The 144,179-nt window shown below is 46.8% G+C and overlaps 1 protein-coding gene across 1 annotated transcript; it reads right to left on the bottom strand.

The window, feature by feature from the left end:
- Positions 1-40,152: 40,152 nt before the first annotated feature.
- On the bottom strand, positions 40,153-136,557 carry NCAPD2 (non-SMC condensin I complex subunit D2). Its single transcript, XM_082267370.1, has 32 exons — positions 136,533-136,557; positions 127,466-127,592; positions 125,957-126,032; positions 120,227-120,285; positions 118,858-119,039; positions 118,438-118,577; positions 115,406-115,533; positions 106,330-106,453; positions 103,562-103,709; positions 103,106-103,303; positions 102,878-103,012; positions 102,376-102,463; positions 95,818-95,992; positions 95,614-95,732; positions 92,562-92,783; positions 87,170-87,347; positions 84,981-85,065; positions 84,766-84,899; positions 84,549-84,681; positions 84,100-84,184; positions 82,136-82,285; positions 78,552-78,727; positions 75,013-75,118; positions 74,790-74,913; positions 73,606-73,761; positions 71,732-71,909; positions 71,548-71,642; positions 65,870-65,950; positions 49,461-49,644; positions 41,726-41,858; positions 40,487-40,624; positions 40,153-40,253 (listed from the first exon to the last, which is right to left on the bottom strand). The coding sequence occupies exons 2-32, from the start codon at positions 127,581-127,583 to the stop codon at positions 40,168-40,170; spliced, it is 4,134 nt and encodes a 1,377-aa protein (XP_082123496.1). The 5' UTR covers positions 127,584-127,592; positions 136,533-136,557; the 3' UTR covers positions 40,153-40,167.
- Between the last annotated feature and the right edge of the window lie 7,622 nt (positions 136,558-144,179).

Here is a 144,179-nt window from a genome sequence, read left to right as displayed (position 1 = left end):
GTACCGGTATCTTAGTTAATTAGTATATCTTAGATAACTTTGTTAAAAAGGTATAGCTTTATTAAATATAAAAGACAATAGACAAATAATTTACAGAAAAATGACATACATCACATATAACTGAGACAATTAGTATCTGCTAAAAAATGACTTGAAATGTGAAGAATAGTCGGAGTATCTCCACAGTGTTCTCTACATGTTTCACGGATTACGCCGCTTCTTCAGGAGAATATAACAATACATTTCTATCACAGTCTGAAGAATAAGACAAAAATAAATCAGCATCAAAAAATATATGACCAAAAGATGAAAGATCTTTGTAATGTGTATAGGGGGAGAATCAACCTTACCTATGGTCACTGGGATAGAAATGTATTGTTATATTCTCCTGAAGAAGCGGCGTAGTCTGATGAGAAAGTCTGGGCATGCTCAGTGAAGAAAGAACACAAAGAAAGCAAACCAACACATGACATCACTTCTGAAGTAGAATTTTGTTGGGCGAGAAAATTCGTGTGCAGTCTAGGCACATTCCAACCAACAAAACACCACTCTGGACAAAAGACGGACGATCGGTCGGCCGATAATCGTTGCGCGTGTACGAGGCATTGGGGAGGTTCTGATATTTCCATCTCCTTAGTGCCATTTTACCATTTATATACTTTCTGGTTCTTGTGGTCGGCCGCGTCTCTACTGAATTTCTTTTGTTTCTTTAGCTGAATGTCTAGATCGTATTTTGCTGTAGAAATCTGTAATTCTTTCTCTTGATTGTGAGAAAGGTGCCAACTAATTTTTTTAATTAACAATATGCATTTCAATACTTTTTAGTTTGTACCTCCACCTATTAATGATCGGTTGTAACAGTTCTATGTCACACCTGTTAAAGAAGGAATACCGTTCCTCCAACCCATCATTAGGGATGACATCTCATCTAAGTCTCCTAGGTGTGATCTTTTCTTTAACGTACATTTCTAAAGTTGATATCCCACCGCGCCCTGACTTCTTCCTCCAGGGTGACTTTCAATTGCTTAAATAAGCTGTCCATGTCTTGTTTATTGTTAACCCTTTCTTGGTTAAACACCTCTTCCACATTTATCTTCCTACTACCTACATATCCAAATATATATATATACTATACACTATATATATAGTTACATAGTTACATAGTAGGTGAGGTTGAATAAAGACAATAGTCCATCCAGTTCAACCTGTGTAGGTGTGTGTGGGCGGAGTTCCCCCTGTGTAGGTGTGTGTGGGCGGAGTTCCCCCTGTGTAGGTGTGTGTGACTGTAATCATCTCTCTTACCCCTGAATGTTCTGATCCTTGAGATGTAAGTCTAAGAGTCTTTTGAAAGCCACCATACTTCCCGCAGAAACCACCTCTTGTGGTAGAGAATTCCACAGTCTTGTAGCCCTAACAGTAATGAACCCCCCACGTTGCCTGAGGTTAAAACGCTTCTCATCTAATCGCATTGTATGTCCTCGAGTCCTCATGCAATCCCTTCGACATAACAGCTTTTTTTCTAAGCTGAGATCCCCATTGAGATATTTAAACATTGCTATCATGTCCCCCCTCAGACGTCTCTTCTCCAGGGAGAATAAATCAAGCGATTGTAGACGCTCTTCATAATCAAGGTCCTCCAATCCCCTAATTAGTTTAGTTGCCCTTCTCCAGCTCCAACACATCCCTCCTGAGGACTGGTGACCAGAACTGGACAGAATACTCCAGATGCGGTCGGACCAGAGTTTTATGGTCCCTTCCTGTTTGTCTCCACCTCATGAGCCCACCACGGTCTGAGGACCCCAAACGTGTGTCACCTGTCCCGCTTATGGAACACCCTGGTATAGATCTCAGGTGCCCCATACCTGGAAGGATCCTAAAAGGATTGTTACTAAGGTGAGATACCCCGGTAGGGGTGACCAGGGTCACTGATAGGGGGGGACCACCAGCCCTCTTGTAGGGGGCCCAAGCTCACAGGGGGGGCCCACACAGAGAGAGGGATTAGTGATGGACAATAAATACAGAAATCTTCCTCCAGCACCTGAATCTGATCTGTCCCTCTCCCTGCTATCAGCTTTTATCTGTTGAGAAAGAGACAGTCGTCCCTCACTAATCCCCTCCCTGTGTGCCCCTCCCCCCCTCCCAGCACTTATCTCTGCTCAGGAGTTTATTTGTAACTTTGTTTCTCTCTCTCTGTCTCTCTGATCTCTGAGCTCCAACTGCCCAGCCTGTATATTTTTCTCATCTCATCTTCTTTTTTATTTAACAGTTTTTTTTTTTAGATTTAGCAGGAATTATGGGAGTTATGTTATATTTGTGTCTGATAATAGTGATTTTGTTGTCATTTTAGCTAAATATATCTTTAATATTTTCTTGGGGGGGGCCCTGCCAGGTAGTCTGTATGGGGCCCCGCGATTTCTAGCAGCAGCCCTGGGGGTGACTCCTTCTGGTGAGTGCATAGCAGAGCAGCGAGGAGCACCGGCACTTTTTCAACTTATCGCCCCACCAAATATAGTTTGGGACCATTACCTGGGGAGGACTCTTCACCTGATTGCACGGCCATTTTTATACAGGGACTGTTTTTGCATTGGACTTTTTTTACTTGATTATTTGCATATTGATTTTTTTCAATTTATCCATTGTCACCATTTATATATTTATTTATATATATATACCACTGATTATTATTTATTTAATTTATCCACCTCTGATCATTCTACTACCTCAGTGCACATTTATTATTTAACACTTGTCACTTTATTAAGCTTTTTATTTTTCCTGATCATACTTCCAGATGTGGTACCGGTTTACCTACTTTCTACACATATTTTTTGGCACCTTATCTGGCACAGAGTCACTTTACTGGTGTTTTTTGTGCATGTTATGATACGTATTTATATATTTAGGTGCTATTTATTCATCTGTTTATTTATTGGCCTTCCTTATGCTTAGTCACAGTCACTCATTTACCCCTTCGAGGTACAATTACCATTTTCCATCAATTGATCTATTTTTTTTCTGACTTTCTGTGTATCTGATTGGAGATTACATCTCCTCTCCTAGGCAGCGCCATATCCCTCTCCTCTCTTTTTCTATAGTCATATAACTCTTGGGTTATATTGGAGGGAGGCTGCAGCCTTTATTATTATTTTTCCTTAGTGCGGAATTTCTCCTTTTCATTATACATTTTTCAGAGAATATGAATGATAACGGAAACTTTTCTGTCACTCGTGGTTAGTGATTGACTGAAGCCATTTATTATCAATCAGCTGAGTTTACTCTTTTTATATCATAATGACAACAGAAACTCCCCAAATGGCCCTGATCAAAAGTTTACACACCCCGGTGATTTTGGCCTGATAACATGCACACAAGTTGACACAAAGGGGTTTGAATGTCTTTTAAAGGTCCCCATCCTCACCTGTGATCGGTTTGCTTGTAATTAATGTGTGTGTATAAAACAGCCTTTTTCAACCAGGGTGCCAAAGTCACAAGAATTGGATCACCCATTTGTTTGGTACATCACTGTGTCATTGGGATCATCCATCTGCCAAGTCGTCATCTTTATGAGTACCGGAGGGTGCAGACCAAGAACATTACTACCCATAGTCACATTGGTTGGATCGCCCATAGGGTATGTATTTTACAGCACAATGTCATTGGGGCCACCCAACTGCTAGGTACTCTTCATCTTGATGAGTACCAAAGGGTACAGACCAGGAACATTACTACCCAAAATCACATTGGTACAGTATGTATGATATATTACCGTGTCATAATTTGGGGCCACCCAACTGCCAAGTCATCGTCATCTTTAAGAGTACCAGAGGATACAGAGCAGGAACATTACTACCCAAAATCACATTGGTACAGTATATGCTGAGCCATACAACGCTGGTGCTGAGTACCACAGGAGGTCGGCCATTTTCCTGGTTGGAAACAAATTCACACCACATTCCCATCATGTTTTTTATGCTCTGTCTATTCTGAGAAAATGTGAGTATCTTGTGTGCAGCTTCTTTTGCGTTTTAATAAACACTTTATAAGGATGTCTGCGCAATGATAGCTTTTATTTTATCTTGGAGTATACCTGAGGTTTTGGGCCAATGTGATTACTATCAATAAGATCCACCGATCAAACATCTCTGAAGGCTCTGTTACCCATGTTATCTGGTTTGGGCCGACATGATTATTACCAGTGAGATTCCCCAATTGGATGCCTTTGAAGGCTTTGTTACCTACTAAATCTGGTAAGAGGCTGTCCATGTGATTTCTCCTTGGTGGTGGACCTATTGGACTTTTCACAGTGTCTAATCATATCACGGGAGGAATACTTCTGGAGCACTGTTTCTTTGAGCGCTGCTTTCCATATGTACATGTATGATATATTACCATGTCATTGGGGCCACCAACTGCCAAGTCATCGTCATCTTTAAGAGTACCAGAGGGTACAGACCAGGAACATTACTACCCAAAGTCCCGTCAGTCAGATCCCCAATAATATATACTGTATGGTACGTCACCATGTTATTGGGGCCACCCAACTGCCAAGTCATTGTCATCTTAATGAGTACCAAAGGGTACAGGCCAGAAACCTTACTACCAAAAGTCATATTATGGCCACATAGGTCAGATCACCCAAATGTACGATACATTACCATGGTATTGGGGTTATCCAACTACCAAGTCATCTTCATCTTCATGAGTAGCAAATGGTACATAAGTGTATGATTTAAAGGACAGGAAAGGGAGTAAAGGGAGAAAAGAAAAGATCAGAGTAAGAAGGAATAAAAGAGTGAAGGGGGGAGGGAGGGAACCTCAGTGAAGGGGAACCCCCAAATCTCTGGTACATCCAGGAAATATTTTAGTAAGTGGGTACATAAGTCATACGTCTCCCATGTGTATGATACATTGTCGTGTTATTGGGGCCACCCAACTGCCAGGTCATCGTCATCTTTAAGAGTACCAGAGGGTACAGACCAGGAACATTACTACCCAAAGTCACTTCGGTCAGATCCCCAATAATATATACTGTATGGTACGTCACCATGTTATTGGGGCCACCCAACTGCCAAGTCATTGTCATTTTAATGATTACCAAAGGGTACAGACCAGAAACCTTACTACCAAAAGTCATATTATGACCACATAGGTCAGATCACCCAAATGTATGATACATTACCATGGTATTGGGGTTATCCAACTACCAAGTCATCTTCATCTTCATGAGTAGCAAATGGTACAGAAGAATATGATTTAAAGGACAGGAAAGGGAGTAAAGGGAGAAAAGAAAAGGTCAGAGTAAGAAGGAATAAAAGAGTAATGGGGGAGGGAACCACGGTGATGGGGAACCCCCAAATCCCTGGTACATCCAGGAAATATTTTAGTAAGTGGGTACATAAGTCATACGTCTCCCATATGTATGATACATTGTTGTGTTATTGGGGCCACCCAACTGCCAAGTCATTGTCACCAAAGAGTACAGAAAAGTATGAATTTTAGGGAAAGAAAGGGAGTAAAGATATAGAGGATGTAAAGAAAATTAAAGGTTGGGGGAAGGTAAGGATACAAGGGGTAAGGGGGTACTACCTCGGGAATGAGAAACCCCCCTATCCCTGGAACATCCAGGAAATATTTTATCATGTGGGTACAGTCATGAACCAGGAATATATACCCAAAGTCACAGTATGGTCACATTAGTTGGGTCAATCCATATTATACGATACATTAACATGTCATTGGTTCTGTTTGCTTGTAATTAGTGTGTGTGTATAAAACAGCCTTTTTCAACTGGGGTGCCCAGACACATTGGGGTGCCTTGAGGTTTCTTCAGGGGTGCATTGGCAAAATACCTAAAAATTGCCTAATATTGTATAAGGTGGATCAAGCCTGCCTTCTAGTTACAGAAAGCCTCAGTTTTTATTGTGCACCATTATATCCTTTTAGCTAGCAGTATCCTAACAACCAGTGATGTCATCGGTATTGATAAGAAGAGTGTTGATCACCTGCACAGCTTCCTTGTTTCCCCACCCCTCCCAGTCAACACTGGGGGTCACATTAGCTGAGTGAGGGAGAGGATAAACATTGGGATACTAGTCAGTACCAGTGTGGAAAAGTGTATTTGCTTTGAAAGAATAAATCACCTCTAACAATGGCTGTCCTACATGCCGGGTTGATGCTGTCCCATTATGTAAAACTATTAGAATAGTTTTTTACATTTTAAAATGGGGTGCCCTGAGAGGGTCAGTAATTTTAAAGGATGCCTTGACTGTAAAAAGGTTGAGAAACCCTGGTATAAAAAGTCAATGAGTTTCTGGACTCCTCACAGACCCTTGCATCTTCCATCCAGTGCTGCACTGACGTTTCTGGATTCTGAGTCATGGGGAAAGCAAAAGAATTGTGGGAGGTGCGGGAAAAGGTAGTTGAGCTGTATATAAAACAGGAAAGGGATATAAAAAGATATCCAAGGAATGGAGAATGCCAATCAGCAGAGTTCAAACTCGAACCAAGAAGTGGGAAATGAGGGGTTCTGGTGAAACCAAACCACGGTCAGGAAGACCAACTAAAATTTCAGCCACAACTGCCAGGGAAATTGTCCGGGATGCAAAGAAAAAGCCACAAATGAGTTCAGGTGAGATCCAGGACTCTGAAAACATGGGGTGTGGCTGTTTCAAGATGCACCTTCAACCACAAAGTATCCCGCTAACAATACACCAAACAGCACAGAGACAGGCCTCACACCTTCTACCACAAAGTATCCCCCTTACACTACACCAAACAGCACAGAGACAGGCCTCAAACCTTCTGCCACAAAGTATCCCGCTTACACTACACCAAACAGCACAGAGACAGGCCTCAAACCTTCTACCACAAAGTATCCCGCTTACACTACACCAAACAGCACAGAGACAGGCCTCAAACCTTCTACCACAAAGTATCCCGCTAACACTACACCAAACAGCACAGAGACAGGCCTCAAACCTTCTACCACAAAGTATCCCGCTAACACTACACCAAACAGCACAGAGACAGGCCTCAAACCTTCTGCCACAAAGTATCCCGCTTACACTACACCAAACAGCACAGAGACAGGCCTCAAACCTTCTACCACAAAGTATCCCACTTACACTACACCAAACAGCACAGAGACAGGCCTCAAACCTTCTGCCACAAAGTATCCCGCTTACACTACACCAAACAGCACAGAGACAGGCCTCACACCTTCTACCGCAAAGTATCCTGCTTACACTACACCAAACAGCACAGAGACAGGCCTCACACCTTCTGCCACAAAGTATCCCGCTTACACTACACCAAACAGCCCAGAGACAGGCCTCAAACCTTCTACCACAAAGTATCCAGCTTACACTACACCAAACAGCACAGAGACAGGCCTCAAACCTTCTGCCACAAAGTATCCAGCTTACGATACACTGAACAGCACAGAGACAGGCCTCAAACCTTCTACCACAAAGTATCCCCCTTACACTACACCAAACAGCACAGAGACAGGCCTCAAACCTTCTACCACAAAGTATCCCGCTTACACTACACCAAACAGCACAGAGACAGGCCTCAAACCTTCTACCACAAAGTATCCCGCTTACACTACACCAAACAGCACAGAGACAGGCCTCAAACCTTCTACCACAAAGTATCCTGCTTACACTACACCAAACAGCCCAGAGACAGGCCTCAAACCTTCTACCACAAAGTATCCCACTTATACTACACCAAACAGCACAGAGACAGGCCTCAAACCTCCCACCACAAAGTATCCCGCTTACACTACACCAAACAGCACAGAGACAGGCCTCATACCTTCTACCACAAAGCCACAAAGTATCCCACTTACACTACACCAAACAGCACAGAGACAGGCCTCAAACCTCCTACCACAAAGTTACCCGCTTACACTACGCCAAACAGCACAGAGACAGGCCTCAAACCTTCTACCACAAATTATCCCACTTACACTACACCAAACAGCACAGATACAGGCCTCAAACCTTCTACCACAAAGTATACCGCTTACGATACACCAAACAGCACAGAGACAGGCCACAAACCTTCTGCCACAAAGTATCCCACTTACGATACACCAAACAGCACAGAGACAGGCCTCAAACCTTCTACCACAAAGTATCCCACTTATACTACACCAAACAGCACAGAGACAGGCCTCAAACCTCCCACCACAAAGTATCCCGCTTACACTACACCAAACAGCACAGAGACAGGCCTCATACCTTCTACCACAAAGCCACAAAGTATCCCACTTACACTACACCAAACAGCACAGAGACAGGCCTCAAACCTTCTACCACAAAGTATCCCGCTTACACTACACCAAACAGCACAGAGACAGGCCTCAAACCTTCTACCACAAAGTATCCCGCTTACAATACGCCAAACAGCACAGAGACAGGCCTCAAACCTTCTGCCACAAAGTATCCCGCTTACACTACACCAAACAGCACAGAGACAGGCCTCAAACCTTCTGCCACAAAGTCATTTGGAGTGATGAGACCAAAATTGAGCTTTTTGGCCACAACCATAAATGCTACATTTGGAGAGGAGTCAAACTGCAACAAGTGGTTGAGGAGCCAACCCGGAGGGAGGCCATTTTGGATTTGGTATTCACAAATGGGGATTCGGTATATGATGTCATTGTAGGCGAAACCTTGGGATCTAGTGATCACCAGTCAGTGTGGTTTAATATAAGAACTGTGAAAGAGTCACACCACACAAAAACAAAAGTTTTAGATTTTAGAAAAACAGACTTTTCAAAAATGAAATTAGTCATAAATGAGTCCTTATCAGACTGGAACGGATTACATGGAGTCCAGGAGAAATGGGACTACTTAAAAGGTGCATTATTGAAGGCAACAGAAAATTGCATTAGACTTGTCAGTAAAAGCAAAAAAATGAAGAGACCACTGTGGTACTCAGCAGAAGTGGCCCAAATCATTAAAAATAAAAAGCTAGCATTTTGTAATTATAAAAAAACCCAGAGCAATGAAGATAAGGAAATCTACAAGATTAGGCAGAAAGAGGCCAAGCAAGTTATAAGAACTTCTAAAGCGCAGGCAGAAGAAAAACTAGCTCAGTCTATGAAAAAGGGGGATAAGACATTCTTCAGATATATAAATGAAAAAAGGAAATTAAAACAAGGAATAACTAAATTAAAAACAAAGGACGGAAGGTATGTAGAAGAGAATAAAAGGCTAGCCGACTGCCTTAATGAATACTTCTGTTCAGTTTTTACAGAAGAAAAAGAAGGAGAAGGACCTCCACTCGAAAGGATGACTAATGAATCATTTGATGCATGTGTCTTTACAGAGGAAGACGTTCTAAGATTGCTGTCTAAAGTGAAGACAAATAAGTCACAGGGTCCTGATGAGATACACCCAAAATTATTAAAAGAGCTTAGTGGTGAGCTGGAAAAACCATTAACAGATTTATTTAACCAATCATTAGTAACAGGAGTCGTCCCGGAAGATTGGAAATTGGCAAATGTCGTGCCCATTCACAAGAAAGGTAGTAGGAATCGAGCAACTATAGACCAGTGAGTCTGACATCAATAGTAGGCAAATTAATGGAAACCCTATTAAAGGATAGGATTGTGGAACATCTTAAATCCCATGGATTGCAAGATGAAAAACAACATGGGTTTACTTCAGGGAGATCATGTCAAACAAATCTTATAGACTTTTTTGACTGGGTGACTAAAATAATAGACGGTGGAGGTGCAGTAGACATTGCATATCTAGATTTTAGTAAGGTTTTTGACACTGTCCCACATAGAAGACTTATCAATAAACTGCAGTCATTGAGCATGGACTCCCATATTGTGGAGTGGATTAGGCAGTGGCTGAGTGACAGACAACAAAGGGTTGTAGTCAATGGAGAACATTCAGAACAAGGTCATGTTACCAGTGGGGTACCTCAGGGATCTGTACTGGGACCAATTTTGTTTAATATCTTCATAAGTGATATTGCAAAAGGCCTCGATGGTAAGGTTTGTCTTTTTGCTGATGACACAAAGATATGTAACAGGGTTGATGTTCCTGGAGGGAAACGCCAAATGGAAAAGGATTTCGGAAAACTAGAAGAATGGTCAGAACTCTGGCAACTGAAATTTAATGTGGATAAGTGCAAGATAATGCACCTGGGGCGTAAAAACCCAAGGGCAGAATATAGAATATTTGACACAGTCCTGACCTCAGTATCTGAGGAAAGGGATTTAGGAATAATTATTTCAGAAGACTTAAAGGTGGGAGGACAATGTAATAGAGCAGCACGAAATGCCAGCAGAATGCTTGGATGTATAGGGAGAGGTATAAGCAGTAGAAAGAGAGAAGTGCTTATGCCGCTGTACAGAACACTGGTGAGACCTCACTTGGAGTATTGTGCGCAGTACTGGAGGCCATATCTCCAGAAGGATATAGATACTCTAGAGAGAGTTCAGAGAAGAGCTACTAAACTAGTACATGGATTGCAGGAAAAAACTTACCAGGAAAGGTTAAAGGACCTTAACATGTATAGCTTGGAAGAAAGAAGAGACAGAGGGGATATGATAGAAACTTTTAAATACATAAAGGGAATCAACTCGGTAAAGGAGGAGAGCATATTTAAGAGAAGAAAAACTACCACAAGAGGACACAGTTTTAAATTAGAGGGGCAAAGGTTTAAAAGTAATATGAGGAAGTATTACTTTACTGAGAGAGTAGTGGATGCATGGAATAACCTTCCTGCAGAAGTGGTAGCTGCAAATACAGTGAAGGAGTTTAAGCATGCATGGGATAGGCATAAGGCTATCCTTCATATAAGATAGGGCCAGGGACTATTCATAGGATTCAGATATATTGGGCAGACTAGATGGGCCAAATGGTTCTTATCTGCCGACACATTCTATGTTTCTATGTTTCAACAAGGCCTATGATAAACGGTCCACCATTCCTACTGTGAAACATGGAGGTGGATCGCTAATGTTTTGGGGATGTGTGAGCTACAAATGCACAGGAAATTTGGTCAGAATTGATGGTAAGATGAATGCAGGATGTTTTCCAAAAATACTGGAGGAAAATTTGCATTCATCAGCCCGGAAGCTGCGCATGGGACGTACTTGGACATTCCAACATGACAATGATCCTGAACACGAGGCCAGGTCTACCTGCCATTGGCTACAGCAGAATAAAGTGAAGGTTCTGGAGTGGCCATCTCAGTCTCCTGACCTCAATATCATTGAGCCACTCTGGGGAGATCTCAGACGTGCCGTTCATGCAAGACAGCCTAAGAATTTACAGGAACTGGAGGCTTCTGCCAGGAAGAATGGGCAGCTTTACCATCTGAGAAGATAAAGAGCCTCATCCACAAATACCACAAAACACTTCAAGCTGTCATGGATGGTAAAGGGGGCAATACACAGTATTAAGTACTGGGGTGTGTAAACTTTTGATCAGGGTCATTTGGGGAGTTTCTGTTGTCATTGTGATATAAAAAGAGTAAACTCAGCTGATTGATAATAAATGGCTTCAGCCAAACACTGACCATGAGGGAAAGAAAAGTTTTTGTGTTATCATTCATATTCTCTGACAAATGGCCAAGAAATCATAAATTCTGCCAGGGTGTGTAAACTTATGACCACAACTGTATCTGTGCTGCATATTAGTGCCTCCTCATCAGTGCCACCTACAGTATCAGTGTTGCATATACGTGCCACCCCATCAGTGCCTCCTCATCAGTGCCACCTACAGTATCAGTGCTGCATATTAGCGCCACCCCATCAATGCCTCCTCTTCAGTGCCACCTACAGTATCAGTCTGCATATCAGTGCCACCCCATCAGCGCCCTTCAGTGCCACCTCATTAGTGCCAATCAGTGAAGGATAAAAATTACTTATTTATAGAATTTTCTGACAGAAACTAAGAAAAACCTTTTTTCTTTTTTAACATTTTTGGCCTTATTTCATTATTTTAGGAAATAATAAAAAAAAAACCCAGTGGTAATTAAATACCACCAAAGGAAAGCTCTATTTTTGTGAAAAAAAAAAATATATAAAAATGTCATATGGGTACAGTGTTGCATGACCGCGCAATTGTCATATAAAGTGTGACAGTGCTGAAAGATGAAAATTGGCCTGGGCAGGAAGGGGGGGGGGTGATATTGCAGGGGATAACATCACTTTATATGATATAATGTAGCAAATCTTCACTTTTTGGGTTTTTGGTTCACTTTCATGTGCATTGCATTTAACAGTCAATGCGTTTCCAATGGGCGCCCAATGCAGCGTAACGTATATTTTTACCAGTCTGGCTCCATTTTTTCTGTTATTGTGGAATATCGCAGTGACAGATGCATGAATGGCAGCGCAATATACTACATGCAGGAAATGCGTTACTGAGTGCTGTGATAACGCGCAGTGCAGCAAATCAATAGCATGAATGGGTCTTAAAATTGATTATTTTTTAGCACATACAATGTCACAATTATTGATAAAATAATGTTAATAGACAGTAATCGTAGATTCAGAAGAATAGCGTTGTCAGCACCCATCCGAAATCGGCGTTCCTGCGCTGCAGAGCAGATCCACATTCACTCGTTATTTCACCGGGACTCCCTCGGAAGAACATTCTGCTGCCTGACTTGTGTCTTTAGCTCCCTTATGTTCCAATGTGACCTCTCCGAAGGAGCCTGTCACTATTCTTGGCGTCTCAAAGGAACGCGGGTGTTTGAAGGGCAGCGTCCTAAAATAGCGCCAGCCGTGGGTTCGACCTTTACATAAAGGTCAGACAAGTTGGAGGAGTTGGAGTGCCAGCGGTCTCAGAGTGGGACACGGAGCTTTGCTGGGTCAGGGAGTTGACACTGCGGCTAGGTGGTGAGACAGGTGCAGAGGTCACTTGTGGAAGGACAGGGACACATGGTCCAGGTTCTCCGGTTCACGTGTTGCTGCTACAGGAACCCTCAGCTTGTGTATATATTTTGTTTCCTGCGATCTGCGGGTCTTCACACTGTGGGGCTGCGATGAGGGAAGATTCATATAGAGATCAAGCCAAAAATAGGACAGCAGGCACTTCAACATCCTACTTGGCCTTTCTATTAATCCCCACTGAAAATGTCAAGTTTTTCATATTCATAAAGTTTTATTAAAGTTTTACAAGTTAGAAAAATAATAGCTGAATACAAAGACAGCAACATTTCTACCCAAAGTCACATGGGGTAAGATCACCCATTTGTATGGTACATCACCATGCCATTGGAGCCACCCAACTCCCAAGTCATCGTAATCTTGATGAGTACCAGATGGTACAGACCAAGAACATTACTACCCAAAGTCACATTGGTATTGGTTGGATCACCCATTTGTGTGGTACATCACCATGTCATCAGGACCACCTAACAGCAAAGTCATTGTCACCTTAACGAGTACTAGGGGTACAGACCAGGAACCTTACTACCTAAAGTCACATTGGTAAGATCGCCCATTTGTATGGTACATCACCATGTCATTGGGTCCACCTAACAGCCAAGTCATCGTCATCTTAACGAGTACTAAGGGGTACAGACCAGGAACCTTTTGATCCAAAGCATGTCAACGGGGCAACCCAACTGCCAAGCTATCGTCATCTTAATGAGTACTAATAGGGGAAAGACCAGGCACCTTACTATCCAAAGTCACATTGGTTGGATCATCCATCCTGTATGTATGGTACATCACCATGTCATTGGGGCCACCCAACTTTCAAGTCATAGTCATCTTGAGTGGTGGTGGTTGGGGGTTCCCCAGAACCTCCACTTTCCAGCTTTCAGTTTACTTTAAATAGTTTGTTTTTGTCCAAGCCAATGTTTAGGGGTTTTCACTAATCTTCAGGCCTAAAATGATTTTTTAAAGATGGCCAACGGGAGGTCCAGTGTCTCTGGAAAGGGAATATCTTGGTGGCGGTTGATCCTTTTTGGTGGAGGAATTCCGTTCTCCTCCGGGTCGCCCCAAAGAAGCTCCGGACCCTTTTTCTAAGTCGGAGCGACTTGTGTCGCTCCTATTAGAATGGGTCCACAGCTTCTCTATGGCAGGCGACCTACGGCAACCTGTCAGGCGACCAGGTCGCCTGACAGGTCGCCCCAGTGTGAACGGGGACTTATTATTTCTATTTTGTTTTTGTGTTAAATATCGCACAATAGTGTTGCAGCTGTAGTGTGTTTAGAATTTCACAAGCGCAATATTATTTTGAAAATCAGCTGGTTGTGAAAGGGTTCGGTAGGGTGATCGGATGTCCCCGGATTGAGGACAATGTCCCCGCAGCCACCCTGTCCCCGGATTTGTCCCCAGGTTGCAGGGGCGGTGCTAGGTGCAGGGCCAATCCTGGGTTGGTGCTAAATCAGTGGGGGGTGCTGAAGCCAATGGCATACCAACGGGGTTGGTCCGTCCTGGGGGGCCACACACTAGGGGGTGTCAGGCCGGCGTCGCCCGCTGTGTCAGCTTTAATTTGAATTTCTGGCACCCGCCGTCACACAAAGTCCCGCCTCCTGGTTTGGTTGCTTTGATAGACTGCTGGGACATGTGCTGTCTATCATAGGTAGAAGCCGATAAAGGAGGCGGTGAGATGGCGGGCACCAAGCGATTCGAATTAAAGCTGACAGAGTGGGTGATGCCGACCTGTGTGATGATCCAGCCGGCTCTCTTCCTCTCTTCTCTCTGATCCCTTGCACTGGTGAGGCTGCATTGATGGGCACAGTTAAGCCCCGCATTCTTTATGTAGCGCACAGCAGAGCCCTGCATTCTTTATGTAGTGCACACCTGAGCCCTGAATTCTTTATGTAGCGCACTGCTGAGCCCTGCATTCTTTATGTAGCACACTCCTAAGCCCTGCACCCTTTATGAACCACACTCCTGAGCCCTGCATTCTTTATGTAGCGCACTCCTGAGCCCTGCATTCTTTATGTAGCGCACTCCTGAGCCCTGCATTCTTTATGTAGCGCACTCCTGAGTCCTGCATTCTTTATGTAGCGCACTCCTGAGCCCTGCATTCTTGATTTAGCGCACTCCTGAGCCCTGCATTCTTTATGTAACGCAGTCCTGAGCCCTGCATTCTTTATGTAGGGTGCTCCTGTGCCCTGCATTCTTTACGTAGCATACTCCAGAGCACTGCTTTCTTTATGTAGCGCACAGCTGATCCCTGCATTCTTTATGTAGCACACTCCTGCTCCCTGCATTCTTTATTTAACACACTCCTAAATCCTGCATTCTTTATGTAGCACACCCCTGAACCCTGCGTTCTTTATGTAGCGCACTCCTGAGTCCTGCATTCTTTATGTAACGCACTCCTAAATCCTGCATTCTTTATGTAGCACACTCTTGAGCCCTGCATTCTTTATGTAACGTATTCCTAAATTCTGCATTCTTTATGTAGCGCACTCCTGAACCCTGCATTCTTTATGTAGCCCACTCCTGAGCCCTGCTTTCTTTATATAACGCACTCCGAAATCCTGCATTCTTTAAGTAGCATGCTCCTGAGCCCTGCATTCTTTATGTAGCGCACTGCTGAGCCCTGCATTCTTTATGTAGCGCACTGCTGAGCCCTGCATTCTTTATGTAGCACGCTCCTGAGCCCTGCATTCCGTATGTAGCGCACTGCTGAGCCCTGCATTCCGTATGTAGCGCACTGCTGAGCCCTGCATTCCGTATGTAGCGCACTGCTGAGCCCTGCATTCCGTATGTAGCGCACTGCTGAGCCCTGTATTCTTTATGTAATGCACTCCTGAGCCCTGCATTCTTTATGTAGCGTGCTGCTGAGCCCTGCATTCTTTATGTAGCGCGCTGGTGAGCCCTGCATTCTTTATGTAGCGTGCTGGTGAGCCCTGCATTCTTTATGTAGTGCGCTGGTGAGCCCTGCATTCTTTATGTAGCGCACTCCTGAGCTCTGCATTCTTTATTTAATGCACTCCTGAGCCCTGAATTCTTTATGTAACGCACTGCTGAGCCCTGCATTCTTTATGTAGCACGCTCCTGAGCCCTGCATTCCGTATGTAGTGAACTGCTGAGCCCTGAATTCCGTATGTAGCGCACTGCTGAGCCCTGTATTCTTTATGTAATGCACTCCTGAGCCCTGCATTCTTTATTTAGCGTGCTGCTGAGCCCTGCATTCTTTATGTAGCGCGCTGGTGAGCCCTGCATTCTTTATGTAGTGCGCTGGTGAGCCCTGCATTCTTTATGTAGCGCACTCCTGAGCTCTGTATTCTTTATTTAATGCACTCCTGAGCCCTGAATTCTTTATGTAACACACTCCTGAGCCCTTCCATTATTTATGTAGCGCACTGCTGAGCCCTGCATTATTTATGTAGCGCACTGCTGAGCCCTGCATTGTTTATGTAGTGCACTGCTGAACCCTGCATTCTTTATGTAGCGCACTCCTGAGCCCTGCATTCTTTATGTAGCGCACTGCTGAGCCCTGCATTCTTTATGTAGTGCACTCCTGAGCTCTGCATTTTTTATGTAATACACTCCTGAACCCTGCATTCTTTATGTAGCGCACTGCTGAGCCCTGCATTCTTTATGTAGCACACTCCTGAGCTCTACATTCTTTATGTAGCGCACTCCTGAGCTCTGCATTTTTTATGTAATACACTCCTGAGCCCTGCATTCTTTATGTAGCGCACTGCAGAGCCCTGCATTCTTTATGAAGCGCAATCCTGAGCCTGGCATTCTGTATGTAGCTCGCTAATGAGCCCTGCATTCTTTATGAAGCGCAATCCTGAGCCCTGCATTCTGTATGTAGCACACTCCTGAGCCCTGCATTCTGTATGTAGCACACTCCTGAGCCCTGCATTCTTTATGAAGCGCAATCCTGAGCCCTGCATTCTTTATGTAGCTCGCTCCTCAGCCCTGCATTTTTTATGTAGCACACTCCTGAGCCCTGCATTCTTTATGTAGCGCACTCCTGAGCCCCGCATTCTTTATGAAGCGCAAACCTGACCCCTGCATTCTGTATGTAGCACACTCCTGAGCCCTGCATTCTTTATGTAGCTCGCTCCTGAGCCCTGCATTCTTTATGAAGCGCACTCCTGAGCCCTGCATTCTTTATGAAGCGCAATCCTGAGCCCTGCATTCTGTATGTAGCTCGCTCCTCAGCCCTGCATTTTTTATGTAGCACACTCCTGAGCCCTGCATTCTTTATGTAGCGCACTCCTGAGCCCTGCATTTTTTATGTAGCGCACTGCTGAGCCCTGCATTCTTTATGTAGCGCACTCCTGAGCCCTGCATTCTTTATGGAGCGCACTCCTGAGCCCTGCATTCTTTATGGAGCGCACTCCTGAGCCCTGCATTCTTTATGGAGCGCACTCCTGAGCCCTGCATTCTTTATGTAGCGCACTCCTAAGCCCTGCATTCTTTACGTAGTGCACTCCTGAGCCCTGCATTCTTTATGTAGTGCACTCCTGAGCCCTGCATTCTTTATGTAGTGCACTCCTGAGCCCTGTATTCTGTTCTTTTTTTCTATCTTATCTTCATAAAATTTGGTAGTCATATCTCAAAAAATTGTAAGCAGTATCTTTTTTTTTTTTATCTGATGGAGGAAATGTGAGAAATAATGCATATATCATCCAATCCTTCCATACATCCCCCATACACTGAATATATCATTGGAGGAAAATATTCTGATAAAATAGTTATTTTCCAATAAAAAAAAAAAAAAAGTATGTCTCCAGATTTCATTTTAAAATCTGGTCACCTTAGGTTAAGGCGGAGTTTTGACTTCATTGGCTGCAGGTATGTTCCAGGCCAATGGCTTTAGGAAGGGAAGCCAGAAGACGAAAAGTCGGGGGGTAAAAGTGCCGTCAGTTTTTCATGGTTGGTGAAGAGTGCACACGTTACACATCATCACCAGTAAGATCCCGCCTTTCATTTCATCAGAACAGCTTTATAAATGAGAGCTGGGATTTGATTGGTCGCTGCACACTGCCCCTCCATATTTCATATCTCACTTCAGAGCAGGCAGGAGAAGGTTAATGAGGCCGGACACGCTTAGTATTCAGACAGTGCTGAATATTTCATGCGGATCCGACTCCATTCCACAAACTTCCTTTTAAGGCTCCTTTGTTTCTGTGTTTTGTTACACTGTAGCGATGACATCCAACCACAATTCAGTATCAGCGTCTCCCAGCTGGGATGGTTTCCACGGCAGCGCAGCGAGCTGAGGGCGGGGCCGGGAAGGAGCCATGCATGCTGCATGGGAGCGCCTGTGGAGGTGTGCTGTTAAAGGGGACCTGTCCTGCCCTGGAAGCCGCCATTACTTAACCTCTTCAGCCCTGGAAGATTTAACCCCCCAACCCCCCCCCCCCCCCCCCCATGACCAGGACATTTTTTGTGATCCGGCACTGTGCTACTTTAACTGACAATTGCACGGACACACGACGCTGTACCCAAATAAAATCAACGTCCTTTTATTCCCACGATGTACTTTTATTATTTTTGTGGTATTTAACCAGTTCTGGACTGGAAGATTTTCCCTCTTAATGACCCGGCCATTTTTTGTGATTTGGCACTGCGTTATTTTAACTGACAATTACGCGGTCGTGCGACGCTGTACCCAAATAAAATCAATGTCCTTTTTTTCCCACAAATAAAGTTTTCTTTTGGTGGTATTTGATCTCCTTTTCGATTTTTATTTTTTGCGCTATAAACAAAAAAATGTGACAATTTTGAAAAAAAAAAAAATAACATTAACAATATTACTTTCTGCTATAAAACATCCAATAAAAAAATTATTTTTTCTTCATCAATTTATTCCAATTTGTATTCTGCTACATATTATTGATAAACCCCCCCCCCCCCCAATAATTGTATATTGATTGGTTTGCACTTTGCACACAATTTATCGCATCTACAAACCAGGGGATATATTAAAGGACTTTTTATTTCTTTTACTAGAAATGGCGGCGATCTGCGATTTTTAGCGGGACCGCGACATTGCAGCGGACAGATCGGACACTGACAGTTCGCACGGCGATATGCAAACTGATCAGGGGGTGTCGTTAATTTTATATTGACACCCCCAGCGATTGGCATATGGCAGTCTGAACTGCCTGCGAGTCGAGCGCGATGCGGGAACCCGCAGTGGATTCGCAGGGTTCCCGCATCGCATATGTGTGAACCGGCACTTTTTTGGGGACCGGTGACACCAATACAGTGATCAGTGATAAAGAAATGCACTGTCACTGTACTAATGCACTGGCAGGGAAGGGGTTAACATCAGGGGGGGGGGGGGGTTAAATGTGTTCCTAGGGAGTGCTTGCTAACTGTGTGGGGGAGGGGCTTTAACTGTGGGAAGGCAGAGATCCGTGTTCCTGCTTAGCAGATACACAAGAGCTCCACCTTCCCCCCCCCCCCCTCTAACAGACAGCCGTTCTGCCTCCCTCGGGAACGATCGCAGGGTCCGTCGAGCCCGCTGATTGGCTCCCGCTGAGTCCAATCACAGCGGGAGCGGGTCGCTGGTAGCACGCATGCGGAACACAGACCCAGCACAAAGAATGAAGTACAGTTACGTGATTTCGCACTGAAGGACCGCCCTGCCGCAGTATTTGTATGCTGGGCGATCCGGAAGCGGATGTAAAGGCAAAAGATGCATTAAGAAAAAAAAAAAAAAGCCCCCTCTCTATACAGCGCTATTACACCAGTGCCTCGGCCATCCAGGATTGGTTGAGACACAGCAGTGGCACCATTGGCTCCCGCTGCTGTCAATGAAAGTCAGTTAGCCAATCAGGATAGAGGGGGCCGGGCTCAGCTGGGGCACTAAGTGACACTTTTTTCGGGGACCAGTGACACCAATGCAGTGATCAGTGCTAAAGAAATGCACTGTCACTGTACTAATGACACTGGCAGGGAAGGGGTTAACATCAGGGGGGTTAAATGTGTTCCTAGGGAGTGCTTGCTAACTGTGCGGGAGATGCTTTGACTTGGGGAAGACAGAGATCCGTGTTCCTGCTTACCAGAAACACAAGATCTCCATCTTCCCCCCTCGCGGATCGCCGTTCTGCTTCTCCTGAGAACGATGGTGGGGGTGCCAGCAAACATTGGGTCCACTGGACCCACTGATTGGCTCCCGCTGTGTCCAATCACAGCAGGGGAGGGTCGCTGGCAGTATGCATGCGCTCCCCCAACCCAGTGCACCAAATCTCATACAGATACGTGATTTTGTGTAGGAGGGCTGCCCTGCTGCAGTATATCTGGGGCGGTCCAGAAGGGGTTAAAGCAGAACTCGACAATAATAAGAAGATAAAAATAAAAAGTCGTTATAAGATTCATAATAAAAACAGTTTTTGGTGCAATATTCACCTTCAATCCAGAGATTTCCCCCGCAGTTAATCTTTCCACCCTCTTCTTCTGAGCCCAGGTTGTCCTGGCTCCGCCCCCAGCCGGGACAGTGAAAGAAGAAGCAGCACATTTCTCTGTCACTCTACTTTCTCCTCCAATCAGCATGCAGGAACACCTGCGATTCCCCGCACAGTGTGAGCCTAGCCTTGGGGCTCGTTCACACCTCCTTAGTGACTAATTGAACCCCCCAAATGCTGCACCACCTTGCCGCAGCTGCGTGCACTGAAAGCGGTTGCAGCACAGCCCTATTCACTTGAATAATTTGCAGCAATGCCTCCCGAAAAACAACTAGTGTCCACAAAGCAAGGCATTGCAGAGACGGCGTGTGTACACACCAGGCTGATGCCTTTGTAGTTCACGGGGAAGCATTTTGGGGTGGTAAAAACGCAGCTCAACCATGTGATTTTTACCGCACACTGACCACCCATGTAAACAAGCTCTTAAGCTCCTCCAGGTTCCTTTTAAGCTCCTCGGCCATTTTGCTGTAGAAGGATGAGAGCAGCATGAATATTTTATTTTCTTACATTAACCGCCAACCTCAAAGGTCACTCCTGTGTGTGGAGGAGAAAGAGGCGGCCCAGACAGGAGATCAATGGTGTGCATAGGATGCCCCAGTCCAAGGTCACCTTACCTCCCGCCAGGGTCATCGCCTTACCTCCCGCCAGGATGTAATGTTCTGGTACCTCTGGTACCCTTATTTCCACATTTCTCTCTTAATATTGCGTCCCATCTTGCTATCCAAATGGGACGCATACACCTTTAAAGGGAAATGACATCATCGCCGAGCGCCGCTATAAGCGGCTATTTCAATCGCCGGCTTTCTCTCACTCATTGCTCGTTCAAACCGCATGTTCACCGCACCTTCTCTTGCGAAGCTGGAGCTGCTGGCATTTCCCTTTGCTGAACTGAACCGGAACCTCGCTGCCGATCCGTATCTCGCTACTGGATCACCTCTCACTACTGAACTTTGTTACTACTACCTCTAGTGATAAGTACCCCACAGGGGATTCCTTACTAACCTACACTTCTACTGTCATCTACTGCATATACCAGGACTATCTCTATCTAAGCTATTTCCTATCATCTGCATAGACTGTTAGCTCTTGGGACTACCATCAACTATCCTTGCACTAGGTTACTCTGTCTTGTATACTCCATCTGCTGTCCCCTACCATCTGCACTATACTTGACATTAGAACCTATCTGCTTACTACCATCACCTAAACACTCTCCTAATACTACTCCTAGGTGCTCACCATACTATAGCCTGTCTCTCACCTATATACTCTCACATATTCTATCCCTCCATTAACATCAGATTGAGTGTATGTATATTGCATAAACAGGCTGTGCACAGTGATGAAGTCCTGAGAGTTGGATATGTTTGTTCAACAGAATCTCTACACGACTACTGAGTGTGACAATTCTGCAGCTGCAAATCCATCCACTAACAAAAACGCATGAGCGTTACACAGGGTCACCACCATACCTCCCGCCAGGGTCACCGCCTTACCTCCTGCCAGGGTCACCGCCATACCTCCCGCCAGGGTCATCGCCTTACCTCCCACCAGGGTCACCACCATACCTCCCGCCAGGGTCATCGCCTTACCTCCCGCCAGGGTCACCACTGCTGTACTGGTATTGGAAAATAGACATCCATCTGTCACTGTACAGTAAGTTATAGAACGATCGCTCTCACCCACCAGACAGCTGTATACCCTCCATAGAAGGAATCCACTCCTCACTGCTTGTATGAGGAGAGACGTCTGAGCTGGAATTCTCTGTCTTCAATTCCACATATACAGTATCTGACAAAAGTAAGTACACCCCTCCCATTCTATCTTTCAATGTGACAACACTGAAGAAATGAGACTTTGCTACAATGTAAAGTAGTGAGTGTACAGCTTGTATAACAGTGTAAATTTACTGTCCCCTCAAAATAACTCAACACACAGCCATTAATGTCTAAACCGCTGGCAACAAAAGTCAGTACACCCCTAAGTGACAATCTCCAAATTGGGCCCAAAGTGTCAATATTTTGTGTGGCCACCATTATTTTCCAGCACTGCCTTAACCCTCTTGGGCATGGAGTTCACCAGAGCTTCACAGGTTGTCACTGGAGTCCTCTTCCCCTCCTCCATGATGACATCACAGAGCTGGTGGATGTTAGAGACCTTGCGCTCCTCCACCTTCTGTTTGAGGATGTCCCACAGATGCTCAATAGGGTTTAGGTCTGGAGACATGCTTGGCCAGTCCATCACCTTTACCCTCAGCTTCTTTAGCAAGGCAGTGGTCATCTTGGAGGTGTTTGGGGTCGTTATGTTGGAATATTGCCCTGCGGCCCAGTCTCTGAAGGGAGGGGATCATGCTCTGCTTCAGTATGTCACAGTACATGTTGGTATTCATGGTTCCCTCAATGATCTGTAGCTCCCCAGTGCCGGTGTTGTAAAATTTTGTCGGACCCGTGAAAAAATCGGACCTCGTCACTTCCGGCTGGTGCGAGCCCTGGTGCGCATGCGCACAAGGTCCGAGGAAATTCTAAGACTTGGCGAACAGCTGATTGAGAGGAGGAGGGGCTGAGGAGGGACGCACACACCGCCGCGGGAATATTGCTGTCACGGGCGAACCAAAGCTGCTAGAGAACCCAAAATTATATTGCAGGTAGCCAAAACGCTCCCCTATAGCTGATAGAAATTTGGGGTCCCGGGGATGAAAGGGTGCGGAGTAGTGACCCCGTGGGTCTCGGGGATGAAAGGGCACTGAGCAGTGACCCCGAGAACCGGGGACCACTGCTCCGCACCCTTTCATCCCCGAGACCCCAAAATTTTAACAGCTGTAGGGGAGGGTCTTGGCTACCTGCGATACAATTTTGGGGTCTCTAGCACATATGGTTCGCCCGTGACAGCAATTTTCCCGCGGCGGTGTGTGCGTCCCACCTCAGCCCCTCCTCCTCTCAATCAGCTGTTCTCTAAGTCTTAGAATTTCCTCGGACCTTGTGCGCATGCGCACCGGGGCTCGCACCAGCCGGAAGTGACGAGGTCCGGAATTTTCATGGGTCCGATAAAATTTTAGAACACCGGCAGCACTCATGCAGCCCCAGACCATGACACTCCCAACACCATGCTTGACTGTAGGAAGACACACTTGTCTTTGTACTTCTCACCTGGTTGCCCCCACACACGCCTGACACCATCTGACACCAAATAAGTTTATCATCAGAGCACAGGAGACGGTTCCAGTAATCCATGTCCTTAGTCTGCTTGTCTTCAGCAAACTGTTTGCGGGCTTTCTTGTCCATCATCTTTAGAAGAGGCTTCCTTCTGGGATGACAGCCATGCAGACCAATTTGATGCAGTGTGCGGCGTATGGTCTGAGCACTGACAGACTGACCCCTCCCCCACCCCTTCAACCTCTGCAGCAATGCTGGCAGCACTCATACGTCTATTTCCCAAAGACAACCTCTGGATGTGACGCTGATCACGGCACTCAACTTCTTTGGTCCACCATGGCGAGGCCTGTTCTGAGTGGACCCTGTCCTGGTAAACCGCTGTATGGTCCTGGCCACTGTGCTGCAGCTCAGTTTCAGGGTCTTGGCAATCTTCTTATAGCCTAGGCCAGTGATGGCGAACCTTGGCACCCTAGATGTTTTGGAACTACATTTCTCATGATGCTCATGCACTTTGTAGGGTAGTTGAGCGTCATGTAAAATGTAGTTCTAAAACATCTGGGGTGCCAAGGTTCGCTATCACTGGCCTAGGCCATCTTTATGTAGAGCAACAATTCTTTTTTTAAGATCCTCAGAGAGTTCTTTGCCATGAGGTGCCATGTTGAACTTCCAGTGACCAGTATGAGAGAGTGAGAGCGATAACACCAAATTTAACACACCTGCTCCCCATTCACACCTGAGACCTTGTAACACTAACGAGTCACATGACACCGGGGAGGGAAAATGGCTAATTGGGCCCAATTTGGAGATTGTCACTTAGGGGTGTACTGACTTTTGTTGCCAGCAGTTTAGACATTAATGGCTGTGTGTTGAGTTATTTTGAGGGGACAGTAAATTTACACTGTTATACAAGCTGTACACTCACTACTTTACATTGTAGCAAAGTCTCATTTCTTCAGTGTTGTCACATGAAAAGATAGAATAAAATATTTACAGAAATGTGAAGGGTGTACTTACTTTTGTGAGATACTGTATGTATATATAAATATTTATATATAATTTTTTTTTTTTTAATCTATATCCAGAGTAAATGGCTGCATTTAATTACCAGGCCCAGGAGCGATGGCTCTACCTGTAGCAGATATAAGAATAGGAATAGATGGAACGTCCGGCCTTCTTGAGCCATCAATTATTTTATTCCCCGCCGTTGGGTTTCCTCTCTCGCTTTCTGTATTCTGAAAGTTGCTAAATCATCTCAGCAGCAATGGAGAGGAATTATTGAAGTCGCTCAGTGAGTAGCACAGACTCCGCCCCCCCCAGGCAATACATGGGGGTCAGACAGAGAGCCTTCCTACCACCCCCGCTGCTCTATGGCCAAGGTGACATTGCCACAGGGTGCCGCATCACTGCATGGATCAGTATGGAGGATGGGAGGGAGAGGCAGGCAGACAACACCGAACCATGAGATAGAAATGAGCGTCCCCCACCCCCGCTCATCTCTATAATCTCTGCTATATAGAAGGGAAATGGAGATACACGATTAATAAATAGGTGACATTTTTTTTTTGCATTTCTACATTGAACAAATAATAATTTGCATCATTTATGGCGGCCTCCATGTTCCTCATAGGAAAGGTTTCCTTTAATTGTGGAGGACAAACCTTACTATCTACATAAAATATAGAAATATACTTCCCTTACAATAACGATAAAAGTGATATAGATATATACACTGTATACTATATATATATATATAGGGTCTCCAAACTACGGCCAATGGGCCTATTTCGGTCTGCTGAGAGATTCCGATGTAAGGGGGTCTCCAATGTAGGGAGGGGGGGATTTGATAGGGACTCAGATGTAAGTGGGGACACTGATATAAGGAGGCTCTAATAGGGACTCAGATGTAAGTGGGGACACTGATATAAGGAGGCTCTAATAGGGACTCAGATGTAAGTGGGGGTCCTGATAGGAGACTCCGATGGGGACTCAGATGTAAGTGGGGGCCCTAATTTAAAGAGGCTCAGATGTAAGTAAGGACACTGATAGAAGCAGGCACCGATAGGGACTCAGTTGTAAGTGGGGGTCCTAATATAAGGAGGCTCCGATAGGGACTCAGATGTGAGTGGAGACACTGATAGAAGGAGGCTCCGATGGAGACTCAGATTTGAGTGGAGGTCCTGATATTAGAAGGCTCAGATGGGGAATCAGATGTAAGTGGGGGCCCTGATAGAAGGAGGTCCGATGTGGAAGTAGATGTAAATGGGGGTCCTGATATAAGAAGCCTCCGATGGGGACTCAGATGTAAGTGGGGTTCCTGATAGGAGGCTGTGATGGAGACTCTGATGGTCTTAAGTTAATTTGAAATTTTCCTGCATAGTTTAGTAAAGTTTTTTTCTCTGGTGTTCTAAGTCCAGGGGCTCCAAATTTTGTGAGCAAAGGGTCAGTTTACTGTCCTTCAGTCTTTAAGGGGGCCAGACTAACCAGTGGGAGCGCAAAATGCCCCGCCTTCATAGGAGGCAGGACAATACCCCACCATTATTATCAGCAGGAGGAATAATGTCCCATCATTGCTGTCAGTGGGAGGAATAGTGTCTCATCATTGGTGTCAGTGGGAGGAATAGTGTCCCATCATTGCTGTCAGCGGGAGGAATAGTGTTCCATCATTGGTGTCAGCGGGAGGAATAGTGTCCCATCATTGCTGTCAGCGGGAGGAATAGTGTTCCATCATTGGTGTCAGCGGGAGGAATAGTGCCCCATCATTGATGTCAGCGGGAGGAATAGTGTCCCATCATTGGTGTCAGTGGGAGGAATAGTGCCCCATCATTGGTATCAGTGGGAGGAATAGTGCCCCATCATTGGTGTCAGTGGGAGGAATAGTGCCCCATCATTGGTGTCAGTGGAGGAATAGTGCCCCATCATTGGTGTCAGTGGGAGGAATAGTGTCCCATCATTGATGTCAGCGGGAGGAATAGTGCCCCATCATTGGTGTCAGTGGGAGGAATAGTGCCCCATCATTGGTGTCAGTGGGGGGAATAGTACCCTATCATTGGTATCAGTGGGAGGAATAGTGCCCCATCATTGGAGTCAGTGGGGGGAATAGTGCCCCATCATTGGTGTCAGTGGGAGGAATAGTGCCCCATCGTTGGTGTCCAGTAATCCATGTCCTTAGTCTGCTTGTCTTCAGCAAACTGTTTGTGGGCTTCCTTGTGCATCATCTTTAGAAGAGGCTTCCTTCTGGGATGACAGCCATGCAGACCAATTTGATGCAGTGTGCGGCGTATGGTCTGAGCACTGACAGGCTGACCCCTCCCCCACCCCTTCAACCTCTGCAGCAATGCTGGCAGCACTCATACGTCTATTTCCCAAAGACAACCTCTGGATATAATGCTGAGCATGTGCACTCAACTTCTTTGGTCCACCATGGTGAGGCCTGTTCTGAGTGGAACCTGTCCTGCTACACCACTGTATGGTCCTGGCCACCGTGCTGCAGCTCAGTTTCAGGGTCTTGGCAATCTCCTTATAGTCTAGGCCATCTTTATGTAGAGCAACAATTCTTTTTTCAGATCCTCAGAGAGTTCTTTGCCATGAGGTGCCATGTTGGATTTCCAAACTCGACGATAAACTTTCCTGGAAGTCGACTTCCTAGCCTTCAACAGCGTAGGAATCACCAACTACAACAGCCCTCTGTTTTTAAAGCACCCAGCTTTCAATACCCATGCCGTTAAAACCAGTGACTGTAAAGCAGAGTGGAAAATTGGTCCCTGAGTAAGGGCCCTTTAACACAGGCTTTCCACCTGGCGGACTCTGTTTTGCTCAGTGAGGATCGATCCGCTGATCCCCGCTGAGCAGGCAGATGACAGGTCCATCTGTGCTCACTGTGCAGAGACAGACCTGTGAGATCCCCGATCTCTTCTATGGGAGATCGGATGAGAATGGACCACCTGGCTGTTTGCATCCGATCCTCCAGACTGAGGGATAATAGGGTTTCCACCCATCTGGATTTCACAGACAGGATCAGATCGGATAGCAGCGGACATGCTCCATAGGGCTGAATGGAGCATCCAATCAGATATGCCTGATAAACTGACAGGGACCGGATTGGAAAGCCCGTGTGAAAGGGGCCTAAGTAAAAGATTCCATTTAAATAGGAAAAAATTCCAGGACTGCAGATCTCAGCAGAGCCAGGTCCTAACTACTGTAGGCAGAAAAAAAAGGTTTCCGCCCAGTCCTACTCCTAGAGAGAGCAGAATAAAGCCCAATGGTCTGAAGACTTGAAGCTATGTCCATCACTGAAGGAAAGAGAAATATTGTCTTTTTTGTTCAGAATTGTCGCTCTTTTTTTGCTTATAGCGCAAAAAATAAAAATCTCAGAGGTGATCAAATACCACCAAAAAGCTCTATTTTTTCTGTGGGGGGGGGGGGGGGGGATATTTTATTTGGGTACAGCGTTGCACTGTGCAATTGTCTGTTAAAGTAACGCAGTGCCGAATTGCAAAAAATGGCCTGGTCATTAAGGGGGCAAATCCTTCCGGTCCAGAAGTGGTTAATACACGGCGAAGCACCCAATGCGGTGAGAGAACCAATAACCGGACATTGCCCGGGGGGGGGGGGGAGGGGGTTGGACATAAAGACCAGCTAATCCAATATAGAAGAGAAGATCAGATACAACACTTGGGGACGTTTCCTTCAGCTGTTCATAAAAACCATTTAGAGATTTTTCTGCTTTTGAAGCCATTTTTCCATTCACACACAGAGGATCCGCTAACAGGCGCAGGGGGAGGGGAATAAGAAAACAAACAGTCTTGTGTTATCCGTGTCACCAGGACAGCTGAGACCACAATGCCCACCCCGGGGTGGCGGCTCAGAGCAGCCTGGAGGAGCACCTGTTCATCGGAGGAGGAAACCGGTTCTCCGGCTTTGCATTGTTTGTGTAAATGGTGAAAGCGTCACCTCTGACCTAACATTTGTCCTGGAAGCCCCCCGGGGCTGTAAGTCTAAAGATCTCCATATAGAGAAGAGGTGAAATTTATCAGTGAGATCCCTTGCAGAGGACGGTCAAATCTTTACCAGGATTTGCAGTAGAACTGAACATTCACCTTACAGCATTACCAACAAGGTATACATGGACTTAACCCCTTTAATACCACCCCCCCCCCCTTCCTGCCCAGGCCAAATTTCAGCTTTCAGCGCTGTCACACTTTGAATGACAATTGCGTGGTCATGCAGCACTGTACCCACGACATTTTTATCATTGTGTTCAATAGAGCTTTCTTTTGGTGGTATTTAAGCACCACTGGGGGGGGGGGGGGGGTATTTTTTTGCTAAAAGAATAAAAAAAAATACCAAAAATGCTGAAAATGAAAACAAGTTTTTCATTTTTCCTTCACTGAAGGGCACTGATGAAGAGGCACTAATATGCAGGACTAAAAGGTAGCACTGATGGGCGGCACTACTAGGTAGCACTGATATGTGACACCAATAGGCGGGCAGATAGGTGGCACTTATAGGTAGCACAGATAGCCACTGATATGTGGCACTGATAGGTGGTACTGATATAACAATGAACAACAACTGCAAATCATGCAACACTATACGCATGACATTTTTATATTTTTGCTATAAAACATCCATTAAATAAAAAAAAGTCAAAAAAAAAAATCAAAAAATTCCATCAATTTAGGCCAATATTTTGGTAAAAAAAAAAAAAAAAGAAAATCCTAATAAGCGTATATTGATTGGTTTGCGCAAGTTATAATGTCTACAAATTATGTGATAGATTTACGGAATTTTATTTTTTACTACTAATGGTGGCGATCAGCAATTGTTAGCGGGACTGCGACATAGTTTCAGATTTGTCCACCACAAAGTGACACCAATACAGTAAACCGTGCTAAAAATATGCACTGTTACTGTACTGACACTGGCAGGGAAGGAGTTACCATCAGGGGTGATCAAAGGGTTAAATGTGTTCCCTGGGAGTGCTTTCTAACTGTGTGCGTGTGGGGGGGGGAGGGGGGGCCTTTAACTGTGAGAAGGCAGAGATTTGTGTTCCTGCTTAGCAGATCTCCATCTTCCTCCTCTGACAGACCGCCGTTCTGCCTCTCTCGGGAACGATTGCAGGGTGCCGGCGAACCCGCTGATTGGCTCCCGTTGTGTCCAATCACAGCAGGAGTGGGTTGCTGGCAGCACGCATGCGCGCCACAGACCCTGAACAAAGAATTAAGTACAAGTAGATGACTTCATGCTGAAGGGCCGCCCTGCCTCAGTATTTGTATGTGGGGCGATCAGGAAGTGGATGTAAAGGCAGAAGGTGCATTAAGATAAAAAAAAAAAAATCCTTTGGTGTGCCCCCCCAATACCTACCTGAGCCCCCTTCTCTATACAGCATTATTGCACGAGTGCCTCGGCCATCCAGGACTCCCTCCTGATTGGTTGAGACACAGCAGTGGCACCATTGGCTCCCACTGCTGTCAAAGTCAGTTAGCCAATGAAGATAAGAGGGGGTATGGCTGAACCTCAGCTCGGGTGCCCCTGTTCTGTTGAATAGTACCTCAATCTGCACAGGATTATCTATTGATCAGCTAGCGTGACGTCAATACTGCGCATGTGCAGATCGTCAGAGGCATTATCCGGTGATTGGCAAAGCAGAAGGATAATCTAAATGTCAGATTCTGCCTCGCTCTCCATGCATGCGCGAGTCACAGAGCATGATCCCCTCCCTTCAGAGACTGGGGGGCAGGGCAGTATTCCAACATAACGACCCCAAACACCTCCAAGATGACCACTGCCTTGCTAAAGAAGCTGAGGGTAAAGGTGATGGACTGGCCAAGCATGTCTCCAGACCTAAACCCTATTCAGCATCTGTGGGGATCCTCAAACAGAAGGTGGAGGAGCGCAAGGTCTCTAACATCCACCAGCTCTGTGATGTCATCATGGAGGAGGGGAAGAGGACTCCAGTGACAACCTGTGAAGCTCTGGTGAACTCCATGCCCAAGAGGGTTAAGGCAGTGCTGGAAAATAATGGTGGCCACACAAAATATTGACACTTTGGGCCCAATTTGGAGATTGTCACTTAGGGGTGTACTGACTTTTGTTGCCAGCGGTTTAGACATTAACCACTTTACCTCCGCTTACATGGAGGCTACTGCGGCAAAGTGCCGCGATCCCGTCCAGCGACGTAGACCTACGTCGCTGGACTCCGCCCCTTGTGGGCGGCGCTCGCGCGCCGCCGGAGGCTCGCTCCCGCTGTGTTCATTCACAGCGGGAGTCGGGCCAGCGGAGGAGCAGCGGCGATTGCCGCTGCTCTGCCCCGATCATCGGGGATCGAGTCTGGAGATCCGCCCGCTGTATGTAAACACAGTGGGCGGATCTCCATAGTGACAGGGACTAACAGATCGGAGTGTTCAGCATAGCTGGACATCCGATCTGTCCTTCTGTCACTCAGTCACCTCCCCCCCCACACGTCAGTAAGCACCAGGCATACATTAACCCCTCCCTCTCCAATAAAATTAACCCCTTCCCTGCCAGTGTCATTTTTACAGTAACAGTGCATATATATAGCACTGATTACTGTAGAAATGTCACTGGTACCCCCAAAAGTGTCAAAAATGTCAGTCAAGGGTCCGATCTGTCCGCCGCAATGTCGCAGTCCCGCAAAAAAAAAAAAATCGCAGATCACCGCCATTACGCGTTAAAAAAAAACACCAAAAATGACAGAAATCTTTCCCTTAGTTAGTAAACGCAATAACTTTTGCGCAAACCAATCAAAATACGCTTATTGCGATTTTTTTTACTAAACATAGGTAGCAGAAAACAAATTGGGCAAAAATTTAAAAAAAATTAGATTTTTACATTTTTTGGGGGGGAATTTCATATAAAAAAATGTGAAAAATATTGTTATTTTTTCAAAATAAACGCTCTTTTTTTGTTTATAGCGCAAAAAGTAAAAATCGCACAGGTGATCAAATACCACCAAAAGAAAGCTCTGTTTGTGGGAAAAAAAAGGACATAAATTTCGTTTGGGTACGGCGTCGCACGACCGCGCAATTGTCAGTTAAAGTCGCACAGTGCCGAATCGCAAAAAGTGGCCTGGACGGAAGACAGCAAAATCCTCCGGTGGTAAAGTGGTTAATGGCTGTGTGTTGTCACTTAGGGGTGTACTGACTTTTGTTGCCAGCGGTTTAGACATTAATGGCTGTGTGTTGAGTTATTTTGAGGGGACAGTAAATTTACACTGTTATACAAGCTGTACACTCACTACTTTACATTGTAGCAAAGTCTCATTTCTTCAGTGTTGTCACATGAAAAGATAGAATAAAATATTTACAGAAACGTCATGGGTGTACTTACTTTTGTGAGATACTGTACATCTGAATATCGTTCAATCCTGATGTACTGACGGCCCATTTCATTTCTGAAACTACCAGGACAGCACAAGCACCCCCGAAATGACCCCTTTTTGGAAAGCAGACAGTGAGGTGTTAAACTAATAAGAAAATGCACTGCGCTATGGATAAAATAAAATGGTGTGCTACAAACCAAAATGCCGCTGTTCAAAAAATTATAAAAATTCTTAAATATGAAATTACTAATACACAGCGCAAAAAGGTCATAATAATAAATTAGCATCAATAGTAAGCATATATTATGTGAAACACGAGTGAAAGTGCAACATGCAAGAAAATTACAAAGAAATAGTGTTGTGAAAAATACAATCATATAAAATAAAGCACTGAATCATAAATAATTCCACGTGAGATGTTTAACCGCTTGCCGACCGCCGCAAGTAGATTTACTGCGGCGGTCAGCCCCTGCCATGCAGAGTGACGTTAATTAACGTCACTAGCCTGGGAGGGTCTGGGGAGCGAGCGCGCGCCCCCTCCCGCGCGGTCACGGACCCCCCCGCGCGTGTGACCAGCGGACCCGATGTCCGCCGGCCACTCGGCGATCAGCGGGGGAGAGGGAGAATGTCAGGCAGCTTGTGTAAACAAGCCACCTGTCATTCTCCTCGCTGTAAAGACACTGATCACACGGATCTACTATGTAGATCCGTTGATCAGTGTCCTTACAGCTAGAGCCACAGCCAATCACAGTAGAAACCACGCCCCTAGGGACACACACAGCCCCTCCCTCCCAAATAAAGTTAACCCCTTCCCTGCCAGTGTCATTTTTACAGTAACAGTGCATATGTATAGCACTGATTACTGTAGAAATGTCACTGGTAACCCCAAAAATGTCAGTCAAGGGTCCGATCTGTCCGCCGCAATGTCGCAGTACCGCAAAAAAAAAAAAAAAAAAAAAAAAATCGCAGATCACCGCCATTACGCGTTAAAAAAAAAAAAACAACAAAAATGACAAAAATCTTTCCCTTTGTTAGTAAACGCGATAACTTTTGCGCAAACCAATCAAAATATGCTTTTTGCGATTTTTTTTACCAAACATAGGTAGGATAAAACAAATTGGCCAAAAATTTTAAAAAAATTTTGATTTTTACATTTTTTTTGGGGAATTTCATATAAAAAAATGTGAAAAATATTGTTATTTTTGCAAAATTGTCGCTCTTTTTTTGTTTATAGCACGTGATCAAAAAAAATCGCACAGGTGATCAAATACCACCAAAAGAAAGCTCCGTTTGTGGGAAAAAAAAAGGACGTCAAATTCGTTTAGGTACAGCGTCGCACGACCGCGCAATTGTCCGTTAAAGTCACGCAGTGCCGAATCGCAAAATACCCCCTGGTCTTTTAGCAGGAAAATCCTCCGGGGCTTAAGTGGTTAAGAGGCATGGCGAGTTTTGTTTAAGCTGGAATTGTTTTGTCAAACTTTTGGAAAAATGAATATAAAAAAAAATATCTTTGAAAAGAAAAGCAATTCTGTCACCCTATAACTGGTGTGACGGTGATCAGACAATGACTAGTAACAGCAAGTATTAAAAAATATTTAATTTTTTTCAATTTAATTGCTTTTTGCTCTGATTTTTTTTGTAAACACCCTGTGGCCAGAGCAAAGCGTTACCATAGCAGCATTTTCCTACTCCGGGGAAGTGATCTTTCCCCCACATTACGATTGTTTATAGCAGTGACTTTCATAGCAGTGACTTTCATTGGTATAAGCAACCATTTTTAATAAATGAAATAGATTCATTCAGTGTGTATGGTTTCAATTAGCCACAGCTAATCATATGGTACAGATAGGCTGTGATTGGCCAATCACAGATAGCAACACAATTGTACGCAACAACTGGCACGAAAGGAAGCCATCCATTGTTTATGACACTCATGTGATCTGCTGTGATTGGTCACAGTGATCACACGGTACTGGCAGCAGGCCGGTACAGTGATTGGTCATTGGCTGTGTCCAGTGGTGACAGATTGCGCCGCAGCTTTGCCCATGGAGCCTGGGACGAATGTTCCACGCAGCCGTCAACCAAAAACAGGCTGGGCAGGGAGTGGTGAAAGGTAAAGTTCACCCTTTAGAATAATAATGAATGCACGCTTGTTTCTACATGAAATAAAAAAAAGTGCATTTATTTATTGTTACAGGAGCCTGCAAAGCATTGCGCACTTCTGATCGATGGATCACAGCTGCAATATCCTGCAGATACAGGCCACAGATTTCTGGAGAGCCGGAGGAAGAGTCAATGGACTACAAGGAGTACCAATTACTGCGGCTGCAGCCCATTGAGAACTACAAGACCATCTACATGGTGGTACTCAGGACTTGTAATTCACACATCTGCATCATTGATATCTGAATGATCAGAGCCCCACACGGCGGAGCCAGCTTTTAATTGACAGAGTGTAGGAACCCCCCACACACACCGTCAATGAAGGGGGGGGGGTGCCTAGGAACATAATGCACATTACTAAGGGTAAACTTATCCTTTAACCACTTGTGGGCCCCCACCTGCAATGTACTGTGGGCAAAGCATTGTACCTGTATGTTGCTGTCTGCTTTTGGGTTTAGGGTGTGCTGACACCCCCCCCCCCCCCATGATTGTACACAGGGGGAGTCTGTCAGCAAGTCCCAGCCAGTGATTCACAGCTGGGCCCTGCTGTTCAGCTGTGTCCAATCACAGGCCAGAGCTCGTTGTTGACAATCAACCCAGGGACTGATCAGAGGAATAAAGAAAAAAAAAACAAAAGACAAACTTGATTTCTGACTTACCGTAAAATCCATTTCTCTGAGTTAATCGACAGACACAGCGCTCCATAAATCATAACTATTGGGTTATATTGCCTTCTCCAGGAGTAGGACAAGGCAGAACCTGGCCACACCCATGGGTCATCCTCAGCTGGTATATAACCCCCCCCTCTCTAGGTAATCAGTTTAGTAGCAAGCAATATTAGACATATCAGAACTCCATAGAATGGGGCGGGGGGGGGGGGTGTGTGCTGTGTCCATCGATGAACTCCGAGAAATGGATTTTACAGTAAGTACAAAAATCCCATCTTCTTTCATTCATCGACAGACACAGCGCTCCATAAATCTATGACTACTGGGGCGTCCCAAAAAGAAAAATGAGGGGGTGGGGAAAATAACCCATGGAACATAAGAGCCCTTACCAGGACACACAAGCCTTAACCGGGTCACAGGAGCCCCGTCTAAGAAAGGTTTAAAGAAAAACACCCCTCAAGAGGGAACAGCCATTCTTAAAACAGCAGCCTGCAAAACTTTGTGGCCAAATAAAGCATCTGCAGATGCCAAAGTATCTACCTTATAGAATTTTGTGAAGGTTTGCACCGACGACCAAGTGGCCACCTTGCAAACTTGAGATATTGATGCCTGATGACGGAAGGCCCAAGAAGCACTCAGCGCCCGAGTAGAATGCAGGAAAAAGGTGGAACCTGACCTTTAATGGAATAGGCCTGAGTCACCGTCTGACTGATCCATCTGGAGATGGTAGCTGAAGAAGCAGCCAGCCCTTTTCTTGGTCCATCCGTAACCACAAAAAGCGAGTCTGACCTCAGAAAGGACTCTGTAGCTGCCAGATACACCCGAATCATACAAATCACATCCAAGGCATGCAAGGAAAATTCCTTGGGATGAGGCGGCTTGGGACACAAGAAAGGCAACACAAGGTCCTCATTCAAATGAAGGTCAGAGACAACTTTGGGCAGGAATGATGGCCAGGGACAAAGAACCACTTTATCGCTATGGACCACTAAATAGGGACTACAACAAGATAATGCCACCAATTCTGATACCCTGCGAGCCGAGGTAATCACCACCAAGAATGTCACCTTCTGGGAAAACGTAGGCAAGGGAATCTCCCGAATATTCTCAAATGGAGGTTTCTGGAGAACCGAAAGTACTAAATTTAAATCCCATGGCGGTAAGAGACCGTACAGGTGGAGCCAAATGCTTAACCCCCTGAATGAAGTTACAAACTAAAGAGTGTGTGGCTAGGGGGGTTGTTTAAAGAAGATTGTCAGGGTAGAAACCTGGCCTTTGATGGTACTCAAGACCAACTTCTAATCCTCTTCTGTGGCTCAGATCTTAACCTTTCTTGGAGGATGAGCGCCAATCGACTCACACCAAGAAATGTACGTTTTCCCAGTACGATGGTATATCTTGCTGGAAGACTACTTCCTTGCCTTTACCATAGTAGGGATCACTGATCCAGACAGACCTCCATCCCTCAGTACCTGGCCTGCAATAGCCAAGCCATTAAAACCAGCGACTGTAAAGCAGGATTGTATATCAGCCCTTAGGACAACTGGTCTTCTCTGAGAGGAAGCCCCCAAGGGACGTTTATGGCCACCAGACTGATTGGAGGATCCTCGCAGGAATTGCGGAAGAAGCCTGAGCCCAGGATGATACTGGCCTTACTATGGCCCTCTGCCAGAGGAACATGTGATCTCACCACGAACCTTGGTAGCCTCTTGTTGAGCCAACCTTGCTAAAGGAGCTGAATGTAGGATTGTGCAAACAGAACTGTCTTGAAGGTGGATACCACCAGACTCAGAAAATGTATGCAAAATGGGAGAGAGAACAATCTGTGTGACAGCAGATGGTAAAACAGCCTGTGGTTCCTGAAGTTTGTCCAGAGGAAGGACCACCTGGTCAGAATTAGAATCAGACCTAGGTAAATCAATTCCCTGGACAGGCATAGGGGGGGTCGGACCTTAGGTAGTTCAGATATCCCCTGAACCTTTGAAGGAATTAAATCCGCATAAGGAGACTCAGGACCTGAAAAACCTGAAAAGTACTATTGACCTGCAGCAATGGCCGGACCCGATCCACTGGAATGGAATGTCTCCTTAACATGATGTCAGTCATCTAGGAGGGGGATCATGTTAAGGAGACATTCCAGTAGATCGGGACCGTCCATTGCTACAGATCAATAATTGAATATAACAAACACAAGAGGTTACCTGCAGCTTGCACCTTTTATGGTCTGCGGGTGTTGGATAAGTTCCTTTTCAAAGAGGATTTAAAGCTGGATCTTGGTTGTCCCTTACAGCAGTGGTCCCCAACCCTGGCCTACAGGGCCCACTAACAGGCCAGATTTTAGGTATTACCTTGGGAAGATGCAGACTAGAATACTGCAATCACTGAGCAGCAAATTATATCACCTGGGATGTATTTCAGTTATCTTGAAAATCTGGCCTGTTAGTGGGCCCTGTAGGCCAGGGTTGAGGACCACTGCCTTACAGTACACTACAACAACTGAATGGAATGTCTCCAATGCGATTTGTGGGTCTCAATTCTGCGATTCCACATTTATAGACTTTTTACAAAAGGGTCTGCAGGCTCTTCTTATCAAGATGAGACACCTCTACCTATAACCCAATACATCACAGGGAAGCAATATCCATAAGAATGGATGCATGAATAAGAAGCAATATCCAATACCCTGAAGAAGCTGCATTTTACAGTGAAACATGTTGCGAAAGATCGAGATTGATCTGGATTAATTTGTTTGATGTACATGCAGAGATCAAATGTTCATGGTTCTGTATGGATTTTTAATATGTCCTAAAAAATTTGAAAATTGTAAACAAAATTGTTTGTGTTATTTGCACCTTTAAAGCCCTATAATATACTCCCTTCCCTCTATTCCTTTTCAATTAACTAATTCAGGGTGTGGTGCATTATTCTGCAGTATTGGCACATCCATTCACAGCTACTTTTCTAATAAATAGACTCGGTTGTTGTTATCGTCCTCCCTGACCTTGGCAGGTTTTCACCTCTAAAGGCAATAATTATCCGTCAGTAATTAATATTCTCCTCAAGTTTATTTAGGCCAGTCAGTGGCAGAGCTTAGAATGTGAGAAAGTGTCAGTTCCTCCCTTGCTAGGTCAGTCAATTATCGGTTTATTTTCACCTTCAGCACATTTGGTGACTTTACACCGGGTTTATGTCTGTTGTACCCGTCACCTAACCTACATTCCTGGTTCTGCAGGCTGCTCTGCAGCGCCCCCTTGTATTTTTCCCCCATTCACATTACATGTTCACCATGCTCCCCCAGTCCAGCTCTGCCTTAAAGAGGTTGTAAACCTCAGAATTTAAAAAAAAAACAAAAAAAACAAACACCTGAAAGACAAAACACATGAGCTAGTATGCATCGCATACTAGCTCATTATGAAATACTTACCTTAGAACGAAGCTCCACAGTGCAGCTCGCTCACCTCCCTCACAGGGCAACATGTTCGGTCGCTCTTTTTCCTGCTTTGCGGCATCTGATTGGCTGGAGCCGCGGTGACGTCACTCCCGCGGGAGCCGACTTTCACGGCACTTGGCTCTGAAGGAATGGCACGAGCGACCGACCGTTCCTTCAGAGCGCATGCACCAGTGATGTCACTGGCTGCATGCAAGCTAAATATCTCCTAGGCTGCATGTAAGGTAAATATCTCCTAGACGGTGCAGGTTTAGGAGATATTTACAGTACCTATAGGTAAGCCTTATCATAGGATCCTCTATAGGTAAGCCTTATCATAGGATCCTCTATAGGTAAGCCTTATCATAGGATCCTCTATAGGTAAGCCTTATCATAGGATCCTCTATAGGTAAAAGTTGCAGAGGAGGGTTTTTCTATCATATGTCATGCAGTTCTGTCATTGATGCTGGATTGAATGTTTTGCAGGGACGTTTGTTTTTTGTTCTTCCAAATCTTGGCACACTTTGGGCCCCTTGATACCAATTTTAAACGCCACGGCCTACCTGAGTATTGTTGCTGGCCATGTCCATCCCTTTATGACTACAGTGTCCCCCTCTTCTGATGGCTCCTCCCACCATGTCACAAAGCTCCAATCATCTCACCACTGGCTTCCTCACCATGACAATGAGGTCACTGTCCTCCAATGGCCTCCACACTCACCACATCTCATCCAATAGAGTAAGTTTGGGATGGAATGGAAATGGTCATCATGGATGAGCAGCCGACAAATCTGCAGCGACTGCGGGATGCTATCATGTCACTATGGAGCAAAATCTGAGGAAAGTTTCCCGCACCTTGTTGTATCTATGCCATCAAGAATGAAGGCAAAAGGGGGTGCAACCCGCTACTAGCAAGGTCTACCTAATAAAGGGGGTCCAACCCGCTACTAGCAAGGTCTACCTAATAAAGGGGGTCCAACCCGCTACTAGCAAGGTCTACCTAATAAAGGGGGTCCAACCCGATACTAGAAAGGTCTACCTAATAATGGGGGTCCAACCTGCTACTAGCAAGGTGTACCTAATAAAGGGGGTCCAACCCGCTACTAGCAAGGTCTACCTAATAAAGGGGGTCCAACCCGCTACTAGCAAGGTCTACCTAATAAAGGGGGTCCAACCCGATACTAGCAAGGTCTACCTAATAAAGGGGGTCCAACCCGCTACTAGCAAGGTGTACCTAATAAAGGGGGTCCAACCCGCTACTAGCAAGGTCTACCTAATAAAGGGGGTCCAACCCGCTACTAGCAAGGTCTACCTAATAAAGGGGGTCCAACCCGATACTAGAAAGGTCTACCTAATAATGGGGGTCCAACCTGCTACTAGCAAGGTGTACCTAATAAAGGGGGTCCAACCCGCTACTAGCAAGGTCTACCTAATAAAGGGGGTCCAACCCGCTACTAGCAAGGTCTACCTAATAAAGGGGGTCCAATCTGCTACTAGCAAGTTATACCTAATAAAGGGGGTCCAACCCACTACTAGCAAGGTGTACCTAATATAGGGGGTCCAACCTGCTACTAGCTAGGTGTACATAATAAAGGGGGTCCAACCCACTACTAGCAAGGTGTACCTAATATAGGGGGTCCAACCTGCTACTAGCTAGGTGTACATAATAAAGTGGCCAGTCTGTGTGTGCACATGTGCACAGACACACCAATTAAACGTTTTTTAGTTTTGTTGGATTGAGTAAACTCACACAGAATACAGGGAAAATAAAGTAATGTTACTGTAAACAAGTGAGCCAAGTACACAGTGCAGCGAGGTCAGCGTCATACGGAGGCATCAATGAGGCATGAAACTGCTGGTATGTAAAACATGTAGAACTTTATTGAGGAGTGATGGACAGTTTGGACCCAGCACATATGTACCAGCAACAGGCAAATCCAACTCCGATCTGGAAATATGAGGATCATACAAATATATAAGGAAGGAGAAAGGGAAGTCAGGAGAGAAGACAGACACTGGAGATAGGAGTTTAAGGTCACCGAGCCCGGGAGCGTGTCGATGTGCGTCTGATGGGGGTGGGGTTTTTGGGTGTGTCAGCTTCACTCAGTTCTGCCTCCAGGTCTGATAAAAAAAAAAAAGTAATGATTGGTAATGTGGCTTTATTAAAGATACAAGACTCAATGAGGGAGGAGAGTGCAAACTCCGGTGCCACTGTGCATGGGAGCCAATCAGCTTTTGTTGAAGCTTAATCGAAGAATCAGAAGCAGATTGGCTCCCATGCACAGCTGCACCAGATTCAGAGTCCTCCAGTATTAGTAAATCTCCCCCCAATGTTTCCTTATAGTGACACTCACCAGACTCCTCATCACTAGAGAATGTAACGGTCACTTTCCTCTGCGGTCTCTTCGGGGGGCGAGATTTTGGTGTCTGGAACTCACTCTCTTCATTTACCTTCTGCGATCTATTCACAGACTTAAGAGGGCGCCGCTTGGCTGAGGGGAAAAAAAATAACGCTGTCAAAATGTCAACAAGGGTTGAAAGCAGTGGTCTCCAAGCTGCGGCCCTTTGCATGCCTTAATCTGGCCCTTGGGGCACCATCTCCCCCCCCCCCCATGATGGGGCACCACTCCTATCCCCCCCCCCCCGAACACCAATGATAGGGCACCACTCCTCTCTCTCTCACCCCCCCCCCCCCCCCCAACGATGGGGCACCATTGGGAGGAGTGACCGGCTGACTTTTCCGTGTTTGTCAGACATCGTGTCCCAGAAGATCAGGCTGATGTGCAGAGCCAGATGGATTTTATTTTAATGTGTTATCTATTTTCTTATGGAAGTGCAACCTTTGTTTGGTTAATGTTATGCTATGGAGGTCTTTATACTTCTGGGGTTCTCTTTGACTGAGTGTCCTCAAGAGTGACCGGCATCGGTTCCCTCATTAAGTCCCATTGTTTGAACAGAGGCCTAGGCTGGGCTATAGCTGCAGGCAAGGGAGACCTTTGTGACAGGCGGTCATTATATTGTGGTAAGCAGCCAGGTGGTCATTATATTGTGGTAAGCAGCCAATGTGATGGAGGCTTCTCTTTTCACGTGGGATCACAATCAATTGGGTGACAAAGAGTTCACTTTGTGATTTTATGGAATTGTGACATCACTTCTTGGACTATTTACGATACAAGCGCATCTTTAGTCTTAGATTGTAGCTGCAAGTAGATTTAGAGATTTTAGTTTTAGGCTGAACTTCCACTTTAAGGCCTATGTGATATCGCCAATTCGGTCAATGGTGGAAAAATCACCAAAATGTGTCCTTCCATTATAACAGGTGAAGTTTCTGCTTAAACCCGGTCACAGCTACCAGGAAAAAACCTGAGAGAACTCTGCAGGGTCAGGCAGTGATGGAGCGACTGCACAGGATAATCCACATTGAAGATTAATGATCCTTTCCTCGTTGACCTGTCACCCATTTCATACGGCCTACAATGCACACTTGTGGAAGTGAAACTGGTGTTGTGGTTGAATATGACGACGGGACACATGCAATACATTTCCAGGACTGTTCACAAGATCTACATCATATTGCTCATTCCTGGACTCACCCGGAACATTCTTCTTCACAGCGGAAGGCGGAGGGTTTTCACCATCTGGGATCGCCTCCTCTGGAACATCCATGTTCTCCAGACCTTTGTTATGGCACACAGTCAGCTTCTTCTCAAACTCATCAATCATAGTCTGTAATGAGAGGTCCATCAAGGAGGTCAGCATATCATTTGGGGTGCAGAGAGAACACAAAATAGAATGGCAATAGTGAGCAGATCTGATATCTAGGTCAGACCTCTGTATAATCAAATCTGCATGTAAACCGCACCCCCCAGGTCCAGGCAACTGTTAAAGCGATTGTTACCCCAACACTTGATATTCCTGATGTGTCTGCTGTACCATGTACTGGTATAAAGAAGTCTCCTGTTCTCCCATCTCCTCCCCCCCCTTCCCCTCTACGACCAGGTGGCCAGCTTGCAAACCTGTGTCACCGACACCTGACAGAAGGCCCAAAAGGCACTGAGCGCCCGAGTAGAGCACCTTGCCCGGGAAAGGAGGAACCTGACCCTTGATGGAATTGGCCTGAATCCCCATCTGTCTGATCCATCAAGAAATGGGTCGCAGAGGAAGCAGACAACCCTTTTTCTGAGGCCCATCCGTGAGCACAAATAGCGAGCGACAATACAAAAGAACAGCGCAAAATGGTTGTGATTGGTATAGAATATGGTGAATCACCAAAAAAAAACAAATGGACAAATATAAATATAAATGCGCAAGACAGATATCCTAAACCTTGTGCAATAAATATCAATAAAAAACAATATCATACACCCTGTGCGGTGAATATAAAAGTCCATAAAAATAATAATAAAAGATTGCATAAAAATCCAAAAAGGAGGGGGTATTTAAACCCTTCCTAGTTGAGGCCGGAAATACGTCTGATAACGCCTTGGAGGGTGAAACGCGTCGACGCAATTTCCGGTCCTACACTTGCTGTGACGTCATTTCCGGTAGCGGTGGAACGCACGCCGGGACCAGGGGAGCCCGCAGCACACCGCGATCTGCACGATCTCTTATACCAACTTAATGACTACACCAGCCTGCTTTTTATCATGCGAAATGTGAGTGATACTATTTTAGGTTCTGAATAAACGTTTTCATTAGCAATATTACACTATTGTGAGCCTTTCCTTCCGCATATGGTCCCTATCCTGCTGAGTCTATTGAAGGTCCCTAGAGGGTTCTAACCAGCCCAAAGGATAACTGCCTGGATTCCTTACTGGACTAAGCCTGTGTGACCCTTACACAATACTGTCTAGGGGTCCAATTTGTCCGGTAAGTGTAACATCCTGGGGGAGAGGAAAGTCACCAGTTGTCACCACACCTTGGTAGCATGATTTTGCACAGAATTTCCAGCACTTGAGCACTTTTTTGTGGACTATCTTTCACTGGCTACATGCTGAAGCACTTTTGGATTTTTATGCAATCTTTTGATTATTATTTTATTTGGACTTTTATATTCACCGCACAGGGTGTATGATGTTTTTTATTGATATTTATTGCACAAGGTTTAGGATATCTGTCTTACGCATTTATAATTTGTCCATTTATGGTTTATTTGGTGATTCACCATATTTTATACCAAATCACAACCATTTTGCGCTGTTCTTTTGTATGGTCACATTTTAGAATCTTTTTGATTTTTGCACAGCAGCACTTTGGGTTGCACGTTAGCACCTACCATAGCGCAGCAATAATTTTCTATTCACAAATAGCGAGTGACTTCCTAAAACACTCCATACCAGCCAGGTACACATCCAAGGCATGCCATGTAATTCCTTTCGGATGCTTTGGCCTAAGACACAGATAAGGTCTTCATTCAAAATAAAATCAGAGACAACCTTTGGGAGGAACGACTGACAGGGGTGAAGAATCCCCTCATCTCTGTGAATCACCAAGTAAGATGGACAGGATAACGCCACAAATTCCGACAGCCTGCACGAAGAGGTGATAGCCACCAAAAATGCCATGTTTCGAGACACCGTAAGCAAGGGAATCACCCGAAGAGTCTCAAAACTGGAGGCTTCTGGAGGTCCCAAGGTGGCAACGGAGACCACACTGGAGGAACCAAATGTCGGACACCCTGAAGAAAGGTACGCACCAGGGAGTGTGTAGCCAGAGGTTATTGGAAAGAAGCTCGCCAAGGCCGACACCTTGATGTACACAAGGCCAATTTCTGTTTAACCCCATGTTGAAGGATGGTCAAGATCCAAAACACCGAGAAGGAGCAAGGATGAACCCGAAGAGACTCGACGCAATGTACGTCTTCCACGTACGCTGGTAGATCTTTCTGGAAGTAAATTTCCTAGCTTTTTAACAGTTGGAATCACTGACTCGGATCAACCTCTATCCATCACCACCTGGCGTTCAACAGCCAAGCCGTCAAAGCCAGCAACTGTAAAGCAGGATGGAAAATTGGTCCTTGGAACAGCAGATGCTCCCTGAGAGGAAGCTTCCAAGAACGTCCACAACCAGATCAGCATACCAAGCCCTGGCAAAGCCAGTCAGGAGCCATGAAGATGACCCCTTCTGCCTCGATCCTGAGTAGAAGTCTTGACAAAAGCTTGAGAGGGAAGACGTAAATCAGACGATACTGACCCCCACAGGGCCACTAGTGTGTCTGTGACCTCTGCCAGAGGGTCCTGTGACCAAGCCACAAGCCTCTGCAACTCTGTTGAGCCAAGACACCAACAGATACAATTCAATGATGCCCCACCGGAGACACAACTGATGAAACAACTCCGGATAAAGGGACCATTCTCCTTGGTCCAACGCCTGCCAACGACTGAGGTAATCCACCTGCCAGTTTTCCACCCCGGGAATGTATACGGCAGAGTGGGCTGGAACAAACCATTCTGCCCACCTTAGAATGCCAGCTACCTCCCGAGTCGCCAGGACACTTTGTGCCTCCTTGGTGATTGACATAAGCCACAGCCGTGGCATAGCCAGATTGAATGTGCACTGGACATCCCTGAAGACGCTCCGTCCAATGGTCCAAGCACAGTCTGCTTGCTCAGGGTTTCAAGACATTGATCGGTAGTCTGGAATCTTCCAGTGTCCAGATCCCTGAGCAGGAACTTTGCTGAGGATGCCTCCTCAGCCAGACATGCTGGCATCCGTGGTGACCACTGTCCAATACAAGGGGAGGAAGGATTTGCCCAACCGAAGCGCCAGAGAACGAAGCCACCAAATCAGGGACTCCATTCCCTGGCTCAGCCAGATCGGATTGTCCAGAGACTGGAGTCTTGTCCCATTTGGCCAGAATCTCCCTTTGCAGGGACCTCGTGTCCAAACGGAACCACATGCAAGTCCGGAAGGATGACCATCTGCTGGACAGCAGGAGACCAAATGCAGCCTGCAATTTCTGGAGTTTGTCTAAAAGGAAGAAGCACTCTGGGCTAAGGCAGAGTCCAGAGTCCGACCCAGATAGTCCAGCTTTGTAGACGGAACCAGAGCAGACTTCTAAAAATCCAGCATCCAGCCAAACTCCCTCAGAGTTCGTATGGAGATTTCCAGGTTTTTCCACCAAAGCAGGAGGAGACACCACTCGCAGAAGGTCGTCTAAATCGTCCAGTACCGCAATCCCCAGTTGGCGTGCTAGAACCGGGGCTAACACTTTTGTGAAGACCCAAGGAGCAGATGCGAGACCAAACGCCAAATTGATAATGCTTCTCTCCCATGGCAAAGCAGAGTAAGCGCTGGTGACGGCACATAGGAATGTGAAGGTAAGAGTCATTGATGTGGATCGAGACGAGGAAACCCCCGTGATAGGGAGAAAATAACAGTGCCTATAGCAGAGAGAGAGGGAGTATACCCATGGGCGTAGCCAGACTTTTTCTGCCTAGTGTCCTACTCCTATAGGGGGCTGTATAATTCAATGGTTGAGGATCTGAAGCCGTGTCCATCAATGAATGAAAGAGTGTATTTTGTCCCAAAAATTGTGTTTGAAAAACCGCTGCGCAAGTACCGTGTGATAAATTGCAAAACCCACCAATTTATTCTCTAGGGCCTCTGCAGGAAAAAAAAAAAAAATTATATTATATTATAATATGGGAAGCCAGGAGGAAAGCCTGATTTGGTCATCTGCCAACGTCACATGACCAGCTCACCTCCAATCACAGAGCTTTCAGTGCTCCAATAACCAAAGAGGGGCTCCGCCAACAACACGCTGCGGCCTGAATTTTATGAATGAGATGGACTGCGGTGTTCACAGCAAAGCCAACACAAAAGTAAGGAGGACTTTTTAGTAGGGGGAACCGCTTCCATTTATTTCTAAACCTTGAGAAGTTTTCACATCTAGATTTTGGGTTCTTTAATCAGAAGACCTTTATTTCATTCTAAGCCAGGCTTACCCTTCACTATAGGGGACAGTAAAGGAGAGCGTTGGTTCAGAACAACGCTGTATTGTAAGGACTGCCAGCCTTGGCAGACTGAACTGGAGCCGATTCTTCACCCTCCCATCTCTGGCACAGAATTTTAGTTTTTTTTACACGGTGTGCCATTCCCTGATGGGTGAAGAACGCCACACTGGAGAGACTCAGGAATGCAGAGCGCTCCATTATTGTGAGCGAGAACATCCACACAGGGTGGGGGAAGGGGAGGAAATTACACGACAATTCAACAAATTATTCCTGTTGTTGAATTGGGCAAATAATTAACAAGTCGATGGCCGGCCTGACTCCAGGTCTTAGACGTCGTTAGCACAGAGTAATACAGCGTACAGCCGTGTTTACTGAAACCGGTCTGTGCAGGAAGTCCCATTCCTACCAGCTGGGCCGCTGCATGGACACAGACGCTGCTCCTAAATGGACATCCATGCCGGTGTACGGCCACATAGGCAGAGTGTGGGGTTTATTTACTAAAGCTGGGGGTGTGCAAAATCAGGCTGACTTCTGCATAGAAACCAATCAGCTTCCAGCTTTTATTGCCAAAGCTTAAAGCGGAGTTCCACCCAAAAGTGGAACTTCCGCTTTAGGGAGTCCTGACCCCCCGACATGCCACATTTGGCATGTCATTTTTTTGGGGGGGGGGGGAGGGTACCTAGTTTTGACATGTACCTGCTCCCACTTCCGCTCGGAGCGCCCTGAGCGGAAGTTCTCCTCTCCCCCTCCCTCCCTGCAATCTTCTGGGACACGTCAGAGGTCCCAGAAGATTGCCGGCCAATCACGGCGCGCAGCGCGACTCGCGCATGCGCAGTGGGTACCCGGCTGTGAAGCCGCAAACTGTAACAGCCGGGTGCCCACAGCAGTGATGCCGGCGCCGAGGGAGAGGATCGAGGCTTCGGACGGCCGCATCGCTGGACCGTTGGACAGGTGAGTAAAATGGCTGGAACTCCGCTTTAATTGAAGCAGGTAGAGGACGTGCGGTTATGGCGCTGGGGGGGCGTTTGGGATGAATTTTGTGTTCATAAAAAAATAAAATCCATCTCTTCCCCTAGTGAAAGCAGCACATACATGTCACAAAAACACTGGCAAGGCACATAGTTAACCCTTTGATCACCCCAGATGTTTAACTCTTTCCCAGCCAGTGTCATTTGTGCAAGCCAATCAACATACGCTTACAGCCCATTCAGACTGGCGCGATCTGACTTCCAGGGGCGACCTGTGAAGTCGCGGTGCGACTTGCACGGACTTCATATAATTGAAGTCAATGCAGGTCGCCCCAAAGTAGTACAGGACCCTTTTTCTAAGTCGGAGCGACTTGTGTCGCTCCTATTAAAACGGGTCCTGTGTTAATCAATGGCAAGCGACCAAGCGCGACTGTCAGGCAACTTGGTCGCCTGACAAGTCGCGCTAGTTTGAATGGACCCTTAGACCCGTTCTAATAGGAGCGACACAAGTCGCTCCGACTTAGAAAAAGGGTCCGGAGCTTCTTTGGGGCGACCCGGAGCGACCTGCATAGACTTCAATGTTATGAAGTCCGTGCCGGCCGCTCCGAGGTCGCGGTGCGAGCAGCACGCCGCGACCTATGAGGTCGCCCGGCAAAGTAGCGTCACCCCAGTGTGAACGGGTCTTACTGGGATTTTGTTAACTAAAAACATGTAGCAGAATTCATGTTGGCCCAAATTGGAGAAATTTGATTTTTTTCCTGTTTTTTTTTTTATTGGATACGTTTTAGAGCAGAAAGTAAAGGTTTTTTTTTCCCCCACAATGGTCGGTCTTTTGTTTAGATCACAAAAAAAAAAAAAGGCAGTGGTCATCAAATCTCACCAAAAGGAAGCTCTATTTGTGGAGAAAAAAAGACAAATTGTATTTGGGTACAGCATACAGCTAAAGTAACGCAGTGCTGTATCACAAAAAAATGGCCTGGTCATAAGGGGGGTAAATCTATTGGAGTTCAAGTGAATAAAAAAATAAATAAAAAGCACTTTTTCCTGCAAAAGTGCATTCATTTTTTTATCTTGGAGCCTGTAAAACATTGTACCCACGATCAACAGATCCCGCCCAGGTGTAATCTCAGGCTCCTGCAGACGGTCAGTGTAGTAGTTTGCCCCGTACCTTGGGCGGGCAGTTACTGAATGACCCAAAGATCAATTAACCACTTCTGGACCGGAAGGATTTGCCTCCTTATGACCAGGCCATATTTTGCGATTCAACACTGCGTTTCTTTAACTGACAATTGCGTGGTCGTGCGACGCTGTACTCAAATTAAATTTATGTCCTTTTCCCACAAATAGAGATTTCTTTTGGTGGTATTTTTTTCAGCTGTGTGATTTTTATTTTTTGCACTATACACAAAACAAAGAGCGACAATTCTGAAGGGAAAAAAAAAAAAAAAAAAAAAAAAAACAATATTTTTCACATTCTGCTATACAACATTCCCAAAAAAATAAAGATTTTAAATCAAAATGTAACATTTTAGGCCAATTTTATTTTCTGCTATATATTTTTGGTAGGAAAATAAATAAAAATCGCAATAAGCGTATTTTGATTGGTTTGCGCAAAAGTTATCGCGTCTACAAACTAGGGGAAAGATTTGTCATTTTCATTGTTTTTTTTTTTTACTAGTAATGGCGGCGATCTGCGATTTTTAGCGGGACTGCGACATTGCGGCGGACAGATCGGACCCCTAACTGACATGTTTGACACTTTTGGGGGGACCAGTGACATTACTACAGTAATCAGTGCTAAATAATATACACTGTCACTGTACTGACACTGGCAGGGAAGGGGTTAACATTGTGGATGATCCAAGGGGTTAAATGTGAGCCTAGGGGAGTGATTCTAACTGTGGGGGGGGGGGGGGGGGGTGTGGCTTGTGAAATGACCATAGAGACCTGTGTTCCTATATAGAAGGAGCTCTGTGATCATTCCAGGGAGAAGAACGGTCAGCTGTGATTACAACATCCGACCGTCCTCTCTCAGCAGGGAGCGATTGCGGGTGTCAGGCGGCAATCGGAGCCACCAGCCCCGTGCATTGGCTTCACTGCTGACACGGACGGACGTATAGCTACGTCGGTTCGAGCAGGAACGGCTGCCTGTCGCAAAGCGGTTAACTACCTAAACCTCTCATCAGCATCCTAGTAGTTCATTGAGAACTGCAAGCTGTCAGCAGCAAAGGCTGACAGTATTTGTAGTTCTTCTATTCACAGACCTCTGAAGAATGACCTGGCTGGATGGGCGGAGCTGGCATGGACACTTGTTTTTTTTTCTGTTTATTTGTGACAGCGAGGAGAAGAATCCCCGTCCAGCTGTCACAATGAGGATTTATGCACCCCTCTGTTCATCCTCTCACCTTCAGTTCAGGTTTGGCTCCTTTGCGTATCTTCCCTATGACGCTCATGAAGGAATTGTAGACGGCGTCATCGCTCAGCTTGTCCCCGTAGCAGTCAAAGCAGTCCTGCATTTTCACCAGTCCTTTCTCCGAGAACGGCAGGAGGGAGAGGCAGTGAGCGAGGTCCCGCCATTGGCGCTCCGTTCTGTGAAGGAAAAATATTACGACAGGAAATTACTACAGAAGGTTCTAGAGTGAACACGGCGCAATTCTGTTCAAAACGCACCAAAGTGATCGGCTACCGGAGCAGCCACCACACACGAGAACTAGACCTGGATTGTTACAGTGGAACCTCACTGATTTAACTGTCTCTTCAAAGAAATCTTTGGATTAGTTCCATGTTCTTGACATTTTATGGAACGTTTAACCTATCAATACAAGTTTCCAAAGCCAAGAACATGGAACTAAACCCATCAATACAAGTTTCCCAAAGCCAAGAACATGGAACCCAACCCATCAATACAAGTTTCCCAAAGCCAAGAACATGGAACCCAACCCATCAATACAAGTTTCCCAAAGCTAAGAACATGGAACCCAACCCATCAATACAAGTTTCCCAAAGCCAAGAACATGGAACTAAACCCCCATCAATACAAGTTTCCCAAAGCCAATAACATGGAACTAAACCCCATCAATACAAGTTCCCAAAGCCAAGATCATGGAACTAAACCCCCATCAATACAAGTTTGCCAGAGCCAAGAACATGGACCTAAACCCATCAATACAAGTTTCCCACAGCCAAGAACATGGACCTAAACCCATCAATACAAGTTTCCCACAGCCAAGAACATGGACCTAAACCCATCAATACAAGTTTCCCACAGCCAAGAACATGGACCTAAACCCCATCAATACAAGTTTCCAAAGCCAAGATCATGGAACTAAACCCATCATCAATACAAGTTTCCCAAAGCCAAGAACATGGACCTAAACCCATCATCAATACAAGTTTCCCAAAGCCAAGAACATGGACCTAAACCCATCAATACAAGTTACCCAAAGCCAAGATCATGGAACTAAACCCCCTTCAATACAAGTTTCCCAAAGCCAAGAACATGGAACTAAACCCCCATCAATACAAGTTTCCCAAAGCCAAGATCATGGAACTAAACCCCCTTCAATACAAGTTTCCCAAAGCCAAGAACATGGAACTAAACCCCCATCAATACAAGTTTCCCAAAGCCAAGAACATGGAACTAAACCCCATCAATACAAGTTTGTCAAAGCCAAGAACATGGAACTAAACCCTATCAATACAAGTTTGCCAAAGCATGCCATGAATAACTCGCATTTGTTTTTGCTCTCAACCAAACTATGAAGAAATCAAAGAAATAACTGATCACATGTGCAGCGCCATGGCAACTACAGATCAAACAGAGACCAAGTTGGCAGCTTGCTTGGCTGTAAAAGAGGAGGGATTAGTTCAGCTTCAGAATGTGGCATTGGATCTGAATGGCAATCAAAGCTCCTCCCACTAAATAAAAATGGTGACCTTACAGTCCCTGGCCACACGTTGGGTTTGCTTTACTTCAAAAATTGACCCCCATGTCACTTTTTTTTTTTTTTAGGAGTTTTAAAGCATCTCCAAAGCCTCTGTAGAAGTCAGACAACACTTTGTAACAGCACCTGCAGCTTCTGAGAGGCCTTTATTCAGCTTTAGCTTCGCTTTGTTTTGGAGGTATTGCAGGTATGAGATCCCAGGATGCACTGGGAAAAAACACAAATGAACTGGAAAGAAGCCAGTCAGTTCCGGTTCATGTGTATATATTCTGGGAGTGTCTGGTGCAGATGTCGCACCCAGTGAGCAGCAGGAAGGTGAGTGGGGAGAAACTGGCAGACGGCATACATGGTGTGCAACATGGGAATACTATAGTAGAAGGCAAATGGGGACCGGATAGAGAGGACTGAGAGGCAGAGGATCAGCAGAGTCGGGGGATCAGAGCAGGAGAAACTAGCAGATATCACAAGTGGTGAGCAGTGTGGGAGCAATATAAGGGGGGAGGAGGAACAGGGACCTGAGTAGAAGAGGATGAGAAAACCAAAGGATCAGCAGATCTGGCGGTTACTATTGAGTGGGGGGGAATCGGCAAAGCTGGGGGTTCCTACTGAGCTGGGGATCTGCCGAACAAGGGTACTAATGAGCTGGGGTACTACAGAGACAGTGTTGTAAAATGATCTCTTTAACACAAATAGAAAATTAGCACACGGGGCATTTGCCAAGCTTCATTACCAGTTCTGGACTGGAAGGATTTACCCCCTTTAAGACACTGCCATTTTTTGCAATTCAGCACTGCGTTACTTACTGACAATTGCGCGGCCTGTGCGACGCTGTACCCAAATTGATGTCCTTTTTTCAACACAGAGCTTTCTTTTGGTGGTATTTGATCACCTGTGCGTTTTTTTTTATATAATATAATTAATATACAATATAATATATAATATATTATAATATAATTAATATATTATAATATAATATATTATAATATAATTAATATATTATAATTAATAATTATTTTATAATATTATAAAATATATATGTTTATTTAATTTATATATTTTTTTTCTCCCCACATTCTTTTATAGAACATTCCCAAAAAAAAATCAACATTTTTACATCTTTTTAAGCCAATTTGTATTCTGCTAAATATTTTTGGTTCAATAAAAAAAAAAAAAAAAAAATCCCAATAAGTGTATTTTGATTGGCTTGCGCAAAAGTTATCGCGTCTGCAAACCAGGGGAAAGATTAGTCATTTTTATTTTCCTAGTAATGGCGGCGATGGGAGACTGCCGTTCTGTCTCCACGGGAGCGATCGCAGGTGCCTGCGGCAATCGTGGCTGCCGGACCCACAGATCAGCTTCCCCTATGGCGAATGGGCGCGCGTGCCCCCACTCATGGTCCTGCGAAGCAATGTATAGTTAACTTTGTTCTGCGGGACAGAGGCGACCTGCCGCAGTATGTGTACTGCTGATGGGTCGGTAAATGGTTAAGCGGCATTGTAGGAGGGGGAAAAATATTACTGCAAGTGAAAGGCTTCTTTCACGCGGTCCGCCTCCGCAGGCGGATCAGAGTTGCTCAGCGGGGATCGATCCGTGATCCCCGCTGAGCCGGGCGGATGACAGCTCCGCCTCCGCTTGCAGGAGCGGAGAGGGAGGTGTCTCAGCACCCGCTGCCCTCTATGGGGGATCGGAGGAGAGCGGACCGCTTGTCCGCTCTCATCAGATCCGCTCCGCTCCGATTACTGAACGGATGGAAAAATAGGGTTTCCATCCGTCCAGATTTCAGCACAGGATCGGATGCGGAGGGCAGCGGGTGTCAGCGGAGGTGACCTCCGCTGACACCCGCTGCCCCATACAGCTGCATGGAGGACCGATCAGATCCGCCTAAAAAACTGACAGGCGGATCTGATCGGACCGCCCGTGTGAAAGAGGAAAAGAAAACTGTCATACTTACCGGTTATGTGCAGTGGTAATAGTATAATTGTAGCTGTGTACATTCCTCCACAGCCCAATACTAAGCTGGCTCTGGAGGAATTATAGAACGCTATAAACACTCTGCTGAATGTGCATCCAGATGGAGATGTGATTGTGGGCGGTGAGTTGCGCTAGAAACCGTTATTCCTGAATTTTTTAAGAATGTATATACACAAAAAACGTGTCCGGTGTATATAATACACAACAACGTGTCCGGTGTATATAATACACAACAACGTGTCCGGTGTATATAATACACAACAACGTGTCCGGTGTATATAATACACAACAACGTGTCCGGTGTATATAATACACAACAACGTGTCCGGCGTATATAATACACAACAACGTGTCCGGTGTATATAATACACAACAACGTGTCCGGTGTATATAATACACAACAACGTGTCCGGTGTATATAATACACAACAACGTGTCCGGTGTATATAATACACAACAACGTGTCCGGCGTATATAATACACAACAACGTGTCCGGTGTATATAATACACAACAACGTGTCCGGCGTATATAATACACAACAACGTGTCCGGCGTATATAATACACAACAACGTGTCCGGCGTATATAATACACAACAACGTGTCCGGTGTATATAATACACAACAACGTGTCCGGTGTATATAATACACAACAACGTGTCCGGCGTATATAATACACAACAACGTGTCCGGCGTATATAATACACAACAACGTGTCCGGTGTATATAATACACAACAACGTGTCCGGTGTATATAATACACAACAACGTGTCCGGCGTATATAATACACAACAACGTGTCCGGTGTATATAATACACAACAACGTGTCCGGCGTATATAATACACAACAACGTGTCCGGCGTATATAATACACAACAACGTGTCCGGCGTATATAATACACAACAACGTGTCCGGCGTATATAATACACAACAACGTGTCCGGCGTATATAATACACAACAACGTGTCCGGCGTATATAATACACAACAACGTGTCCGGTGTATATAATACACAACAACGTGTCCGGCGTATATAATACACAACAACGTGTCCGGCGTATATAATACACAACAACGTGTCCGGTGTATATAATACACAACAACGTGTCCGGCGTATATAATACACAACAACGTGTCCGGTGTATAGACACAAAAATGTGTCCCCTCCAGGGTATATACAGCTACTTTGTTGCCACATCTTGGTCTATCAGATCCTCTTTTTAGGACGATTCCATGTTATAAGCCTGGTTTGCAGAATAAAGAAAGGATCCAGGTTTGGAGTGTGGAGGAAGAGATTGGAATGTATTTGCACAGGATGCAGAGGAATACGCTTCATCTGTTCCAGCTTATATTCCCTTTTATATAAGAGGAGATGCTCCTGGTTATATTAACCACTTGCCTACCAGGCACTAGTTTTCTGCTACATTTTTTTACTAAAAATACTACAATATTTTGATTGGTTTGCGCAAAACTTATTGCGTTTACGAACTACAGGAAAGATTTGTCATTTTTATTGTTTTTTTTTTTTTACTAGTAATGGAAGCAATCTGCAATTTTTTTTGCGGGACTGCGACATTGCGGCGGACAGATCGGACCCCTGACTGACATTTTTGACACTTTTGGGGGTACCAGTGACATTACTACAGTAATCAGTGCTATACATATGCACTGTCACTGTAATAATGGCACTGGCAGGGAAGGGGTTAACATTACTGGTGATCAGAGGGTTAAAAGTGTCTCTAGGGGCGTGATTCTAAATGTCAGAGGGCGTGGCTTGTGAAGTAACAACACAGAAATCCTATATAGCAGGATCACATAGCCTCTGTGATCACTTCAGGGAGAATGACAGGAGGTTGTGTTTGCATCAGCCATCCGTCCTCCTCTCTCAGCTGCGGGAGATCGCGAGTGGCCGGCGGACATCGGAGCCACCGGTCACACGTGCTGGCTCCCCAGCTAACGAGCGTTGCCCCCTAGTCTCCTGAGCGAGCGAGGTAGTATAACGACGCTTTGTCCACAGCCGTGTAGAATAGAACTGTTGCTCTTAGATAAACCAACCGATGGACAGGGATGACAGGAATGACAAAAAAGTTTATTGGTAATTATTGATAAAACCACCAACCAGTTGTGGAGTCTTCGGCATCGCATACGGTACTGGGGGGGGGGGGGTCCCGCTCAGTATGGTCAAAAGAGTATTATTCCAGATCCAAAGGAAGGAAGAGGAAGGGGATCCGGAGGATCTCGGGGACGGATGGGTGAAACCGCACAGCGCGCGTGTCGGCCTTAACACAAGCAAGGCGCCGGACCTCTTGTCACTTCCGGGAACCTCCTACCGCACAGCGTCACAGAAGGCGGAAGCCGAGACAAAGATGGAGAGCGGACCAGCGTGTCTACTAGCGTTCTACGCTGGTCAGCTCTCCATCTTTGTCTCGGCTGCCGCTTCCTGTGACGCTGTGCGGTAGGAGGTTCCCGGAAGTGACAAGAGGTCCGGCGCCTTGCTTGTGGGGGGGGGGGGGCAACGATTTATTGGTATTAGAAACACCTGAGGTGAGATCAAATTTGAGGAAGACTGACATCAGAAAGGCAGTAGGACCGGTCGGGGTGTCGGGCTGCATACGGAGAGGTGGTGCAGACCAGTTAGCGGGGTTTTTACTGATAACTGGTCACTGATGCAGGCTGCAGTACCTTCTTGTTTTAAAGCTACAACTATTATTGTCCCAATATCTAAAAATCAGCAGTAACACTTCAATGATAACCGTTCAGCTGCACTAAACTCACTATAGTAAAATCAGTATGTATATGCAGTAAAGCATGCTGGTTATACTCACTGTGGAACCTAAGGGGTTAATACTCTGCATTGTGTAAAAAGGCTGTTTGATCCTGTCTTCTTTGATCCTCCCCTTCTTCCACTGACTCCAGAACAAGTTCGGATAAGAGTCGTGGTGGCACTCTAATACACAGCAAAATGAGCATGTGCAGTGTTTTTATTTTCTTAGGAGGGTGCATGTGATCAGAAAAGGGCCAATCAGCACTGTCCAGACAGAGGGTCAGGAGTCCTGCATTCGGATAGGACAGCCAGTGCAGTGTGAAAACTCCTACAAGCTTTACCGGACACTGATAGAAGTCACAAGACTTATATACTGCTGATGTGAAAAGGTCTTTGTTTACTAAAATAATTGCATTTCCATGTTCTAGGGAGATCAGATATAGTGAATGCAGAGTCCTGGGTAGATCAGATATACTGAATGCAGAGTCCTGGGGGGATCAGATATAGTGAATGCAGAGTCCTGGGGAGATCGGATATAGTGAATGCAGAGTCCTGGGGAGATCGGATATAGTGAATGCAGAGTCCTGGGGAGATCGGATATAGTGAATGCAGAGTCCTGGGGAGATCGGATATAGTGAATGCAGAGTCCTGGGGGGATCGGATATAGTGAATGCAGAGTCCTGGGGAGATCAGATATAGTGAATGCAGAGTCCTGGGGAGATCAGATATAGTGAATGCAGAGTCCTGGGGAGATCAGATATAGTGAATGCAGAGTCCTGGGGAGATCAGATATAGTGAATGCAGAGTCCTGGGGGGATCAGATATAGTGACTGCAGAGTCCTGGGGGGATCAGATATAGTGAATGCAGAGTCCTGGGGAGATCAGATATAGTAAATGCAGAGTCCTGGGGAGATCAGATATAGTAAATGCAGAGTCCTGGGGAGATCAGATATAGTGACTGCAGAGTCCTGGGGAGATCAGATATAGTGACTGCAGAGTCCTGGGGAGATCAGATATAGTGACTGCAGAGTCCTGGGGAGATCAGATATAGTGACTGCAGAGTCCTGGGGGGATCAGATATAGTGAATGCAGAGTCCTGGGGAGATCAGATATAGTGAATGCAGAGTCCTGGGGAGATCAGATATAGTGAATGCAGAGTCCTGGGGAGATCAGATATAGTGAATGCAGAGTCCTGGGGGGATCAGATATAGTGAATGCAGAGTCCTGGGGAGATCAGATATAGTGAATTCAGAGTCCTGGGGAGATCAGATATAGTGAATGCAGAGTCCTGGGGAGATCGGATATAGTGAATGCAGAGTCCTGGGGGGGATCAGATATAGTGAATGTAGAGTCCTGGGGGGGGGGGGATCAGATATAGGGAATGCCGAGTCCTGGGAGGGGGGGAGAATCAGATATAGGGAATGCAGATTCCTGGGAGGGGGGGGATCAGATATAGGGAATGCAGATTCCTGGGAGGGGGGGGGGGATCAGATATAGGGAATGCCGAGTCCTGGGAGGGGGGGGGGATCAGATATAGGGAATGCCGAGTCCTGGGAGGGGGGGGGAATCAGATATAGGGAATGCCGAGTCCTGGGAGGGGGGGGGGGAATCAGATATAGGGAATGCAGAGTCCTGGGACTGGGGGGAATCAGATATAGGGAATGCCGAGTCCTGGGAGGGGGGGGGGGGAATCAGATATAGGGAATGCCGAGTCCTGGGAGGGGGAGATCACATATAGTGACTGCAGAGTCCTGGGGAGATCAGATATAGTGAATGCAGAGTCCTGGGGAGATCAGATATAGTGAATGCAGAGTCCTGGGGAGATCAGATATAGTGAATGTAGAGTCCTGGGGGGGGGGGGGGGGATCAGATATAGGGAATGCCGAGTCCTGGGAGGGGGGGAGAATCAGATATAGGGAATGCAGATTCCTGGGAGGGGGGGGGATCAGATATAGGGAATGCCGAGTCCTGGGAGGGGGGGGGGGGATCAGATATAGGGAATGCCGAGTCCTGGGAGGGGGGGGGGAATCAGATATAGGGAATGCAGAGTCCTGGGAGGGGGGGGGGGGGGAGATCAGATATAGGGAATGCAGAGTCCTGGGGGGATCAGATATAGTGAATGCAGAGTCCTGGGGAGATCAGATATAGTGAATGCAGAGTCCTGGGGGGATCAGATATAGTGAATGCAGAGTCCTGGGGGGATCAGATATAGTGAATGCAGAGTCCTGGGGGGATCAGATATAGTGAATGCAGAGTCCTGGGGGGATCAGATATAGTGAATGCAGAGTCCTGGGGGGATCAGATATAGTGAATGCAGAGTCCTGGGGGGATCAGATATAGTGAATGCAGAGTCCTGGGGGGATCAGATATAGTGAATGCAGAGTCCTGGGAAGATCAGATATAGTGAATGCAGAGTCCTGGGAGGGGGGGGGGGGGGAGATCAGATATAGGGAATGCAGAGTCCTGGGGGGATCAGATATAGTGAATGCAGAGTCCTGGGGAGATCGGATATAGTGAATGCAGAGTCCTGGGGGGATCAGATATAGTGACTGCAGAGTCCTGGGGGGATCAGATATAGTGACTGCAGAGTCCTGGGGGGATCAGATATAGTGACTGCAAAGTCCTGGGGAGATCAGATATAGTAAATGCAGAGTCCTGGGGAGATCAGATATAGTGAATGCAGAGTCCTGGGAGGGGGGGGGGGGAGATCAGATATAGGGAATGCAGAGTCCTGGGGAGATCAGATATAGTGACTGCAGAGTCCTGGGGGGATCAGATATAGTGAATGCAGAGTCCTGGGGAGATCAGATATAGTGAATGCAGAGTCCTGGGGAGATCAGATATAGTGAATGCAGAGTCCTGGGGAGATCAGATATAGTGAATGCAGAGTCCTGGGGGGATCAGATATAGTGAATGCAGAGTCCTGGGGAGATCAGATATAGTGAATTCAGAGTCCTGGGGAGATCAGATATAGTGACTGCAGAGTCCTGGGGAGATCAGATATAGTGAATGCAGAGTCCTGGGGAGATCAGATATAGTGAATGTAGAGTCCTGGGGGGGGGGGGGGATCAGATATAGGGAATGCCGAGTCCTGGGAGGGGGGGAGAATCAGATATAGGGAATGCAGATTCCTGGGAGGGGGGGGGATCAGATATAGGGAATGCCGAGTCCTGGGAGGGGGGGGGGGATCAGATATAGGGAATGCCGAGTCCTGGGAGGGGGGGGGGGAATCAGATATAGGGAATGCAGAGTCCTGGGAGGGGGGGGGGGGGGAGATCAGATATAGGGAATGCAGAGTCCTGGGGGGATCAGATATAATGAATGCAGAGTCCTTGGGAGATCAGATATAGTGAATGCAGAGTCCTGGGGAGATCAGATATAGTGAATGCAGAGTCCTGGGGGGATCAGATATAGTGAATGCAGAGTCCTGGGGGGATCAGATATAGTGAATGCAGAGTCCTGGGGGGATCAGATATAGTGAATGCAGAGTCCTGGGGGGATCAGATATAGTGAATGCAGAGTCCTGGGGAGATCAGATATAGGGAATGCAGAGTCCTGGGGGGATCAGATATAGGGAATGCAGAGTCCTGGGGGGATCAGATATAGTGAATGCAGAGTCCTGGGAAGATCAGATATAGGGAATGCAGAGTCCTGGGAAGATCAAATATAGTGAATGCAGAGTCCTGGGAGGGGGGGGGGGGGAGATCAGATATAGGGAATGCAGAGTCCTGGGGGGATCAGATATAGTGAATGCAGAGTCCTTGGGAGTTCAGATATAGTGAATGCAGAGTCCTGGGGGGATCAGATATAGTGAATGCAGAGTCCTGGGGAGATCAGATATAGTGAATGCAGAGTCCTGGGGGGATCAGATATAGTGAATGCAGAGTCCTGGGGGGATCAGATATAGTGAATGCAGAGTCCTGGGGAGATCAGATATTGTGAATGCAGAGTCCTGGGGGGATCAGATATAGTGAATGCAGAGTCCTGGGGGGATCAGATATAGTGAATGCAGAGTCCTGGGGGGATCAGATATAGTGAATGCAGAGTCCTGGGGGGATCAGATATAGTGAATGCAGAGTCCTGGGGAGATCAGATATAGGGAATGCAGAGTCCTGGGGGGATCAGATATAGGGAATGCAGAGTCCTGGGGGGATCAGATATAGTGAATGCAGAGTCCTGGGAAGATCAGATATAGGGAATGCAGAGTCCTGGGAAGATCAGATATAGGGAATGCAGAGTCCTGGTGGGATCAGATACAGTGAATGCAGAGTCCTAGGGGGATCAGATATAGTGAATGCAGAGTCCTGGGGAGATCAGATATAGTGAATGCAGAGTCCTGGGGAGATCAGATATAGTGAATACAGAGTCCTGGGGGGGATCAGATATAGTGAATGCAGAGTCCTGGGGGGGATCAGATATAGTGAATGCAGAGTCCTGGGGGGGATCAGATATAGTGAATGCAGAGTCCTGGGGGGGGGGGGGATCAGATATAGGGAATGCAGAGTCCTGGGAGGGGGGGGGAATCAGATATAGGGAATGCCGAGTCCTGGGAGGGGGGGGGGAGAATCAGATATAGGGAATGCCGAGTCCTGGGAGGGGGGGGGGGGAATCAGATATAGGGAATGCCGAGTCCTGGGAGGGGGGGGGGGAATCAGATATAGGGAATGCCGAGTCCTGGGAGGGGGGGGGGGGAATCAGATATAGGGAATGCCGAGTCCAGGGGGGGGGGGGGGGGAATCAGATATAGGGAATGCAGAGTCCTGGGAGGGGGGGGGGGGGAATCAGATATAGGGAATGCCGAGTCCTGGGAGGGGGGGGGGGGGGGAATCAGATATAGGGAATGCAGAGTCCTGGGAGGGGGAGATCAGATATAGGGAATGCAGAGTCCTGGGAGGGGGGGGGGGGGAAGATCAGATATAGGGAATGCAGAGTCCTGAGTTTAGAACCACTTTAACCCTTTAACTGCCAGGAACGTCATATGAACCTGAAAGCGGGGGGGGGGGGGAAGAGAAAAACAACGATTTGGTAGCTGCAGCTTCTCCGGCACCCAATTGCTTACCACCCTCCCCCCCGTACATTCAGGTTTTCTAGGCTCCGCCTGCCAGTCTGCAGGCCTGGGACCGACAGCGGGTGGAGGGGGGGGGGGGGGGAGAGGGAGAGAAGAGAGGACGGACACACATTCTCTCCTCCCCTTCTTGCTGTGACCCGGAAAGCAACGTGTGTGACATCACTGGTGTCCTGTGAGAGTCATCCCTGTTAGTCCTGCATCGGCAGGCACTGTCAGGAGGGGTCCGTGCAACGTGGTGGATAACGCCAGCTGATCAGTGCACCAGGAACCCGACCAATGCCGACTGGTGGAGAAGCCAAAAGAGAGGCTTGAGGCACAGAGAGCCATGCTAGCATCCAGCTCCAGTTTGGTTCCTAGGTGTTGTCACCGTCCTGGCCCCTCTCCTACGTGCATCGACACAGGGTCACATGTCTTCAAGGGGAATTTTAATTGTCAAAGACAGCTAGCAAATCAGGAGAAAGGGGGCGGGGCCGAAGCAGGGCTCCAGCTGTGTCTGAATAGAAACCGGGACCTGCAGCTCAGGTGCCCCCATAGCAGATGCCCTTCCCCACTTCTGGGAACCGCGCCGTCCCACGGAAGTTCCGTCGTCCTTCCCCCCACCACCGAGCCATTTAGGATGCGCAATGCACTTCGCGCATGCGCAGAAGGGAACTGGCTGTAAAGCTTAAAGGCTTCATTGCCGGTTACCCATAGAATGAATGGCGGCGGCAGGCAGATCCAGAAAACAGGTCAACCATGTTCTTCTGAGGTGTCATGAAGTCTCAGATTTTCGTTGTTGGATGTTTTTACAATAAAAAGTCAAAGAAAAATCAGACTTCATGACACCTCAGAGTGTGGTTGACCCGTTTCACGAAATTGCTTAAATCGAGAGAATAATTTAGTGAAACACGTTAACCTCGCTCTTCAGATGTGTCATAAAGTCTTTGATTATCTTTGTTGGATGTTTTTCAATAAAGCAGTGCGGTCACTGGTTTGTCATTGGATACAAAGCCTCATGTACTGGGGATAAAGAAGTGCGGTCCCTCGTTTGTCATTGGATACAAAGCCTCATGTACTGGGGATAAAGAAGTGCGGTCCCTCGTTTGTCATTGGATACAAAGCCTCAAGTACTGGGGATAAAGAAGTGCGGTCACTGGTTTGTCATTGGATACAAAGCCTCAAGTACTGGGAATAAAGAAGTGCGGTCACTGGTTTGTCATTGGATACAAAGCCTCAAGTACTGGGGATAAAGAAGTGCGGTCACTGGTTTGTCATTGGATACAAAGCCTCACGTACTGGGGATAAAGAAGTGCGGTCACTGGTTTGTCATTGGATACAAAGCCTCAAGTACTGGGGATAAAGAAGTGCTGTCACTGGTTTGTCATTGGATACAAAGCCTCAAGTACTGGGGATAAAGAAGTGCGGTCACTGGTTTGTCATTGGATACAAAGCCTCAAGTACTGGGGATAAAGAAGTGCGGTCCCTCGTTTGTCATTGGATACAAAGCCTCATGTACTGGGGATAAAGAAGTGCGGTCACTGGTTTGTCATTGGATACAAAGCCTCAAGTACTGGGGATAAAGAAGTGCTGTCACTGGTTTGTCATTGGATACAAAGCCTCAAGTACTGGGGATAAAGAAGTGCGGTCACTGGTTTGTCATTGGATACAAAGCCTCACGTACTGGGGATAAAGAAGTGCGGTCACTGGTTTGTCATTGGATACAAAGCCTCAAGTACTGGGGATAAAGAAGTGCGGTCACTGGTTTGTCATTGGATACAAAGCCTCATGTACTGGGGATAAAGAAGTGCGGTCCCTCGTTTGTCATTGGATACAAAGCCTCATGTACTGGGGATAAAGAAGTGCGGTCACTGGTTTGTCATTGGATACAAAGCCTCATGTACTGGGGATAAAGAAGTGCGGTCACTGGTTTGTCATTGGATACAAAGCCTCATGTACTGGGGATAAAGAAGTGCGGTCACTGGTTTGTCATTGGATACAAAGCCTCAAGTACTGGGATTAAAGAAGTGCGGTCACTGGTTTGTCATTGGATACAAAGCCTCAAGTACTGGGGATAAAGAAGTGCGGTCACTGGTTTGTCATTGGATACAAAGCCTCAAGTACTGGGGATAAAGAAGTGCGGTCCCTCGTTTGTCATTGGATACAAAGCCTCATGTACTGGGGATAAAGAAGTGCGGTCCCTCGTTTGTCATTGGATACAAAGCCTCATGTACTGGGGATAAAGAAGTGCGGTCACTGGTTTGTCATTGGATACAAAGCCTCAAGTACTGGGATTAAAGAAGTGCGGTCCCTCGTTTGTCATTGGATACAAAGCCTCATGTACTGGGGATAAAGAAGTGCGGTCACTGGTTTGTCATTGGATACAAAGCCTCAAGTACTGGGATTAAAGAAGTGCGGTCACTGGTTTGTCATTGGATACAAAGCCTCAAGTACTGGGGATAAAGAAGTGCGGTCACTGGTTTGTCATTGGATACAAAGCCTCAAGTACTGGGGATAAAGAAGTGCGGTCCCTCGTTTGTCATTGGATACAAAGCCTCATGTACTGGGGATAAAGAAGTGCGGTCCCTCGTTTGTCATTGGATACAAAGCCTCATGTACTGGGGATAAAGAAGTGCGGTCACTGGTTTGTCATTGGATACAAAGCCTCATGTACTGGGGATAAAGAAGTGCGGTCACTGGTTTGTCATTGGATACAAAGCCTCATGTACTGGGGATAAAGAAGTGCGGTCACTGGTTTGTCATTGGATACAAAGCCTCACGTACTGGGGATAAAGAAGTGCGGTCACTGGTTTGTCATTGGATACAAAGCCTCAAGTACTGGGGATAAAGAAGTGCGGTCACTGGTTTGTCATTGGATACAAAGCCTCATGTACTGGGGATAAAGAAGTGCGGTCCCTCGTTTGTCATTGGATACAAAGCCTCATGTACTGGGGATAAAGAAGTGCGGTCACTGGTTTGTCATTGGATACAAAGCCTCATGTACTGGGGATAAAGAAGTGCGGTCACTGGTTTGTCATTGGATACAAAGCCTCATGTACTGGGGATAAAGAAGTGCGGTCACTGGTTTGTCATTGGATACAAAGCCTCAAGTACTGGGATTAAAGAAGTGCGGTCACTGGTTTGTCATTGGATACAAAGCCTCAAGTACTGGGGATAAAGAAGTGCGGTCACTGGTTTGTCATTGGATACAAAGCCTCAAGTACTGGGGATAAAGAAGTGCGGTCCCTCGTTTGTCATTGGATACAAAGCCTCATGTACTGGGGATAAAGAATTGCGGTCCCTCGTTTGTCATTGGATACAAAGCCTCATGTACTGGGGATAAAGAAGTGCGGTCACTGGTTTGTCATTGGATACAAAGCCTCAAGTACTGGGATTAAAGAAGTGCGGTCACTGGTTTGTCATTGGATACAAAGCCTCAAGTACTGGGGATAAAGAAGTGCGGTCACTGGTTTGTCATTGGATACAAAGCCTCAAGTACTGGGGATAAAGAAGTGCGGTCACTGGTTTGTCATTGGATACAAAGCCTCAAGTACTGGGGATAAAGAAGTGCGGTCACTGGTTTGTCATTGGATACAAAGCCTCATGTACTGGGGATAAAGAAGTGCGGTCACTGGTTTGTCATTGGATACAAAGCCTCATGTACTGGGGATAAAGAAGTGCGGTCACTGGTTTGTCATTGGATACAAAGCCTCAAGTACTGGGGATAAAGAAGTGCGGTCACTGGTTTGTCATTGGATACAAAGCCTCATGTACTGGGGATAAAGAAGTGCGGTCACTGGTTTGTCATTGGATACAAAGCCTCATGTACTGGGGATAAAGAAGTGCTGTCACTGGTTTGTCATTGGATACAAAGCCTCATGTACTGGGGATAAAGAAGTGCGGTCCCTCGTTTGTCATTGGATACAAAGCCTCAAGTACTGGGGATAAAGAAGTGCGGTCCCTCGTTTGTCATTGGATACAAAGCCTCATGTACTGGGGATAAAGAAGTGCGGTCCCTCGTTTGTCATTGGATACAAAGCCTCATGTACTGGGGATAAAGAAGTGCGGTCACTGGTTTGTCATTGGATACAAAGCCTCAAGTACTGGGGATAAAGAAGTGCGGTCACTGGTTTGTCATTGGATACAAAGCCTCAAGTACTGGGGATAAAGAAGTGCGGTCACTGGTTTGTCATTGGATATAAAGCCTCAAGTACTGGGGATAAAGAAGTGCGGTCACTGGTTTGTCATTGGATACAAAGCCTCAAGTACTGGGGATAAAGAAGTGCGGTCACTGGTTTGTCATTGGATACAAAGCCTCAAGTACTGGGGATAAAGAAGTGCGGTCACTGGTTTGTCATTGGATACAAAGCCTCAAGTACTGGGGATAAAGAAGTGCGGTCACTGGTTTGTCATTGGATACAAAGCCTCATGTACTGGGGATAAAGAAGTGCTGTCACTGGTTTGTCATTGGATACAAAGCCTCATGTACTGGGGATAAAGAAGTGCGGTCACTGGTTTGTCATTGGATACAAAGCCTCATGTACTGGGGATAAAGAAGTGCGGTCACTGGTTTGTCATTGGATACAAAGCCTCAAGTACTGGGGATAAAGAAGTGCGGTCACTGGTTTGTCATTGGATACAAAGCCTCATGTACTGGGGATAAAGAAGTGCGGTCACTGGTTTGTCATTGGATACAAAGCCTCAAGTACTGGGGATAAAGAAGTGCGGTCACTGGTTTGTCATTGGATACAAAGCCTCGAGTACTGGGGATAAAGAAGTGCGGTCACTGGTTTGTCATTGGATACAAAGCCTCAAGTACTGGGGATAAAGAAGTGCGGTCACTGGTTTGTCATTGGATACAAAGCCTCATGTACTGGGGATGAAGAAGTGCGGTCACTGGTTTGTCATTGGATACAAAGCCTCATGTACTGGGGATAAAGAAGTGCGGTCACTGGTTTGTCATTGGATACAAAGCCTCGAGTATTGGGGGGGCTGCTGAAGATTTTTACTTCATGCATAGAACGCACCTTCTGCCTTTACAACCTCTAACCCTTTTCTCTGCAAGGAAGCAGCGAGCATGGCGCTCTCACCTGGCGGTTCGGAAGCGATGGCACATCTTCTCCACCAAACTCTCCGTCTGCTTGTCCTTGGTGATGTAGGAGAGGAGATGCCTGAGAACAACACCAAACACAGAATTATAGAGTCACTTAGAAATATTCAGCAATACGTTCTAAAAGCAGAGGGATAGGAAGGCCCCCCCAGGGGTTAATTCCTTATTTCTCTCTACAATACCAAAGTGTTTTTTTACTACACATAGCAGAATATAAAACTTTATTCCAACAGTTGTCAGTGCGCAAAAAACATTTCCACCCGAGAGCAGAAAGGGAAACTAAGGCGGGGGGAGGGGTCCAGACACGTGTAGAAACCGGTTTCATGTATGTACGTGCTGCTTTTATTACCCATCACTGCTGTGTAAAGTACTACTTTTGTAGCTTAAGGGAAAAAAAGAGGGGGGGGGGGGGGGGGGGGGGTCGGCCATATTTGAGCTGCATACAAATGTTGGACTTTGCAGTGCAGCACAGTGACGGGACTTTGCTGCTGCTGTGCACCTTTCAATTAAATAAAATGTAGGCAGCGTTTAGAAAAAATAAAATCGGTGACCTTCTGATAAATAAAATCTCTCATGCCAAACAGAAAATTTCAATTCAGTTTATAGAGTGTTCATAATTCATATGAACTGAATTGGTGTTTTCAGTTTGGCATGAGAGATATTTATCAGAATATCCCCGATTTATTCATTGATTTGTAAAGTGATATTTTTGTCAATTATGCTGGTGTTTTAATTTAGAACACTTTTTTGGGCAAGCAGCTAAAATATATAAAGTAATTTGATGCAAAAAAAGGTAGAGTGCGCAGCACACAGCAGGGCGCCCAGCGCGGCACACAGCAGGGCGCCCAGCGCGGCACACAGCAGGGCGCCCAGCGCGGCACACAGCAGGGCGCCCAGCGCGGCACACAGCAGGGCGCCCAGCGCGGCACACAGCAGGGCGCCCAGCGCGGCACACAGCAGGGCGCCCAGCGCGGCACACAGCAGGGCGCCCAGCGCAGCACACAGCAGGGCGCCCAGCGCAGCACACAGCAGGGCGCCCAGCGCGGCACACAGCAGGGCGCGCAGTGAAGATCTGCACATAGGAAGCATTAACTCAACGGTGCTGTTAAAGTGGGCGTAGACCTCAGACATGAAATGTGAACAAAGCATTTCCCTCTAAAGTGTGTACTTGTCTCAGTCCAGAGCACCAAATCTGGCTTTAAACATGTCCAGCTGCAGTGCAGTCCAGAGAGTTTCTGTTCCCCAGTTCAGTTGCAAAATTTTGCCTGAAATCGCACCTGAACCGGACAAAAAAAAAAAAAATGCACCAGAACCCCTTTTCAAAACTACACTAGACATGTGTGAACTGGCTCCATTAAAAGCTGGTTGCATTCACATGTTATGAGAATTGGATACGGTTAACGCACCCAATTCACATATATGCAAACCCAGCCTAAAGCAACGAATTTCCGCCGACCGGTCGTCCGTCTTTTGTCCACAGTGGTGTCTGTTGGTTGGAATGTGCCTAGACTGCACACGAATTTTCCCGCACGACAAAATTCTACTTCAGAAGTGATGTCATGTGTTGGGTTGCTTTCTATGTGTTCTTTCTTCTCTGAGCATGCCCAGACTTGCTCATAAGATTTTTCCCTGTCGAAATCTGTACTGACTGCACGAAAATCGGACGTGTTTTGACGGTCGACAAATATTTTTTAGCCTGCACACCCAAATTTTTTCGGCCGAAAAGTCGGAGTCGGTTGTCGGAAGCATCATACTAACAAGCCGAAAATCAGCGGATCGTCGTTGGACGAAAATTCCCGGCCGAATTTCGACTCGTGTGTACGGGGCTTAAGTGTAATTTCTGTCTGCTGCCTCCTTCCTCTGCATGAGTTAATTCTGACACCAAGAGATAAATGGCCAAGCAGGATAGGAGTTGGCGCATCGCGCACACCTATATAGCAAAGGGTATGCAGTTCATGTATAGGGATTAGTCTGGTCTGAGATAGACGACACTCCGGGCCGGCTCAGCTGCAAAGAGAAGTCAGCTCTGAAAGTGGAAATAAAAACAAAAAGCAGAGCGCCTCTAAGTGTTATCAGTTTAAATAAAAGGTTAAGGCAGGTACAGGAAAACTGCTCACATTTTAAACGGTATAAAATCTGTTAGGTGCTCTGCAGGAACACAGGGGTCCACAGCCGGATGTTTGTGGCTCCAAGAGGTGGTGCAGGAGATGGTGAAGGAGGGAGAGAGACCAGGGGAGCCCAGCGTGAGTGGCGAAAGGACTTGAGAAAGGAGTGCGCACGCCCTGTGAGGTTACTGCGCACGCTCGGAAACGCGTTGTGCGATTGGCTGCTGGATCCGTCACGCTGGGCTCCCCGGTCTGTCGGCACCGGATATTCTCTGAGGAGCAGGGCGCCCTTCTGAAGCCACCGGCCATCCTACCAAACGGTCTCTCGGCTCACCAGGCATCTCCCTGAGGAACAGAACACCTTCCTGGAGCCGCTGGCCATCCTACTATCTGCTCTCTTGGCCCTCCAGGCATCTCCCTCCTTCACCACCTCTTAGAGCCACAAACATCCAATTGTGGACCCCCTGTGTTCCTGCAGACCACCCAACAGATGAGCTATTTTATATTATTATATAATATACTATTTTTATTTTATATGTCAGCAGTTCTCCTGTACCTGCCTTACCCTTTTAATTATACTGATAACCACTTAGAGGCGCTCTGCTTTTTGTTTTTAAGAGATAAATGGTGACAAGGGGGGAGCTCCAGCACAGCCTGTGATTGACAGCCTCAGTTCTATTCCTGTGGGCTGTGTGAAAGGGGGGGGGGGGGGATCTTCTCCCAACACTTGCTGTCAATATTTGAAAATAACGCAGCCTTGCAGGGCTCCACCCACATGGCTGCATCATTCAGAGTTTCCGGCCAATGCATAACAAACAGCATGCATGTTCGGCATGACCAGCATTCCAAAGAATGAAAACGCTGCAACCTCAAGTAGGTGGCAGCCTGAGGCATTTTTAGTGGAATATACGGAATTTCAACTTTGCCACTACAAAAACCAGAAGATCTCCCCAAAACATTCGATGTAGCAGCACGTTCACACCCACCTATCACACTTCCAGACAGAAGAGGAGCTTCCACACCCACCCATCACACTTCCACACCCACCTATCACTTCCAGAAGACGAGGAGCTTCCACTTTATTTGCTGGTGCTGAAGACCCCCTGCTGGCAACTCCTATAACTGCAGTATCAAAAGCAAAGCCAGATACACACCAGAAAAAAAAGTTGGACACAAAGAATAAACGGCTTTAGAGAGCCGATCCCGGCCGTTCATGCAAAAACTATCGAAGGGACAAGCACAAAAATATATTTCACCTGTGATGACCGAACAAAACAAAACGATTTGTGTATTTAGTGTGGTAGGTCTCGAAAAATAAATAAAAAATTGCGTTGACCGAGACCGCGCATGCTTGGAAATGAAAGAATACAATACATTAAGTGGTGTATCGAAATGAAAGTTCTGGAGCCGAAACTGAAAATTCAGGATGCACTTGGCCGAAACTGAAGGTTTAAACAAAAAAAAAAAAAAAAAAATGTATACACACACAATTGTTTTTTTTTTATACATTGTATAATATATTAATAGAATTTTTTTTTTTTTTAAGTCCCGGTTCACACTACCGCGACTGGTCAGCCTGACAAGTCGCGCTCCATGCAGTGCTACGTGAACCATTCTAACAGAAGCGACTCAAGTCGCTCTGACTTAGAAAATAGTTCCTGTACTACTTCGGGGCGACATCGGAGCCACTTTGCATTGACTTCCGTTATGTGAAGTCCGTGCAAGTCACGCGAAGTCGCGGTGCACGTGACTTCACAGGTTGCCCCCGAAGTCGGATCGCCATAGTGTGAATCGACACTAATTGTACGATACCCGTTTTTAATATCATGAATTGAAATAAATATGAATTTGTCAGCCAATATTTGTCACCTTTCGAAGCAGGGTTCGAAATCCTGCTTTTTTGGTGCCTATTTGGGTCAGCACTTCCCACATTGAAAACGCACCAAAAAAAATGCAACCGTGTTGCGTTTTTGAGTCACATGACCAATGAAAAACACACCATAAGCACGGTAAAATTGCGGGCCTTTTCAGCAGCCATTATCAGCGGCTTTTTTGCTTTCGGCACAACGCTGAAAACCCAATTTTCGGTCGATAATTTCAATGCATCACCGAATACATTACATCACTTCCAAAGTTGTATTCTGGTGTATGAGAATTTTCGTAACCTATTGGTTTTCGATAGAAGATAAAATGCTTGAAAAAAAAAAAAATATATAATATATATATATATATATATATATATATATATATATATATATATATATATATATATATATATATATATGATATGATATGAAGAGTAAAGTGCGCTGGTCTGTGATATGCTGCTACCAGATGAAAAAATATGTGATAGAATAATTAATGGTGCGCTATATCAAAATGTAAAATGTGTATTCCAATCAATACAAAAACAAATTCAAATATAAACAAAATATATATGCAGAAATGGTGAAGAAAAGTCCCACGACACAACTGTGTCGATAGTGGGACCACCAACAGTGATGGTGACAAGTGAATGTGTCTTCTATACAATACAAATCAATGTATAAATGTAAATAAACAGTGCATAAGTCCCAACACAATTTTATCAATGGTGAAACCACCAGCAATGGTGAGGTGCTGACAGGTGATAGTTAATTCGCTTCGTGAATTGAAGTTCCCTCCACCTGTTGGAAAGCCTCCTTACCGGACGGAATAGGGCAAGTGCTTTTCTATAGTGAAAATAAACAATCCTGGTGCCCAAACTGAACAAAGTGCTCCCCGCCGTGCATTCACAAGAGCCCGTCAGGCCTCTTACCAGATCAAATGGGTATATCAAGCACTGCTCACTGCTCTCAGGTTCAACCGATATTGGCAGCCACAATGGATGTAGAAGTCATATGCCACTCCACTGTTCACAGTCGGGTAGATTTCTGTGTTCAGATAGTACTCATGGCCACTTGTTATGGGTGATTATGAGGATCATTTCGCTCCTGTACACCTGTGTGCTCCATAAGGTCATATATATATATATATATATATATATATATATATATATATTACACATACATACATACACACACACACATACACACACACACACACACAATCCCTCGTCCGATATTCTAAGAGTCCATTCAGACAAGTCGCGGTCGCTCGCCATTGAGTAGTACAGGACCCGTTTTAATAGGAGCGACACAAGTCGCTCCGACTTAGAAAAAGGGTCCTGTACTACTTTGGGGCGACCTGGAGGCAACTTGCAATGACTTTAATAATATGAAGTCCGTGCAAGTTGCGCCGATTTCACAGGTCACTCCACAAAGTCGTGTCGCGCCAGTCTGAATGGGCTGTTATTGTGTGTACGAGGTGAGGGTGAAGCCATCTTTAGAAGATGACAGAAAATGATTTCGGCGTTCCTGAGAAGACATTTAGGGAATGAAAGATGGTGACAGTCTGACGTGACATTGGGGGGGGGGGAGAGTAGAAATGAGATGTAATGATCAGGTAATAATTAGTGAGCAGAGAGAGAAGGCACCATACAGGAGAATTGTCAGAAGAAGTCCCGTGTAATGACCTCATTATGGTATGAAAAGCTTCTTCCTCCACTCCACACTCGGGATCAGACAGGCGGCTGATAATATCAGGTAAAAGGTTGTAAACAGCATTGCCCTGAGGGGGGACAAGAGAAAAAAGTAGTAAACAAATTCCTCCTGTAAGATGACATTTCCCCCCCCCCCCCCCCATGTCACTCGGCACACCTTGTTGGAGAGCTCGGTGAAGAAATTCTTGGCCAATGAGGAGATCTCCTGATCGGCATCTATGAGAAGAACGGCCATCTCACTGACTTGTCCTTTCACCTTCACCATGTCCTTCAGGATCAGATGGGTCATCACAATGGCCGAGGTTTTCCGAACTTCCCGGGACTCATCCCGGAGTCTGCATAAAGAAGAGAAGAACTGGGGTGAGTAAAGGCAGCGTGTCTGCTAGCAGGATATTTGCCAGAAACTTTTTTTTTTGCTCCAAGAAAATGAATATAGTTACATAGTAACATTATTCTGCAAGGTCCACTTTGATAGTCAGAGCATTACATGTAGAAATGGTCCTAAAATTATAGACCAATCATCTAGGGTCCCAATTCAGACAACATACATTATAATTTTTTTTTTTTTAATCAAGTCACTCATTCTGGTTAACCACTTAAGCCCCGGAGGATTTGGCTGCTCAAAGACCAGGGCCTATGTTGTGATTCGGCACTGCGTGACTTTAACGGACAATTGCACGGTCGTGCGACGCTGTACCCAAATAAAATTGACGTCCTTTTTTTCCCCCACAGGGCTTTTTGGTGGCATTTGATCACCTGTGCGATATTTTTTGCGCTATAAACATAAGTAAATTTTGAAAAACAATATTTTTCAAATTTTTTTATATGAAATTCCGAAAAAAAAAAAAAATTAATGTAAAAATCAAAATTTAACATTTAAGGCCAATTTGTTTTCTGCTGCATATTTTTGGTAAAAAAAAAAAAAAAAAGTCGCAATAAGCGTATTTTGATTAGTTTGCGCAAAAGTTATTGCGTTAACTAAGGGAGAGATTTGTAATTTTTTTTTTTTTTAACTAGTAATCTCTGTACTTACACCAGGGAGAATGACAGATGGTTGTGTTTACATCAGCCGTCTGTCCTTCTCCCTCTCCTGCGAGAGATCGCGAGTGACCGGCGGACATCGGAGCCGCCAGTCACTCATGCGGGGATCCCTGTGAACGAGCGGGGGAGGGAGCGTTCCTCTGGCGGCACGCGCTCGTCCCCTATTGGCTCGTGGGCGAGTGACGTACCGGTACGTCACTTTGCCCAGGAGGGGCTGACCGCGGCAGTATATGTACTTGCGGCAGTCGGCAAGTGGTTAATAAAGCAGATATAGATTAATATCGTAATAAACTAATTTATTTTATGAAAATGTTAAAATGTTCCCTTTGCTTCATTTTGAACCCTTAAAGAACCCCCCCCCCCCCCCTATAAAAATGTAAATCATATCTTTGTGACTTTCTTCATACATTCCTATTTTTTGTCCTGCCCGGATCCCTGTTCCTGGGGTGCCATTTTAACCACTTGCCGACCAACCGCCGCACTTTTACTGAGGCAGGTCGGTATTACAGGAAACGACGTACCTGTACATTGTTTCATGCAATAGCCAGTGGGGGGCACGCATGCGCTGATTGGCCAGAGATGTCTGCTGGCCACCCGCAATCGCTCCCTATATAGAGGGCAGTCTGCCGATGTAAACAAGGCAGACCGCTGTTCTGTCAGATGAACAAAGGGATCTTGTGTTCCTCTAGTAAGTACAACCCCCACACAGTAAGCAATCCCTAGGGACACATTTAACCCTTTGAATGTCGATGTTAACCCCTTCTCTGCCAGTGCCATTAGTACAGTGACAGTGCATATTTTTAGAACCGATTACTGTAATGTCACTGGTCCCACTTTTCCTGAACTGCTTAGAGCAGAAGTGACCCAGAAAACACAGAAGAGACTCCCCATCAACTCGTTTTCAGAAGGAACAAAGGTCACCAATGGCCGCTTCCACGTTTCTCTAATATAATTACCAGACAGGGTGCAGCTCTTCACTATTCAGTTTACCTGGCATAGAGGTGCGGAGTCCACGGTTCAATGAGATTGGGGAAGCGGATGCTGAGATCCCCCAGAGCAATCATGATATTCGAGCGGACGCCGGGCAAAGACGACTTCTCCAGGAGAGTAAAAAGAAGACGCAGGTGGGAGTCACAGAAATCCGAACTGGAGGAGATATGAGGGAACAGGATCATTAGATATACCCAGAGAGAGAATAAGGCAACATAACCACCTAATTCACATATGTCAAACATAAGGCCCACAGGCCGGATCTGGCCCTCCAGGCCATTTCATGTGGCCCTCGCACCTTTCCTGCAGATGTGGCACCCATCTCATGTCCACTCCTACCTTTTCTCAGCAGAGAGGATGAGACTCCTCCACCAGATCCTGCGCTTCTCTGTGGAGCCACATAGGCTCGTTTCTGCCCCCAACTATCCCCACCCCTGGCCTCAGCAGAGGATGAGATTCCTCCACCAGATCCTGCGTTCCTCCGTGGAGTCACAGAGGCTCGTCTCTGGCCCCAGCTCCCCCCCCACCCCTGGTCTCAGCAGAGAGGATGAGATTCCTCCACCAGATCCTGCGTTCCTCCATGGAGCCATAGAGGCTCCTCTCTGCCCTCAACTCATCCCCCACCCCCACCCCTGGTCTCAGCAGTCGGCAGCAGAGAGAACGAGACTCCTCCACCAGATCCTGCGCTCCACCATGCAGCCGCAGAGAGGCCAGCCTCTGCCCCCCCCCTCCCCATTTCTCTCTCCCCCCAGTCTTCAGCAGAGAGGACAGGACCCCACCAACAGATCCTGCGCTCCTCTCTGCAGTGGCAGAGAGGTTCTTATTTGAACCCCATTCCCTCCCCCTGGTCTCAGCAGTAGACAGGACAGACGACTCCTACAGATCCTGCAACTCTCTGTGCAGCCAGAGCACCACCTCATCTCCGCTGACCTCAGCAGGCTCCGGCAACGGACTCCTGTCCTCCTCCAGACCCTGAGCTTTCTACTTTCCAGCTCCACCCCAACTTCTTCCCTGCAGCAGCACAAGGTAAGAGGGGTGCAAGGGAGGGTAGGGGGGACTCCTGACTTCTGATGGTGGGTTGCTTGCGCCTGACATCTAATCTTATAGATACAACTGGCCCTTTGAGGTCAACCACGATGCGGACCGCAATGAAATTGAGTGCGACACCCCTGACCTAATCTTACCTGATCATCATAAACTTAGTCAGGGCGAGGGTGGCCGCTGTGCACAGGGCAGGATCGCTGTCTTTTCCAGAGTTCTTACACACCTTCAGCACCAGTGGCAGAAATGCAGACAGATATTGTTGGGCTAAAAGATAACAAAAAATACACAAAAAGAAAGTCACTAAGCTCAGCAATTTCTACACCCCCCCCTCCATCATATTCGGTTTACAGATCCAACACTTACTATTCAGAAGCTCATTTTCACAAATCTTTTGGATGAGTTCAGCGTCAGCATCATCAGCGGAGGCACCGACCAGCCCCATGTCATCTTCTCCCATACTCTCATTGCCCTGAGAGGACACAACACAGCGTGACCAGAGGAAGGTTCCAGCATGTTCAGGACTTTTCTATTACAAGTCTTAAAGGGATTGTAAAAGTTTTTTTTTTTTTTTAAACATGTTACACTTCCCTCCTCTGTGCAGTTGGTTTTGCACAGAGCAGCCCCCGATCCTCCTCTTCTTTGGTCCCTCCCCTCCTATCGAGTGCCCCCCACAGCAAGCAGCTTGCTATGGGGGCACCTGAGCTGAGCTGCAGCTCCGTGTGTCCATTCAGACACAGGGCTGCCATTTGGCCCACTGGACTGATTGACAGCTGCGGGAGCAAATGGCGTCGTGGCTGTATCTCAGGCCAATCAGGAGGGAGAGTCCCAGGATGGTCAAGGGACATCGCTGGACAGAGAGGGGGCACAGAAAAGTATTAGGGGGTGCATAGAATTCGTTAGAATAAAAAAAAAAAAAAAAAAAAAGACCTTCCTGACTTTACAACTATTAAAAAAACATTTCTAAATGTGTGAAAGTCCTGGATACACCAAAAGAGAATCTTGTCTATTAGTGAGAAAGGCCTCAGACTCTGAACAGAGGGACCCCGAGACGTCCCAATTGGGTACTGGAGGCACAGCATGAAAGAAGCCCACTATAAACCCTCCCCTGGGTGCAATGAAAGTCTTTGGACATCCTGAAGGAAGGAAACATGGGCAGTAATACTTGGGATGGGACAGGATAAGAACCAGGAAATTTCACCCTTTGGTCCCGAACCCCATCAATACCGTGCACACTCACCCCCTTCCTGCCCAGGCCAATTTTCAGCACGGTTGCATTTTGGACGACAATTGTGTGGTCATACAACACTGTACCCATATGAAACATATTTGCACACATCTCAGTGTCCACTCTTCTCTAAATCCTTAAAGCGGAGTTCCGGCTTCAGAAACGTTTTTGAAATAAAAATACCCCCGGGACAGTCAGGGCTAGTGCATTTCAGAATGGATAGCCTCTGAACTGTCCCAGGTTGCACTTACCTTGAAAATTTCTTGTCCAGCGTTGCCATCTAAGGTGTGGACAGTTGAAGCCAGGGCGTCCTCTTTGGTCCCAGAATGCCCTGCACCGGCCCCGCTCGTCAGTTTCGGGGGCAGGCGCGTCATCCCTGCATGCCCAGAAGCTGTTTAGCAGGGAATGATGCGCCTGCACCAGAACTGACGAGCGGGGCCGGTGCAGGTGCATTGACTCCTGGGAACGGTGATCATCTCCCAGGAGTCAACGCATGGAGGAAGTGACGGCGGCGGCCATGTCCGCAGAGGGAGGAAGAGGAAGTAAGGCAAGTATATTTTCTTTAAAAACAAGGTAAGTGAGAAAAAAAAAAAAATTATCCAATTCTCTCTCAGGCAAATGCAAGCGGAAGGGGAAAAGTGCATTTTTAGGGTGAAACTCCGCTTCAACTCGAAGTTTCAGTTCCTTCCATAAATTTTCTATAGGACTAAGGTCTGGTCTGGAGACTGGCTAGGTCTAAGAGACTAAGGTCTGGAGACTGGCTAGGTCACTCCATAGCCTTAATGGGCTTCTTCTTAAGCAACTCCTTTGTTGCCTTGGCGATATGTTTTGGGTCATTGTCATGCTGGAAGACCCATCCATGACCCATCTTCAGTGTTCTGGCTGAGGGAAGGAGGTTCTCATCCAAGATTTTACAATACATGGCCCCGTCTCTCATGCAGCAAAGTCGGCCTGTATCTTTAGCAGAGAAACAGCCCCAAAGCATCATGTTTCCACCTCCATGCTCGACTGTGGGGGAAGGCGACTGTGGGGGAAGGCGACTGTGGGGGAAGGCGACTGTGGGGGAAGGCGACTGTGGGGGAAGGCGACTGTGGGGGAAGGCGACTGTGGGGGAAGGCGACTGTGGGGGAAGGCGACTGTGGGGGAAGGCGACTGTGGGGGATGGTGTTCTTAGGGTCATAGATCGCATTTTTCTTCAAACAATCCTTCAGATGTTCATTGGCATGACTGTACATGTGTCTTCTTAAGGAGGGGGACGCGCAGTGTTTGAAAGAAGAAAAATGCTGACTAAGAACACCATCCCTACAGTCAAGCTCGGAGGTGGAAACATGATGCTTTGGGGCTGTTTCTCTGCATTACAGGGCCAATGGACGGGGCCATGTATTGTAAAAATCTTGGATGAGAACTTTCTTCCCTCAGCCAGAATACTGAAGATGGCTTCCAGCATGACAATGACCCAAAACATACCATCAAGCCAACAAAGGAGTGGCCCAAGAAGAAGCACATTAAGGTCATGAGTGGCCCAGCCAGTCTCCAGACCTTCAGCCTATAGAAAATTTATGGAAGGAACTGAAACTTCGAGTTGCCAAGTGACAGCCAAGAAACCTTAAGGATTTAGAGAAGATCTGTAAAGAAGAGTGGACCAAAATCCCTCCTGAGATGTGTGCAAACATGGTCAACTACAACGTCTGACCTCGGTAGTTGGAGAAACCCTTGTTGGCAAGCACCAAGTCATGTTTTGTTTGGGGATCAAATACTTATTTTACTCACTGAACTGCAACTCCATTTATAACATTTGTATCATGTGATTTTTCTGGATTTTTGGTTGATTTCTCTCATTTTCTTGGGCAAAACTTACACAATCTGCAGGGGATCAAATCATAAATTTTTCCCCACTGTACAGGGTAAGCCTTCTAAGAATATCTGTAGGTATAAAATGTCAAACAAGTGTACTGCCACTTTAATATGGTTATTTCCCAGATTCAGTTTAAAGTGACCTAGTTTTGGATAATGTGTGAAAGGGTTATAACAAACGTTACCGCTGTCCGTTTGGAAGATTTAAGTCCCGTACACACGTGCAGATTGTCGGCCGTAAATATTCAGCCGACGACCGATCGGCCGATTTTCGGCTTGTTAGTATGATGCTTCCGACAGCGCATTTTCGGCCGAACAGAATCTGTCGTGCAGGCATTAACATTTTTTGTTGGCCAACGCCAGTCAGTACAGAATTCGGCCGACAGACAGCAGATTAGCAAGACTGGGCATGCTCAGAAAAGAAAAAAAAGACAAGGAAAGTTATCCATCACATGACATCACTTCTGCAGTCGGCTGTTGTTGGCCGACAAAATTTGTGTGCAGTCTTTTGCAGTTTTCAACAGACACGACAGCCCTGGACAAAAGACGGCCGATCGTTCGGCTGACGATCAGTACGTGTGTACGAGGCTTTAGATGAAGATTTGTCACAGACAGAAAATCTGAGGTTTTAGGATGTTCGGATCTCCTAGGCAAAGAGAAATATCACTGTGGGGACAGGTTATAGACAATTGTTAGGTTTGTGTCACCTCGGATGCAGTGAGTGAGGGGAAATTCACTAACAGAGGTTGTAATCCTCCCACAATGCCCAAAGCCAGGAAACCTGACGGCTAGAATTTAGCGTTGTACACCCTCCCCCACTTACCTTGGACTTGCTGCGTTTGTTCTTTCCCTGTTTCTCAGCTTCTTGTTCCTCCTTCACCAGTCTGTGCCTCCTGAGCTCTGCACTGACCGTACATTCCAGATGCACCACCAGCTGTAAGGCCACATCTCCAGCCAGAGACAGCAGGTGGGTGAGGAGGAAAGCAGGAATGACCGACTCTAAAGGAACAAGAAAAATCAACATGGTGAATAAAAACCAGAACTGAAATAAATCGCTAACCTCATCCAGAACAAACAAAACCCGTTTGAGCGAACGTAGAATACATGGGCGACGTGAATGTGACTTTGGCTTCCTCTTAGAGGATGATCGAACGAATGTTTAATTTTCTGGTCTTGATCCTTTTTGCTCCTCTATTCCCTCCTTTCCTTTAACCACAGGTCAGGCATCGCTCCCGGCCTCTGCGATGGGACCGGAGAGCTGGTGGCGGGGGGGGATGGGATCACCTTCCGCCACCAGCAGAAGTGATTGAGTGGCTATCTAGCCATTTGGATCACTTCTGCATTATAGAGAATCGCTGGCAAAAAAGGATACTGGGATGATGCCTGTAGGTACACCCACCATCCCGGTATAACCACTGAAACCCGAGGACGTACATGACCATCCTTGGGTGGGAAGTGGTTAACCACTTTAACCCTGGAGGATTTTCCTGCTTAACGTCCAGGCCATTTTTTTCAATTTGGCACTGCGCAGATTTAACGGACAATTGCGCGGTCGTGCGACGCTGTACCCAAACGAAATTTACATCCTTTCTTTCCCACCAACAAAGGTTTATTTTGGTGGTATTTGATCCCCTCTACGCTTTTCATTTTTTCCGATAAAAAAAAAAAAAGCGAAAATTCTGCGAAAAATTGACATTTTCTACTTTGACAGTTAAAAAAATATCCAATATATTAAATTTTTGTCATATTTAGGCCAAAATGTATTTAGCTACATGTCTGACAAAAAAATCCTCAATGAGCGTATTTTTAACCGCTTTAAGACCGGCAGATTTTACCCCTTTCCTGACCAGGCCATATTTTGCAATTCGGCACTGCGTTACTTTAACGGACAATTGCACAGTCGTGCGACGCTGTGCCCAAATTAAATGTCCTTTTCCCTACAAATATAGCTTTCTTTTGGTGGTATTTGAACACCTGTGCGGTTTTTAATTTTTGAAAAAGAGTGACAAATTTTGAAAAAAAAAAAAAAAAAAAAGTTTTTTTTTTTTCACATTGATCAACAATCCCCCCCCCCCCCCCCCCCAAAAAAAAAAAAAATTACAAATGACATTTTAGGCCAATTTGTTTTTTTGCTACATATTTTTGGTAAAACAATTCTCCAATAGGGACATTGGTCCTCAAGGAAACAAAAACAAACACCAACACCACAAACACACAAACACACCCACAAACACACAAACACCCACCAACACCCACCAACACCCACCAACACCCACCAACACCCACCAACACCCACCAACACCACAAACACCCACCAACACCACAAACACCCACCAACACCACAAACACCCACCAACACCACAAACACCCACCAACACCACAAACACCCACCAACACACAAACACCCACCAACACACAAACACCCACCAACACACAAACACCCACCAACACACAAACACCCACCAACACACAAACACCCACCAACACACAAACACCCACCAACACACAAACACCCACCAACACACAAACACCCACCAACACACAAACACCCACCAACACACAAACACCAACAACACACAAACACCCACCAACACACAAACACCAACAACACACAAACACCAACAACACACAAACACCCACCAACACACAAACACCCACCAACACACAAACACCCACCAACACACAAACACCCACCAACACACAAACACCCACCAACACACAAACACCCACCAACACACAAACACCCACCAACACACAAACACCAACAACACACAAACACCAACAACACACAAACACCAACAACACACAAACACCCACAACACACAAACACCCACCAACAACACACAAACACCAACAACACACAAACACCCACCAACACACAAACACCCACCAACACACACCCACCAACAACACACAAACACCAACAACACACAAACACCCACCAACACACAAACACCCACCAACACACAAACACCCACCAACACACAAACACCCACCAACACACAAACACCCACCAACACACAAACACCCACCAACACACAAACACCCACCAACACACAAACACCAACAACACACAAACACCAACAACACACAAACACCAACAACACACAAACACCCACCAACACACACCCACCAACAACACACAAACACCAACAACACACAAACACCCACCAACACACACCCACCAACAACACACAAACACCAACAACACACAAACACCAACAACACACAAACACCCACCAACACACAAACACCAACAACACACAAACACCAACACACAAACACAAAAACACAACAAAATCTGACCAGGGGTTAAAACCATACTTTTTTCCTTTTTTTTTCCTATTGTGATGGAGTAGGGTTAACCCGTCAGATTATTATTTTTTTTCTATTGTGATAAAGGTTTTACACAGATTTGTTATCGCAGGGTTTGTACACACTTCTACCAATAAAATTCCATGACTTTTCCAGGACTTAAAGAATTCATGACCTAATGTTTCATGAAATGTCTATGTATAAATGTGAAATAAGAAGAAAATCCATGTTACACCCAGAATATTTTTACTAAAATAAATTACAAGCTTTGTGTTGTACAGTAGAATATAAAATATTTAGTTAACTATTGTAATTTAACCAATAATATCAACTATATTGGAATATACTGGAGAAAGACAGATTTACTGGGCGCTCCTGCTTGGGGATAAAGCTTCAGTCCAGGCTGTCATGATGGATAAGGTGCAGCCGAACCGCTATGGATGGCACAGATGCACAAATGTAGCGCTTACATCGAGGGCAGCTCTTTGTTCGGCCGAAGCAAAAGTCCCACGGACAGGCAGAAAAAAAGTGGTGCATGTAAATAAATTTTATTGACACATATAATTAAGAAATTACATGGAGGTGTAAGCGTCTATCATAGCTTGACGTCCTTCCGAGTCCGCGTTGTTTCCGTCGCAGGCCGGCCAGCAGCCGGGAGAACCAATCAGGGGACTTCGTGTGATCGAGGCAGCGGTCGTGGATGGCCGCACGAACGTGATGACACAGGGGGCGCATAACCGGTTTCAAGGCATGCGTGAAGCACTCCTTGTTCACACATGCTCCGAAACAGGTTGCCGCCCCCCCACGTCATCACGTTTGTGCAGCCCTCCAGTGAGGTATGCACTTCACTGCTGCCTCGATTACACTGAGTTCCCCGATTGGTTCTCCCGGCTGCTGGCCAGCCTGGGACGGAAACACATCGGACCCGGAAGGATGCCAAGCTATGATAGATGCTTACACCTCCGTGTAATTATACATAAAAACCCCAACCAATCCCAGGAGTCATTTGGGGGGGGGGGTTGGCCTAGCCAAAAATGTATTTCCCCATTTCTGGTCCCAGAGCAGAAGCCTTTCCTTGCATCCTCCTCTTACCTTCTTGGTGGTTAAACTCCTGCAGGACCTGCTGGCTGCATCTCTGTAACACTTCAGCGCAGATTTCCTCGGGCTCTTCTGCCATTTCATAGAACAACCTCACAGCGGTCTCTTTGAAGGGCAACCAGTACTGGTTCTGCTGGGCGATCCCTGACATGGAAGAAAGCAGATTTATGAGCCAGACAAAACCCTGTATGAAAATGTATTTCTTAGCTACACTTGGGGTAGAGCATCACAAGAAAAGATTTTGGTTTGTTGGAAAGAGCATCGAAGGAACACCAGGGAAGCTGGGGGGGGGGGGGGGGGGTTGTCAGCCAAGAACACCAGGGAAGCTGGGGGGGGGGTTGGCAGCCAAGATCACCAGGGAAGCTGGGGGGGGGGTTGGCAGCCAAGATCACCAGGGAAGCTGGGGGGGGGGTTGGCAGCCAAGAACACCAGGGAAGCGGGGGCGGGGAGCCAAGAACACCAGGGAAGCCGGGGGGGGGGTTGGCAGCCAAGAACACCAGGGAAGCCGGGGGGGGGGGGGGATGTGGGTTGGCAGCCAAGAACACCAGGGAAGCGGGGGCGGGGAGCCAAGAACACCAGGGAAGCGGGGGGGGGGGTGTGAAGCCAAGAACACCAGGGAAACGGAGGGGGGGGGGGCAAGAACACCAGGGAAACGGAGGGGGGGGGGCAAGAACTCCAGGGGATGTGTTATTGCTCTCGCTCTGGCGATCGCGGCGATACCTCACATGTGGTTTGAGCAGCCATTTCATTTGCGGGCGTGACTTCTGTATAAGTTTTCTTTCGTGTGACGGGAGCAGTTAAATATTTTTTTTTCCTATTTTTGTTTTTTATTTTTTTTAATTTTAGCACAGGTTTTAAAAAAAAAATAAAAAAAAATCTTATCACTTTTATTGATGTGAGAAGCAATGTAAATATCCCTTGTGACAGCAATAGGCAGTGACAGGTAGGGTCACTTACCATAGTGTATACGCCCACATGTGTGACTATAGTCACATGGGCTACTCAGATGTGATAGTTTTCAGTGAGTTTGTGCTAAACATTTCCTCCCTGAGCACGTGCAGAGTTGCCACCACAGCTGCAAAATCCCTCGCTGAAATTGGGGACATGGACAGAAGGGGGAGAGAGAGCAAGCAGGATCAATCAGGATTTTTGCAAAATGCGCTTTACTTTTTTTTTATTTTTCCTCTTTACTTTTACACTGCCTTAAAAAAAAAAAAAAAGTACATCACTTATAACTAACAAGAAATGTAAACATCTCTAATGGCAACATTGAAGCATGACAGGTCCTCTTTATGCAGAGATGTGGGGTCAAAAAGACCCCACATCTCTCCTCTACAATGAAAAGCATCAGATTTTTTTTTTTTTTCTTCAAAAGGAAAGCAGGCTGTTTACATCACCAGTGAACCGTAATCTCAGGTCCTCCTAGGCCAGTGATGGTGAACCTTGGCACCCCAGATGTTTTGGAACTACATTTCCCATGATGCTCAACTGCCATGCAGAGTGCATGAGCATCGTGGTAAAAACGTAGTTCCAAAACATCTGGGGTGCCAAGCTTCGCCATCACTGTCCTAGGCCATAGGGTTGAGCAGGGGCCATCTTTCCTCTGCTTCTCTATGAAGAGTCTGTATGGGGCCCTGTAGGGAGGTTTCACCCCATTTTGGCGCTTCTTGCTATGCTGCCCACCACTCATGAGTGCTTTAAGACATCCCCAATCATCCCGGATATGTATGACAAAAGGAGCCCTGCTCCTAAATGGAGGCGGGGCAAAAAAAAAAAAAAAAGTTACCTGCCAGGGCCCCGGAACTGCATGTCGCGGGAGATACAAATTGTGCATTCCTGCAACGGTGAATGAACTGAGAAAAGTCCAAGAACCAGGACGCAATTGCTGGTTGTCATGGTGACCTGGGATTTGTGGAGCCCTGATTTAAACAGTCAAAAAAAAAAAAAGTAAGCCTTACCTCCCACGACAGCTTCTTTCAGGTTTTGGAAGAGACCGTGGTCATTGGGAAGGCGAAATGGTGCAGATTTTTTACCAAGAGGTGACTGCAAAAACAAAAAAAGAATTTCTAAAATTATCTGATTTCCTATTAAAAAGACTTCTGCCAAACCATTTATTGCAACAATATTCCCATAAGATTATCCGGTCAATTTACTAAAATTAATAATCTTTAAAATATAAAAACACACTTCTGATGCAGCCAACACACCAAGTATCAGATTATAGCAGCACCAGAGATATTCAGGAATGAAAATATAACACCGCTAGCCAAAGAGCACTTTTTTTTTTTAAATAGAAAATTTCTGGGATACTTGAGGTGTAAAATATATATATATATATATATATATATATATATATATATATAATCTGGAGGGGATTTGCAGTACACATTCACCGGTTTAGACCAACCTTTTGACTATCTGAAATTTTCAAGATGCAGTTGCAGACATCTTGAGCGAGCCGATAATCCTTCTGCCCATCCTGAGCCAGGCCCAGCTTCACCAGAGTCTCTATATTACTGAGCACAATCTCCGGCTGACCCCTATAAAGAAGTAGAAGCCAGTAAGGTTACAGAAAACCGCTTCTAAAAAAACACATTGATCAGACCCCTATACTGGGGACTTACCGGGACATCATCCCCAATATCATGACAGCAGCTCTGCGCTCCAGGTCAGAACAAGGAGACTTGAGAGTAAACTTTTCCCAAAGCAGCTGGGTGACAGCGGGGTGGATTTCCCCCTTCTGCACAAACTCCAGAACCTACCAGAAAATGAGATACAAGTAGAGCAAAACCTCAATGTAACAAAACCCAAACTAAGAAAAGAAATGTTTCATACTCACTATCTCCTCCAGAGACTGGATCACTCCGGCAGAGGAGTCCACCATCAGCAGAGAAAGGTTACGGATCAGATTCTGAGCTCTCACCCTACAGGAAAGTTTAAAAAGAAATTGTTTGGATAAAAATACGTAGCCAATTATCCACAGAAGAAAAAGCTTAATAGTCCCCTGTCCGGCTTCAGTTCATCTGATCTTTGTTCTGCCCCATTCAATTGTCACAGAAGACTTCCAGGAATGTCAGATGCACGAAGTGGTCCTGTCTGCTGCACTCAGACACTGTTTCTTGTAGCAAGGTAAAGCCCTGTACACACTGGTAGAATGTCAACATTCTGAATGTGTTTGTCAGTCTGTCCAACAGAAGGCGGCTGAACAGCTACGGTCGGACATGAATGCAGGAAAATCAGTAGCCGACCGACTCCAAATCAGCGCTCTTAGCCAGTGGCAAAGATGGCTGATTGAAGCGTTCTGGCTCACCTGAGCGCCTCTCAATCCAGCAATGTCCACAAGAACCTTGGCTGTCCCGGGACCCCTTCTCCTGATTGGCTGAGACAGCAGCGGGAGCCACTGGTTCCCCCTGGTGTCAACCACAGCTAGTGAACCAATGAGGAGAGATCCAGGGGCTGGGCAGGGCTCGGAAGCGAGCACATACCACTGCCCTATAGCAAGTTAGAGCCTTTGCTATTGGGGGCACTGGTCAAGGAAGAGGAGCAAGGAGCAGCGTGGGGGGGGGGGGGGGGGGGGATTGGGGCTGCTCTGTACAAAACCATTACAGATCAGGTTAAAAAATTTTTTTTTTATAAATGAAGCAGAACCTTTAATGCCAATTTAAAGTGCATTTCTGCTTCTGCAGCCAAAATTTGGAGAGCACCTACTTTATATCGGTCACATTTATCCATTCACACAGCATACATATACATCGTATCAGATCACTTCCAGCTTAGAATGTACTGCGTTGTGGCATCCTCTCCTCTTCTCAATTCAAGTCTATAAGTCAGTTCTGACCTGGCTGGCAGACTTCATTATTTTGTACAAGAAAACACCATTCTGGGTGATACACATGATACGGTGCTGGCCCAGCTCCTGCTGGAAGACATGTAGCAAAAGAACTCTGTTTGGCCAAACTCAAATGAACCATCTCTACTGCAAAATGTTTAAAGAAGCAAAACCCTTCATAAAACAGCAGTATGGGAAGGTGTCAACAGTTTATCTCCTTCGTTTTGCTTTTAGGATTTTGTCATAAAAAGGTGGTGAATTTGAGTGCAGCCAGCCAGAGATCTTTCGCTACAAGTCTCCTTTACTGAATTTCTCTAAAGGCCATACGCGAGAAGGTTTAACATTTACCGATTTAAAGGCTACTCATAAAAAAAAAAAGGAACAATTTACGAGCATTAAGTGCCGGTTCACACTTGTGCGATGCGGGAAGGCTGCGAATTTGCAGCCTGGTCCCGCATAGCATCCGCACCTCTGGCAGTTCACACTGCCATATGCGATATGCATATACGCAATTAAATGTTACGACACCCCCAGTTTGATCGCATATCGCAGTGCGATCTGACAGTTCGCACAGGATCGGATCGCACTAGTGTGAACCACTATGTGATCCGATCCGGATGCGGCTGAAAAAAGGGTCCCTGTGCGTGTTTGGTGCGGATACAGTGCAAATTCAGCCATACAAAGTGTATGGCTGAATTTGCATCTGCACAGGAGATGGCATGTAATTCGGAGCAGTGCGCTTCGAATTACATGCGATCTCGAAAGCTGCACATATGTGAACCGGCTCTAAAGGAAACTCCTGCCGCGGTCTATCACAGCCATTGAGAAAGCCTGGGAAGGGACGGAGCTTCGCTGTGTCCCCCATAGACACACAGAGGTTGCTCAGGAGCAAACACTCACTAGTGCCCAAAAGAGCAAGTAAATGTGGGGGCACTTGGCTGGGGGGGGGGGGGGGGGGGACAGAAGAGTCAGCGGGGGACCTGAAAAGGAGGATCAAGGCTTCTCTGGAGAAGGAGAGAGGACAACAGAGGATGAGGGAAAGGGAGGAGCACTTTAATTTTCTACTGCATCTTACATTTTAAGAAAGACAAACAACCAATGAGTGGAGGAAGGTACCCTCACCCCAATCAGTCAGAACAAAACATTTAAAAAAGACGGCTCTGGTATTCTGACTACAGTCAGTGGGGACAACTAGTTACCTTTCAGATTCGGAGCCTGAAGGAGAGAGGTACAGCTGGCGATAAGCACCCACCACTGCATCACGAACACCAGGCTCCTTTGACCAGATAAGTGGCAGCATGCGGCGTACACCAATCACAGCCTGAGGCACCCCGAACTGTGACACCGTGACAAAGAACTCAATGACTTCCTGTACCACTGCAGGAGAAAAAGAAGAAGGTTTAAGCTCAAACCATTTTAAATATTTGCACATATTTCTGTTTACAATGGAAAAAAAAAAAAAAAAACACCCCCCTGCACAGCACTGATCCAAAAATATCAAGGCCCTTAAAAATCTGTTGGCGGGATAAGCTCCATATCCTTCCCAGAAGCCCTCAAATGTTAATTTCAAATTTACATATAACAGTGTCAGATACCTTTTCTTGATCTCACCCCGTCTATTAGTGATGAGCGTTATCTTACCACCAACCAAGCGCTGGCAATACCATACTCCACGCATCCAGCTCTCACCCCGCCCCCCTGATTAACAGTATACCTTATGCACAGTATTTGCAGATGTGTAGAAACTGTTGGTCTGAAGATGACCATTAGTCAATCTATCAATGTTTCTCAACTCGTCCTCAGGACCAATGAAAAGGCCAGGTTTGCAAGAAAACTGAAATACATCACAGGTGATATCAGTTGCTGCTCAGTAACTGCAGTATTCTAGTCTGCATCTCACCAAGGGAATACTTAAAATCTGGCCTGTCAATGCGCCCTGAGGACCGGAGTTCAGAGACACTGATCTAGGATACTAAAAAAAAAAAAAAAAAAGATCGCTCACCCGTGGATATTCCAAATCCCTATTAAGGAAAGCATTCGATAGAGCGAAAGCCCAATCTATTTGGAAATACATCTAAAAAACCAGTCCAATACGGCTAAACTCATTACATTAACAAATCGCTAAGATCACTTGTGTCAGGACACGGCCATCTATTGTAGGAAGATCACATTTTATCCAAATATGTACAACCGACCCCGGAACTTGTCTTCAGACGGGCCATGTCCTTGCGTGATACACCTCCAGCCATTAGATCGGTCTCCCTCAACCTCTGGACCAGGGGCACGTATCGGTGTGGGCGGTGTCACCGTTGCCTCTGGGTTACCGAGGGTCGAGGCATACGTCTACCCAATAGCATCGATCATGGCATCATGCTGAATGTAGAACCCGGGGGGGGGGGGGGGCGGGGGTCATGCATTTTATGTGGGTAAAACTATCAGGGAATTTGCCCCTAGGTTTAGGGACGGGGTCTACTATTCTGGTAATGGCAAAGTGGTCACCCCCGTCACCAGACATACAGGCCTGCATCATGGCTTTGACAGTTCAACTCTTCTCCTCTTGGATTCGGGGGAACCACCTCCAGCACAGAGGGGGGAGATTGGGATAATCTGATGCTTTGATCCAAAAACCTTTGGATTAAAAAAACTGGCTGCAACTACCTCTCCAGGAATGAGAGAATTCCTATAAACTATTCATTTAACCCCTGATTTTTCTAAAGTCTAATCCATGACTACACAGGGTCCTTTGTAACATCCTTTCAAATGGCTGGCCCATCGATTGTTTAGATAATTACCATGCACATACAATAATGTGACATTTCATTTTTGTTTTCATGTAGTGGATATTTGATTATTTTGCCCTATTGTATTTATTAATTTCAAAAAGACCCAATTTGCATTGATCCCCTTTCTTTTTCCTTCCACCTGGTCCTCATCTCTTACCCTTTGGATATGGGCGCCACTGGTTGGCTGGGTCACCTTTCATGGGTGGCGGATTCTCCTGGGCAAGTGCACAATCTCCCTTATCCATTTCCGGTCTGTATTACCCCCTCTATCCACCAGATGGTGGCCATATGTGTGGATGGGCGGGCGGCTTGTCTGTTTTAGCGACGTCCTTGGAGCTCAATGGCGACTCCCAGCGGTACTGCATATGCGTCGGGTGACGCATGCACAGTCCGGGATCAGGTCCGGCCACATCATCCACCTGCTGCAGTAGTGCGGCATCAGGTCAGAGATTCCTATATATAGGGAGCATACCTCCCTGGCACGCATAGGAGTGACATGGCAATGTGATCTATGAGCCTAGGTAAGAGGCTATTGGCAGCCGAGACCTCGATTTATATACAATCATTGATACGATCTTTAACATGTATAACAGCTTTGATAATGGGCAATTATAAACTTATCTCCTCGGACACTTAAACCGATATATCATTGGCTATGAATGCCTGGGGGCCTCTCTCTGTTTATGATGAACTGTTTGGTTCTTCTTCATGCATACATTTGTGAGGTTTGTTATGCCTCTTCGTTTACTCTGTGTGTGCACGCGCATGTATGTGTGCACGTGCATAGGTGTGTGCGCGCGAATATGTGTATGTATGTGTGCGCGCGCGCATGTATTTGTGTGCGCATGTATATGTATACACACACACACCTATTCTTTATTTAGGCAATATCAACATTATTGCTCTTCCTTTTATTCCTGAGGTCACCATAAACCTCTTAGGAATTTTTTGCCTACTCTAATTTGTGTCTGGCACCCTCCATAGTCCATCTAATATACAGCTCAGCTTATATCACGCTCCTGATGATACACCTGGAGTCATCATGGAAACCTAAGAAAAATACCCAGTCGATTACGGCTCAATTTAACTCGTTCCCATTGTCGCTCATTGATCAATTATTTAGCATTTGTTGGTATTATCGATATTACCAGTAGATACATACCGTTTCCTTTGGCTATGTGCTTGGGGGTTATAAATTATTCATATTTGAAAGCCCCATATTAAATTTATCCTAGTGTCATTTCCACAACAGACCATTCGTAAAAATACTATTTATACCCCCGTTTTCTGGATCCCACACTTGCCCGTGAGATACTCCTGTTGCCTCTTGATTGGGTTGACCATAGTCCATATGTTCCATCTCCCACCCGTTGGATTTGGGCGTTCAACTGGGAGGAGGGATGGGGATATGTTATGTTCCCACATGGGATGATGGATGTACCATTGTATCTATAATAAAATGTGTTACCCCTGTCTATTAGCATCTTTTCATAGATTAACTACCTTGTGCCCACGCTATTGCCAAAAGACGGCTACAGCGGGGACCTAATTTGCTGGGAGGGTGTACATTGACGTCCTCCCGTGCACGAGCGGCCTGCACACTCCCTGCTGAGAGGCCCGGCTCGCTCTGTGATCAGAGAGTCCATGAGACTCACCTGATCACAGATCTGAGAAAGGAGACGCTCCCACCCCCTTACCACGTGATCAGCTGTCAGCTAATGACAGCTGATCATGTGACGTGAACAGCAGCCGGCAATCAGCTCAGTGTGAGGAGAAAAAAAAAAAAAAAAAAAAAAAAAACAACACACACGATCGCTGGCTGCTGTCAGGGACTTTGGTCCCGAAGAGGAGGGGGATTATTTGTACCTACCAGTGCCCTTCAGCGCCGCCTCATCAGCGCAAATCAATGAAGGAAAAAAATTAACCGTTTGCAAAATTTTTTAACTATAAAGTTTTTTTTTTCCCTTCAAAATGTTCAGTCTTTTTTGGTTGGTTCAGCAAATAAAAACCCTCAGTAGTGATTAAAAATACCACCCCCAAAAGAAAGCTATTGGTTTGAAAAAAAAAAAAAAAAATTCATATGGGTACAGTGTTGCATGACCATGCAATTGTCATTCAAAGTGCAGCAGCGCTGAAAGCTGAAAATTGGCCTGGGCAGGAAGGGGGTGAAAGGGCCCGGCAGGCAAGTGGTTAATTCCTCCTGAACAATACTCCTGATGAAATGGACCCCCCGAAACAGGTTGGGTGAATTGGAGGTGGATTAGTGGTCCCTCTTTGTGGGGAATCACGCCACTATCATTTAATCTAACACTAGAGGAATTTGTCTCAAGCGTTTTGGTTTAGTCCCTCTAAGGGCTCATATGCCCCCCCAGTGGACTAATATGCCATCATGTGCACCCCCCTTTTCATGGGTGGTTGTGTGGATTTAATATATGTATAAACTAATAAATGTATCTTTTTTTAAATAAAATAAATGTATCTTTTATATAAAGTATTATTGTGTTGCAAGTCCTTAATGCCTCAACCCAATTCTCCAACATTATATGAACTTTAGGACATCGGTACATTTCCATCCATCTAATACTTTGTAGCACTTCCCTATATTTAGTCTCCATATGAACGTCTGCAGATCTCAAACATCGTTACAAGGGTGCTGGAGGTGGGAGGGGCCAAACGACTTTCACACAAAGGACTGCACCAAAGCATGGGTGCTGGAGGTGGGAGGGGCCAAGCTACTTTCACACAAGGGACTGCACCAATGCATGGGTGCTGGAGGTGGGAGGGGCCAAGCTACTTTCACACAAGGGACTGCACCAATGCATGGGTGCTGGAGGTGGGAGGGTCCAAGCTACTTTCACACAAGGGACTGCACCAAAGCATGGGTGCTGGAGGTGGGAGGGGCCAAGCTACTTTCACACAAGGGACTGCACCAAAGCATGGGTGCTGGAGGTGGGAGGGGCCAAGCTACTTTCACACAAGGGACTGCACCAAAGCATGGGTGCTGGAGGTGGGAGGGGCCAAGCTTTCACACAAGGGACTGCACCAAAGCATGGGTGCTGGAGGTGGGAGGAGCCAAACGACTTTCACACAAGGGACTGCACCAAAGCATGGGTGCTGGAGGTGGGAGGGGCCAAGCTACTTTCACACAAGGGACTGCACCAAAGCATGGGTGCTGGAGGTGGGAGGGGCCAAGCTACTTTCACACAAGGGACTGCACCAAAGCATGGGTGCTGGAGGTGGGAGGAGCCAAACGACTTTCACACAAGGGACTGCACCAAAGCATGGGTGCTGGAGGTGGGAGGGGCCAAGCTACTTTCACACAAGGGACTGCACCAAAGCATGGGTGCTGGAGGTGGGAGGGGCCAAGCTACTTTCACACAAGGGACTGCACCAAAGCATGGGTGCTGGAGGTGGGAGGGGCCAAGCTACTTTCACACAAGGGACTGCACCAATGCACGTTTGTTTACTTCCTATGGGTTTTGCATTCTCATACAAGTTTGTGGGAAGGCAAATCCACTTGAAATGGGTCAAAAAAGGCTCCCATCAATTAATTGGGTGATCTCAGAAGCATCTCACAAGCCTAAAGTCTGCTAACATGGGCACAAAGTGTAAGGTTTACATAAAAAAAAAAAAAAAAAAAAAAAAAAAAAAAAAAACACCATACAAATCTAGGAGTTCAGCTTAAAAATAGAATAATATATCTTTTTTTTATTTTTTAAATGTAACTTTATTTTATATATTTAGCGCCTGTATTTTATATTGTAGCCCTTTGTTGTTTATTAAAAGCTTGGCCAATCAATGCACTTACCCGACGATGCCGCTTCATACATCATCTTGCTGATGACATCAATGGCTTCCTCAATCTTTAAGGCAAAGTAGTGAGCGTCTGTCAGGTACTGGACCAGCATTTCTTGTTTGCTCAGATCACCCGGGTCCTGGGTGTCCGGAGTTTCTTCAGAGGTCTTGCTTTCTCCATCGGGGGGAGGCAACTGCCCCTCACTTGGCGGGGATTCCAAATTTTCACTCTTTGCTGCTCAAAAAGAAAAATCACAGATAGAACTACAATGCTAGGAACCTTTCAATGCTATATTACACAAGACAAACACATGCAATGCACAGATAAATCAGCCACACGGGCTGACAGTGCGCCTACAATTCATGTGGCTTCAGTCAAGATATTCCGTTTTTCCAAGCATCATTGTGCATGACATAAAAAGACTACTTTTTGGGGTGGGGGAGGAATGACAAACGGACATGGAATGCCAAGCCATACAATGAGAGCATAACTACCAGGAATCTCAAGTCCATACCTTCCCTATGCACTTCAACGGGTTATGGAGATAAGGGGGGAAAGGAAGGGATATGAGAAGATGGCAGTGTAACTCATCAGGAATGAGGTAGGCAGGGCTTACACCAAAACACCTGATGGGAATTTATTAAGGTGCAGACAATCTCAAGCAGCTGCACATGGCAACAATAAGCATTTTCAAAGCAGAGCCCCACCCAAAAGCAGAAACTTCACTTGTTTGCTTCTCCGGAAGTTTTGTAGATCGCCACACAATTGCTCCGGGTGCAGGTGTCAGGAAATGAAACCTTAGTTTCACAGCATGTTTCCTTCTGCGCATGCGCAAGTCGCGCTGAGCTTTCTGAATGGTCCCGCTGTCTTCTGGGTCCTGTGTCTCTCCCAGAAGGCAGCAAAGGAGGGGGGCAAAGTTTTGTAGATCACTGCACAAATGCAGCAATCTTACCTGTGAGTAAATACCTTGTTTTACCTTGTAAACAATACCTTGTTTTGACAGGTATCTGCTCCCCCCGCTGCCACATTTGGCAACTTTCAAAGCGAGGGGGGGGGGGGGGATGCCTGTCAAAACCAGGTATTCCCTCCCAGGCAAGATTGCTGCATTTGTGCAGCGATCAAATGAAACTTTCGGCCCCTCCTCCTCCCTTCTGGGAGAGACCCCCCCAGGACCAATAACTCAGCGGAACCATTCAGAAGGCACAGCGTGACTTGCGCATACGGAGAAGAAAACATGCTGTAAAAGGATTTGTTTTCTGATTCCTTAGTGAAGACAGACACCTGCAACCATCCGGGTGCCGGCATCCATGACAGTAAGTGTCCTTATATAAAAAAACTCGGCAGTTACAGTATTTTAGCTGGGAACTTTTCATTTTTTTTTTTTTAACAGGCTGGAACTTCTCAAAGTGGTTCTAAAGGCTGAAAGCTTTTTTTTTTTTAAACTTAGTTTTCTATGCATTGAAGATAAAAAAAAAAAAAATCCTTCTGCAGCGGGAGCCAAATCACAGCCAGTGAGGAAAGAAAGAAGGTGGGGCTGAGCCACGCCTTGTGTGTCAATGGACACAGAGCGTGGCACTGTTAGGCTGGTTATTTTGGGGGGGGGGGGGGGGGGGGGACGGGCTGAGAGCACCAGCGGGTGACCCCATAAGAGGATCAGGGCTGCTCTGTACAAAAACTAGAGCAGTCAAATAAAACAATGTTTGTTACTTTAAAATAAAAACAAAAAATGATCACTTATAGACTCGATTCACACTAGAGTGACTTGTCAGCCTGACAAGTCGCGCTCCCTCGCAGTCCGTTCTAATAGGAGTGACACAAGTCGCTCCGACTTAGAAAAAGGGTCCTGTACTACTTCTGGGGGGACCTGGAGCGACTTGCACAGACTTCCATTATGTGAAGTCCGTGCAAGTCGCGATGCACGGCACTGCACAAGTCGCCCCCGAAGTAGTACAGAGTTGTGCCGCCCCAGTGTGAACCGACTCTAAAGCCCCGTACACACGTACCGATCGGCCGTCTTTTGTCCAGGGCTGTCCTGTCGGTTGAAAAGGGCAAAAGACTGCACACGAATTTTGTCGGCCAACAACAGCCGACTGCAGAAGTGATGTCATGTGATGGTTAACTTTCCCTGTGTTTTTTCTTTTCTGAGCATGCCCAGTATTGCAAATCTGCTGTCTGTCGGCCGAATTCTGTACTGACTGGCGAACAATCGGCCGCTCTGGTGTCGGCATACAAAAATTTTAATGCCTGCACGACAGATTCTGTTCGGCCAAAAGTGCGCTGTCGGCAGCATCATACTAACAAGCCGAAAATCAGTTTCGGCCAAACAATCGGTACGTGTGTACGGGCCTTTAGGCCCCTTTCCGTCGACTGAGCCATTCTGCTCAGCGGGGGATCCATCCGCCGATCCCCACTGAGCAGGCGGATGACAGCTCTGTCTCTGTGCAGAGATGGAGCTGTCAGGTCCCTGCTCTTGGGGGAATCAGATGAGAACGGACCGTCTGCCAGTGCTCATCCGATCCGCCAGATGGATGGAACATAGGGTTTCCATCAGTCCGGATTTGACGGACAGGATTAGTTCGGATGTTAACAGACATGTCTGCGCTGACATCCGCTGCCCCATAGGGATGCATGGGGCATCCGTTCAGATCCGCCAAAAAACGGACAGGCGGATCTGAACGGACCGTTTGTGTGAAAGGGACCTATAAGTGAACAAGCTAAAGCTAGAAGCCTGGTTAGCATGCAAGCTGTTCCAGATTTTGCCACCTCTAGTTTTAGTAAACCCATCCCCCCCATTTGTGTTGTCAGCTCAAGTAGGGAGTTAGGAGCATGCCATTTTTTTGATACATTTATCATCTCTCAGGACTTGCAGCATGTTTAAAGGGATAAAAAACATGGAGAAATGCGCATGCATTTACTAACTTTGTTTTTCATTTTGCCTTGACATATCCTTTAAGCAGAAATCAAAAAAATGTATTGTGCACACGTAGAGTATTTTTAGTACTGTGGGTTGCCCTATAGCTGTGCTTAAATCGACATTTTAAAACCCAATATAAGCAGACGCTACCTGTAAAGATTTGCTCCAGAATTCCCAGCACTGCTTCATCCTCGGCATCTTCACCCACTCCGAACAAGGGATCATCCGGGAAGATCGATATTCCTTTCTTCACCAAGAAGATGGCGTGTCTGAAAACAGGCAGAGATTGAAAAACGGAATGCCACAATGCAGGTGGCAGTATTCCACCCCCGGGGTCCCCTCCCCCACACTGACTTGTAACTGGTGATCTTCAGGAGATGCAGAACACGCTCATGTAACTGCTCTATTGCAGCGATTTCTTCTTCAGGGTCCTCATCTTCCTCGGTACTCTCCTGTGCGAGGGTGTGCAAAGTTTCCTTTAGTTCAGGGATCATGGCTTCCCATTCCTCCTCCGGAGAAATCACCACCACTAACAAAAAATAAAATAAATCATTTTAAGAATAGAAGGAAACACATTTTAGAGAAAGCGCAGGAGGTCACAGAAAGAAATACACTGCTGTATAAACATTTTATTTTTGTTTCATCAGCAATGTCCAAGCAGCAAGCTCCCGCTGCTATCAATCTCCAATGAGGACAGACAGCGGCTGGGATCGTGCAGATCCCTGAAACTGATGGGCTCAGGGAAGGGGGGAGAGAAAAAAAAAAAAAAAAAAAAAAAAAAAAGGGGGGGGGGGTGCGGCTCCTGCAACAAAGGTTTTTCACCTTAATGCATAGAATGCAGTAAAGCCTTGTAAAAACACACACACACACACACACACACACACACACACACACAGACACACACACAGACACATTGTCTTACTTCCCCTCCTCTGTGCAGGTGGTTTTGCACAGAGCAGCCCAGATCTTCCTCTTCTTAGGTCCCTCCCTCCTGTCAAGTGCCCCCACACAAGCAGCTTGCTATGGGGGCACCCGAGCTGCAGCTCTGTGTCCATTCAGAAACTGAGCTGCAGTTCGGCCCCACCCCTTCTCTCCTGATTGGCTCACCGACTTCTCCATTGGCTTCTGCCGCTGTCAATGAGGAGGGAGGAGTCCCAGGACGGCTGAGAGACTCGTGGACATTGCTGGACAGAGGGGGGCACAGGCAAGTATTAGGGGGTGCTGGGGAGGCTGCTAAACACAGAAGGCTTTTTATCTTAAAAAAAAAAAAAAAAAAACCTTTTCTGACTTTACAACTCCTTAAGGGGGAAAAAACCTTGAAACTTAACCCTATAATGCCACACTACCGAGTTTGACAGTGGTGCCACACGTTAAAAGGCTAAAAGAGGTCTAGGATCATAACAAACGTCTCTCTGCTTTATTACAAGATAAGATACCTCAAAAAAAAAAAAAAAAAAAAAAAAAAAACCACACACGGTAGCCTTGGATCAAAATATCTGATTGGCACTACCACCTAACCTAATACAGAAGCTTGAGGGGATAAGTAGCTTGCTTCTTTTCTTTATCTTAAAGCGGAGTTCCACCCAAAAGTGGAACTTCCACTTTAGGGTAGGCTTGTGACGGTATCAGATTTTCATGCTGCGATTAATTGATTAAGGTTTTGCCACGGTATACGGTATTATCACGGTATTCTATTATTAAATTTCCACCTCACTTCAATTTCATTGCTGAATTTAGGGGCTTTGGTTCACTTATGCACATTATTATATAGTCAGTCAGTACAGACTCTGTGAACCAGGCCTAAAATAGGTCATCAAGCAGTGTCTGGCCTAACTGGTGATAACTGGTCCTGGCGCTCGGCTCCGATCCGATGGCCTGGTCATTAAGAGGGCAAATCCTTGTGGTCAAGAAGTGGTTAAACCTGAAGGAGGTGTTGTTTATAAATTACTTTATTATTGCTTTAGGCCTGGTTTACATGTATGCGGGTTGGTGGTTCACATGTATGCGGGTTGGCAGCCCACATTTGCACAGGCATAGCAGCCCATTGATTTGAACGGGCTGCTATGCCCTCATTTTCTGCAGAAAAAAGGTGCATGCAGCATTTTTTTAAAATTCAGTGGCCTTGAAATCCATCCTGCTTTTGCACCATGCGACTAACCTGCAGTTCCTGCTCTGGCAAGCTTTCTGCATTTTTTGTAGACACTGCTTGATGGCTATATAATAATGTAATGTGGGCTGCTATGCGTGTGTGTGTGTGTGTGTATATGTGTATATATATATATATTTATTAGAGCTGCACGATTCTGGCCAAAATGAGAATCACGATTTTTTAGCTTGGAATAAAGATCACGATTCTCTCACGATTCTCTGTGTAACAAAAAAAAAAAAAATTGGGATAACTTTACTGTTACGTTTTTTTTTTTTTTTTTATTCATTAAAGTCTAATCATTGCGTTTGAAAGACTGCTGCGCAAATACAGTGTGACATAAAATATTACAACAATCGCCATTTTATTCTGTAGGGTCTCTGCTAAAAAAATATATAAAATGTTTGGGGGTTCTAAGTACTTTTCTAGCAAAAAAAAAAGTGATTTTAACTTGCAAACAGCAAGTGTCAGAAAAAGATCCAGTCTTTAAGAGGTTAAACTTCCTTTCTCCCTGGCAGAGGGAAGGAAAAGATACAAATGTAATCATTTTTGTTTATAGTTAGGAGACTTAATGCTGAAAGGTGTTAGCTGAGTGAGTGAATGAGTCATCCAGCTCACTGAAATGTATCAATTCACAAGTCAGGCAGACTTGACAGAGAAACTCGGTATTTTAAAAATGCCACAATAACAATACCGTGGCTATGCAATACCGCGATATATCGAATTACCGAAAACTGGCATATGTCTACTTTAGGGAGTCCTGACCCCCCGACATTCCACATTTGGCATGTCATTTTTTTTGGGGGGGGGGGGGGGAGCAGGTACCTAGTTTTGACAGGTACCCGCTCCCACTTCCGTTCGGAGCGCCGCGGCGCCCTGAACGGAAGTTCTCCTCTCCCCCTCCCTGCAATCTTCTGGGACACGTCAGAGGTCCCAGAAGATTGCCGGCCAATCACGGCGCGCAGCGCGACTCGCGCATGCGCAGTGGGTACCCGGCTAGAAAGCCGCAAACTGTCACAGCCGGGTGCCCACAGCAGTGATGCCGGCGCCGAGGATCGAGGCTTCGGGCGGCCGCATCGCTGGACAGGTGAGTGAATGGCTGGAACTCCGCTTTAAATTCCAGCACATCTGAGGGATTTCCATGGCCAACTTATGGCCACTTTGGGTTTTTGTTGGAAGAATGGGCTGAGTCAGGGATCTTTCACTAAATGTAGCCTTAGAGATTATATATATATATATATATATATATATATATATATATATATATATATATATATATATATATATATATATATATATATATATATATATATATATATATATATATATATATATATACCTAGAAATGTAGATCGAGGTAATACTTTATATAAATCGCAGTAGTTAAGAGTGATGCTTTACACTTAAGAGGACAACCTATTTTCTAGTGAATGTTCTCTTAGAGGTTTCTATACCCCCCTCCCCCCTCTCCTTAATGAAAGGGGAGTTTGTGTGTTTCCTATTCCTACAGACTTTAAAAAACCTTGAAAGATAAGGAAGCAGGATGCTACATTCCAAAGACCAATTTCAAGAACCAGCTCTGACCGGAGAGAGATTACAGCTAAAGGATGGGACAGTTGATTAACTGTTACTTTACCAGAAGTGGACATTGATTGGATGAAATATGCTATTACACTTTGGATGAGCCCAAAAACACACCTATGCTTCATACATATCACTATAAAAAGTTCATGTTCTATTGTCTTTGTAGATTTTGAGACACGTGGCAGATTTGCTCGGTCTGATCTACTTATTTTTATGCGCATGAAAATTAAACGGATCTACCTTGTTTTCCAAATTGCCGATATTCAGTATTGAGTTCTTTAAAGCGGAGTTCCAGCCATTTACTCACCTGTCCAACGGTCCAGCGATGCGGCCGCCGGAAGCCTCGATCATCTCCCTCGGCATCACTGCTGTGGGCACCCGGCTGTTACAGTTTGCGGCTTCACAGCCGGGTACCCACTGCGCATGCGCGAGTCGCGCTGCGCGCGACGTGATTGGCCGGCAATCTTCTGGGACCTCTGACGTGTCCCAGAAGATTGCAGGGAGGGAGGGGGAGAGAACTTCCGCTCAGGGCGCCGCGGCGCTCCGAGCGGAAGTGGGAGCGGGTACCTGTCAAGACTAGGTACCCGCTCCCCCCCCCCCCTCCCCAAAAATGACATGCCAAATGTGGCATGTCGGGGGGTCAGGACTTCCTAAAGCGGAAGTTCCACTTTTGGGTGGAACTCCGCTTTAAATAAGAAACTCACATTTTTACACCATGTTAAGACGCCTTTTGGGAGCTCCATGAATGTTAACCTACGCCTTGATGACTCCATTGTGATTCCCTACGGAGAACTCGGGGGTTGTTACTTCTCTTTGATAGGAATCATTTGCTAGACTTTGTGTACAGTCGATGCATTGTAATTTGGTGTTTTTACTTTTTCAAACTGTCAAAACTTTAAGAAACTGTTCCAGCATATTAACAGCCCTGTCTGGCTGTTATTTTACATTTCAGATGGGCAGCAAAACTGCAGCACAGTTCAGCCACCCATTACTGGTTGTATGAAATTTTGTACCCATTATTCCTAGTGCCAGCTGTTTTTCTATAGCTTTATGTATGAAAATACAAGGGGGGGGGGGGGGCTTGAGGATTTTCCTGGTACCAATCGAGGCCCCTTTCAGACAGGCGGAATGCTCAGATCCGCCTGTCCGTTTTTTGGCGAATCTGAACGGTCCCCCCATGCATCTCTATGGGGCATCGATGTCAGCGGAGACATGTCGGCTGACACCCTATTGTCCATCCGTCCAGCGGATCGGATGAGAATGGACCGACGGTCCGTTCCCATCCGATTCCCCCATAGAGATGTATGGGGAACTGACATCTGTGTCTCTGCACACAGCGCGGAGAACAACTGTCATCCCCCTACTCAGCGGATGGATCCCTCGCTGAGAAAAGCGGAGTCCGTTTGACAAGACTATGTGTGAAAGAGCCCTGAAAGCATTTCAGCCATATAAAATCAAAATTACACGTGTGTATGTGTATGTGTGTATGTGTGTATATGTGTGTATGTGTATGTGTGTGTATATGTATATGTATGTATATGTGTGTATGTGTGTGTGTATGTGTGTGTGTATGTATGTGTGTGTGTATGTATGTGTGTGTGTATGTATGTGTGTGTGTGTGTATGTGTGTGTGTGTGTGTGTGTGTGTGTGTGTGTGTGTATGTGTGTGTGTGTATGTGTGTGTGTGTATGTGTGTGTGTGTGTATGTGTGTGTGTGTATGTGTGTGTGTGTATGTGTGTGTGTGTATGTGTGTGTGTGTATGTGTGTGTGTGTATGTGTGTGTGTGTGTGTGTGTGTGTGTATGCACACACACACACACACACACACACACACACACACACACACACACACACACACACACACACACACACATATATATATATATATATATATATATATATATATATATATATATATATATATATATATATATATATATATATATATATATATATATATTTATTTTTATTTTTTTTTAATAAAATAACACCACACACAAATACAAACTGACAAAGAATATTCATAATAACACCCATTACGGTGGCACAACGGTGCTTTATAAATTGTATCCAATTCATCCAGATGGTAATGTATACAAATGGATTCACAGTTAGCCAATACTCAACATGTTACACAGTTACCCACTTCTTCAGTAGTGGGGGGGGGGGGGGAGGAATTTTTCTAAAATAAATTTATAAATTAGTATATGAATAATTTAAAGCACATTAAAACATTACACAGAAGTATACAATTTAAAGCATGCTGCAGAAGAGTCACCCCAGGGAACGGGTGCATAAAAGATGGAAAATGGGCCAAAGATACGGGCGCCATTATTGCACTCGTATCTTTGGCCCAATCTCCATCTCTTATGCACCCATTGCCCTAGGGCAGGGATCCTCAAACTATGGCCCTCCAGCTGTTGTGGAACTGCACATCCCATGAGGCATTGTAAAAAACTCTTGAAATTCACAGACAGGATTAAGCATGATGGGAATTGGAGTTCCTGAACAACTGGAGGGCCAAAGTTTGAAGACCCCTGCCCTAGGGTAAGTGTCCAAGTGACTTGTTCAGCATGCTTTGATTGTATACTTCTGTGTGATGTTTATGTGCTTATAATTATTCATATACATTTCTTGTTATAGAAAACGTATTTTCCTCACCCCTGAAGAAGTGGGTAACCCCAAAACATGAGTATTGGCTGACAGTGCAGCCATTTGTATACATTACCATCTGGATGAATTGGATACAATATATTTTAACTTTTATAAGTATAACTTTTAATGAATATTCTTGTGTGTGTAAATGTGTCATTTTGTATTTTTAGTAATACATTTTCGATTTTATATGGCTGAAATGCTTTCAATGGTACCAGGAAAATCCTCAAGCCCCTCCTTTTCTTGTATTTTCAACTGTAATTAGGATGTAGGTACCCATTTTTAAATTATACATTCATATAAAACTGAGAAAGAAAAAAAAAAGTTCATGTTTAGTTACGGACTTCACCAGGGCCAGAAGGAATATTAAGAGTTAAGCTTGGCCCTCCACAGCAGTCCCAGTTCCTAATGCCACCCCTTGGGAAAATTGCTCACCCCTGATTTATAGGACACAAAAAGACCAAATCTTGACACCGTCTCATCCACACAAACTGACTCCACCCCAAAACGGATTCAGTCACATGTACCTGGGGGTTTAACACTCTGCTTCTCCTTAAGTTCCTTCAGCTTTTTAGTCTCTTTCTCCAGAGGCTCCTTCAAATCCACGCTGCTAAGCTGTGATTGAAAAAAATAAATAAATTTGGATTTCAAATTCCATAAATCACCCAGCTCCATCAGTATATACCAGTGATGGCGGACCTGGGCACCCCAGATATTTTGGAACTATATATCCCCATGATGATCAACCACACTGCAGAGTGCATGAGCATCATGGGAAATGCATCAACCACACTGCAGAGTGCATGAGCATCATGGGAAATGCATCAACCACACTGCAGAGTGCATGAGCATCATGGGAAATGCATCAACCACACTGCAGAGTGCATGAGCATCATGGGAAATTTATCAACCACACTGCAGAGTGCATGAGCATCATGGGAAATGTAGTTCCAAAACATCTGGGGTGCCAAGGTTCCCCATCACTGGTATATACAGTAACATTATTTCTGAAAGGCTCTGACTTATTACCTTACAAGTGAAAGGATTGTTGGCAAGGAAGGAGGCCAAAACTTGTATGGCGTTCTTACAAACTTTCACCGACTTGTCAAACAACCGGCCAACCACGAGAGTGACCACAGCCTGGAAACGTGACAAAGGCAGAGCCTGGAAAAGACAATAAAGGAGATCAGAATGAAGCCATGTCAATGACCCGAGTGGTAAGAGGCACAGTAAATGTCTGACAATAGAAAAACGCACCTTTTCCTGCACAATCCGATTGAAAATCTGCATCACACAGGAACGTACAAAGGTGTGGATATCATGAATGTGTTCCTGCAGCGTGTCCAGGAAATTATCTCTGGTGTTCTTCTCTGTATCATCCAGGTGATCGCCCCGAAGTACACCGACAACCATTTCTCCCATGACAGTCAGCACTGCGTTCCTCATTATGTAAGGCTGCAAAACAGAAAAGGAGCATCAGATATAGGACCATATGAAAAGTACACTATAAACCAGGGGTTCTCAACTCCGGTCCTCCGGACCCTCCAACAGGCCAGGTTTGCAAGGTAAATAAATTACATCACAGGTGAGCTCAGTGATTGCATTATTCTAGTTTGCATCTCCCCAAAGGAATACTTAAAATCTGGCCTGTTAGTGGGTCACGAGGACCGGAGTCGGGAACCACTGCTATAAACAAACGGTTCCTCAGCGCACCTCTCCATCCAGGTAGTCCAGCAGCACGCTGATATTGGGCATTACAACGCTAGGAATCCGCTCAGCCAGCTGAGTAATAAAGGCAGCCAACGTCTTCACACTGGAGCTCTCCTTGGAAAGATCCTGACAAGACTTCTGCCCAATCTTCCTGTGAAATTAGCAGAACGTTTTCAGGGACATTATAAAAAGGATTAATAAATCCAGAAAGGAAATGAGGATTGAATGCCGGTTCACACATACGCAGTGCGGGAAACCTGCAGACCCACTGAGTTCCCACATCGCACCCCACTCGCAGGCAATTCACACTGCCATATGCCAATCGCTGGGGGTGTCAATACAAAATTAACGAAACCCCCCCAGATCAGTGCGCATATCGCAGTGCACCGACAGTCCACACTGCAACCAGCACTGACAGTCCACACTGCAATATGTGAACTGATCTAGGGGTGTCGGTAACTTTGTATTGACGTCCCCCAGCAAGTCGAATGTGGCAGTGTGAACTGCCTGCGAGTCGGGTGCCATGTGGGAACCTGCACTGGATTCGCAGGGTTCCCACATTGCATATGTGTGAACCGACACTGAGAGAAAGACATTGCTAGCCTCCTATTGCCTAGCTTCATTGTAAAACGATCATCTAGTAAAACAACCCATTAAGAGTAAAATCTAAATGAAAGGCAAAAAACATTGGTGTATAGATAAACACCACCACACAATACCTCCATCCCCCCCCTTTTTTTTTTTTTAATATACATACATACATACAAAGTCATCACATTTCTTCAGCAAGTGGTTAAAAGCGGGAAGTGGGGGGGGGGGGGTTGAATTACTAAAATTACATGGTGTGAAACCTGGTGACTCTCTGCATAGAAACCAGCTTCCAGGTTTTAATTGTCAAAGCTTAATTGAAGAAACTGATTGGTTACCATGGTTACCATGCACAACTGCATCAGATTCCGCACTCTCCAGTGTTAGGAAATCAACTGCGCAACTCCTGATCTTAGCCTAGGTTCACACTAATGCAGTGCAGGAAAGGCCTCGATCTGTGCACATTTTTCGCATCACATTTACAAATCACTAACCCTGCGATCTGCTGCAGGGTGTCAATACAAAGTTAGACACCCCAAATGCAGTGCATTTGCCTGCAAGCATGGTTTAACCGCCGCACGCCTATTTACTGCGGCAGTCAGCCCCCTACAGGCAAAACGACGTAGGGCTACGTTGCTCGCCCACGAGCCTCTAGGGAGCAAGCGCGCCGCCGGAGGCGCACTCCCGCCCCCGCTCGTTCACTAACATCCCCACGCGAGTGACTGGTGGCTGGAGAGGGAGAAAGGCAGGCGGATGATGTAAAACACAACTGTCTGTCATTCTCCCTGGTGTAACTGCAGAGACTATACGATCCTGCTATGTAGGATCGTATGTCTCTGTGGTTACATCACAAGCCACGCCCCTTTACAGTTAGAATCACGCCCCTAGGGATACATTTAACCCACTGATCCATAAAGTTAACCCCTTCCCTGCCAGTGTAATTTTTACAGTAAGTGTATATTTTAGCACTGATTACTGCAGTAATGTCACTGGTACCCCAAAGAGTGTCAAAAATGTCAGTCAAGGGTCCTATCTGTCCACCACAATCCCGCAAAAAAAAAAAAAAAAAGTGAGAAGACTTGTAATCGAAGAGCTATCATTTTTTCCATAACCCTCCCCCAGCTGCTCACCAACCTCCACTGTTTGCATCCTTTCAAAGACAATCTGATCAAAACATATTTGTAAAGTTTGTGCACCGAATCTCCATAGGCTAGAATGGGTCATTATCTCATATCATCTATTTTCAAATCTGTTTGGACACGGTGCAAAGGCACTGCCAGCTCTGAATGCAGTTTTTTTATTTTGGGACAAAGGTTATTATATATAAAAACTTACACACTTTTGCAGGAAAAAAAAAACCCACACACACACACTGGAGTGTGCAAACGTCTAGTGCAGTACCCAAGGTTTGTACAAAGAAACCAATAAGCCAAATTGATACTCGCAGAAGAGGAAGGGGGAGTGTGGGGGAGGGGGTGCATCCCCAAAACACTGCTATGTACCAGTCAGGTCACTCAATGTCACACTGGTTGATGATTGGATAGGTCATCTTCTGTGAGTATCCATTTCCCTTTTAGGTTTCTTTGTACAAATAAATCTCGGGTAATGCACTAGGCGTCCACACCCTCCAATGTGTGTTTAGTAGTTTTATTTTGGATTTCCCCATCTGAGAGTCACATCATTGAAGCATCCCCTAGAAGTACAGGCAAATACTGGATTTGTCGACCATCCTTTGAGTGCTGAGATGGTGGTTTGTTTTCATGTGTCACTGCATGGAGAAGAACCCCTAAATATGGGTGTAATCTGCCCCTACAGGTGAACTTAATTAAACCAGTGATCTCCAAAATACGGCCCGGGGGCCTGATGTGACCCTTTGCTCTCCTTTACCTGGCCCTTGGGTTACTATTCCAACTGACTCCAATGATGGAGCGCCATTCCCTCTACTGACACCACCAATGGGGCACCATTCTTTCTGCCGATATCTAGAATGGGGCACTAAAGCTCCCATTAAAACCAATGATGGGGCATTTTCTTCTCACTGGCCCCCATAAAGCCTGAAGGACAGTAAATTGGCCCTTTCTTTAGTAAGATTGAAGACCCCTGGTTTAAACCAAACCTAGTACTAATACTACACTCCGTTATAAAGTCGGTTACTAATTATTGTTGTATGAGGAGCCACTCACCTCATGATCTCTCCCACCAGAGACTTCATCCCATACTCTGTGGCCCACAATGCCAATGCATGGACGAGGACAGGAGCCAGGTGCTCAAAGTGCTGCAGGAGTTGGATGACTTTCACACTGACACCTAAAAACAGGATGGAGGACCATGAAAAGAAAAGATGGCAGAGAAAAGAAAACCTTACACGGGTCTTAAAACGCAAAGAGGTTCTTCATGAAAGTGATAAAACATTGCACTGAGGCTGGCCTTAGATGGAATGAAATTTGGCTGGTTGGTCAAGGACCGGCTGAATTTTGATTTGAGTACAGCAATTCAATCACTTGTGTGGATGGAGGAATCTGTTCATTTTTTCTATTCAGCTCACTGAACCCCACCCATCTATAATAGCTACTTTTAGCCTGGGGAGGGGGAAGGGGGGGGGGGGGGCAAACAGCACAAGAAAGGGTCTTTGCATTTAATCTGTAATACCCCTTGTGCTGGTGCCAGCTGTCATAGTTTATATATTTCTTCATTCATGACAACTATACCGGTCGCTCAGCCCTGCTCTACTATCCACTTCAGCTTCGGAAGATTTCACCTCTTCATGACTAGGCCATTTTTTTTTTTTGCTATTCGGCACTGTGTTACTTGAACTGGTATTTGCGCAGTCATGCAACACCATACCCAAACGACATTCATAACTTTTTTTTTCACACAAATAAAGCTCTCTTTTAGCAGTATTCTTTTTGCGCGAAAGAAAGAAAGAAAAAAAAAAAAAAGTGTTTTTTTTTTAAGAAAAAAAAATTATTATTATTATTAATACACATACATATACACACACATAATTTTTTTAAATATAAATTTTTATAAAATTATTATATATATAAAATTAATATTACCATATTTAAAAAAAAATTTATATTTAAAAAAAAAAAAAATTATTATTATTTAAAAAAAAATATATATATTTTTAAATAAAATTTTTTTTTAAATACGGTAATAAATATATATATATATATATATATATTTTTTTTAATAATATATATATATATATATATATATATATATATATATATATATATATATATATATATATATATATATATATATATATATATATATTAATATTTTTTTTTCTCTTCTCTCTACTATAAAAACACATCCAATAAGAAAAAAAATAAAATGTCACCTTTCAGGAGGGAAAAAAAAAAATAAAAAATAAAAATGACCTACATTTCCCATGATAATCTACACTGCAGTGCGGACTGAATGCAGCTACTAAACTTTTTTTGCGTATTCTTTTCTTCTGTGTGAGAAAGTGATTTGCTAGAAGATGGATATATACTGAGGTGTTAACGCTCCCGATGTGGCTGTGGGTGGTGAATGCTGACCTCGTACTGTACAGAATGACATATGAGGCTAGGGGGGTTTAGGAAAATATGGCATCGCTGGGTTGACTCTACTGCTACGTTGGTGGGGACTGCTGATGATTAAACTGGAGGGAATGCTCCTGGCTGGGCACTGCACCTTTGAGGGCCTGCAGTGCTCTCCACATGCCCTGCTAATGTTTAATGGATACAACATGGGGGGTTCCTCTGTAATGGTCCTAAAAAGGGAATGGGAGCTGGGCTATGTTTTGCCAGGGTGGCCTCCTTTCCTTTGGGGGTGAAGGTGGGGAGGCCAGGTTGTTCTTTTGGTTATGTTGTAGGCTTCAAAGTCCTTCTGTTCACATGGTTTTATTTTTGTAATGTACAATGACTGAGTGGTGGAAATTTTGATCCTTACCATACCTGGAGAGATGCTTTGGATGCTTTATTTCTCTGCCTCTTGGTATGTGCTACATGATACATTTATTGTGATGTGAAATTCTATGTGTTTATGTTGGATTTCAATAAAAATCTTTAAAAAAAAAAAAAAAACCAACACTACAGTGCATGAGCATCATGGGAAATACAGTGCCAACACACCTGGGTTGCCAAGTTTTGCCATTACTGGTTTAGAGCAAAGACTATTCATGTGTTAGAATGGCCCAGTCACAGTCCAGACCTAAATCACATTGAGAATCTGTGGCAAGACTTGAAAATTGCATTTCATAGACGCTCTCCATCCAATCTGACAGAGCTTGAGATATTCTGCAAAGAAGAATGGGCAGAAATGTCCTCTCTAGATGTGCAAAGCTGGTAGAGACATCCCTAAAAAGACTTGCAGCTGTAATTGCAGGGAGAGGCGGAGCTACAAAGTATTGACTCCGGGAGGGAGGTGGGTTTGTGTGAAAGTTATAGCGTGCAAAAACTATGAGAAAAATAAATAAATATATATATATATATATATATATATATATATATATATATATATATATATATATATATATATATATATATATATATATATATATATATATATATATATATATATATATATATACACATACACACACACACACACACACACACACACACACATATATATATATATATATACACATATACATACACACACATTTTGCGTGTGTGTGTGTGTAAATGATCTAGAGGAGGGGATATCTAGTACAATCTCAGTATTTGCGGATGATACTAAACTAAGCATGCCAATATCTTCTATACAGGATGTGGAAACCTTACAAGCGGACCTGAACAAAATAATGGGGTGGGGGGGGGGGGCAACTACATGGCAGATGAGGTTTAACCACTTAAGCCCCGGAAGATTTTACCCCCTTCCTGACCAGGGGGTATTTTGCGATTCGGCACTGCGTGACTTTAACGGACAATTGCGCGGTCGTGCGACGCTGTACCTAAACTAATTTGACGTCCTTTTTTCCCCACAAACAGAGCTTTCTTTTGGTGGTATTGGATCACCTTTGCGATTTTTTGATCATGCGCTATAAACAAAAAAAAAAAAAAGCTACAATTTTGCAAAAAATAACAATATTTTTCACATTTTTTCTATATGAAATTCCCCAAAAAAATAAATAAGTTTAAAAATCAAAATTTAACATTTTTGGCCAATTTGTTTTCTGCTAAATATATGTTTGGTAAAAAAAATAAAAAATAAGCGTATTTTGATTGGTTTGCGCAAAAGTTGTTGCGTTTACTAAGAGAAAGATTTGTCATTTTTATTGTTTTTTTTTTTTTTTAACAAGTAATGGCGGCGATCTGCGTTTTTTTGCGGGACTGAAAGATTGCGGTGGACAGATCGGACCCTTGACTGACATTTTTGACACTTTTGGGGGGGGGGGGGGGACCAGTGATATTACTACAGTAATCAGTGCTATACATATGCACTGTTACTGTAAAAATTACACTGGCAGGGAAGGGGTTAACTTTATTTGAGAAGGAGGGGTTAAGTGTGTCCCTAGGGGCGTTATTCTTACTGTGATTGGCTGTGGCTAGTGATGTAACAGCAGAGATCTACGGTCCTACATAGCAGGATCGTATGATCACCATTCTTACACAGGGAAGAATGACAGGTGGCTTTGTTTACATTAGGTGTAACCGGCAATCGCGAGTGACCGGCGGACATCGGGTCTGCCGGTCACTCGGACGGGGAACAGTCCGTGAGCGTGTGGGAGCGTGCCTCCAGCGGCACACGCTCGCTCCCTATAGCCTCACAGGCTAGCAACGTAGTACTACGTCACTTTGCCTGTGAGGGGCTGACAGCCGACGTAAATCATTGTTAGGCAGTCAGCAAGCGGTCAATGTTGAAAAATGTAAAGTAATGCACTTGGGGGCCAGAAACCAGAAAGCAAGCTACTCACTAGGGGGGGAACCTCTGGGTGAGTCTAGGATGGAAAAGGACCTGGGGGTACTGGTAGACAACAGGCTTGGCAGTGGCATGCAATGCCAATCCGCTGCAAGCAAAGCCAACAGAATACTGGGATGTATAAAAAAGGGGATTCACTCCAGAAATAAAGAGATTATTCTGATCACAGCTCTGTGTTTACACTCACAGAGCTGGGTTCCCTGAGACTCAGCGGATCGGCGGTGACCAATCACTGGTCAGGACCTGGCGATCGGCATGTGCTATGACTAAACCACAGCAAAGGCTGCCGGGTGCGTGCCCCCTACTGGGAAATGCAGAAATTATATATATATATATATATATATATATATATACACACACACACATCTCTGAAAACAGGAAATGTGATCATTAATAAAAACCATAATAGGCAATTTTTCCCTTTTTGTTTATTATCTATACACAAATGTTTTGCCTTTCACTTCTATTTGAATTGAACGTGTTTTACAAGGTGATCGTTTAGATACATTTTAAATCGTTAGCACTATTATAGAATATATTGTGTATTTCAGGGCAGTCATCTTTATCCTAATTCAAACATTGCCGAGATGCTTACATGGAAGGCATGTGTATGTCTGGTGAGTTTACAGAGGCCTTGCTGGTTTACCCAAAAAACATTTACTTAGACTAAAGCCTCGTACACACGCCAACGATTGTTGGCCGACCGATCGGCCGTCTTTTGTCTAGTGAATATGTACAAGTAGGCAAGGCCAACTACATTAGACTCTCCCCTCTATTCAAGCAGGATTAGTCTCACATTACTGCAGGTTCCACTGGGGGGGGGCGCGCACACTATACAATTAGGATTTTACAACTGTTTTTATAAAAATGTAAATCTTCAAAAATGTTTTTGTATTGATTTACTGTAGACTGCTAAGGTCCTTAGCTGTCTTATGAACTTACGTTTTACTCACTTCTAGCGATTGTGTACAAGGCTATACCTCTCCTAAAGAAGCCACAGTTTTGGTGAAACACGTTGAGCAGAAACCTTTGTACAATGACTATGAATTTGTCATGTTGGTTTTTAATATCTGATTTTTAAACTTTGCACATATGAAATAAAAAAAAAAAAATGTCTTTAGACTGTTTAATTTTTGTCTGAGCACCTAAAAAGATAGCCATGTGCCTTTTCAAACAAACACTCACATACAACACCCACCTAAAAAAAGTTTTAAGCCAGGAAGGATCTACTAGAAGAAATGAGGCATTATAGAGGAGAACTTTATTCAAAATGAGAAGGGTATATGTAAGCAATCCCACGTTTTTGATTCTCTTCCCATCCCCTGCACACTCCACTAAGGAAAGCAGAGAAGTAGTAAGAAGGACCTGCTGCAAACCCCCCCCCCCCCACTCTATTATTGCAACAGTAAAAAGGTGGTGGTCCGACAGATGAAATGGCAAAGCATTTCACCAAGACATTCATAGCAGCGTAGAAGATGCCATTGATTTTGCCATCAGATTACCAAAGATAAGCGCTCATATCTCCCCTTCACCTGTTGGTGGGTGATTACCTCTGCCCTGCCCTCCCTTATTGGTCTCCGCACTTCCTGTAGGTCCCCTCAGTCTCTGCACACCCAGACTTCCGAGGGCAGAAGTAGATGAGACAGACCTGCGATTAAGCTGCTATGGGTCTGGCCTTACAGCGGCAGCGAGATCCTTCTCCACAGCCACCAAGATTACAGACCGGGGCGATGAGCAGAGATCACACCCAGAGGGAGGAGGAGTCACATTTGCCTTTTGTGTCATCACTTGGCAGGCCTAAAACTTAATTTGCCTTTATTGTATCCTATATATCATTTATACATAATATGCTACTACAGTATGTTATATCATGGCAACACGCATACATACTAGTGAGCAACCAATATAGTTTTTTTATTACCGATACTTTGGTCATCGCATATCGGAATCGGACGATATTTTCGTACATTCATTTTTTTTTATTTACTTACTTACAGATACTCTTGTGGAGGGATCTAGGGGTGTAAAAAAGACCCCAAACCCCTCCTCTGCACTTACAAGCATTCAGAACGCCAAGTTTGGCTGTCATTTTTTTGAATTTGGCGCCGAGTACCTGGAAGTGACCGAATGCGGCTCTGATCGGGTCTTCTCTTCGGCGGCCATGCAGGATGGTTGCCCTGGTCTCCCGGTGGGACGGGAGACCCGGGTGAGGCGCGGAAATCAGCGGTCCTTGTAATGACAGCCGGGCGGCTTCTCAGCCACATCGATTGTCATTACAGGACAGCCGACCGCCCCCGCTATGGACACCGGTACTGGGGTGATGCCTCTAGCTGCAGTAATCACTCCGGTACAAGACCTTAACCGAAATATCAGCAATAATTGATCACCTTGGTGGCCGATTCCGATATTTTGGGAAAGTGCAGATCAGCCCTCGACATATCAGCTTTGCTGATAATCAGTCGATCTCCAATATACACACAAAAAATGTGCAACATGTTTCCATTAATATTTTACATAACTTGCTAATACTGAAGAATGAACTTAAACGCATGCTAAGTTTCCTGGTAAGTAGCCTATATTGCAGCTCTTCAGAGGACAGAGACCAAGGTGTTCCAAGAGGGGCCCTACACTGCCTGTCCTCAAGCTCAGTTTGCCTACCAAAGGGGGAGACTTGCCAAAACTGGAGCACAAAGAATCTGCTGCAGCTGTGCATAGTAACCAATCAGATTCTAAATTTTATGGTCAAACCTTAATTGAACATAGCTGAAGTTAGAAGCCGATTGGTTGCTATGCACAGCTGCACCCGATTCTGTGTGCACCAGTTTTAGTAAACCTTCCCCCAATAAAAGGGGAAGCATCACCATGGCGGTAGAAACACTTACCGGCTTTCCCCAATAGAGAAGACAGAGGGGGAACCCTGTTGCTGAAAATAGAGCCCCAGGCAGCACCCACGCCTGTCAGAGGGGTGACCCAGGGGGCTGAAGGGGATAGAAGCCTCACCTTCCACAGAAAAAAACGGGGAAGAAAACGGAGAGAGGGGAGAAGAACCTGCGTCAAGCTGCCTCCATCCAAAAGAACAAACAATAAATGGCTATTTAGCGGAATCAACTTATTGTCTGCAGTGATTTTGCAGGGGTGTAGGAGAGTCATGCTCTCAGGTGCTGTCCTGGATATAGAGAACCGGAGAATACAGAATGGGAGGAACTGGGGAATCCAGAATCCAGAAGGGGGAGGAACATCACCACAATTAACTCCAGTATAGCTTTCCTAACCAAATGAGATTACTATTCTGAATATTTAAAGTGTTACTAAAGCCAGATTTTTACATTTATAAAAACAGGTTATACTTACTTGCTCCGTGCTGTGGTATCGCACAGAGTGGCCCAGATCCGCCTTTTCTTGGCTCCTCTTTTTTTTTTTTTTTTTATGTCCACCACAGCCAGTCACTTGCTATAGGAGAAACACGGTCTGCACGCTCCCAACCTGCGCTCCATAGACTTTACACAGAGGGACTTAGGCCCACCCTTCACTTCCTCTTCATTGCATTTGATTAACAGAAAAAGCCAACGGCTCCTGCTGCTTCTCAAATGCTGTGTGAGGAAGGGGAGAATAGATGCAGCCATGCACAGCGCTGATCTCTTCTCCCACCCCTCACTCTTCATACGGGGGGGGGGGGGGGGGGGTTGAAGGGAGATTAAAAAAACGTTTACCCTAATGCAAACAATGCATAAAAAAAAAAAAAAAAAAAAAAAAAAAAAAAAACCTTTTTAGGTTTAGTAACACTTTAAAGTAAAAAAGTATCAGAAATGGCACTACCTTGGTGGGGTTGGGAACCTTTTCGGCTGAAAGAGCCATGAACACCACATATTTTCAAATGAAATTCGGTGACAGCCATACACTATATTTCAGGGGTCGGGAACCTTTATTTAATATTCATAGGCCGCAGCTATACAGTGAGTAGATGGAGCCGTGTGAAAGTGCCTGGAGTCCGGTCGGGAAGAGAGCAGAGCTACATGTTAGAATTTCCTATAAAAACTCGAACAAATGTAATCTGTGTCATATCTGTTGGAAGATAGGAGGTCCGTTATATGGCGTATACTCTGAAGTAAACAGAGACGAATGAAAACCTGATTGGCGTAGATGTCCTTTATTTCAAGGCTCAACATATAACAGTATGCAATGAGGCCGGCGTGGTGAAGTGCCTGCAAGTGATGGAGGCGAGTATAGGCCCTGAGAAAATGGCGGCCAGCCGCTGAAGGCCTCAGAAGTGAATGTGAGCGGTAGCTCCCGCGGGTCCCCAGGTGTAAGGGGGGGGGGGGGGGGGGGGGAGATCTTGTCTGTTGGGGCACAGGGAGCGGATGGCAGGTCTCCTTACCGGTGATAGCCAAGGTCCTCAGATGCACAGCACACGAGCCGGCAGCGCGAATAGGCCGCGGGGTCCGTAGTGCAGCAATCCAGTCACCCAGAGACAAACTGAGGGTAGCCCACAAAGTGTACCCTCGATGGGTGCAGAAATCTAGTTGGCAGTGGACACAGCTATGTGGATGGCACTGGAGTGTCCCTCTACAACTCGGGTGGACCTTTGAGCATTTTTATCCAGCCTGTCACCTTGGAATACCTTTTGAAAATCCACTACATTCATGTGCTCACTTATTGGAGAAAAAGTGTGTGTGTGTGTGTGTGTGTGTGTGTGTGTGTGTGTGTGTGTGTGTGTGTGTGTGTGTGTGTGTGTGTGTGTGTGTGTGTGTGTGTGTGTGTGTGTGTGTGTGTGTGTGTGTGTGTGTGTGTGTGTGTGTGTGTGTGTGTGTGTGTGTGTGTGTGTGTGTGTGTGTGTGTGTGTGTGTGTGTGTGTGTGTGTGTGTGTGTGTGTGTGTGTGTGTGTGTGTGTGTGTGTGTGTGTGTGTGTGTGTGTGTGTGTGTGTGTGTGTGTGTGTGTGTGTGTGTGTGTGTGTGTGTGTATATATATATATATATACACACACACACATATATACAGTTTTCCTGCAATTCTACAATTACATGCATCTGTGCCTCTCCTGAGGAAGTTTTGTCTTGCAAAATGCACAGAAGAGAAAATCAGTACGGATTCAATTTGATGAAAGGTTTCCAATTCCTACTGTACCAACGTTGTTTCTATTTGTACTTCTATTGTTGAAAACCATGGATGATAATATGCTTTTAAACGTCTAAGATGTTGCATTTTGTACATTTTCTTTTACATTTTTGTGCCATGTTTCTATGAAAGTCCCCCGGGCTCTGAATTTGGTTTGTATGTAAAATTTGGGACTCGGACACGCCTCCATCGCAGGCATCCCATCCCAGTAAATTTCCTGTACTTACTCAGCGTGTCATTGGAGCGTTTTACAGCCACTCCCAGGAGATGCGATAACGCCTCCCACAGCGGCTTGTTCTTCAGAGCTCCTATACTCGGATTTTCCATCATCTTATAGCAGCAGCCGGTTACCATACTGGGGAAAAAAAAAAAGTGTAGGTCAGACAAAAGGCAAATCAAACCATTAACTCCGATTCCTAGCAGACACCATCAATTTTGCCATCAGATTACCAAAGATATGTGCTCATATCTCCCCTTCACCCATTAGCGAGTAATGAGCTCTGCCCTGCCCCCTTATTGGTCTCCGCACTTCCTGTAGGTCCCCTCAGTCTCTGCACACTCAGACTTCAGAGGGCAGAAGTAGATGAGACAGACCTGCGATTAAGCTGCTATGGGTCTGGCCTTACAGCGGCAGCGAGATCCTTCTCCACAGCCACCAAGATTACAGACCGGGGCGATGAGCAGAGATCACACCCAGAGGAAGGAGGAGTCACATTCGCCTTGGACTCATCACCTGGCAGGATAGGTTAAAAGCAGATAAAATGTATAAAGCGGTTAACCCATAGAGGCACCCCATAGCCCACTGTACACCGCTACCAGAGGTGAGGTTATATTGGGTGAAGGAGTGCCAGCACTCTGATTGGGCACCCAATGCAAAATATGCATACAACACATTCCTGCCTTCAGTGTCTGCTGGAGAGCTGGCTGAGGGTCGCTCATTACAAACAAAACAGTCGGCATTTGCACCCTACACAACGGTCACTGCTGTAGAAACAAATTATATCTTTCCTACCAGTACTTGTACTTACTTCCCACTGCCCTAAAAATGTGAAGGCCGGATATACACGGTTCCAATCTCAACCGGTACCTGCTGTGTATAGGCAGGCTGAATGAACCAAGTTTCTAAATCAACTTGGGTACAACCAGCATGCCGGGTTTTACCAGCGATTATAGCTGGCAGCAACTACAGTCGCTAGCAATAATCACTGTCTTATCCCAGCGGGGACAGCTTCACCCGACTCTCCCTCACCCCCTGGCAGCAGAAAATGGCCCGGGCAGGAGGGATTCCTGCATCAACATCACCTGTGTGTGTGAGTGTGTGTGGGGGGGGGGGGGGGGGGGGGGGAGAATTTGATCCGTGTATGGCCAGCCAAAGGCCAATTTCGACTTCTGCAGCATGGTACCTCCATATTTAGGGTGTAACCTGTAGCATGCTGCAAATGACCTCAACCCTTACAGCAGGTGTGGTTTCTTCTACCCTGCAGCAGCTATCACATTTAAAATATCAGCACACCTGTGCTGGGCTCTGACTGCAGGCACGTTATTCATGTACAGGGATCTCTGAAGGAATAAACTACAAGTCCACTGTTCTGCTATGGTAGACGGTCTTGTAGTTCTCAATGGACTTTGAGTGCGGTAATCAGTGTACTCGTAGTCCATTGAATCTCATCTTCCTCCAGAGCACATATGGAAGTGGGCAGACTGCTGTGGGGAAGATTTTGCAGTAGCCCAACATTGCACCCGCGATCCACTGATTAAAGGTACAATGGCTCCTGGGGAGGGGGGGGTGTGTTCTATATTTTAAAAAAATAAAAAATACCCCATCCACACAATTTTTTTTCTAGCTAAAACCATGTGCATTTTTTTTTTTTTTTTTTTTAGATAAATTATTAAAAATGTAAAGGCTAAAAATGTAAGTGCAAAGATGTAGATCCTCAGATCTCTTCCATAATGTTTAACTGTGGGGTTGATTGACTAAAACTGGAGAGTGCAAAATCTGGTGCAGCTGTGCATAGTAGACAGCTCCTAACTTCAGCTTCTTCAATTAAACACTTGCCTACTGGCCTAGTGCCCCGATTATCAGTGTGGATGTCCCCTTAACCAATTCCAGACTGCTCACGTTGCTGCTACTGCAGAAAGGTGGCAGCCCTGGGTCTGGTGATATAGACCTACCTCGCCAGATTCCTCCTCTCTGGGGTGCGTGCCGCCGGAGGCTCGCTCCCGCTGTGTCTAAAAACAGCGGGAGTCAGGCCAGAGGAGGCGATGCGGTGATCACCACTGCTCTTCCCCGATCGTCGGGGAAAGACTGAGAAAATCCGCACAGGTGATCAAATACCACCAAAAGAAAGCTCTATTTGTGTGGGGAGGACATAATTTAATTTGGGTACAGCGTCGCACGACCGTGCAATTGTCCGTTAAACACAGTGCCGAATCACAAAATATGGCCTGGTCAGGAATGGGGTAAAATCTTCCGGGGCTTAAAGTGGATAAAAATACGCTCATTGAGAATTTTTTTGTCAAAGACATGTAGCTAAATACATTTTGGCCCAAATATATGACAAAAATTGAATATATTGGATATTTTTTAACTGTCAAAGTAGAAAATGTCAAATTTTTGCAAAATTTTCACTTTTTTTTATTAATATCGCAAAAAATAAAAAAGTGCAGAGGTGATCAAAAAACACCAAAAGAAAGCTCTGTTTGTGGGGTTTGTACAGCTTCGCATGACCGTGCAATTGTCATTTTAAGTCGAGCAGTGCCAAGTTGAAAAAAAAGTGTCCTGGTCATTAAGCAGGAAAATCCTCCGGTCTTAAAGTGGTTAACACAAGCTGGTTATCGGCTCCCTTCTCTCCTCACACTGCAAGCGTGAGGAAAGGAAAGCCAATAACCTGCTTGTGTTTACATAGTGATCAGCTGTCATTGGACACAGCTGATCACATGGTAAAGGGCCACTGTAATTGGCCCTTTACCCCGATCTGTGATCAGCCGAGTCCCAAGGATCCAGCTGTTCAGACAGCACGATCACGTGACGTCAATGTATGCCCTCTGGCAAAACTGCAGCAGTTTTTCGGCTATAGCATATGCAGGAAGTGGATAAGCTTGGACAAAAGAAAAAACCCACCACACATACACGGGAAGCCGATTGGCTGCCATGCACAGCTGCACCAAATTTTACACTCTTCAGTTTCAGCAAATCAACCCCTGTGTGTAACTGATGTATAATCCGCCCATCTCCCTTCCCAAGAAATTAAGGTCAGACCTGATGAACTCCTCTTCGATCAGCGCCATGCTCCATAGTCTCCGGATGTCCAGTTGGAGGAGATGTGTGATGGTCTGCAGGACACTTTCCCGTTCCGTTTCCCAAAGAAAACCATCGGCTTTGGACTTTGCCTTCCTTCCCTGAGAAGATAAAGTAAGCTCACCATTAGAGAAATACAAAGGATGCCACCAGTGAGCCGCTCCTGAAAATGCCCCATTTGACCAAGAGGTAGTTTGCCGGTACTTCTGACTTCTCCTCAGCTGTATAACCTGTTCATGATTGGTCATTGACAAAAGATGGTCAGCATACCAACAAGCCAATCACTAAATGTACTAAAACCTGGAGGGCCAACATGGCAGCCTCTGTTTCCCTTAGGAACACGCCCACACTGAACTGTCATTGGCTGGGTCTACCTCTTACCTTACCACTGGGCTCCACATTCCCCAACGCCGCTTTGTACGTCTCCACCTCAAAGGCCTCAACCAAATGTACAAGGAGAAAGCAATCCATCTTCAGAGTATTGAGATGAGTGTTCTTATCGGCCTGGGCCAGCAACAGATCTTCCAGGACTGCAGGGAGCTCAGCTGCATGCTGGGAAGTGGCTGGAAGAAGGAGGGATGGAAGATTAGGCAATAATTTAACAAAGGATCGCTAGTCACATAATTAAAAACCTTTCCACCATTCCCACCCCCACCAGCCATAGGGGCCACCATCTCTCCCCCCCCCCACCCATGGGGGCCACCATCTCTCTCCCCCCCCCCAGCCATGGGGCCACCATCTCTCTCCCCCCCCCAGCCATGGGGCCACCATCTCTCTCCCCCCCCCAGCCATGGGGCCACCATCTCTCTCTCCCCCCCAGCCCCCGACACCAAAGAAGCATTGTTTATACTACCACCTACACCAGGACAATTTCTACTCCCAATGGCCACAGTCCGGCCCACCTAAACTCTGGAGGACATTGAACTGGCCCTTTGTTTAGGAAGTTTGGAGACCCTCACTCTAGACGACTTACAATTTATATAATAAAAGAAAGCTATATTTTAGAACAGTCATGGACAGATGCCCTCAACATGTTTATATGCTGCAAGCGTCAGAGAAAGCAACTCTGTTCACATCTAAAACCTCAGTTCTTTAGTAGCTAGAAAGAGGTTTTCACAAGTCAGTCCTACACTCAGCAAAGTCTATAAAACGGAGTGGCTTGCCATCAGATTACCAAAGACAAGTGATCATATCTCCCCATGTTACCTCCATTAGTGAGTAATGAGCTCTGCCCTGCCCCCTGCTGGTCACCGCACAGTCTGTAGGTCCCCCTCGGACTCTGCACACTCTGACTTCGGAGGGCAGGATTGGATGAGACAGACCCGCCATTAAGCTGCTGTAGGTCTGGCCTTACAGTGGCAGCGGGATCCTTCTACACAGCCACCAAGATTACAGACCGGGGGCCACAGGCAAAGACCACACCCAGAGGAAGGAGGAGTCACATTCGCCTTGGACTCATCATGTGGCCAAGAAAATCTTAGGAACTTTGTGGACATTAAGCTTGTCTAGGTGAGGATTAAGGAAGAAAAAAATAAAATAAATCTGAATTACATAATTGTGTATTTTATATAACAAGCTTGGTAAGGGGGGGGGGATCATGAAAGACATCACAGAGGAGATCCGAGATGAAGAACAGCCTATGATCCCTTACAAGCAGATATTTACCATCTTCCACATTAAAACAAGTCCGCATCATCACTGAACCAAGAAAGTGTCCATGAATACACCGCCAGTCAGAGCGGAGACCTACCTTTCACAAGGAGCTCCAGCAAATCTTCTTTCAAAGAGGCATCCAAGGAGCGGAAATGGCTGGAAAACAAAAATAGGAAAAACTTCAACATATATAATCTCACCCCCATCACATAGCCATGTACTACCCCCCCCCCCCCCCCCCAAAAATCACATAGCTATGTACTACACCCCTCCCCCCCTTCCAATCACAGAGCCATGTACATGGATTTTACGGGAAGTCAAAAATCGAATTTTCTCTTCCGTTCATTGGACAGACACAGCTCCTAATATTCTTAAACCGTTGGGACATCCCAAAGCAGTGTTAAACATGAGGGGTGGGAACAGCAAAAAATAATTTCTCAAGGCCAACTATAGCCAACCAGGTAAATAGCTCAACCAAAAACAGATTCTCTAAACAACAGCCTGCAAAAACCTTGCGGCCAAAGGAAACATCCGCAGACGACAACATATCCAAAGAACTTTTGTGAAATGACCAGGAGGCCATCTTGCAAACCTGCATCACAGAAGCCTGATGACAAAGTCTTGACAGGTAAAGGAGGAACCTGATCCTGGATGGAATAAACCCGAACCAACGTCTGTCTGATCCATCTGGAAATGGTCGCAGAGGAAACGGACAAACATTTTCAGAGGCCCATCCGTAAGCACAAATAGTGAGCGACTTCTAAAAAAGACTCCGTAGCTGCCGGGTACACTCCAATTGCCCGGTCCACATCCAAGACCTGCAAAGCAATTTCCCTAGGATGTTTTGGCCTGGGACACAGAAGGCAACACTGTCTTCATATAAATGGAAAAATCAGAGAAAACCTGAGGAAGGAACGACGGACAGGGGCAAAGAACCACCAGTAAAGTTAAGAGGATAACGCCACCATTTCGGACACCCTGCGCTGAGGTGAAAGCCATGAAAGAGGGTCCACAACTGATGAAACACCTCCGGATGAAGGGACCACTCCCCTTGGTCCAACGCCTGCCGACTGAGGTAATCCGCCTGCCAGTTTTCCACCCCGGGAATGTGTACGGCGGAGAGGGCAGGAACGAACCGTTCTGCCCACCTTGGAATGCCGGCTACCACCAGGACACTTGTTATGCCCCCTTGGTGATTGATATATGCCACAGCATTGTCCAATTGAATACGCACTTGACATCTCTGAAACGATCCATCCAATGTGCCATGCACAGTCTAATCGCTCCGAGTGCCAAGACATTGATCGGTAGTCTGGACTCTTCCAGTGTCCAGATGCCCCAAGCAGAAGATTTGCCTCGGACGCCTCCCCAACCAGACAAGCTGGCATCCCTGGTGACCACTGTCCAATACAAAGGGAGGAAGGATTTGCCTAGCAGAAGCACCAAAAGAACGAAGCCACCATATCTGGGTTTCTTTCGTACCCGGCTCAGTCAGGTCCGATTGAGAGACGGAGGATTCTTGTCCCGTATGGCCAGAATCTCGTATGGAACTGCCTCGAAGGTTGACCCCATCAGGCCCAGCACCTGCGTGCAAGTCTGGATGGATGACCATCTGCTGGACAGCAGGAGACTAATTGCAGCCTGCAGTTTGTTCAGAGGAAGGAGCACTCTGGCTAAGGCCGAGTCCAGAGTCAGACCCAGATAGTCAAGCTTTGTGTGAGCCAAACTTCCTCAAGCTCGTATGGGGACTTCCAGGTTTTCCACCAGAACAGAAGGAGACTCCTCTCGCAGAAGGACGTCTAATCTAAGTCCAGTACCGCGTTCCCCAATTGGCATACAAAATGCTGGCACTGGGGACAACACTTTCGTGAAGACCCGAGGAGCAGAGGCAAACCAAAAGGTAGTACCTCAAATTGATAATGCTCCTCTCCCATGGAAAAGTGAAGGAAGCGATGGAGACCAGCAGATTATGGAATGTGAAGGTATGCACCCTTGATGTCGATGAAGGCAAGAAAATCCCCCTGATGCAGGCAAGTCACCACCGTGCGAATGGACTTCATTCTGAACTTCTGCACCCGCACAAAGCAAGTCAGCGCCTTGATGTCCAGGATTGGATGCGCCTTGCCTTCCTTCCTGGGGACTGTAAACAGGTTTGAGTAACACCCCTGAATAACATTCCGAAGACGGAACCAGGACCATCACCCGTAAAGTAAAAAGGTCTTTCACTGCCCCAAAAAGAGCCTGAAAGCAGACCGGGGCAGTCGCACGTCGGAAAGAAAAACCTTACCGGAGGGTAAGAACGAAACTCGATCTTATAGCCAGACCGAATGACCTTGTGGATCCACTTGTTCTTGTACCAGGGAGTCCATGGGTCCGGGAACCAATATGTCCCCCCCCCCCCCCCCCACCTCAGATAAGGGCGCACCTTCTTGCTGAAGGGCCCTTGTCCGCGGGTCTGGAGAAGCCCGCACTTGACTCACCAGATCAAATTTACTTGGATTCTCCAGGAGGGCCCCGATACCTTGACAGTCCACCCTGGAGGGAGCTACTCCCCCCTCCAGGTCACGGCATAAAAGCTTAGCGCACGCTGTCAGTTTGCAACACCAGGGCAATGGTGAAAATCAGCCTTACTGCTGAACCAACCAGCCTGTGTACAAATTGCAGGCCACAGCCGCCTTCCAGTCAGCCGGGTCCTTAAGTGCCGGGACTCTTTAAAATGGAATCATGGTTGCCGTGTTCAATCTGGAAACCGGAGGGTTCATCACCGCTGAACAGTCCACTTAAGGGACTCCATATAGGGGTATCTCCTAGCAAATCACTTAAGGACCCCAAGGGGACTCTTTGGTCATCCCCACTAGTTAGTGACAATTCTGTCAAAAGAGGGGAAAAGAAACACCTTTGCCGCTCTGGATGGCTTGTGAGTGCCAAAGGGAACCTGCACCTCCGTCACAGCCACAGCCTCCAACTTTAAGTCTCAAGCACAGAAAACAATCAGTATGCCCCCCAGCGCCTTTTCGTGCGCAGTTGAAGCAGCGAAGGAATCATCCTTTGAGGATTCAGGGCGCCCCACATCGCCGAATCAGATTCAGGATCTGAGGAGACAGGGGAAGGCAGGGGTGCTTTATGCCAGTCCGTCGCCCAAAAACCACCTCCACCTGGGACACAAGGAACTCCAGGACCACCGTCAAGAGCATGGATGGATGGGACCAAGAGAGCCCCGCAGCCTAAGAGATGGGATCAGGTGGGGAGATGTACTCCAAAGACTCCATGAGTCACCAGGGGGACCCCAGAAAAAAAGTGTAAACACACTGCTAAGGGACAACCCCCTCCGCTCTGGCAGCACCACCTATCAATCCTCAGCAGAGAGGGAGAGGACCCCACCAGACTCCCCACCCCATCCAGCAGGAAAATCTGCATTGCACGAGAGGCAATCAGGAAATGAAAGGATCCAGGAGTCAGCACCAGGGGAGGAGAGGCTCCAACCGCCAAAATCACCGCTCAGAGGGCTCCACTGTCATGGCTGCTATTATTTTCAGAGGCAAACCACCGCAAAATGGCCACTGTGCATTGAGCCCACAGGCTACAACAAAATGGCAGCATGGTGCAGCAGCACAAGGCTCCTTGGGACCCAGGAGAAATCTTAAAGCCTCAAGGACAGGCAGAGGCAAGACGGGGGGGGGGGGTAGACGAAGGGGGGGTGCCTGAGGGGAACCCGGGGGTCCGACTGTCCCAAGGAGGTGCCCACATCCACCCCAAAACCCTCCAGGGGGACAAGGAGGGAGGAAGGGTGGGGGACAGCTACTCACCATACCAGGTGGGCACCACTCCAGGCAGGACCCCTTGCCATGGAAATGGGGGGGTTGTTGGCCAAGAGGACTGCTGCGACTTCGGTATGCGACCGCGCAAGGCGTTTAACTCGCAGGCTTTTCCGAGTCTACATATTGGCCTAAATTTTAAGATTTGATTTTCTTTTGTTCATGGACAGACAGCTCCTGATCTTCTTAACCATTGGGTTATACTGCCCCCTACAGGAGGAGGACACTAGGCAGAAAGTCTGGCTACGTGCCCTATGGGCAGTCCCAGGGGGTATACTCCCCTCTGCTATAGGCACTCAGTTTTTCTCTGCCTAGTCAGGAGTAAGGACTGAGTTCCTTGCTGGGATCTCTGGTTTTGGCAATTTTCTCTTTTTGGATAGCTTTTTTTTTTTTTTTTCCCGGTGAGATCTACAATTACCTGCCGGACTGGGCGAGGGGCTGGATAATCTATTCTGCTACATGCTTTATGAATATATAAAAAAAAAAAAAAAAATTAAAATATAAATCCCAGTAAGTGTATATTGATGGTATGAAAGTTACTGCGTCTAGATATTTTTATGGCTTTTTTTACTAGTAATGGTGGCGATTAGCGATTTTTAGCGGGACTGCGATGAACACCTGACACCAATACAGTGATCACTGCTAAAAAAAAAAAAAAAAAAAAAAAAAAAATGCACTGTCACTGTACTGACACTGGCAAGGAAGGGGTTTACATTACGGGGCAATTAAAGTTAAGTGTCTCTGGGGAGTGCTTGCTAACTGTTTGGGGGGGGGGGTACGGTCTGACTTTCTGCTTAGCAGGAACACAATAGCTCCATCTTCTCCTGTCAGAGTGGAGAGCTGCCTGCAAATCGCCTTTCTGCCTTTCTTGGGAACGATGGTGGGTGGCCGGCAGGAATCGTGTTCGCGGGACCCGCTGATTGGCTCCCCCCCTCAGTGCACTTAGCATGCAATCCCGCCTGCGGTGATGCGCACCCCCCTAGTGGCTGTGACGCGAGTCACTTTGGTTGGGGAGCCCAGATTGCTTTAGGGAGGTTGGGAGACTCCTTGTCCAGTTTCCCCAGTCCCTCCTATGTGTAAGTCACCCTGTGTCTATTAGGGGCACAGGGTGACCAAGAACCCCAGTCAGGTCTGCACTAGTCAGACTCTGCTAGTGGGGTGGGGGGTTTGTTGTTGTTGAATACCTGCATTCCATTGTTCCTGTCTGCCTATAGTAAGCTTATTATGGGAGGTGTATGTTTGTGTAGCTAAGGGGGAGGGGTTGTCAGATTGTATATCTCTGTGTGCATGTGTTTTGAATAAACAGTTTTGATTCTGGTTGTATATCTCTGTGTGCCTGTGTTTTGAATAAACACTTTTGATTCTGGTTGACTCCAAATATTGTACTGTCTAGTTCTTGGGGTAACTATAGCCAGATTCACGGATCCCGTGTTCCAGAACTTAGGAAGCAGGTTACTGGTGGAGATACCCAGTCAGGGTGTTCGGATTCCGTCACAGCGGCTACCGCACAAAAGGACATACAAGTACGCAAATTCACACAGAGCCGACCTGCCGCAGTACATGTACGTTAGGCGGCCGGCAAGTTGTTAACGATAAACCTCAGTTCTTCAGTAAATAGGTTCCCCCCCCCCCCCCCCCCAAGTCTATAAAACGGAGCGGCTTCCCATCAGATTACCAAAGACAAGTGATCATATCTCCCCATGTTACCTCCATTAGTGAGTAATGAGCTCTGCCCTGCCCCCTGCTGGTCACCGCACAGTCTGTAGGTCCCCCTCGGACTCTGCACACTCTGACTTCGGAGGGCAGGATTGGATGAGACAGACCCTCCATTAAGCTGCTGTAGGTCTGGCCTTACAGTGGCAGCGAGTTACTTCTACACAACCACCAAGATTACAGACCGGGGGCCACAGGCAGAGACCACACCCAGAGGTAGGAGGAGTCACATTCGCCTTGGACTCATCATGTGGATGGATAAAGACATCTTCCTACCGATAGGCGAAGGAGATACTTACTATACCATGCTGTAAAGAGCATCAAAGTGCTGGAGGACGCACTGCGGACCCTGAGAGCGGAGAGACGCTTTATAAGCTGAAAAAAAAAAAAAAAAAAACAGTTAATACAAACGCAAGATACCGGAATACAGTAAATATAATCTAATAAATCATAATCTAATAAAAATATTTAATATCATAAGACCCCTAAATCTCCATAGAAAATTATTTCCTGAACTTTTTCTACTCCCAATAAAAAAAAATTATCTGCATAATTACATCAGCAGCCCACACCGCCAGTCAGATCAAGCCCAGCCAGTTGGTTTTAATCCTTTTACAAGCTATTAAGTCCAGATACCATCAACCTTGTAAGTGCTTCTAATACAATTTTCCTAAATCTCTTTGTGTATTAAAATATTAAACTATTATTACATAGTATTTATATGCATATTTTTCCATCAATAGAGCACTTACTTGAGCTTCCCCTGAAGAAGGAGAAAGTTATCTTCGAAACATGTCGGGTTAAAGTTCTAGTGTCTGGTTGTATCATTGTTATCTGGTCATGCTTGTATATGTTTTTATTCTTTATTGTTTATACACATTTAAATAAAACATCACTTTTTTGATCGTCATACAAATTTATTGATTGACTTGTATAGCTCTGTGCCTAAAAAGTCCCATTTAGGGGAACCCCTTTTTTCTGTATTGCACATCAGGGATGTGGCACAATGAACGCTGGTCATGTACACCCCCATAATAAAAAATAAAAAAAAAAAAATAGTTTGCATTTTCCTGTGAGCTCTGTTTTGGGATTTTATCTCCAGGCCGGCTTCTCAGGCGTTGCAGTAATGAGCGTTACCGCTTCACCGCAAGGTCCGCTGATCGTTAGGCAGAGGGGCAGAACGGCGATGTGACCGGAGGGAATTTGTGTCCCTACAAAGCAAGGACATAGATCCATGTCTTCCCCTAGTAAAAGCCCCCCCCCCCCCCCACCCATCTGGTCCCTCTTTACCTCTATGGGCAGCTGCATGAACTTTTGGATTGTTTCCTGGGCTCGTCAGGAAGCCAAGAAAAACAAAACACAGAGGAGGACAGGGAGATTTCCCCTCCCGCTGCTTCTAAAAGTGATCCAACAGCCAATCAGACACTCCGATAGCTTCTATGAGAGAAAATTGCCGGCTATAAAAATAAATACCAGAGTTATGGCCGATATCTTCAAAACAACTCCATTAACCACTTGCAAGTCACAGCGTGTGTGTGTATATATATATATATATATATATATATATATATATATATATATAATGTGTGAATGTATATGTATTGTGGTCTATAAGTGTGACGCAGCAAACAGCATGTGCTGAGCTCGGCAGTAATGTACGAGTTTACAATTTGAAACTTTAATGTAAATCTAAACAGTCATCAGATTGTGGGGGGGGGGTTGTCCTGCCATTCACTATACCCATACAAAGTTGACCAGTGAGACACTGATAACACCAGAAGAAGGGTAGGGATCATAGAAGGTCTCACCGCTAAGCTGGGATGGCAGCTGCCGCACAGGCTGGACCTCCTGGACCACATACTGCCCCACACCCCCGCTATTCAGGAGGTCTCTGAAGGCCAGAGGGATGGAGAACTGCACAGACATGATGGAAGCCTGCAAGAGAATGGAAGAGAAACGTTACATTGTGCTACAAAGACATTCTTCAATCAGCGGAGTGCCCCTTTAGACCTCCCTACACCTTAAACGTCCGCTCCCCTTCACCTCCCTACACCTCCACACTCCACCACCCCCCCTTCACCTCCACACACACCAGCCCCTTCACCCCCACACTCGTCCCCCTCTTCACCTCCTTACTCCCACCCCCCCCCCCACACACCACCCCTTCACCCCCACACCCCCCCTCCCCTACACCTCCCTACACCCCCCACACACACACACCACCCCTTCACCCCCACACTCCCCCCCCCCCTTCACCTCCCTACTCCCACACCCCCCCCACACTCCACCCCCCTCCCCTACACACCCACACTCCACCCCCCCCCCCCAATTCAACCCCAAATCCAGTGTGCAGAGCTGAAGGAAATCCCTACTAATTGCAGGGATGGAGGAGCATTGTGACCTGGTCAGGTGACAACACTGAGCCAATCAGCTCTGTCCCAGGAGGAGAGCCCTGGATGAGATTGCCGTGTCTCCCAGCACTGAGGAACGATGAAAGCAATCCTACACCCCCTCCCCCCAGCAAACTCCAGGCCCCTCCCCCTCATCCCAGCATGGTGCCCACTGTCCCCATCCACAGCACACTGAGGGCCCGGCCCACCCCCCCCCTCGCCCCAGAGGACCCCTTTTACATCTAAAACCTCAGTTCTTTAGTAACAAGAAAGATTTTCACAAGTCAGTCCTACACCCAGCAAAGTCTATAAAAACGGAGCGGCTTCCCATCAGATTACCAAAGACAAGTGATCATATCTCCCCATGTAATGAGCTCTGCCCTGCCCCCTGCTGGTCACCACACAGTCTGTAGGTCCCCCTCGGACTCTGCACACTCTGACTTCGGAGGGCAGGATTGGATGAGACAGACCCGCCATTAAGCTGCTGTAGGTCTGGCCTTACAGTGGCAGCGAGTTACTTCTACACAACCACCAAGATTACAGACCGGGGGCCACAGGCAGAGACCACACCCAGAGGAAGGAGGAGTCACATTCGCCTTGGACTCATCATGTGGCCAAGAAAATCTTGGAACTTTGTGGACATTCTGCTTATCTAGGTGAGGATTAAGGGGGGGGGGGGGGGGGGAGAGAATCTGAATTATATAATATACACAATTATGTAACAAGCGTGGTAAAGGGATCATGATTGTAAGAGACATCTGATCACAGAGGAGATCCGAGATGAAGAACGCCTATGATCCCTTATAAGCAGATATTTACCATCTTCCACATTAAAAGAAGTCCGCACCATCACTGAACCAAGAAAGTGTCCATGAATACACCGCCAGTCAGAGCGGAGACCTACCCTTCACAAGAGCAGAGACCTACCCTTCACAAGAGCAGAGACCTACCCTTCACAAGAGAGGAGACCTACCCTTCACAAGAGCAGAGACCTACCCTTCACAAGAGCAGAGACCTACCCTTCACAAGAGCAGAGACCTACCCTTCACAAGAGCAGAGACCTACCCTTCACAAGAGCAGAGACCTACCCTTCACAAGAGCAGAGACCTACCCTTCACAAGAGCAGAGACCTACCCTTCACAAGAGCAGAGACCTACCCTTCACAAGAGCGGAGACCTACCCTTCACAAGAGCAGAGACCTACCCTTCACAAGAGCGGAGACCTACCCTTCACAAGAGCGGAGACCTACCCTTCACAAGAGCGGAGACCTACCCTTCACAAGAGCGGAGACCTACCCTTCACAAGAGAGGAGACCTACCCTTCACAAGAGCGGAGACCTACCCTTCACAAGAGCAGAGACCTACCCTTCACAAGAGCGGAGACCTACCCTTCACAAGAGCGGAGACCTACCCTTCACAAGAGCGGAGACCTACCCTTCACAAGAGCGGAGACCTACCCTTCACAAGAGCAGAGACCTACCCTTCACAAGAGCAGAGACCTACCCTTCACAAGAGCGGAGACCTACCCTTCACAAGAGCGGAGACCTACCCTTCACAAGAGCGGAGACCTACCCTTCACAAGAGCGGAGACCTACCCTTCACAAGAGCGGAGACCTACCCTTCACAAGAGCAGAGACCTACCCTTCACAAGAGAGGAGACCTACCCTTCACAAGAGCAGAGACCTACCCTTCACAAGAGCAGAGACCTACCCTTCACAAGAGCAGAGACCTACCCTTCACAAGAGCAGAGACCTACCCTTCACAAGAGCAGAGACCTACCCTTCACAAGAGCAGAGACCTACCCTTCACAAGAGCAGAGACCTACCCTTCACAAGAGCAGAGACCTACCCTTCACAAGAGAAGAGACCTACCCTTCACAAGAGCAGAGACCTACCCTTCACAAGAGCAGAGACCTATCCTTCACAAGAGCAGAGACCTACCCTTCACAAGAGAGGAGACCTACCCTTCACAAGAGAGGAGACCTACCCTTCACAAGAGAGGAGACCTACCCTTCACAAGAGCGGAGACCTACCCTTCACAAGAGCGGAGACCTACCCTTCACAAGAGCGGAGACCTACCCTTCACAAGAGCGGAGACCTACCCTTCACAAGAGCAGAGACCTACCCTTCACAAGAGCGGAGACCTACCCTTCACAAGAGCGGAGACCTACCCTTCACAAGAGCGGAGACCTACCCTTCACAAGAGCGGAGACCTACCCTTCACAAGAGCAGAGACCTACCCTTCACAAGAGCAGAGACCTACCCTTCACAAGAGAGGAGACCTACCCTTCACAAGAGCGGAGACCTACCCTTCACAAGAGAGGAGACCTACCCTTCACAAGAGCGGAGACCTACCCTTCACAAGAGCGGAGACCTACCCTTCACAAGAGCGGAGACCTACCCTTCACAAGAGCGGAGACCTACCCTTCACAAGAGCAGAGACCTACCCTTCACAAGAGCGGAGACCTACCCTTCACAAGAGCGGAGACCTACCCTTCACAAGAGAGGAGACCTACCCTTCACAAGAGAGGAGACCTACCCTTCACAAGAGAGGAGACCTACCCTTCACAAGAGAGGAGACCTACCCTTCACAAGAGCGGAGACCTACCCTTCACAAGAGCGGAGACCTACCCTTCACAAGAGAAGAGACCTACCCTTCACAAGAGAAGAGACCTACCCTTCACAAGAGCGGAGACCTACCCTTCACAAGAGCAGAGACCTACCCTTCACAAGAGCAGAGACCTACCCTTCACAAGAGAGGAGACCTACCCTTCACAAGAGAGGAGACCTACCCTTCACAAGAGCAGAGACCTACCCTTCACAAGAGCAGAGACCTACCCTTCACAAGAGCAGAGACCTACCCTTCACAAGAGCAGAGACCTACCCTTCACAAGAGCAGAGACCTACCCTTCACAAGAGCGGAGACCTACCCTTCACAAGAGAGGAGACCTACCCTTCACAAGAGCGGAGACCTACCCTTCACAAGAGAGGAGACCTACCCTTCACAAGAGCAGAGACCTACCCTTCACAAGAGCAGAGACCTACCCTTCACAAGAGCAGAGACCTACCCTTCACAAGAGCAGAGACCTACCCTTCACAAGAGAAGAGACCTACCCTTCACAAGAGAAGAGACCTACCCTTCACAAGAGCGGAGACCTACCCTTCACAAGAGCAGAGACCTACCCTTCACAAGAGAGGAGACCTACCCTTCACAAGAGAGGAGACCTACCCTTCACAAGAGCGGAGACCTACCCTTCACAAGAGCAGAGACCTACCCTTCACAAGAGCAGAGACCTACCCTTCACAAGAGCGGAGACCTACCCTTCACAAGAGCGGAGACCTACCCTTCACAAGAGAGGAGACCTACCCTTCACAAGAGCAGAGACCTACCCTTCACAAGAGCGGAGACCTACCCTTCACAAGAGAGGAGACCTACCCTTCACAAGAGCGGAGACCTACCCTTCACAAGAGAGGAGACCTACCCTTCACAAGAGCGGAGACCTACCCTTCACAAGAGCGGAGACCTACCCTTCACAAGAGCAGAGACCTACCCTTCACAAGAGCAGAGACCTACCCTTCACAAGAGCAGAGACCTACCCTTCACAAGAGCGGAGACCTACCCTTCACAAGAGCAGAGACCTACCCTTCACAAGAGAGGAGACCTACCCTTCACAAGAGCAGAGACCTACCCTTCACAAGAGCGGAGACCTACCCTTCACAAGAGAGGAGACCTACCCTTCACAAGAGAGGAGACCTACCCTTCACAAGAGAGGAGACCTACCCTTCACAAGAGAGGAGACCTACCCTTCACAAGAGAGGAGACCTACCCTTCACAAGAGAGGAGACCTACCCTTCACAAGAGAGGAGACCTACCCTTCACAAGAGAGGAGACCTACCCTTCACAAGAGAGGAGACCTACCCTTCACAAGAGCGGAGACCTACCCTTCACAAGAGCGGAGACCTACCCTTCACAAGAGCAGAGACCTACCCTTCACAAGAGCAGAGACCTACCCTTCACAAGAGCAGAGACCTACCCTTCACAAGAGCAGAGACCTACCCTTCACAAGAGCAGAGACCTACCCTTCACAAGAGCAGAGACCTATCCTTCACAAGAGCAGAGACCTACCCTTCACAAGAGCAGAGACCTACCCTTCACAAGAGCAGAGACCTACCCTTCACAAGGAGCTCCAGCAAATCTTCTTTCAAAGAGGCATCCAAGGAGCGGAAATGGCTGGAAAACAAAAATAGGAAAAACCTCAACATTATAATACATATATAATCTCACACCCCCATCAGAGCCATGAACTACCCCCCCCCCCAATCACAGAGCCATGTACTACACCCCCCCCCCCCCCCCAATCACAGAGCCATGTACTACACCCCCCCCCCCAATCACAGAGCCATGTACTACACCCACCCCCCCCAATCACAGAGCCATGTACTACACCCACCCCCCCCAATCACAGAGCCATGTACTACACCCCCCCCCCCCCAATCACAGAGCCATGTACTACACCCCCCCCCCAATCACAGAGCCATGTACTACACCCACCCCCCCCAATCACAGAGCCATGTACTACACCCACCCCCCCCCAATCACAGAGCCATGTACTACACCCCCCCCCCCAATCACAGAGCCATGTACTACACCCCCCCCCCCCAATCACAGAGCCATGTATTACACCCCCCCCCCCCCAATCACAGAGCCATGTATTACACCCCCCCCCCCAATCACAGAGCCATGTATTACACCCCCCCCCCCCCAATCACAGAGCCATGTATTACACCCCCCCCCCAATCACAGAGCCATGTACTACACCCCCCCCCCCCAATCACAGAGCCATGTACTACACCCCCCCCCCCCCCAATGACAAAGCCATGTACTACACCCCTCAATCACAGTGACACAGACGCACAGGCAGGGTACCCTCGCCCACACAATGGATGCTACACTGTCACTATAAATGAAGCGCCCCCATGATGCCCACCCAGTTCAGGGGTGGCACCAGGCTGACCATATGGCACAAATCAAGGTCCCAAGGCAGCAACAGAGACGGCACTGGAGGAGTCAAGTGCCGAACTCCCTGAAGAAAAGTACGCACCAGGGCAGTGATGGAGAACCTTGGCACCCCAGATGTTTTGGAACTACATTTCCCATGATGCTCCACTACACTGCAGAGTGCATGAGGATCATGGGAAATGTAGTTCCAAAACATCTGGGGTGCCAAGGTTCTCCATCACTGTACCAGGGAGTGTGTGGCCAAGGGACGGTGAAATAAGACCACTAAGGCCGACACCTGACCCTTGGAAGTACTTAAGGCCAGTTCCTGCTCAACCACCCCCGTTGAAGGTGAAGATCTGAGCAAAACAAGAGCGAGGATGAACCCCCAAGAGTCTCTGACCACACAATCTACATCTTCTACTTCTAGGAAGATCTCCCGCTGTCGGTGGGCTTCCTAGCGTTTAACAGTATTGGAAACACCGACTCACGAGTGTAAAGCAGGATGGACGATCGGTCCTTGGGACAGCAAATCCTCCCTGAGAGGAAACTTCCAAGGAACGTCGGAGACCAGCCGCACCAGATCCGTGTACCAAGCCCGGCGAGGTCAGTCCAGGGCCACTAAGATGACCGGAATCTCTTCTACCTCCATCCTGCATGGAAGGCTGAGAGGAGGGAAGGCAGAAATCAGACGATACTGACCCCATGGGGCCACCAGTGCATCTGTGGGGTCCGCCAGAGGATCCTGTGACCGAGCCACAAACATCTGCACCTTTCTATGGAGCCAGGAAACAAAGATGACCACGGGGATTCCCCACCAGAGACAACCGATGAAACCCCCTCTGGATGAAGGGACCTCACCCCAGAAAACCCCTCACCCTGACCCCAGAAAACCCCTCGCCCCAGAGAACCCCTCACCCCAGAGAACCTCAGAGAACCCCAGAGGAGCCCAGAGGAGCCCTCGCCCCAGAGGACCCCAGAGGAGCCCTCGCCCCAGAGGACCCCAGAGGAGCCCTCGCCCCAGAGGACCCCAGAGGAGCCCTCGCCCCAGAGGACCCCAGAGGAGCCCTCGCCCCAGAGGACCCCAGAGGAGCCCTCGCCACAGAAAACCCCTCACCCCAGAAAACCCCTCGCCCCAGAGAACCTCAGAGAACCCCAGAGGAGCCCTCGCCCCAGAGGACCCCAGAGGAGCCCTCGCCCCAGAGGACCCCAGAGGACCCCTCGCCCCAGAGGACCCCAGAGGACCCCTCGCCCCAGAGGACCCCTCGCCCCAGAGGACCCCTCGCCCCAGAGGACCCCAGAGGACCCCTCGCCCCAGAGGACCCCTCGCCCCAGAGGACCCCAGAGGACCCCTCGCCCCAGAGGACCCCAGAGGACCCCTCGCCCCAGAGGACCCCAGAGGACCCCTCGCCCCAGAGGACCCCTCGCCCCAGAGGACCCCAGAGGACCCCTCGCCCCAGAGGACCCCAGAGGACCCCTCGCCCCAGAGGACCCCAGAGGACCCCGGACCCCAGAGGACCCCTCGCCCCAGAGGACCCCAGAGGACCCCTCGCCCCAGAGGACCCCAGAGGACCCCTCGCCCCAGAGGACCCCAGAGGACCCCTCGCCCCAGAGGACCCCAGAGGACCCCTCGCCCCAGAGGACCCCAGAGGACCCCTCGCCCCAGAGGACCCCAGAGGACCCCTCGCCCCAGAGGACCCCAGAGGACCCCTCGCCCCAGAGGACCCCAGAGGACCCCTCGCCCCAGAGGACCCCAGAGGACCCCTCGCCCCAGAGGACCCCAGAGGACCCCTCGCCCCAGAGGACCCCTCGCCCCAGAGGACCCCAGAGGACCCCTCGCCCCAGAGGACCCCAGAGGACCCCTCGCCCCAGAGGACCCCAGAGGACCCCTCGCCCCAGAGGACCCCAGAGAACCCCTCGCCCCAGAGGACCCCAGAGAACCCCTCGCCCCAGAGGACCCCAGAGGACCCCTCGCCCCAGAGGACCCCAGAGGACCCCTCGCCCCAGAGGACCCCAGAGAACCCCTCGCCCCAGAGAACCCCTCGCCCCAGAGGACCCCAGAGGACCCCTCGCCCCAGAGGACCCCTCGCCCCAGAGGACCCCTCGCCCCAGAGGACCCCAGAGGACCCCTCGCCCCAGAGGACCCCAGAGGACCCCTCGCCCCAGAGGACCCCAGAGGACCCCTCGCCCCAGAGGACCCCAGAGGACCCCTCGCCCCAGAGGACCCCAGAGGACCCCTCGCCCCAGAGGACCCCTCGCCCCAGAGGACCCCTCGCCCCAGAGGACCCCTCGCCCCAGAGGACCCCTCGCCCCAGAGGACCCCTCGCCCCCCTCGCCCCAGAGGACCCCTCGCCCCAGAGGACCCCAGAGGACCCCTCGCCCCAGAGGACCCCAGAGGACCCCTCGCCCCAGAGGACCCCAGAGGACCCCTCGCCCCAGAGGACCCCTCGCCCCAGAGGACCCCTCGCCCCAGAGGACCCCAGAGAACCCCTCGCCCCAGAGGACCCCAGAGGACCCCTCGCCCCAGAGGACCCCTCGCCCCAGAGGACCCCTCGCCCCAGAGGACCCCAGAGAACCCCTCGCCCCAGAGGACCCCAGAGAACCCCTCGCCCCAGAGGACCCCAGAGAACCCCTCGCCCCAGAGGACCCCAGAGGACCCCTCGCCCCAGAAGACCCCAGAGGACCCCTCGCCCCAGAGGACCCCTCGCCCCAGAGGACCCCTCGCCCCAGAGGACCCCTCGCCCCAGAGGACCCCAGAGAACCCCTCGCCCCAGAGGACCCCAGAGAACCCCTCGCCCCAGAGGACCCCAGAGAACCCCTCGCCCCAGAGGACCCCTCGCCCCAGAGGACCCCTCGCCCCAGAGGACCCCAGAGGACCCCTCGCCCCAGAGGACCCCTCGCCCCAGAGGACCCCAGAGAACCCCTCGCCCCAGAGGACCCCAGAGAACCCCTCGCCCCAGAGGACCCCAGAGAACCCCTCGCCCCAGAGGACCCCTCGCCCCAGAGGACCCCAGAGAACCCCTCGCCCCAGAGGACCCCAGAGAACCCCTCGCCCCAGAGGACCCCTCGCCCCAGAGGACCCCAGAGGACCCCTCGCCCCAGAGGACCCCAGAGGACCCCTCACCCCAGAGGACCCCTCGCCCCAGAGGACCCCAGAGAACCCCTCGCCCCAGAGGACCCCTCACCTCACCCCAGACACTCTGCTATTCTCATATCAATCACTAGGAAGCCGAGTCTCCCGCATACGGAGCACCCCGAGGGCCCAATCACACACTAACATGGAACAAGCATGCAGCCAGTGAAGTCTGAACCCCCATCGTACCCCTCCCCCCAGCAGCAGAGATGGAGGAAGTCCTCCCATATAAAAACCCTCCTTACCGAGCCCGGTACCGCTTCCCTCGTGTGGTCTCAGCCCCGCCAGCACTCCCCGGAGCCCCTCCCCCGTACACCAGGACCGAACAGCGCACAACTACTCACCGACACCGCACCGATCAATTCAAATCTGCTCCTCCCGCCAAAAGCCAGCCAATCACCGGCCAGCGCACAGGTATTGCGCAATCAGAGCGCTGACCAATCCGAAACTAGCAGACCAGTCCAGCTGACCAATCACGTCTACGCTAAAATCAACCAATAAACTCCGGCTCCGGGAGAAGATTGGCGGCTCTGCCAAGCAATCACAGTGCGAGACAAGAAGGAGGGCGCTATTGGACGGCTGAGGTGATGAGCAGCTCCTGCAGCCAATCAGCGGCGAGGATTTGTTATTATACCAATGCTGTGTAGCACAATAGCCCTGTATGGGAGTGCCGAGCAAAACTGAGCGACCATCATTCTACTAATAGGCATCTGAAGCTCGGAGTCCAACAATGGAGTCTACTACAAATCCCAGCATGCACTGGGGGGGAGGGGTTTACTCAATGCTGTATCTTGGGCTAGGCCAACAAGGCCCACGCCTAGGGCAGCATAATGCAGGGGGCAGCACAGAAAGAGTCCCCTCCAGCTTGCGCTACACTTTTAGTGAAGCACCAGTCTTATGGGGCGGACTGGGCCAGGAGAGAAATCAGTCTAGCGCCCCCCATATGTGAGTGTCTGCCGTTTCTGCAACTGGGGGGGGGGGTTTGATTGCCTTTGGCAGAGGAGCTGCTATATAATATTATTAGTGCCTTCCCATAAATATCAGGGACTGGTAATCAATATAAGAGGTCGGTGTTAATGTATATACAGCACCTGACTACATTATATAGCATGGAGGGGTAAGAGGAAACTTGCATGGCACCGACCTGCCAAATGGCTTCTAATCCTAGGGGTGGTGCAGACACCGGGGACACTGACAGAGTCACCTATAGGGGTGGTGCAGACACCGGGGACACTGACAGAGTCACCTATAGGGGTGGTGCAGACACCGGGGACACTGACAGGGTCACCCTGCTTCCCCCTCCCAGTAGTGACAAAGCTCTCCCTGCTCCCCCTCCCAGCAGTGACACAGCTCTCCCTGTTTCCCCCCCAGCAGTGACACAGCTCTCCCTGCTCCCCCTCCCAGCAGTGACACAGCTCTTCCTGCTTCCCCCTCCCAGTAGTGATAAAGCTCTCCCTGCTCCCCCCTCCCAGCAGTGACACAGCTCTCCCTGCTCCCCATCCCAGCAGTGACACAGCTCTCCCTGCTTCCCCCTCCCAGTAGTGATAAAGCTCTTCCTGCTCCCCCTCCCAGCAGTGACACAGCTCTCTCTGCTCCCCCTCCAAGCAGTGACACAGCTCTCCCTGTTTCCCCCCCCAGCAGTGACACAGCTCTCCCTGCTCCCCCTCCCAGCAGTGACACAGCTCTCCCTGCTTCCCCCTCCCAGTAGTGATAAAGCTCTTCCTGCTCCCCCCTCCCAGCAGTGACACAGCTCTCTCTGCTCCCCCTCCCAGTAGTGACACAGCTCTCCCTGCTTCCTTTCCAAGCAGTGATAAAGCTCTTCCTGCTCCCCCTCCAAGCAGTGACATAGCTCTCCTTGCTCCCCCCTCCCAGCAGTGACACAGCTCTCCCTGCTCCCCATCCCAGCAGTGACACAGCTCTCCCTGCTTCCCCCTCCCAGTAGTGATAAAGCTCTTCCTGCTCCCCCCTCCCAGCAGTGACACAGCTCTCTCTGCTCCCCCTCCCAGTAGTGACACAGCTCTCCCTGCTTCCTTTCCAAGCAGTGACACAGCTCTCCCTGCTCCCCCTCCCAGCAGTGACACAGCTCTCCCTGCTTCCCCCTCCCAGTAGTGATAAAGCTCTTCCTGCTCCCCCTCCCAGCAGTGACACAGCTCTCTCTGCTCCCCCTCCAAGCAGTGACACAGCTCTCCCTGTTTCCCCCCCAGCAGTGACACAGCTCTCCCTGCTCCCCATCCCAGCAGTGACACAGCTCTCCCTGCTTCCCCCTCCCAGTAGTGATAAAGCTCTCCCTGCTCCCCCTCCAAGCAGTGACATATCTCTCCTTGCTCCCCCCTCCCAGCAGTGACACAGCTCTCCCTGCTCCCCATCCCAGCAGTGACACAGCTCTCCCTGCTTCCCCCTCCCAGTAGTGATAAAGCTCTTCCTGCTCCCCCTCCCAGCAGTGACACAGCTCTCCCTGCTTCCCCCTCCCAGTAGTGATAAAGGTCTTCCTGCTTCCCCCTCCCAGCAGTGACACAGCTCTCCCTGCTTCCTTTCCAAGCAGTGACACAGCTCTCCCTGCTCCCCCTTCCCAGTAGTGAAAAAGCTCTCCCTGCTCCCCTCCCAGCAGTGACACAGCTCCCTGCTCCCCCCTCCCAGCAGTGACACAGCTCTCCCTGCTCCCCCTCCCAGTAGTGACACAGCTCTCTCTGCTCCCCCCTCCCAGCAGTGACACAGCTCTCTCTGCTCCCCCCTCCCAGCAGTTACACAGCACTCTCTGCTTCCCCCCTCCCAGCAGTGACACAGCTCTCCAAGTGACAATTCACTGACCCAAGTGACCCTGACTGTAGCTGTGAAGAATGGTGGTGGCAGCATCATGCTGTGGGAATGTTTTTCAGCAGCAGGAACTGGGAGACTAGTCAGGATGGAGGGAAGGATGAATGCAGCAATGTACAGAGACATCCTTGATGAAAACCTCCTCCAGAGCGCTCTGGACCTCAGACTGGGGTGAAGGTTCATCTTCCAACAGGACAACAACCCTAAACACACAGCCAAGATAACAAAGGAGTGGCTACGGGACAACTCTGTGAATGTCCCTGAGTGGCCCAGCCAGAGCCCAGACTTGAACCCGATTGGACATCTCTGGAGAGATCTGAAAATGGTGTCAGACGCTAATATCCCGCTTTACGCGTTTCGCCCCTCCCACTGGGCGTCTTCATGTAAAGCGGAAATTATTGTCCATGTCCTTAGTCTGCTTGTCTTCAGCAAACTGTTTGCAGCTTTCTTGTCCATCATCTTTAGAAAAGGCTTCCTTCTGGGATGACAGCCATGCAGACCAATTTGATGCAGTGTGCGGCGTATGGTCTGAGCACTGACAGGCTGACCCCTCCCCCACCCCTTCAACCTCTGCAGCAATGCTGGCAGCACTCATACGTCTATTTCCCAAAGACAACCTCTGGATATGACGCTGAGCACGGCACTCAACTTCTATGGTGGACCATGGTGAGGTCTGTTCTGAGTGGAACCTGCCCTGTTATACCGCTGTATGGTCTTGGCCACTGTGCTGCAGCTCAGTTTCAGGGTCTTGGCAATCTTCTTATAGCCTAGGCCATCTTTATGTAGAGCAACAATTCTTTTTTTCAGATCCTCAGAGAGTTCTTTGCCATGAGGTGCCATGTTGAACTTCCAGTGACCAGTATGAGAGAGTGAGAGCGATAACACCAAATGTAACACACCTGCCCCCCATTCACACCTGAGACCTTGTAACACTAACGAGTCACATGACACCGGGGAGGGAAAATGGCTAATTGGGCCCAATTTGGAGATTGTCACTTAGGGGTGTACTGACTTTTGTTTCCAGTGGTTTAGACATTAATGGCTGTGTGTTGAGTTATTTTGAGGGGACAGTAAATTTACACTGTTATACAAGCTGTACACTCACTACTTTACATTGTAGCAAAGTGTCATTTCTTCAGTGTTGTCACATGAAAAGATAGAATTTACAACAATGTGAGGGGTGTACTTACTTATGTGAGATACTGTATCTTGAAATTATACTCTTTAATATTTTAAAGAATGCCTTGGGGGGGGGGGGGGGGGTTGACATCATTTGGAATTTACATTTTTGGGAGAATTTCCATTTTTATTATATTTATTCCTCCCAACCATGAAAGTGGGCGTGGTTTTATTTTCTTGATCTGTTTTTTATGTCATTAAGAATTGGGATAGAATTATCTTGGTACAAATTCCCCAGAACGCGGTTTTATTCCCAAATAATGTATCCCCCCCCCCCCCCAAATAAATGGAAACTCCTTTTGTTTTCTTCATTCTTACTTAACCACTTAAGCCCCGGAAGATTTTACCCCCTTCCTGACCAAGGCCTATTTTGCGATTCGGCACTGTGTGACTTTAACTGACAATTGCGCGGTCGTCGGGCGCTGAACCCAAATGAAATTGACATCTTTTTTTTCCCATAAACAGAGATTTCTTTTGGTGGTATTTGATCACCTGTGCGATTTTTTTATTTTTTTGCTCTGATAACAAAAAATGAGCGACAATTCTGAAAAAATATATATATATTTTTTACTTTCTGTTATATAACATTCCTGATAAAAAAAAAAAATTAAAAATCAAATTTTTTCATCATTTTAGGCCAATTTGTATTCTGCTACATATTTTTGGTAAAAAAAAAAAAAAAAAAATCCCAATAGGAGTATATTGATTGGTTTGCGCAAAAGTTGTCGCGTCTACAAACTATGGGAAAGATTTTTGTCATTTTAATTAATTTATTTTTTTACTAGTATTGGCGGCGATCAGCGATTTTTAGTGGGACTGCGACACTGCGGTGGACAGATCGGACCCCTAACTGACATTTTTGACACTTTTGGGGGGACCAGTGACATTAGTACAGTAATCAGTGCTAAAAATATGCACTGTCATTGTACTAATGACACTGGCAGGGAAGGGGTTAACACCAGGGGCGATCAAAGGGTTAAATGCGTCACTAGGGGGTGTTTTCTAACTGTGTGGGGGATGGGCTTGCTGCATGAACACAGAGACCTGTGTTACTAAATAAGAGGATCTCTGTGTTCATTACTGACAGAGCAGTGGTCTGCCATGTTTACAATGGCAGACTGACATTGTCTCCACGGAGAGTGATCGTGGGTGCCCGGCGGCAATCAAGGCCCCCGGACCCACTGATTGGCTCCCCCTTTATGGAAGAGTGGCAAGAAGAAAGCCATTTCTTAAAGATATCTATAAAAAGTGTCGTTTAATGTTTGCCACAAGCCACCTGGGAGACACCAAACATGTGGAAGAAGGGGCTCTGCTCAGATGAAATCAAAGATCGAACTTTTTAGCAACAATGTAAAACATTATGTTTGGCGTAAAAGCAACACAGCTCATCACCCTGAACACACCATCCCCACTGTGAAACATGGTGGTGGCAGCATCATGGTTTGGGCCTGCTTTTCTTCAGCAGGGACAGGGAAGATGGTTAAAATTGATGGGAAGATGGATGGAGCCAAATACAGGACCATTCTGGAAGAAAACCTGATGGAGTCTGCAAAAGACCTGAGACTGGGACGGAGATTTGTCTTCCAACAAGACAATGATCCAAAACATAAAGCAAAATCTACAATGGAATGGTTCACAAATAAACATATCCAGGTGTTAGAATGGCCAAGTCAAAGTCCAGACCTGAATCCAATCGAGAATCTGTGGAAAGAACTGAAAACTGCTGTTCACAAACGCTCTCCATCCAACCTCACTGAGCTCGAGCTGTTTTGCAAGGAGGAATGGGCAAAAATGTCAGTCTCTCGATGTGCAAAACTGATAGAGACATACCCCAAGCGACTTACAGCTGTAATCGCAGCAAAAGGTGGCGCTACAAAGTATTAACTTAAGGGGGCTGAATAATTTTGCACGCCCAATTTTTCAGTTTTTTTATTTGTTAACAAAGTTTGAAATATCCAATAAATTTCATTCCACTTCATGATTGTGTCCCACTTGTTGTTGATTCTTCACAAAAAATTACAGTTTTATATCTTTATGTTTGAAGCCTGAAATGTGGCAAAAGGTCAAAAAGTTCAAGGGGGCCGAATACTTTCGCAAGGCACTGTACAGCTGGCGCTCGGAAAGTGGTTTACAATGCTATTGGTCTGTAATTGGAACGTAGAGTTGAATCTTCCCCTCCTTCGGAATAACTATTGTGTGCCCATAATGACCCCCCCCCCCCCCCCCATCCTCTCCGATCTCCCCTCCTGTATTTAGGTTGGCACACATTTTCAGGATAAGTCATTCATTAAATGTTTTGCTATCATCTTATTGTGTGCCCATCCCGTCCTGGACTCTTTCCTGTTGGTGTGTTTTTTATTGTCGCTCCAATCTCGTCTTCTGTTATCGGCGCTTCTAAGGCCGGCAATTTTTTTTTATTGAGACTTTTGGTAATTTTGCTTCCTTTAAATATTCCTGTATTTTATGTCTCCTTTTTATTTCTGATTCTCCTTTTGCCTTACCGAATAGAGAACCCTAGAATAACTGTAAAAGATCTTTGCGATTTCTCTTCTTTTCTCATCTCTTCTTTATTATTTTTCATCTTTTCTATCTTAATTTAATTATTTATTTTTAAGATTTTAGCGAGATATTTTCCCGTTTTATTTCCCCGTTTATATCTGTCCTTTGCCACTCTGTTAAAAGTCTGTCTTGTTTCTTGTTCCATTAGGTCTCTTTAAAATTTTAGTAATTGCTGTACTTCAGCGTCTGCTTTCTTTTTATGTTTGTTCAAATTCATATACAGTATCTCACAAAAGTAAGTACACCCCTCACATTCTATCTTTTCATGTGACAACACTGAAGAAATGAGACTTTGCTACAATGTAAAGTAGTGAGTGTACAGCTTGTATAACAGTGTAAATTTACTGTCCCCTCAAAATAACTCAACACACAGCCATTAATGTCTAAACTGCTGGCAACAAAAGTCAGTACACCCCTAAGTGACAATGTCCAAATTGGGCCCAAAGTGTCAATATTTTGTGTGGCCGCCATTATTTTCCAGCACTGCCTTAACCCTCTTGGGCATGGAGTTCACCAGAGCTTCACAGGTTGTCACTGGAGTCCTCTTCCCCTCCTCCATGATGACATCACAGAGCTGGTGGATGTTAGAGACCTTCCCCTCCTCCACCTTCTGTTTGAGGATGCCCCACAGATACTCAATAGGGTTTAGGTCTGGAGACGCTTGGCCAGTCCATCACCTTTACCCTCAGCTTCTTTAGCAAGGCAGTGGTCATCTTGGAGGTGTTTGGGGTCGTTATGTTGGAATATTGCCCTGCCCCCCAGTCTCTGAAGGGAGGGGATCATGCTCTGCTTCAGTATGTCACAGTACATGTTGGCATTCATGGTTCCCTCAATGATCTGTAGCTCCCCAGTGCCGGCAGCCCCAGACCATGACACTCCCACCACCATGCTTGGCTGTAGGAAGACACACTTGTCTTTGTACTCCTCACCTGGTTGCCCCCACACACGCCTGACACCATCTGACACCAAATAAGTTTATCTTGGTCTCATCAGAGCACAGGAGATGGTTCCAGTAATCCATGTCCTTAGTCTGCTTGTCTTCAGCAAACTGTTTGTGGGATTTCTTGTGCATCATCTTTAGAAGAGGCTTCCTTCTGGGATGACAGCCATGCAGACCAATTTGATGCAGTGAGCGGGGTATGGTGTTAACCCCTTCCCTGCCAGTGTCAGTAGAGTAACAGTGCATATTTTTAGCACTGATTACTGTAGTAGTGTCACTGGTCCCCCCAAAAGTGTCAAAAATGTCAGTTAGGTGTCCGATCTGTCCGCCGCAATGGCGCAGTCCCGCTAAACAATCGCTGATCGCCGCCATATTGGGCCCAAAGTGTCAATATTTTGTGTGGCCACCATTATTTCCAGCACTCCCTTAACCCTCTTGGACATGGAGCTGACCAGAGCTTCACAGGCGACATCACAGAGCTGGTGGATGTTAGAGACCTTGCGCTCCTCC

This window comes from Pelophylax lessonae, assembly GCF_965119305.1.
Source record: "Pelophylax lessonae genome assembly, chromosome: 9".
NCBI lineage: Eukaryota > Metazoa > Chordata > Amphibia > Anura > Ranidae > Pelophylax > Pelophylax lessonae.
This window is presented reverse-complemented; position numbering and strand designations above follow the sequence as displayed.

Bases quoted from the DNA above. Each gene is read 5' to 3' on its own strand.
- NCAPD2 (XM_082267370.1), bottom strand. From the start codon at position 127,583: ATGTCTGTGCAGTTCTCCATCCCTCTGGCCTTCAGAGACCTCCTGAAT. The intron at 71,643-71,731 runs GTGTGCCGAGTG...GTCCCCCCTCAG, and splicing joins TCACCGAGCTCTCCAACAAG to GGCAATGCTGTTTACAACCT. The intron at 41,859-49,460 runs GTGAGAGGATGA...CTCTCATTACAG, and splicing joins GAGCCAAACCTGAACTGAAG to ACTATGATTGATGAGTTTGA.